This window comes from Phascolarctos cinereus, unplaced genomic scaffold (assembly GCF_003287225.1).
Source record: "Phascolarctos cinereus isolate Bilbo 61053 unplaced genomic scaffold, phaCin_HiC Scaffold_3;HRSCAF=262, whole genome shotgun sequence".
Lineage (NCBI taxonomy): Eukaryota > Metazoa > Chordata > Mammalia > Diprotodontia > Phascolarctidae > Phascolarctos > Phascolarctos cinereus.
In genome coordinates this window covers 128,195,235-128,339,413 of record NW_027555736.1, presented here as the reverse complement: position 1 = coordinate 128,339,413, position 144,179 = coordinate 128,195,235, and the positions used below count along the sequence as shown (strand labels likewise).

The 144,179-nt window shown below is 35.8% G+C and overlaps 1 long non-coding RNA gene across 1 annotated transcript; it reads right to left on the bottom strand.

Annotated features, from left to right (window-relative positions):
- Positions 1–44,152: 44,152 nt before the first annotated feature.
- On the bottom strand, positions 44,153–119,145 carry LOC110192808 (uncharacterized). Its single transcript, XR_013485309.1, has 5 exons — positions 118,848–119,145; positions 52,530–53,036; positions 50,615–50,700; positions 45,711–45,821; positions 44,153–44,424 (listed from the first exon to the last, which is right to left on the bottom strand). It is a non-coding gene; the product is annotated as an uncharacterized LOC110192808 (long non-coding RNA).
- Positions 119,146–144,179: the final 25,034 nt, after the last annotated feature.

Sequence of the window (144,179 nt, the reverse complement as noted above, 5' to 3'; positions counted from 1 at the left end):
AAAAATAGAATTTAATTACCTCTGATTTTTTTATATAAAAATCACAAAAACATTATTCTCACTCAGATGTAGAATTAATTTAACTAATTCATACTGTCCTAACCCTAGCCCACCCACCTCCTACCCGCTGCAGAATATGATCTGTGCTACTGTAGCTGAAGTAAATACCAAATAAATTGTGGCCCTTTGGGGGAGTCACTTCATTTTTCTTCCATACATATGGAATAAATTACTGCTGTTTGTAATCCAATCACTTGAAAACTTAGCAAAACAGTTGCTATGTCAGAAGGACAACAACTATATATTTTCTAATCCTATTTTTTTTTGAGAGAGGTGGATGGCGAGAGTGGCACCATTACAATTTTGTTCTTTAGTACATGTGAAATTTAGCATGGCACAGTGAACTGAGGACCTTTGAATTAGGAAAACTTGGTTTTAAGTCTTGCTTCTGACACATATTAACTATGTGACCATGGTTACCTCACAATTTTGTAATGTCTTAGGGAACTCTTTAATATTTTCAGTTAGATATGAGCTATTCAATTATATGCAGTTTCTTCAAGGGGCATTTCTATAAGGGAAGTGCTCTATACCCAGGAAATCACAGGTCTGTAGTTTTTATTTTTGGTAAAATACAGATTGGGGCAGGGTGTCATATGGTAGAAAGAGTACTGCCTCTGGATTCAAAGGTCCTGGGTTCAAATACATCCTCTGTCATTTACTACCAATGTGATCTTGGGCAGATCACTTATGCACTCCAGACCTCAGTTTCTACATCTGTAAAATGAGAGAGTTCTATTAGAAATAACAATTTCACTGTCTGTACAATGGGGATGAATGAATAAAAATCATTCATTGAGTATTTTCTATATGTTAATTCCTGGGCACATAAACAAAAAGAGTAAAATAATCCCTGCCTTTAAGAGTTTGTGTTCTCATGGTGGAGAAAAAGACATATGGAGGAATGAAGGCCTGGAAAAGGATTTAGGGCCTGGGAAGTCACACTGATGATACGATCTCTCTAGGCAATGGCCTGGAGTTAGTTATTGTTAGTGTGGACTTGATTATAGTTCTCAGAACAAGAGGTGGAAAGAGGGAAGAGGAGGCTAAGCATAAGGCAGCAGAGCCAAAATGGCTAGGTGAAGAGGAGATGTCATGTTCCCAGTGAGGCCCAACTCCTCCCAGGTATAGCCTCTGGTGCTCTGGTTTGGGGAGTGAGATGGCATCCATCTCCTGCTTTCCTCTATCTACCTTATAGGGGTATAAGATAAGCCTCTATCATTTAATAACAATGTGCTTTTTCTACAGGTGGTTAAAAAATGTCTTTGACATGTTTTGGTAGATATACAAATCTTCTTGGAAAGCTTCCAATATATACGTAAGCCTCCTGATAACCTCCTGGTCAGCCAAATTTTCTCAAATGAATAGGTGATTTAATTGATTCATTTGGCTTCTTTTTAACTTAATGTATAATGAAATCATAAAGCTATTATGTAACTGATTTTTTTACTTTTTATGTGCCATTTCCATTTCTAACCAACATGGCCATCTGATCAAGATTTTGATCTCATAACTAATCATTAGAAGCACCATTGAGTCAAGCATGTAAGTTAGCCTGTTGATGTATTGATCTTCATCTCAGCTACATGAACAGCCCAGCATCTTTTCATGAGATTGCGTTCAGTCATTTGCAATCATGTCCAACTCTTCCTGACTCCATTTGGGGTTTTCTTGGCAAAGATACAGGAATGGTTTGCCATTTCTTACTCTAGCTCGTTGTGTAGATGAGGAAACAGGCAAATAGGGGTAAGTGACTTGTTGAGAGTCACATAGCTAGTGAGTGTCCGGGGCAAGACTTGAACACCAGAAAAGTCTTTCTGACTTCAGGTCCAGCATTCTATCCACTGTGTCATCTCGCTGCCCTATCATGAGATTAACTGTCTCCAATACATATGCCCTCCTGGACTAACTTATATGGAACTCTTTGTTTAACACCTGACTAAGCAGAGTCTGTACCTCTTGCTGGATAACGAACTAGTAAGCTTTTGCTCTTTGCTTTTCATTAAAGACCACATAGTACCAAGTGCTATGTCTAGAAGTTGTGAGGAGGCTTATTGAGTCTTAGCACAAGAGAAAACTTAGTACCTAGAGCTATTTGACAGGGAAACATACTGGGATAAGATGTAGTGAAGACTAGCTGCTCACCTGTTGGGCATAATGTTCAGGTATAGGTTGGACTAGACAGCTCTGATGTCCTTTCCAATTCTGAGATTCTATGATTTTGTAATGTTATAATACGCTGATCAAAAATGGCTGTTATGGAGGAGGAGCAGAGCCAAGATGGTGGAGTGAAAGCAGTGACTTGCTTAAGCTCTCCTCCAAACCCCTCCAAATACTCATAAAAAATGACTCTAAACAAATTCTGAAGCAGCAGAACCCCACAAAAAGACAGAGTGAAACAAATTTCCAGCCCAAGACAACCTGGATGATCTATTAGAAAGGTGTATTGTGCTGGGCTAGAAGCACAGCGCAGCGTGGGCATGCAGGCCACAGGAAACCTGGAGCAGGCCTCAGAGGACTGAATCGCAGGCAGCTGTGGAGGTTTCCAGACTCCTCAATCCACGAATGCCAAAGACAACTTAGAAGGTCAGTGGGAAAAGTCTGTTTCTGTCGGTGCTGAGAAAGGGAGGCGGGGTTTCAGCTCCATTCCCCAAGAGCGTGGCCCTGGGCGGGGTAGGGGGGGGGGAGAGAAGGGGGCAGCTTCTTCCCGAGCTTCCAGCCCACAGACTAAGGGGAAATACAGTGGCTGATCAGAGAGGGATTGCAGGGATCTCTTTGCCAGTGCTGAGGCAGGAATCTCTTGCTTTGCCCATGTTTGGATCTGGGCCACAGTTCTGGGCTGCAGGGTTGGGGTGAGTAGGAGTGCTGACTTGGTGGAGCTTGTAGTGGCTGTGAAGAGAAACCCCTTCTCACAGTTACAGGATAGAAAGGAGTACTTGTAGTCACAGGCCAGGAAAGGAGTAAACACCTCTCCCCTTATCATGCCACCTTGGAAGAACTGAAAACTTACAGGTCCCTACAAGTATCTCTGAAAATAGCTGTACAAACCCCTGAAGCTTGGGACAGTACATTCTCCACATTTGAAGCACACTTTGGTGAAAAAGGTGATCAAAATATACAACCAGAAGAAGACAACAAAGTCAAAGCTCCTACATCCAAAGTCTCCAAGAAAAATATGAATCAGTCCCAGGCCTTGGAAGGGCTCAAAAGGGATTTTGAGAAGCAAGTAACAGAAGTAAAGGGAAAACTGGGAAGATGAAATGAGAGTGATGTAAGACAATCATGAAAAACAAGTCAACAGCTTGCTAAAGGAGACCCCAAAAAATACTGAAGAAAATAACACCTTAAAAAATAGCCTAACCCAAATGGCAAAAGAGGTCCAAAAAGCCAATGAGGAGAAGAATGTTCTAAAAAAAAAATTGGCCAAATGGAAAAGGAAGTCCAAATGATTACTGAAGAAAATACTTCCTTAAAAATTAGAATAGAGCAATTGGAAGATAGTGACTTTATGAGAAATCAAGACACTGTGAAACAAATCCAAAAGGATGAAAAGTTAGAAAACAATGTGAAATATCTCATTGGAAAAACAACTGAGCTGGAAAATAGAACCAGGAGAGAGAATTTAAAAATTATTGGACTATCTGAAAGCCATGATTAAAAAAAGAGCCTAGACATCACCTTTCAAGAAATTATCAAGAAAAACTGCCCTCATATAGTAGAACCAGAAGGCAAAATAGAAATTGAAAGAATTCACAGATCTCTTCCTGAAAGAGATCCCCAAGGAAAATTCCTAGGAATATTATAGCCAAATTCCAGAGTTCCCAGGTCAAGGAGAAAATATTACAAGCTGCCAGAAGGAAAAAATTCAGGTACTGTGGAAACACAATCAGGATAACACAAGATTTAGCAGCTTCTACATTAAAGGACTGCAGGGCATGGAATATAATATTCTGGAGGGCAAAGGAGACAGGATTACAACCAAGAATCACCTACCCAGCAAAACTGAGTATAATCATTCAGGGGAAAAAACGGCTATTCAGTGAAATAGAGGACTTTCAAGCATTCCTGATGAAAAGACCAGAGCTGAATAGAAAATTTGACTTTCAAATACAGGACTTAAGTGGAACATGAAGAGGTAAACAGGAAAGAGAAATCATAAGAGTCTTATTAAGATTGAACTGTTTACATTCCTGCATGGAAAGATGATGTTTATAACTCATGAGACCTTTGTCAGTATTAGGGTAGTTGGAGGAAAAAAAATTATATGTATGTATATGTAGATAGATAGAGGGCACAGTATGAGCTGAAGATTAAGGGGTCATATCTGGAGAATAAAATTAAGGGATGAGAGAGGATTATACTCAGAGAAGAAGAAAGGGAGAGGTAGAATGGGGTAAATTATCTCACAAAAAAAACAAAAGAAAAGTCTCTTACAGTGGAGGGAGAAACGGGGAAGGTGAGAGGGAATGAGTGAATCTTATTCTCATAGGATTTGGCTTAAGGAGGAAATAACATACACATTCAATTGGGTATGGAAATCTGTCTTACCCTACAGGAAAATAAGGGGAGAAGGGGACAAGAGAGCAGGGGGATGATAGAGAGGAGAGCAGATTGGGAAAGGGTAATCAGAAGTAAATACTTCTGAGGAGGGACAGGGTCAAAAGAAGAATAGAATAAATGGGAGGGCAGGATAGGATTAAGGGAAATAGAGTTAGTTTTTCACAACATGTCTACTATGGACGTGATTTGCATAACTGCACATGTACAACCTATATTGAGTTGCTTGCCTTTTCAATGAGGGTGGGTGGGGAGGGAGGAAGAGAGAAAATTTGAAACCTAAAGTTTTAAAAACATGTTTAAAAAAAGTTTTCTCATGCTACTGGGAAATAAGAAATGCAGGAAATGGGGTACTGAAGTCTATCCTGCCCTACAGGAAAATAGAAGGGGAAGGGAATAAGAGAAGGTAAGAGAGATAGAAGAGAGGAGAGACTAGGGGAAGGGATATTCAGAATGCACGCCATCTTGGGGTAGGGGTAGGGAGGAGATGGGGTGAAAATTTGGAACTCAAAAACTTGTGGAAGTGAATGTTGAAAACTAAAAATAAATAAATTTATATTAAAAAAAAGAAATTTTATAAAAATGACTATTAGGGGTTAGGGGCAGCTAATAGAGCTCCAGCCTTTGAATCAGGAGGACCTGAGCTCAAGTCCGGCCTCAGACACTTCATGCTAGCTAGCTGCGTGGCCCTGGGCGAGTAACTGAACCCCAATTGCCTCACCAAAAAGCAAAAAATGTGGCTACGTTAAATGCCTAAGATAGTAATGATAATGGTACACGGAAAATAACATGAATTTTATGCCAGTTTTATAATACCATAGGAAGAACTTGGGGACATGTCTTAGGTGATAGTAAGTAAAACCAAAAGCATTTACTAAGCACCTGGTAGGTTGATAGCACTCTGCTAAGCATTAGGGATCCAAAAAAAGGCAAAAACTGTCCCTGCTCTCAAGAAGCTCATACTCTAAAGGAGAAGATAGCATGTAAAAAGCTGTATACAAAGAAGATATGTAAACTTAGGCAGCCAGATGGAACAATGAATAGGATGCTGGACCAGGAGTCAGGAAGATCTGAGTTCAAATCCAGCCTGAGATGATTACTAGCTGTGTGACTCTGGGCAAATCACCTAAACTCTGCCTTCCTCAGTTTCTTCACCTGACAATAGGGATAATACCTACCTTAAAGAGTTGCTGTGAGTATAAAATAAAATGGTACTTGTAAAGCACTTTGCAAACTTTGAAGTGCAATATAGAAAGTTAGTTATTATTATTGTTTCCCAACCCCTCTTAATCCCAGTGCCTCCCCTCTATTGATTTTAATTAATTTCTCTACCTTATATATAGCTTGCTTTGCATATATTTGTTTGCATGTTGTGTCCTTCGTTAGATTGTAAGCTTCTCGATGGCAGGGATTGTCTTTTTGCCTCTTTTTGTCTCCCCATCACTTAGTTCAGTGTCTGTCACATAGTAGGTGCTTAATAAATGTTGATTGATATAAGATAAATTATCCAACAGGCTTGGCTCATCAGATAATGAAGGTTTCACTTGGTCATTTTGAAGTGGCCATCCCTTTCAGTGCTTAGCTATCATATGACTAGAAGTATCCTGGGAGTATATCTTCTCCTAAATGCGAAATCACCATGTCCCTCTTGTCCCTAGAAGTTTCCAGGGGAACTTCACTTCCTCACTTCCTGGGCTGGCCCCTATAGACAAATTTAACTGTTACAATTACATGGGAACTGATTCATGCCCTTAAAATCTAACCCCCTACTTAATCTTATTCGTCTAGTAGAAAGAAGAAAGAGGCCAAAAGGACTTTAAATCAGGGTACAAGAGGAGATGGTAACAGTATTTTTGAAGATCTAAGAAAGAGTAGGAGCCAAGATGACAGTGTAGAGGAAGCATTCCATCCCAACTCTCCCAACATTCCCCTCTAAACAACTTTAACATGATACATCAAATCAAATTCTGGAAATCTTCAACTGTTTAATTTGAAAGAAGCTATAGAAAGCCACTGAAAGGAATTTTCAGTCTGTTAAAGATAGCTCAAATTCCAGTCACAATGAGGACAGAATTGAGAGTTAATAGTGTTAAATACAAATTGTATTTGGAAAATGTTGTGCACAAATCCTGTGAAAAGATTTCTAACATCTTTTCTTTGCTATTAATTTTAATCTTCCTTGTATTAGTCACTTGCCCCAAATTTCCAAGCCTTTTGTCTGTCCTTTGCCATGATGTTATCAGCTATCCGGGAATACTAGCCATGAAAATTGTTATGTTAAGCATATTTCCACAGGAACTTATTGCTTTAATAAGTAAGGAAAATGCTTGGAAGAAAAAGAATTGTCATTCAAGATTCATTAGGAACAAAACAACAAGTGACTCTCCACAGAATTCAAACTTCCTTTGCCATGGAATACTCACTGTACCCTGAGGTATCTATGAAATAGGAGAGAAAAGACAAAGAGCACCACTAATCAAAATAAAGTAAATATTATCCTTTTAAAGTTAAGAACTGTTGTAAGGTAATAGAGATCCCAAACTAGTTTTTCTACTGTCAAAATGTAATAGCAGCTCCAAATTATTAAAAATGAAAATTCTCTTCAGTCAGTCAGTGATCTTGTAGTCTACCCTTTGCATAGATCTGATCCTTGTGTTCTATAAATTGCTCACAAACATCATAGACATCGATAGAGACTAGATCTGTGATTTCATTGGTATGAGTAATCCCTAGATGAAGAAACTCATTCCACTAAAACAGGTTGGCACCTTCTGGGAGCAGTGTCACATAGCTAGCTTGTGCCAGACGTCAGGGTTGAATCCGTCTTCTAGGTCCACTGAAAATCACTTTCAGCGGCGTTCTATGGCTTCACTCAAATTAAACAGTTGAAGATCTCCAGAATTTGATTTGATGTGTTATCTTAAAGTTGTTTAGAGGAGAATGTTGGGAGAGTTGGGATGGAATGCTTCCTCTATGCTGGCATCTTGGCTCCCACTCTCTTTCTTAGACCTTCAAAAATCCTTCTAGGCCAGCTTTTTGTCCACTGACTACAAAACATTCTCATTGCTAATATATAAAAATGTGCTTATATTAAAGAACTATTCGCATGCAATTGAAACCTGCTACTCCTGTAACCTTTGACCTATCTCTATCACTGGTTCAAAGTTAACTTTATTCTTTTGTGAGTTTAAAAACAAATCTACTTTTTCACTTATTTACTTGATAATTTGTTTATCTATGTTAGAGTTGAAATGGAGCTCAGAAATTCTCTATTTGAACCCATATTCACAATGAATTCCTACTATTAAATACCCGCCAAATCATCCAGCTTCTTCCTGAAGAATTCCTATGAGCAAGAACCCACCATCTCCCAAGGCATTCCATTATCATAAGTACCTCTGTGTGGTCTTTGTATACTTTTTTGAATGAGATTCTACTCAAAGTTTGAACGTGTAGTCCTAATCCAATGGGACTTCCCAATAATACTGGTGGGTAAAATTTGAGAAATGAGGGAGGAAACCTTTTAGGCCTGCCTAGTTGTGATTCTTAAACAATCCAGAAAATCATTAACCTCTCATAGAAAGAGTGTAGGAGTAAGTCAGCAGCCACATGCAAAATAGCATATTGTGAATGAATCAGAGTGAATTTCCTGGACTAAACAAAATCCTTTTTTTTCTTCCCCTTCAGGGAGGATCTGAATGACTGAGAGCAGTTGCCTTTAAACAAGACCATATTGGTTTTTAAAGCTGGTAGAAGTGACTGAAGAGCAGGTTTTCCACAGAGAAACTGTGCCATGAAGTTGACAAATAAGTGTAGGGAGTTCTTTCTGACTGGGTCTTAAAGGCCAGGAGAGAGGTAACTTTGATGAGTGTGGGAATAGTAAGAAAAGCGTAGCATCTTTCCCATTTCTGCTATTATATAAATGTTTTATATATATATATATATATATATATATATATATATATATATATTTAGGTTACCTCCCTCCTCAACTACCCCCCAAGCAGTTCATAGACAATAAAACATCAGGAATCCCTGAAGAGTGGTAAAATGCTGACATGATTTAAGAAGGAAGACTCTGATAAGAAGATAAAAATCTAATAAACAGAGTCTAGAGAACCTTGGTGAGTCTCAGCTGCTTGCCAGGGTAAGCAAAACCCCTCCCAAGGAAAACAAAAGGAGCCTTAATCACAAGGACATTCTACTCACAAACCATCTGAAGGAGAAAGTTAAGGCCATGACCTTTGCAGGCTGAAGTTATGAGCATACTGACAAGAAAATATTTGACTTGGTTCAAGAAGCAAAATCAGTCATTGGATTTTTTAATATCTTTTCCCCCTCAATAAACAGTAAAATAATGTAGTACTTTGTTTATACGTGAGAATGTGTATCTATGGTAAACATCTCTCACATTGTAATGTCTGTTTAATTCAGTCTTGATTTCGCCTTTTACTTTAATCCCTGTAAAAACTGGCTTTGTAAGACTTTTGCCCGAGTACCTATTTTTTTCAACTATGTTACTCAATGAAAGGCATCTAAGAGCTGAGGAGTGGAAAAAAAAAATACAGAAGGGCCCCTTCCACCCCCTCCCTTCAAAATGAGCTCCTCCCTATACCAGTGAGTTCATGGCCTCCTAATCCCAATTTACAAATGGATTGTGTTCCAAAGTGCATTTGTGAGTTTTTTGCTTGGAACTAGGAATATTTAGAACCCAATGCTATAAAGGATGAAAGGGAGCACGGTATAAATGATGAAGAGGAGCTGTTTTCAAATCCTGCCTCTGACTTGTACTAGTTGTATGATTATGGGTAAGTAACATAATCTCTTGGTGTTTAAGGCAACTCTCAAAAACTATAAAGTATAGTGAAATTGCAGATCTACATCTGTGAGTGAGGTTTCCACACTGAGAGTTCTCCACACAAATGATGTCACAGGACCATAAAAAAAATACACACATACACATATATACATACACAGGTGTGTATGTGTGCGTGTGTGTGTGTGTGTGTGTGTGTGTGTGTATTTATTGCTATGGCACTCTCTTCTAGAGCCTATATTTCTCCCCCTCAGATACCTAGAGTACTCTTAGAAGTTAACAGATATCTTTTGTTTACTACTATTGGCTCAAGTCTCCACCAACCATGTTGATTAGCACACCAGTTCCATGTTATCACTTAATATCATGTAGCTTTTATGAAGGTATATTCTTGGGCTCTAACCTATGTCAATCTTTTCTCAGTTCTTTCATAGCATTAATCCCACCAAGTTCATCTATGAAGACAGCACTGCTGCTAGATGGGTCCTTGTTTCATCTACTACTAAGCTGGGTTCTGAAGATCACTGCTAAGCTGCACTGCTTGGTTTTGACTTCTCTTGGTTTCCCCTCAGTGCTCTGAACTGTTGTTCAGTCAGGTCTGACTCTCTGTGTGATCCCATTTGGGGTCTTCTTGACAAAAATACTGGGTTGGTTTGCCATTTCATTCTCTAGCTTTAGCTTTACAGAAACTCAGACAAACGGGTTGAGGGACTTGGCCAGGGTAACGCAGCTAGTAAGTGTTTGAGGCTGGATTTAAACTCAGGGAGATGATTCATCCTGACTCCAGGCCCAGTGCTCTATGCGCTTTGCCAGCTAGCTACCCTGGTACTTATGCCTCATCAGTCCCCTCAGTTGCCTCTGTCCTTCTGGTTGGAGTAACTTCTTTCTCCTCCCCACCTTTTCAGTTTCATATGCTATGTTATCTTTGCACATTAACTTGTGAGCTAACTAAAGGCAGGAACTGCTTTCTTTTGTTTATTTGTTTCCTCAGCACTTATCACAGTATGTGGCATATAGTAGATGCTTAATAAATGTTTGTTGTATTATAAGTATCTATTATGTGCCAGGCCCCTTGCTTGGCACTTTACAAAAATTATGTAATTTGATCCTCACAATAACCCTATGAGGCAGGTGCTTTTATGACCCCCATTTTGCAGTTGAGGAAACTGAGGCAGAGAGGTTAAATGACTTTCTTACAGTCATATAGCTAGTAAGTGTGAGATTGGATTTGAATTCAGGTCACCCTGTTACTTGTTGCCCCTTTGAACATCAATACCGTACTGGCTGCAAACCTAGAATCTGGTACGCTAGGATGTCAGGAGACCTCTGTTCCTTAATGTTTGAGGGGCAGCAATTCTGCACTGGCTGCAAATCCAAACTCTGGAATTTCAAAGTGATGGGGTACATGCTCTGGACTTTCAAACAAGGCTGTGGGCTCTGCTCCCTTCACTGGTCACTATGAGAAAACTCTAAGCTCTCTCAGAGGCACTGAGGCAGAGAGGTTGATGAAGCCGACAGGCCTTTTGAAATGCTCTTGGGACCAAAGAAGAGCCTCATCTTTAACACATGGCCAGCCAAATGGAAACAGTTACAGAATGCTCCTGCATGGTCCACAGTCTCTCCAAGGCATGATCTCCTGGAAGCAGCCTCCCAGCATCTCCACGTGGAGATTTGTATCAGCCAAGCAAGCTGATGGGGAATAGTTATGTACCTGAACCCACCTGCCCACTGATCTGCCTGTCTTTCAGTCTGTCTCTACACACACATACACATATATACATGTATGAGTATGTATACACATATATGTGTATTCAAATATATGTGTGCATATCTATGTATGTATATATTGACATATTTAAATGTATACAGGTGTAACTATGTAAAAGGATTATATATCTAAAAAATCTAACTATATCTATCTATAGATATATAGATAGAGATATGTGTATAAATATGTATGGGTATATATATACACACACAAGCATAAATGTACAAATAGACATCTGTATATATTTAGATATACATATACTATAATCGAATATATATGTAAACATATGCATTCTACATATATACCTGTATCCACACATATATACATATGCATGCATAAATATATGTATATATATATGTATATATGTATTGTGTATATGCATACATGCATACACACATTCATATATATATATATATATTTCATCTTTTATAAGGAAAGATACATTTAACTCCAGGAGTTTGGGAAGAGACTGGTGGAGATTTTGAGGATTTTGCATGCACATTTTCCTAGACTTTAGGAACTGATGGGCTAGATTTTTTTTGTTGGTGTTTTTTTTAAATTAAAATTTCATTTAAAAACTTAAAACATTTATTTTCCTTGACATGTGAGAGAGTTTTCCTTCTTATGGATCCAAATCAGAATTATTTTAAAATCATAAAAGGAAAGAAAATGGGCCTATTTCTTTCTTCCTGAGGTAACTGGGACAGAGTTGGAAAAGAGAATGAAGCAAAGAATAGATTTTTAAAAGATGTATTGTAACAAGTGTAAGGTCTAGAGTCAGAGATCCTGGGTTTTAATCCTGATTCTGCTACTTTTTGCTTGTGTGGCTTTGGATAAGTGACATCTTCTCTCAGTAAAGCACAAAGGTTGGAGCAGAAGGTCTCTAAGGTCCCTTCCAGCTCCAAATCTGATCTGATAATCACTTGATTAGACTGTTCAACTTGGAATTAACTGAGCTGTAATTAGTGAAAGACAAAATAACCAAAAGAAATGGGGAAATACAGTGCATGCCTTCCTCTGAAGAAGAATGTAGTCTTAACTATATATTTGTACATATGCACACATGTATATGTGTATACATACACATATATATTTGGGTAATAAACATACATACTCACATGTGTGTATGTGTATATCTACATAGTTGTATGCATTTCTTCTGAAGTGAAACAAATTTGTCATTGGTGCTAATCTAGACATTGTAGGTCCCAATGATATTTACAGAGATTTACGTAATGCAAAAAGGAATTTGATAAGTGCACAGGAGAGATTTAAATGAAATAGTAATGTACATTTCTACCTGAAGCAACCAGGGAAGTCTTCGTATAAATATGGCAACTGATTAATTAAGAGTTGGTTGTGTTTCAACGTGTGGAGTTAAAGAAGAGTCGTGTTCCTAGCCCAGAAAACAGCATGAAAAAAGGAAGTGGGGAGTGAAAAATGGTAAATATTTCAGCTTGGCAAGAAGAGTATATTAATTAGAATAGTGAGATGAAAGCATGCAAAAGCAGACTAATGAAAAATGGTATAGGACCTTGAATCCAGGATAAATAATCTGACATTTACTTGATAGGCAATAGAGAGTCATCAAAGGGTTTTGAGTAGTAAGTTATATCAGATTTTTCTGTGTAAAAGTTAAATCTGACTTTGATAAAAAGGAAATATTAGAGATAGAGTTTGAGGATCTGGCAGGGGGGATAGGGGGTGCAATTAGGAACATATTGAAATATTCCTAAAGAGGGAGAATAAAGTCTAAAAAGAGTGTGGAGGCTCTGAAAATAGCAAAGAGGGTATAGACCTCAGAGATAATTAGGAGGTAGAATAGTTAAGACTTGGCAACCGATTGGACACAAGGATCAGAAAGAGTAAAGTTTCAAACGCCAAGAATTGGATTCGTTAGGACATGGGCTTGAAAGATCTTACAGATTGAGTCCAACATCCTACCCTCTGTTACCCCAGTTTCACAGGTGAAGAAGATTAGTCTCAAAAGGGTAAAATGACTTTCCAAGGTCATGCTGTACATAATAGAGAAAAGATTTTAGGGTTAGTTGCTTGATAACAAAACCATTATTCTTTTCATTATGAGGATACTGCCTTTTATGTTGTCACCTATTTTAAATTGAAATGTAGATTTGATAGTTAACTAGTCAATTTGATCAAATTTCAAAAATATAATTCTGCTTTGGAGTTTAAGTTCAGTACACTGGATGTCTCTCCATCAAATTAATCAAAAGAGTGATCAGTTGCTAATATGGACACAAATTCTATTTGAGTTTGATGTTAGTTTATATTTTTCTTCAATTAATTTAAAAAATATTTAGATGATTGAACTTTGACCAACTTTTGTATAGCTACCTTTATCCCTTTGAAATAATTAATACAAATTAGTATTAAAAACCCACAAAATTTGACATGGTGTTTTTCTGTTATTTATCCTTGGATAAGAAGCATGGAATCAGGAGAGTATATAGGAACTAATCCATTCCTTAACACTTTCAGTTCTTCTGAGAATTGGCAAGACTGAAACTGGATGGTCAAAGAGATTTCCATTTAACTTTTGGAAAGCCAAAGATATCCATTTAATATTTTCCTATGAGCATCATTCAATATCCCCTGCCTCTATACCCGATTCCATTGCTCTGCCTCTACACCCAATAAAACTTCAGAATTTTAAAATTCATCCAAGATAAGTTAGCAGACTCCCTGAGCAAAAAATCTCCTGGTACCTTACTGGACCTGAGTGTAATATGAAATTGGTGTGGATGCTTTCATATTGCTAATGGTGTTTGGGGGAGGATGTCAGGAGGACATCTGAATTGAATGAGCATGCATAAGCAGGATCTGGCTTCATTTCACAGCTATATTAATACCACTTAGAAATCTGAACTGCTATGAACTGAACTTGCCCCTACAATAACCTGCCTTGTTGTTATGGCACTTAGTGACATTTTCTGCTGTGTTGTATAATGACTTAAGGGCTATAATGGGTTCCATGCTGTTAAATGTCATCAAATATCATGAATCATAAACAATTCCATCATTTCCACCTGAGATTAGGAATACTTATGAAGTTTAATCTCAGTTTGAGTTTTCCAGCCCTTTAAATGAAGACCTTTTAATTTTTTTCCTCTCTCTAGTGTCCAAGAAACTCCCAACTTTCTTAATTACTGTATGTAAACTGGATAGGTATGGATATGGATAGAAGGAGATTGATAAGCCAGTGGCAATTCATGCAAAACTCAAAGGACAAACTGTGCATAGTAGGAATAGCCAGGTGGGCAGATGGAAGCATAACTCTACCATTTATGCAAGGTGACTGCCAAAAGCAAGATATATATCATGTTTTCATTTTCCAAATGTAATGTAGATTTTCCAAACTTTATACAAAAAAAGTTTATGGATTAATAAAACTGAAGATCAAGAAAAATTAAAAATTAAAAGGAAGAACAAAACATGGAACATTTCAAATTGCTTTTAATGGGATAAAGGAAATAAATACACACACACACACATATAATAGTATTAAAAATCAGCATAGTGAAACACATGTAATGGAACATGTGATTGTGTTTATCTATTGGATTCCATTATTACTTTCAGAATTTTGAAATATAAAACCATATAACAATAACTTACCATTGATTTTTTCTTATTTAAATTTATTTTTTTTCAATTAATTATTTATCCTCTTACATCCCCCAACATTTAAAAAATGTTTTAAATATGTGTCATCAAACAAAATAAATCCTTACATTGGTCATATCCAAAAATGTACATTATTCTGCATAGAGGTTATCACTTCTTTGGCAGGAGCCCTGTCATCATTGGTCATCTGGAATCTGAGCAGGTTATTGCATTGATCAGAGTTCTTAAGTCTTTCAAAGTCATTTTTCTTGACAATGCTAATATAATTTTAAATAATGATAAAATAACTAGTACTTATAAAGCACTTTAATGTTTGTAAAGTGCTTTACATATATTATCTCATTTAATTATCACATCAACCCAAGATATAGGTGCTAGTATTATCCCCATTTCACAGATGGCAAAACTGAGGCTGACAGAGATTAAAAGTTTTGCCCATGGTGACATATCTAGTAAATGTTTAAAGCAGTATTTGAACTCAGGTCTTTCTGACTCAAAGCCAGAAATGTCTACAATGCAAATTTACAGGTAAATTTGGTCTTGTGGCCTAAAATGGTAAGTCAGAATGGATGGAAAACAAGAAAAATCAAAATATTATGATTCACTTGTAAAGGTAAATTCTACTGGTCAAAAATGAATCGAATTGTAAAGGGAGTCATCATTGAACTGGTCAATCAATTTCTCCACCCCAGTCAAAGTAAATTATAAGATCCTGAGCCTTGATACATTAGCTAGGGATAAACATGTCTCAGTCAATCAATGACTTTAGGCTTCATGTGAAAAGTTTTTGATTATTCAAGATGTCTTTGAAGGTCATTGGATGAAATGAAATTTCAGATAAGAAGATCGTTCGAGAGAATGGCCATACCTCATGAATCTTCCATAAAATAGCAGATCAGTTCAGAAACAAGGTGAATAAAACATCCATCAACTTATTGGTGGGACCCATTCTAGATAAGCCCCTAGGAAAGGATAACTTTGGCAGAAGAAAACAAGCAAGTTTGGGTTTTCTCCCCATAGTTCTTGGCCAAAGGAGTATGTTTTTGACCTTCAAAAGTTCTAGAGGATGCAGGACTTCCTAGCTTCCAATCAGCTCAGCATACCTGGAGAAGGAGCTGACAGAAGTATCTTTGGATAGTTGCAGTTTTAAGGCTCTATAAAGAACCCAGCAGGAAAGCTACCGAAAGGCAGCTTTCCTCGTAGTAGGGGAGGGTGATATTTCGACAACTCCAGGAAAAGGACTTCCAGGAGCCATGAATTACCCCTTTTTCATACGTCCTTGGGCACACCTTGCCCTGGTCTCTGCATGTATTGCTTAAAAGTATATTACAAATTTTTAGGCATGTATTTTGTACCTAATGTACAACTATGCCATTGTAGCAAAATACCCCTCTCTTAAATTCAAATGAGTCTGGCTGACTGATGAATAATCAATGATAATCATGGCAGAACGCATAGCAATGAGAGCATTTAAACTTAGAAAGACACTTCCCATAACCCTTTCAGATCTATTCCAAGAGCCCATATGGGATGTATTACCACTCTCTTGAGACCAAATTCATCAGTTCATGTGAAAGTCAGAATAAGGATCCACATAGTCTATATGTGCTACATAAGTAATCATTATATTGAATTTTTGTACATCATGATATAGGTAAAATTCAATTATGATAATTTTTACCTTTTCACTAGCAAAATAGATATTTTGCCAGTGTTTGTATGATGTCAATAAACTTCTTGAAAACATTAAAAGCTCAAATAAATAATTTTTAGCCTTCATTTCTTTTTGTACATAACACAACATAGATAGTTTCATTGGTACATAACCATACTGACCAAAGCCAGGGATAACTAGGAAAACAAAGAGTTATTCACTCATCCACTAAACTAATAGCAATTTATTGAGACTGTTCTTGATTCTATTCCTTTCTGTTTTGATTGTGTAGACCTAACCTGAGGAGATTGTTAGAAGATATATTGGAAGACTACAGATTTGTTTCTGGTCGGAGCTTAGCCAAATGCAGATGCTACAAGTCCTAGAGAGGTTAGTCTGGAATGAAATCAGTTTGTACTTTTTCACTCACACCAAGAAAATGTAATTAAGTCACAAAAAGGCCTTTTTGATAAACTATCATTTTTGCCTTGTTGTGAGCAATTCATTCCCAGTCCTAAAGTCACATTATATAAATCTGCAAGGATGGTTATAACAACAATAGTAACAAAAATAGGGAAATTGAGTTTATATCACAATGTCCACTACAAGGGTATATCTCTCATTCCTTGGGATATGAACCATTTGAATTTAACAGGGAATGGAAAGAGAGAGGGAATGGGGAGGGGGTGGGAAGATAGAAGGGAGGGGGATGATGGTAGGCCTCTGTGTCATGACTAATTTTCCCCGGAAGCAGGACTGGGAAACTTTCTCACTGCTGCTCAAATGATCTATGATATGCACTATGAGGAAAAAAGACTCTGAAATGTCATGGTTCTTGCTCCAGTGGAAGCTGAATTGACCTCCCCCCTTTGGTCTCAGACTCCTTATTTCTTTTCCTTGCCACATCCTAATGAGACATAAACCTTCCCTAACTGCACCCTTATCTCAAGACCTGAAGTATTTCTGCTCCAGGAACTTCAATGAACCAGAGCTTCAGAGGACACACATTAAATTGTTACTTGCTACAATTTCCCCCCCCCAAAAAACTTCAAAATCTTAATACCTGCTGGTATGAGTTAAGTAAAAAATCCCAACCCTCTCCATTCTTCCCTAAAGGATTCAATGTGCTGATTTGCAGAAGGATGAAGACACATAGAGTTTTATTGTAACTAATCATAAACATGAATCTCATGTCAGAAAAAGTTAGCAGCCGACAATACTCTTTTTTTGTATGAAGAGGGAAAAAATATAATTTCAGAATAAATGTAGAAGCATTACATGAGAAGATGCTTCTATTTGTATGAATATGCAGTTTGCTCATAGTGCATACCATGAAGTCAAAGGCATTTAGTTGAATTCCCATTTTCCTCATGTTTCCTTTTAAATTAAGACCTTAAAGAAAAACAATTTACATTTATGTGCTCTTCTCCTACCAAGTTGCACACTTTGAATTTTATAAACCAATTCATTCCTTGCTTTCTTCTCCCCATCCCCCATTCCCTGAAATTTGTATTAGGAGCCAAGGAAGAAGTCAGAGCCAGTTATTGTACACAAATCATCTCCTGGCTGAAGTTTTTGGTGGCAGCCAAGAGAGGAGAAGGAAAAAAAATTAGAAAAATTTCAATTTCAGGACCATTATTATTTTCATTAATCATAAGAGGCGCTGTCACCCCTGTCCTTATTCTTTAGAGGGAGATCTATTATACGGTCCATTTAGTCCAAGCCATATTACCTCATATGTTTTCCTGGCTGACCAAATAAGACTTAAGAGATAAAACAATTTACTGTTCATTATGATCCGTGTCACTGGAATCAATCTATTAACCTACATTAACTGGATATGTGACGATATCTCACATACACGCTTCTCTGGTTTAAAGGAAAGGAAAAGAGAATGGGGAGGAGGGAAGAGAGAGTGAAAGGAAAAGGGAGAGGGAAGGAAATCAAGGCCCATAAAGTGCAGCAGACGTATAATTTGCCAAGCGAATACAACTTCATTTTCCAGTGCCCACTGCAGCGCCCTCCACATCTTCACGCAGCCCCTGACCTGTGAAGAATTCTAACAAATTGGCTTCTATTGTGGAGCCAAAAGGTGCCATCAATGAAGGGACGGTTCGCTGGTCCTAAAGTATGATGGGAAATCACAGGCTGGAATAAAGAGCTTCAGTTTTATGAAGTTAACCCATTAAGGTGAAAACCAAGCAGGAAGCTACAGCTAGGGGAGTGCCCTTTGGAGATCTCCGTCAGGAGGAGAGAATTTATTCAGCTCCCTTGACCAAACACAAGAAAGCAACTCTCAACAAGCCAGGTAAAGTAATAATAATAATGGTGGTGGTAGTAGTAGGAGTAGTAGTAGGTAGTAGTAGTAGTAGTAGTAGTAGTAGTAGTAGTAGTAGTAGTAGTAGTATAGTAGTAGTAGTAGTAGTAGTAGTAGTAGTAGTAGTAGTAGTAGTAGTAGTAGTGGTAGTAGTAGCAGTAACAGTTGTGGTAGTAGTAGTAGTAATAGTAGTAGTAGTAGTAGTAGTGGTGGTGGTGGTGGTGGTGGTAGTAGAAGACATAGTTAATAATAATGATAGTTGCTTCCCTTTCTTTTTTCTGAGCAACGAAAGTTCTCCTGCTATGTCACAGGACAGCTTCTCTCTTTTCCTGTCTCTTTCTCGATGCTTGATGGAAAGCGAGTATCTTAAGGAAGAAAAGTGGATCTGTAGGTGGTCTTCTTGATGTACTCCGGCACAGAAAAAATAGTTTTTGAGTAGATGGTAGAGGAGTTAAGATGGTATGTCACCCATATGTAGCTCAGTCATCTCATTTATCCTGCTTTCAGAATGGCTTGTTAAGAGCTCATCTTGGCATTGGCTTGGTTTTTTTTTTAATTCCCTCTGAGACTGTGTGGCTCAGTGGGCAGCTGGTGACAAGCACAGCCTGCTTGGTGCCCACAGTCAGAGCCCTCAGTAGGCTGTGCATTAATCCAAATCTTCCAAACTGCCAAGCAGTTGAGCATTGTTAACTCGCAGTCAGAGCAGGTTGCACCCAATATGGGAAAACCACCACCTGTTTCCATTCTGGTGAGGAAAAACAAAAACTTCAGACTACATTTATTCCCATTTCATGGGCTATTTGGTCCACTAATTACCCCTAGGAATCTGAGCTCAGTCCTGGGGAAGGAAAAAAATAAAACACAATGAAACAGCTCTTTACCTACTGCTTGATTCCTATCCAGTACAGTTAACACACAAACACCAGAAACTTTTAGCTCAATTGTCCCATTGCTGCCAGAGGGAGTGGGGTTGAGTTCCTGGCAGTCATGTGTATGTGGGTGTCTGGTAATCTGTCTGCAGCTTCATTTAGTGAACAGGAAACTCAAGCTAATGAGAGTAATCATGATGGTATATCATCCTTGACCAGGGACAGGGTCAGCATCTCCCATGGCCTTTTCAAACATTTCTCAGGGATGGTGGTGGTGGTAGTCAGAGGCATAGCTCTTGTTCCACTTTGAATTTGAGCAATATCCCACTTCCTCCTGGTGCTAATGAGGTGTCTCTGATCACCCAAGGAAGGCAAAACAGTTCATTCTTTGTAACTTGCCCCAGTTTCTTTTTTGTGAACCACAGTCAACCTTCACTGTGGTACATCCTCCTAGAGTTGGGAATTTACTCCCCTTCTCTTTATTCCAGGAATCCCAAAGATCTACCAGCATCAAATTGTAATGATTTAAGCAATGTTATTTACATCTAAACAAACAAAATGTTTTCTCCATTTTAAATCTATCATATTTATTTTAAACCCATATTAAAATCTAAACTGAAAAACAAAGATTCCTCATTTATAGTCTATCCTGTCATTCCCCAATGTCTCCCATGGGAAGAGAGGGCTCTAAGCAGGTGTATGGTATACTGATCCATTGATTCAGTGAAGCTGATTCTAGTTCCCCCAAAATGATCTCCAGCTGTGTTTTCTCTCAGGGTCTGGTTTCCTCATAGACCCTGGTTTCCTTTCCTCCATTGGCTACTACTCTGTCTCCCTCATTAAGATATGCTACATTCCCAGCACATTTTAAAAGGGCAGACCCATATTACCCTCAAAGATAGTGTACTATGGGAAAATAAGGGGGCATTATTCCTTTAGGAAAAGTACTTCCAGACCTAAATTAAAAATAATAACCAAAACAATTGGTATGGACTAAAACACGGAAAAGTAGATCAATAGGAAGGACTACACAATAAATAAATTTAAGTAGATAAATTACCTGGGTAACAAATCCTTATTTGACAAGAAGCAATTAGGCAGAAATTAGGTTTGGACCAACATCTTATACCAGATTCCATGATAAGTTCAGAATGTGATTTGAAGGCTAAAAATTGCACTTAAAAAACAGTAATTAACTGAATCAGGTAACTTTCAGAGATATATCTAGGGGAGAGTTTTTCAGCAAATAAGGGGTATAAATGACTATTAAAAATTAAAGAAATCATTTATATTTCAGTAAATTGAAAATCTTTGAATGAATAAAGTCAAAGCTATCAGTTGGGGTGGGGGGAACAATTTTTACATCAAACATCTCTGATAAGGGTTTGATGTCCAAGATATACTCAGAAATATATGAGACCAATAGCCATTCTCAGTGAACAAGTTATAAAGGATGTGAACAGATGGATCTTCAAAAAAGAATGTGAAATTATTAAGAACTCTATTGAATATTTCTCTAAACCATGAAAAATAAAAGAATTTTATGTGAAAACTTTGAAGTTTCCTCTCACTCCAGTGTTACCCCAAAATTGGCAAATATGAAATTGGCAAAGATGACAAAATATGGGAATAGTTAATGTTGAGGGAGGGTGTTGTAGAAAGACAGACATATTAGTGCACTATTGGTAGAGCTATGAATTGATCCAGCCATTCTGCAAGGCAATTTCTTATTATGCTATGAAAGTGACTAAAATATCTAAATCCCTTCCCCAGAAATGTCATAGCTAAGAGGTTAGAGTTAGAACAAAGGAATTTATATACACCTAAATATTTAGAGCAGCATTTTTAGTTTCAAAAAAAACTAAACTAAACTAAAAATAGATACTTGTTGATTGAGTAACAAATGAATATAATGGAATGTTATGGTGCCACAGGAAATTATGAACATAAGGAATGCAGAGAAGCATGGGAAGATGTATAAATAAGCAGAGCCAGGAACATAGTATACACAATGACTGTAACAATAATAAAAATGAAACTAAATGCTATATAAATACCTAAATCTGATCCCAAAGAAGATATGAGACAATGTATCTTCCTTTCTTCTTTCTATCAATGAGAAAATATGTGTGTTAAACCATAGATATACTTTCAGATTGTAATATTTAGTTGATGTGTTTAGTTTTGGTACACTATTCCCCTCCGCTTTTTATTCTTTGTTATAAAGGATGACTCTGAGAAGAGGAGGAGAAAGGTATATTTGGGAAAGAAGTTGTTTTTAAAACCCATATGTACATAAATAAATTAGTTATGTAAAAAGAGAGAGATAGAAATGAAAAGGCAGAGAGGAGAGAGAGAGAGCGAGAGAGAGAGAGAGAGAGAGAGCACACAATATCATATTCAATTTGGGGGACTATATTTTAGGAATGACATTAATGACCTAGAGGATATGTAGAAGAAGGTGACTAGGGTACTGATGGGATTCAAAACATAAGAAAAGAATCAGTTGAGGGAATTGGGGGTGTTTAACCTGGAGAAAACAGACAACAGGAATGTAATAGCTATCTTCAATATCTTGAAAGGCTGTGAGGTGGAAATAGGAGTAGATTTGTTCTCCTTTGCCTTATAGGTAGAAACTAAGAAAATTGGGCAAACTCTGTGGAGAGAAATATTTTTGTTGAAATTAAAAGAAGGGGAAATATCTTCTTAACAACATATCTGAAAATGGAATGGGCTGCTTTGGGATTCATTGTTAGCTATTCCTACTAAAATATGAGTTGGAGCAGATAACGTGCTCTAATTATTAGATTCTATGTGGTGCCATTGTGTTGCTCCAGTGTCCATCATCAGCTAGTGCTTCACTAATGATTTTATGCAGTTCTCTCTCTATTGTTGTTTGTTAGTCTAACATTCATGTAGCAAGCTTATCCTATCATAGGGCTTCAAAATTCTCTCTTGTTTCTATGACTCTATGTGTTGACAAATACATGTCTCTCCAACCATTATGGTCACTAATGGCTTTGTGCATATATGTATATACATATATACACACACACACACACATATACACATATATATACACACACATATATATGCACACACATATATGTACATGCATATATGCGTATCTACACATATATGTATATTAATGTATGTATATGTATATATATACATGTGTATATATGTATATATATTTATATAGCAGTGTCATTAGTGACTCCATTATATATGCAGGATGCCCTACACACCAATTAAATAAAGTAGATTTGGGTCAAGATACTGGAAGAGATTCATAGCCATATAATATCATTAATAAAGTAATGGTATTTTAAATCATGGGGTTTTGTGTTAGAGACCATTCATTGGAATCTTTGTTTGGTTTTCCAAATGACACTCCAGCTACTCTCTGGATTATTTCTACTACTTATTTACTCCTGGGTTCAAATATATAGCACCTGTTCAAGATACAGGTACTGATGTTTGTCTGGTTTTTTTTTTGTTTTTGTTTTTGGCTAGGCAATGGGGTTAAGTGACTTGCCCAGGGTCACACAGCTAGTAAGTGTTATGTGTCTGAGGCCAGATTTGAACTCAGGTCCTCCTGAATCCAGGGCCGGTGCTCTATCCACTGCACCACCTAGCTGCCCCCAAGATACAGGTACTGATGAACTAAGTCAATTAGCTACTTACCAATTTAATTAAATGCTATAATATAAGTAGCATGCATTTTTTTGTTTTTTTTTTTTCTTTGTGGACGAGTAGGCCAATATAATTTTAAAAATATTTTTCTAATTGCATGTAAAAACAATTTTAACATTCATTTAAAAAAATATTGAGTTTAAAATTTTCTCCCTCCCTGCCACCCTTCCCCCCTCTTTGAAGAAGAAAGCAATTTTATGTAGATTGTGCATGTGCAGTTATGCAAAACATAGTTCCACATTAGTTATGTTGTGAAAGAAAACACAGCCAAAAATATTTCAAGAAAAATAAAGTGAAAAAAGTATGCTTCAATCTGCATTCAGACCCATTAGTTCTTTCTCTGAAGGTATATGACATTTTTCATCGTGACTCCTTCAGAATTATCTTAGACCATTATATTGCTGAGAACGGTCAAGTCATTTACAATTGACCATTGTACAATATTGCTATTAGTGGGTACGCTGTTCTCTGGGTTATGCTCACTTCACTTTGCATCAGTTAATGTAAGTCTTTCAAGGTTTTTCTAAAAAGCTTCCTGCTCATCATTTCTTATAGCATAATAGAGTTCCATTACAATTATATACCACAACTTCTTCAGCCATTCCCTAATTGATGGATATCCCCTCAATTTCCAATTCTTTGCTACCACTAAAAGGGCACTATAAATATTTTTGTATATATAGGTTCTCTGCCTTTTAAAAAAATCTCTTTGGGACACAAACTCAGTAGTGGTATTGCTGAGGCACAAGGTATGTATAGCTTTATAACCCTTTGGTCATAGTTCCAAATTTCTCTATAGAATAGTTAGAACAATTAACAACTCCACAAACAGTGCATTGTTGAAATTAAAAGAGGGGGGAAATGTCTTCTTAACAATATATCTGAAAGTAGAATGTTCCATTTTTCCCACTTTTTGTTTAACATTTATTGTTTTCTTCTTCTGTCATGTTAGCCAATCTGAAAGGGATAAGATGGTACCTCAGAGTTATTTTAACTTTCATTTCTCTAAGCAATAGTGATTTAGAACATTTTCCCCATATGACTGTAGATAGCTTTGATTTCTCCATCTAAAAACTGCCCATGGACTTCCGCTTCTGGGAGCCAAGATGGCAGAGTAAAAAGGTAGTCACTCTCACCCTCCCCTATCAACCTCTGAAAACCCAGAAAATATCACCCAGAAAAAAAAAAACCTGGAACAGCTGTACTAGAAGAAAGACGGGGAACAGCAGTGCAGCAGTTCAGCAAGTGGGTCTCCTAGTACCTCAGCAAAAATAAGGGAAGCAGAACTACAAAGGGCCCCAGGTGAATAAGCACCCTGCAGCATTCATCTGAAAGGAGCTGAAGAAAGCAACCTAGAGTCTTCCTAAAGTCCCAGCCTTGCTGATTTCAACCCAACACCAGGTAAGCTGTTAGAACCCTACAACCTCCAACTGTCAACCAGGAAGAGATCCTGAAGCCCAGGTGGTAGAGCAGGCAAACACCAACACCTGGACTTCCCATTGCCTCAGTGAGGGTGGGGAAACCTGTGGAAACCAGCTCAGAAAACCATCAGGTGTCTCGGCACTCTACTGAAAGGAATCTCCCAGTGTATTAGCAGAAATGAGGGAGGTAGCATTGCAAGGGGCCCCAGGAAGATAGACGCCCTGCAGCACTCATCTAAAAGGAACTGAAGAAAGCTAAAGGAAAGGAAAAGCAGGCAACCTAGAATTGCCTGAAAGTTCCAGCCTTGCTGATTCCAGCCCAACACGAGGTGAGCTGCCAAAACCCTACAGCCTCCAATTGCCAACATAAGAGGCCCCAGCACACAAAGCCAGTGACCAAGACCTAGGCTCCCAACACAAGAAGCTTTGGGTCAGTGCCCTCTGTTCCCAAGCAGGAGAGCTCAATCTCTTTAAAGGACAGGGAATAAAGAAACCGTGAGTAAAAAGAAATGTACCATAGATTCATATTATGAGAAAAGTGAAGATCAAGACAGAAATTTTGAAGAGGACAACATTGTCAACAAACCCATATCTGCAACATCAAAAGGGAATATGAACTTGTCTGAAGCCAAAAAAAACCTTCTTAAAAGAGCTCAGGAAGGATTTTTAAAGTCTAATGAGAGAGGTAGAAGAGTCCTTAAAAAATACAATTGGACAATTGGAAAAAAGTACACTGAAGAAAACAAGTCTCTAAAAAACACAATTGGCAAACTGGAAAAAAAGTACACTGAAGAAAACAAATCCCTTAAAAATACAATTGGCCAGTTGGAGAAGGAAGTACAAAAACTAACAGAAGAAAACAATCTGTTCAAAACTAGAATTGGACAAATGGAAACTACTGACTCTATGAGAGAGCAAGAATCAGTCAAACAAAAACAAAAAAATGAAAAAAATAGATGAAAACTTAAAATACCTCATCAGTAAAACAACCGACCTGGAAAGACAATTTAAAAATCATTGGACTGCTTGAAAATCATGATGAAAAAAAAGAGCCTGGACAGTATCTTTCAGGAAATCATAAAGGAAAACTTCCTGGAAGTCTGAGAACCAGAAGGTAAAATAACCATAGAAAGAATACACCACTCACCACCTGAAAGAGATCCCAAATTGACAACCCCACGGAATATAGTAGCAAAATTCCAAAATTACCAGATGAAAGAGGAGGTGCTGCAAGCAGCCAGAAAGAAACAACTTAAATATCATGGAATCACAGTCAGGATTACACAGGACCTTGCAGCTTCTACATTAAAAGACCACAGGGCGTGGAATATGATATTCCATAAGGCAAAGGAGCTTGGATTACAGCCAAGGATCAACTACCCTGCAAAAATGAGCATTATTTTTCAAGGGGGAAGATGGATATTCAATGGAATAGGGGACTTCCAAACCTTCCTGATAAAAAGGCCAGAGCTCAACAAAAAATTTGATCTTCAAGTACAAGATTCAAGAAAGACATAAAAAGGTAAATGGGACAGAAAGATACAAAATGTTGTTAATAAGGGCAGACACCATGTTAAAGAATATTCATAAAGGGGGTGGATATTAGTTGACTTTGATGTAATGATAAAAAAAAATCTAATCAAGTGGGTTAAATGGATCCAAATAAGTGGATTAGTCTGATCTTAGAAAATGTACTGAGAAAGGAGGAGGCAGACAAGGGTAAATTACATTACAGGACAAGACAAAAAGTCCTATTACAGCTGAGGGAAATAAGGGATGGGGGTGAGCATTGTTTGAACCTTACTTTCATCAGATTTGGCTCAAGAAGGGAATAACATAGTCAGTTGGGTTTAGAAATCTAACTGGCCCTATGGGCAGTGGGAAGAAAGAAGGGAAAGAAAAGGGAGAGGGGATAGAAGGGAGGGAAGAAGGAGTAAGGGCAAAGGGGAAGAAAAGGAAAAGGGATAATAGAAGGGAGGAGAGACTTAAGGAGGTGGTGGTCAAACACAAAACACTAGTGAAGAGGGAAAAGGAGAAAGGAGAAAGAAAAGCATAAAAGGGGAAAAAGGGTGGAGAAAAAGACAGAGAGTAATCATAACTGTGAATGTGAATTTTTTTTCTCTTCTGTTGAGTTTTGTTTCCTTTTTTTGATGGTTCCTCCTATTGGTTTTAATTTTTACTTACAACTTCACTAATGTGAAAATATGTTTAATAGGAATGTAAATGTATAGCCTATATCAGATTGTGCACCGTCTTGGGGAGGTTGGTGGGGAGGATGGGGGAGAAAAATTTTAAACTCAAAAGCATATGGAAGTGATTGTTGATAAATCAAAAGAAATTAATAAAAAGATTAAAAAGAAAAAATAAAAATAAAAACTGGTTGTTCTGATGTTTTGATCATTTATCAATTGGGGAATAACTTACATTCTTAAAAATTTATCTCATTTCTCCATATATTTTAGAAAAGAGATCTTTAGTAGAGAAACATGCTGTAAAAATATTTCACAGTTATGAGTACTCTGTGTTTCCCCCTTCCTATTTTTTTCTTGTTTATCCTTCTCTCTCTCCTTCCACTTTTTCCCTCCTCAGAAATGTTTTGTTTCTGACCATCATCTTCCCCAATCTGCCTTCCTTTTATTGACCCCCCCCTTTCTGTTATTTTTCCTGCTGCTACTTCCTTATAGGAAGACAAATTTCTATACTCAAATGAGTGTGTGTTTTTCCCTCTTTGAGTTAATTCTAATGAAAATAAGGTTCATGCATTGGCCCTCCCCTCCCCCATCTTCCCCTCCAGTATATAAGCTCTTTCACAACTCTTTTGTTCAAGAAACTTTATCCTATTCTACCTCTTCCTTCCCCCTTCTCCCAATGTATCTTTATTTCACACTCCTTGATTTTTTTGAAATCTCATCTTACCATAGTCAACCCACACTTGTGCCCTATGTCTATATATTCCTTCTAATTGCTGTAATAATTAGAAAGTTTTTAGGAGTTATTTTATCTTCCCATGTAGAAATGTAAACAATTTAGTGTTATTGAATCCCTTATGATTTCTCTTTCCTGTTTACCTTTTTATATTTCTAAAGTCTTATATTTGAAAGTCAGTTTTTCTATTCAGCTCTGGTCTTTTCATCAGGAACGCTTGGAAGTCTTCTATTTCATTAAATATTCATTTTCCCCTGAAGGATCAAACTCAGCTTTGCTGGGTAGGTGATTTTTGGGTGAAATCTTATTTTTTTTCCTCTGTAATATTATATTCTAAGCTCCTAAGTGTTTTCATGTAGAAGCTGCTAAATCTTGGGTTAGCCTGACTTGTTCGATGATATTTGGATTTTTTTTTTTGATATTTTCTCCTTTACCTAGGAGCTCTGGAATTTGACCATATTATTCTTGAAAATTTTTCATTTTGGGATCTCTTTCAGGAGACAATCAGTGGATTCTTTCAATTTCTATTTTACCCTATAGTTCTAGGATATCAGGTCAGTTTTCTTTCAAAATTTCTTGAAATGTGTTAGCTACATTTTTTTTATCATGGTTTTCATGTAATATAATAATTCTTAAATTATTTTTCTTTAATCTATTTCCCAGGTCAATTCTTTTTCCAATAAAATGTTTCAAATTTTCTTCTATTTTTTAATTCTTTTGATTTTATTTCATTGTTTCTTGAAATCTCTAGGAGTTATTAACTTCCATTTGACCAATTCCTAATTTTTAAGGAATTATTTTCCTCATTGACCTTTTGTACTTCCTTTTCCATTTGGGCAATTACTTTTTAAGGAATTCCTTTCTTCAGTGAATTTTTTTTTTTTGGCTAGGCAATGGGGTTAAATGACTTGCCCAGGGTAACACAGCTCATAAGTGTTATGTGTCTGAGGCTGGATTTGAATTCAGGTCCTCCTGATCCCAGGGCCAGTGCTCTACCCTCTGTACCACTGAGCTGCCTCCTCTTCAGTGAATTTTTGTATGTCCTTTTCTATTTGTCCAATTATGCTTCTTAAGGAGTTATTTTCAGTGTGTTTTTATGCTTCTTTTACCATTTGGCCTATTCAGTTTTGTAAGGTGTTATTTTCTTCAGTATTTTTTGTTGTTCCTCCTTTACCAAAGTGTTGACTCCTTTCTCATAACTTGCATCATTTTCATTTTCCCCCAATTTTTCCTGTACCTCTCTTATTTGCTTTTTAAAATCCTTTTTGAGCTCTTCCAGAAATTATTAGGGAGTGGGGGGAGACTGAGACCAATTCACCTTTTTTCTTTAAGTCTTTGCTTGTACCTGTTTTGACTTTGTTATATTCTTCTGAGTTTGTTTTTTGACCTTCCTTGTCACTAAAATATCTTTCTACGATCAGGTCCTTTGTTGTTGTTGTTGTTGTTTGCTCATTTTTCTAGCTTATTTCTTGACTTTTAACTTTATGTTAATGTTAGGCTGTACTCCTAGGGTACAGGAATCCACTGTCCTAAGCTTCAGGTTTTTCATGTTGCTGTTTTCAGAACCAGTTCTGGGAGTCTGTAAGTTATCAGTTATTGCATGGTGGCATGATCTAAGGTGATGTGTGGCCTATGATCTTGTCTGTGAGCAACCACAAGCACTCTTTTCTACCCTGGAATTATGATCAGGGTCTGTATTCCTGCTAGTGCTCCTCCTTGATCTGGGACTGTCACCCAAATTGCATATGGACAATGCAGTAGAGCCCTGCACCAGTGCCAGCAAAGGGTCCCAAGTAATTGTTTTCTGCCTAGCTTTCTGGCTCCCTTGCCATCTGTGGGCAGAGAACTCTGCAAGCTGCTGCTGCTAATTCAGTCCCATGAAGGCCTCCTGCGGACTTGCTGGGGCATTGCCTGAACTGAACTCTGCTCCATGCTCACCCCAGTGAGACAGACCTTTTCTGTTCACCTTCTAATTTGTCTTAGCCTGGAAAATTGATTCACCCCATCCTTTTGCTGGTTTTGCTGCGCCAGAATTTGTTTTGAGGCATTATTTTAAAGTTGTTTGCAGGGGAATTTGGGCAAGCTCAGGCAAGTCTTTGACTTTACTCTTCCTTTTGACTCCTCTGAGGCCAATATATTGAGTGATTATAGATCTCATCAAGGACATCTTATGGTGTTTGGGGGAGTTGTTGCATAAGCACCAATGCTCATTGGATCATTGAAAAAAACTTCCAGTGAAGCCATAAGGCTACCAATTATGGCCCCCAAAATGTCCAAACGATCAAAATTTCAAGTGACAAAATTTCAGGGCAACAGAGAACCAGATGGAAGATATAAGTAGCCTGTAACATATTTCCAATAATATCTTGCACTATTCATGTAGTAGAAATGAGGGATAAGAGATAGACAACCTGTTGCTACATTGATAAACTTAAGGAAGTTATGAAGTACCTGGAGTGTCTCTTTGGAAGGTCTATAGCAATTGGATTAGAAAGTATGGATAATAGACAATTTTCAAGAGAATACCCATATAAAATCACTCATATGTGATTTCAGGTAATGAAATCAGGAAATAGTGGTTCTTGTCAATCCCTGATTTTTTTTTTCAAAGTTACAAGTTCAACTAAGAAGTGCTTCTTGTCATTTCTTAACAAAATCATGTGAGCTTTTCATTAGGGATGCATAAGTTGTGAAAGGGTAGCAAAAGCAATAGCTAATACATAAGAGAATACCAATACTTACCTTGCCATGTGAGGAAGGATTGGTGAACAATATGAATTATTTAAAAGTTATTTTTAGTTCTCCTTGCCTTCTCTTTCCCTCCCTTATTGTGACCTTTTACCTTTTACTCTTGATCCCACTTTCCAACTGACACCCCCCCAGGTGCAGTATATTCGTGGACTACTGCCCAACATGCTATGAAAACCCATAGAGAAAGTTCCTGAAAAAACTATTCAGTAATTTGAAAATGTTTGAATAAGGCTTAAAGTGTTATCCCTCTGATTAGGAAATGGAAAGAGTACCAGTCATGTAGCATATTTGCTTTCCAACATGGACAACATTTTGAGTTAAAGGAATGACAATGTATTGGCCCTCTACAATATCCTCCCCTTCCTCCCCCAATTAGGCTGTCCTATTGCTATCTCTTGAAGAGAGGAGAAAATATATGTCAAGACAAGACTAACAATATTCAAAAAAAATTAAAAATTAATAATCATTAGTAACCTGCTTAGAAGGAACTTAGCAGTAACTAAATAATGAATGATTAATGAAGGCCTACTAAAGGTCTTAGGATCAATCAACCAACAAGCATTTGTTAAACACTTCCTACAGCCAGGCACTGTGCTAAGCATTGTATGCAAAGAAAAGCAAAGACCATCTGTGGCCTCAGGGAGGTTTTGTCCCAGTGAGGAGATAACTCATAAATGGGTTGGTACATACAAAATATATTCAGGGTAGATACAAAGTTAAATAAAATAAACAAAAAAATGTCAAGCCTTGCATCATTTTTCCACACTATAACTACCTATTCTTATTTCTTGACACTCCCCAATGGATACTTTCAACTGTGATTATGCAATGGAAAGAGTACCAGTCATGTAGTCACATTACTACAGATCCAATCTCAGCCTTAAAATTTGTTAGTAGTGTTTCTATAGGTGACCTACTTAATCAGTCTCAGCCTTGATTTTCTCATGATCAATCAATCAAAAAGCATCTTAAAGTGCTTCCAATATGGGAGGCAACGTGCTCACAATGTAATCAACTAGGATAGAAAGAAAGGCAAAAATAGTCCCTGCTATCTCAGAGCTCACATTCTACTAGGAAAGACTCCATGTAAATAAATAGGTCCATTCAAGTTACATACAGAGTAATTAGAGCTAGGGAACTAGGAAAGGCCTCCTACAGAAGATCAATTTGAGCTGATTGTTTAGGAGAGTCAAAGGAGACAGCCTTTGGGAAGGAGAGCCTTCCAGGTATGGAGTGACCTATGTAGAAGCACACAGACAGGAGATGGCATGTCATGTTCAAGCAGCAGCAGTTAGGCCATTATAGCTGTCTTATGCCTTTCTTCATAGAAATATAATGAATTTAGCGCTGAGTGGTTTTTTGTTTTTGTTTGTTTTGATTTATTTCTTTAGTTTTTTATTTTGCTTTGTCTTTGTAAACTTAGCTCGTGATAGAGGAGGAAACTAAAGTGTTTATGGGACTTGAGTGAATTGCCTAACATCACATAGCTAGTAAATGCCTGAAACAAGATTTGAACCCAGGTTTTTCCAATTTAGCAATTTTTTTTCAAAAGAATAATGGACTTTTAATCAGAAGTCTTGGTTTCTTATCCATATGCTACTATAAACTGGCTTTAAAATTATTGAACTGAACTAGATGCTCCCTCAGATTCCTTACAGTTCTAAAATTCTCTGATTCTTAGAGAATTGTGGCCTTGGGTAAACCACTAAGCTTCTCAGCCTTAAATTTCTCATGTGTAAAAAGAATGGGAAGGGAATAAACATTTTTTATAGACCCTACTATGTGCCATGTACTGTGTTTACTACTTGACAAATATTATCTCATTTGATCCTCTCAACAAGTAGTTGAGTGTCTAAGGTCCTTTCAAACTCCAAAATACTAAAATAATAACACCTGAATGATACAGAAAATGAAAAAAAAATACAGCATATTGTCAAGAGTTTGTTTGGTATTTACAACATGGTGATTCAGGTAAAAGTGGAATCTATCCACTACCTTTTTCACTCAGTTAAGTTTATTTATCTTTCTTTTCAAATAGTGAGTTTTAGAGGAAAGAAGTACACTGACACTAGAGAGAATATGTGGAAAGGTGATGGGTGAAATAATGAAGAATACTATAATATAAAGGGACATAAATAAAAAAAGGGAATTGAAAATTGGGGGAAAGCCCATCTAAAGCTCTGAGGATTTTGATCCTAAATTCTAATCCTTCCAATGAGGGGATTCCTTCCCGGAACCCAGCTGGCTACTTCTCCCCCTCAAGGGTCTATGGGTACTACTGAGGGGAAATAGTATGACTTCTAATGTCATACTCAGCCCCCTGCTATTTTTTCCCCTTTCTCTCCAAGATTATCAGTTGAACACAATTTGGCCAGCCAATTGTAAATAGTTTTTGATAATAATTTTTGGTTAAAAAAATAACACCTCCCCCACCCCAAGTCTTCCACACACTCTCTCACAACTACATATAAAACTACATACAAAAATTCCAAGCAAATTAGGTTCAAGCTTAGAGAACACTGGTGACATCCTGGATGTTAGAAGTCTTCATCTCCCATTCATGGAGTGACTCAAGAAGTTCCTCTTAGTATGGGGTAGTCTCTTTGCTGAACTCCTTGTAGAACCTTGAGTCTAGTATTTTCTAGTTCTTTGATGATGTAGACATCACTAGCACCTGATCCAAGACACTTTAGGACACTTGTGTGAAGTCCAACATCCTCCAGACTCTGAAGCTGGAATATTCTGGTCTGGTCATAGGGAGACAGTCATGTGCTAGAAAGCTACAATTTCTTTCATCATTTACTTGATAATTTAGAAATTATCCCAGGGTATGACCAAGTTTCTTAAACAAATTGGAAAAGACTTCTTATGTGGCATCATTTCACTTCATTCAATGGCTTTCAAAGACTTTTCATAGATAATGTAAAGTCCTTTGATTGGTTGATTGATTGAGATGTGTTCTTACCTAGGTAAGGTATTATACTAAAACAAAGCAGTAAAATAAGTTACCTTATTCTTATGCAAATAAAAGAAAGTACATAGGGAGAAAAATAAGATGAGAGCCTTCTTCTTGTTGCTGTCTTTTAATTTATTAATATGTTTTATTTTTATATCATCCTAATTTCACCCTCTACTATCCAGCAAGTCATCCTTTATAACAAAGAATGAAAAAGAAAAAAAAGTAGTTCAGAAAAACTAACCAAGATATCCACCAAGTGTGGAAGTATATACATTTTTATATGGTCACATTTGCGAAGAAGGGAGAGAGGTGCATTTTCTTATCTCTTTTTGGCATCATACCTAGTCATTCTATACACTCAGCTTTAAATGACTGAATGAATAAATGAATAAGCGTTTAGTAAGTGGTTACTACATGCAAAACACTTGACATCCAAAAGGAAACATAAGGCAGCCCTTTCTCTTATGGGAAAGGGAGACAATATATATATTGCAGGACATTACAGATATGTGAGAATCAATGGCTCAGTGTGATAGTTTTTTATGGTGCAATGGAAGGTAAATGGCAATACATCATATGTAGTTTCATTTCTGTTAATAAAATCATATCTATTTCTAGTGTTAAGCCATTGATGATGTCAAGGATTTGGATAGTGAGAACTTTCTTTTCTGGGTCTTCAATATCTGTGGCTACCAAGAGGTGTCAGTTGCAGACACAGTTGCAAAGTTATGTCTCTATAAAGCTTGTTATTCAGAATGATGACCACACAGATGAATTGAAAGAAGGGCCAAAGTTTTATGTGTGTAGTGGGGTAGCTAGTATTCCTGGGGCTCATGAACTTAGCATCTCAGTCAGTGGCAGTTAGTTGGCAATAGGTATTGATATTGGCAGGAATGGCTAGACACCTAGACAGGAGTTGCTGCTTGCTCTTATGGGTATATTTTTCTGCGTTAGTTCATGTCTTACTGTGCTCCTCTGGATTCTTATTCTTCCTTTCTCCTGGCATAGTAATATTCCATTGCATTCATGTGCCACAATTTTATACAGTCCTCAATTTGTTTCCAATTCTTTGCTATCAGAAGAAATATTAATATGAGTATTTTGGCATGTAGAAAACCTTTCCATTTTTGACTTTCTTGAGATGTACATCTTAAGGTGGGAACTCTCAGTCAAAGGATACATATGTTTTAGTTATTTTCTTGGTATTGTTCCAAATTGCTTTCCAGAATGGTCAGATTGATTCACAGCTCCACTAATAGTATATTAGAAGGTTTCTTTTTTTCACAGCCTCTTCAGTATTATCTCTATCTTTTCTCGTATTTGTCAATTTATCATGTGAGGTGAAACTTTATAAATACTTTAATTTGTTTTTATTATTAGTGATTCTGAGGATTCGTTCTTATGAAGAAAGTCCCATTTCTAACCATACTTTCTAGTTATTAAAATTATTTTAAGAATTATTTTTAAAATACCGACCAGTATATCACTTTTAAATAAAAAATTCAAATTAGTTATTAAACTACATGTAGACTTGCCTTTCTGACATTTGCTTTCAAGATTTTTGTTCATATATATTTGCATAGATATTGATATTATGCCTAAGTACTATTTAGCTCAATTCAGTTCAGTTCAAAAGGATCATTAAACAAGGCATATACATTATCTTGTGCTATGTAATGGAGATAAAATATTTAAAAAAAACCGGTCCCTATATTCAAGGGCCTTATAATGTAGCATAAGCATGTATCTATCAATTAGCCCAACTGGCACATTCAATGATGACAATAATGACAATGATGATGACAATGATAATGATGATAATAATGAGAGCTCTCCTAAAAGCCTACCATGTCATCTATATCCTGAGGATATAGGGAGGACAACAGTAAAGTAGGAGAATTCTAGCCAAGGTGATGTACAGCAGGCATTTTGTGCCCTGAGATCACTACAATATCAGTGAAGGCCTGGTAGGAACTATGAAACAATAGTCATTTTGGCTCTGGTGATATTACTGAGTCTGTTCTTCCCCATCCTATTAGTATGATAAAACTATTCCTATGAATCTAAGAAATAAATGGGGCAGGATGGGTCTGCAGGCTGGTATAGTTGTGTTGATTAGGTTAGCATGGAGGATAAAATATTGAGTGGTGCTCCTTTGTGTTGTGGTACAACAAGAAGGCAAGACACATCAGGAAAAAAATAGCAATTCCCCACCTGCAAGCACACTTCTGCACAGATGACACTGAATAGTAAATTGGGCAAATCATGAGTGTATATGAAATGGACTGAAAACATGAATACTTTAATTATGTGTCAGTCTTGTATTATAGAAAAATTGGAAATATATGTCACCAGTTATTGAGAAGGCTTCGTATTGCCTTTTGTCAACAATTCCCTCAATTCCAAATTAGACACCAACATGTTGCTAACCAGTAAAAGGCATTGATAAAATATAACTCCATATCTAAACCTATATTAGGCTAAATAAGAAATGAAATAAAAATATTAGAAATCTTAAACTACTACTAAACTACAGCAAAAAGTTAAAGATGTTGAAGCTCATTTAAAAGCTTCAATGAAAACTTGAGAAATTTCTATTAATGAAATGGGTGACAAAAAAGGAACAATTGTATTTCAAATAATTTTATAAAGGAGACAGGCATACTTAGACTGGAATTCCAAAAGTCCTCATTGAGTTTGGCATCATAAATCCAACTAGCAAACTGATTACACACAAAAAAGAATGATTTAAAATGGCTGTTATCTACTATAGCAATCATGAATGAACACATTTCCCCACAGTATTTGAAAGAATAAGAATAATTCGGCATCTGCTAGAAATAGCATATTTTTAGTGTTATCATTGTCTGAAACATATATAAGAGGAAAAACTGAATCAATCAAGAAATACGCTTACAAACAAGTGTTAAACACCATCATGGTAGAAGTGATTTGACAATAGTTATTGAAGCACAGAAAGGCTGTAGAATATTAATGAGCATGTAGGTGGAAACTGATAGTGATATTATCCAATTGAAGGCAACAAAAAAGAAACTCGTGAGAAAGAATCTGGAAAGCAATAATATCCTAAAGCCTATCAATCAACAATTGCAGGGGAGAGTGAAAGGTTAAGGTGGGACACGGATAAAGCAGCACAAAGAACAAATAAAATAATTACACACAAATCAAAAACTTTACTGCAGAAGCTTGAGAAATAAGGAATTCAGAAGAGAGTGATAACCTCCAAAACATATGGTTACAAGAAGTTCAACATATAGAAAAAAATGTAAGACAGATTAAACAAACAGAATGCACCACAATAATTAATATGATGAATGACAGAAGTTGCATGAAAGAAAATTGCTAAAATTTAGTTTCTCTGCCAGATTGGAAAGCAACATGGATAAGTGTTATCTCTAATTATTTATTCTTCTGGTTTGAATCTATGAAATGACTAAACTGCAACACTAGAATAAAAAATGCTCTGCGAGTGAAGTCATATGAATTCAGCCAATGATAGATTGACAAGCTCTAAAGAAATGGCTGAGTTGTAGAATTCTTTGTGGGAATGAAAAGTATTATGGTGGTAATCCAGAACCAGGTCATTGCCACCAAGAATTACAGAAGACTTACCTTAAGGACCTCAAATTTAGTGATCAGTGTAGATTATTCAAGGAAAACATAGAAAGTGAGTAACACATCATTAAAGACCATAATAATCTAGCACATAACAAATATCTAGCAAGATATGACTAGATGGATGGAATTATTCTTTTCTTTTTTTAAGGTGAGGCAATTGGGGTTAAGTAACTTGCTCAGAATCACACAACTAGTAAATGTTACATGTCTGAGGCCAGATTTGAACTCAAGTCCTCGTGACTCTAGAGCCAGTGCTCTATCCACTGTGCAACCTAGCAGCCCCCTGGATGGAATTATTCTCAAGAAATTTTCTCTCAAGAATGAATTATCAAGACAATCACAGAATGAGACAGGAAGACAGGAAGTGTTGGGAAGGCCAAACTACTGCCCCCACCTCATCAATTTTTACTTCTCAGATGCTAGTTGAATTAGCACAAGATCCTGAACATGTGAGGATTGGCTTACTGCTGGACTGTACCAACAGAAAGATCTAAATGTTTGACCACTGATTAACTTGCCTATGTACTACTGGGAGGTTCCAATGTATCCAATAACTGGTTTAGTCAGTTTCATTTAGGCAAGGAATACAAAGTTCTTTGAATCATGATCAGTTCTTCTCCTCATCCAGGATGTAAGGTTAACAAATTTTCATAATCATAATGCCTTTGTGATCAATGCTATCAAAGGGGTAGAGTGGTTGCAGTCTGGATCATCTATTGATTTACTGTCCCTAAGTCCCCCTTTTATGTGATCTCTGTGAATCTGCCTAGCAACAACAAAGAGCTATGAGAGTCGAGACATAGAGCTCTGTGCCTTCACCAGGATATGCATCTCATTATACATCTGCACCATCACTCATGCTTGCTTATAAGACAAAATAGCTGGGGAACTGTAGGCTTTCATGTCTATGAGTAATAAACTGCCTGACTTGTGATCCTTTGAATACTTTTGTTCCTTCTCTGTATCTCACTCATAATCTCACAATTGTTGCTGCATCCATGGTCTCTTCATATATCGCAAGAGCTCTGGGAACAAGTGTCCCTAGATCGCTTATTTTATGGACCAACTACAAGGCCAATATAGAAGGAAGCAAGCTTTAGAAGGCTGTCTGTAGAAGGGGTTTGTTATCCCTGACAGTGCAGGTCATTTCTGGTCAATTGCCACTCAAAGGCAGGTAACTCCATAACTTTGGATATGCAACAGCACCCAGACTACTGTCACTGCTTTCAGGCTGACCCAACATCTAGAATTCCAGGATGCAACCCTTATAGAGATGTGACCCTGTAACTTCCATTGAATGTGCTACAGACTTCACCTTTTGGGGAGCCACCAAAGACTCAGGGGGAAAAAAAGCTCTTACCACTAATGTACTTGATACTGTCAAATGATTCAACTTCAGAAATTAATGAAAATGACATTAAAGAAGATGCATTAGGAAGATTATTTTTGCTGCATTCTTAAGGATGGGTTTTAAAGGGGATAGATTGGAGATAGGGTTTTGGTTAGATTGCCATTACAAGAGGTTAGCCAATAGACAAACAGCTTCCGAAATGGATTGGTAGCATGATCAAGAAGTGGGTGGGCAACAGTGTAAGATCAAGGGTGATGAGAACTAATGAAAAAGGCCATGAGATTTGAGAGTTATACTTTTGTTGACCTTAAAGAGATAGCTTCAACAGGATGGTAGGGACAGAAGCCATATTGCAGGGAGTTGAATATGGTGAATGATGAGGCAATTGAGGCAATAAATGTAGATCACTCTTTCTAGCAGTGAAGGGAAGACATTGGAAATATCCCAGAGGAAGATAAACAAGGATAAACAGGATCTGCTTGTATTTTACAAGTTTTTCTTTTAGATTTAGAGATGTAGGAAGCCATGAATGGTCACTTATACCTCACTGCACTTTCAGCACAAAGTATACGAGCCTTGTAGCAGAGGTCTTTCACTAAGACTGACTGCGTGTCTGAGTAGTGAGATGTACTGGCAACAGAGGTGGGCAATACATAGAGAATATCTACAATGTTTATACAGTACTTAAAGGCTGCTATAAAAATTGATTGTTTATATTCATTGCTGGGTAAGCATGAATGAAAGTTTTCCATGAAAACTATTCGCAAACCTAGAGAGTTCCTCTGAGTTCTGTAAGCAGCATTAACTGCCTTCTTGCATTGGACATTTTTTTCTTTTTTTTTAGGGCAATTGGGATTAAGTGACTTGCCCAGGGTCACACAGCTAGTAACTGTCAAGTGTTTGGTCTGAGGCCAGATTTGAACTCAGGTCCTCCTGATTTCAAGGCTGGTGCTCTATCCACTGCGCCATCTAGCTGCCACTGGACATTTTTTTCTAATACAGGTCTAAACTCAAGTTTCTATGTTTTGCATTTATTTCCCAAAATGTGAAAAGGAAGGGTGAAGTACTCATCTTTGGATGAATAGATATTTTTAAAAGCATTACCCATGCCCTAGACTTCCCAGAGCTTTGGGTCCAATGTGAGGTTGGGGCTAAGGGTAAGGAGTATATTAAAGAGGGAGTAATTTTCTTTCTTTGGTTCACTTTCCCCATCTAGACATGCTCTAAATAATGTCCTTATATATTCATCATATAGCTATTGTTTAGAGTTCTCAAAATTCAGGTAACAAGGATTTCCAACACACACACACACACACACACACACACACACACACGAAATTAGGTATGTAAACAAAGACATCTTAAACTCAATATGTCCAAAATAGAACTCATTACTTTTTCTCCTAAACCCTGCCCCACTTCTACTTACCTTTTTGACTGTAGAGAGCAACATCGTTTTCTCAGTCCCTCTGACTTGCTATCTAGAGTCATTCTGAATTCCTTACTTGCTATCTCTCATGCCCCATATCCAATCTATTGCCGAAGCCATCCAATTTCACCTTTGCAGCATCTTTTGTATGCATCCCCTTCTCTGACATTGCAAGCCATTGACCATGGTGCAAGCCCTTATTACCTTATGTTTGGATTATTGCAGTAGTCTGCTGGTGAATCAGCCTGCCTCAAGTCTCTCCCCACTCCAATACATCCTCTATTCAGCCACTAAAGTGATTTTCCTAAAACTCTAAAACTCAGATCTGATCATGTCACCTGTGCAATAAACTCCAGTGGTTTCATATTTCCTCCAGGAGCAAATATAAAATGCTCTATTTGGCATTCAAAGCCGCTCACAATGTAGCCCCCTCTTACCTTTCCAGTCTTCTTACACATTATTCCCTAAATATGTACTTTTGATCCAGTGACAATGGCCTCCTGGCTGTTCCATGAACAAGACATACCATCTCTCACCTCCCAGCTTTTTCTCTGGCAGTCCCACACAGCTGGAATGTTCTCCCTCTTCTACTCCAACTACTACCCTCCTTGCCTTCATTTAAGTACCAACTAAAATCTCACCTTCTACAGGAAACCTTCCCCAAACCCTCTTCATTCTGGTGCTTTCCATCTGTTAAATATTTCCTATTTACTCTGTATATAGCTTGCTTTGTGTATACTTGTTTACATGTTGACTCCCTCATTCAATTGTAAGCTCCTTGAGGGCGTGGAATGGTCTTTTGCCTCTTTTTTGTATCCTCAGTGCTTAACACTGTGCCTGGCACATAGTAGGTCCTTAAAAAATGTTTACTGGTGGATAGATTAATGTATAAGGTGCAAGGGCCAATTCATGATTCCCCAATAGCTAGTTCTTTTCCTCCCAAACAACTTTGTGTTTAACTGCTTTGTATTGATTTGTATTATTTCACTTTATGTTTATGCTGTATATACTTATATATGTATGTACTTATGAGCAGAGATTGTTTTATTCTTTGTATTGGTATTCCCAGAGCACAGAATAGTGTCTGGCATATAACAGGCACTTAATAAATTTAAGTTGCATTTTGGGGACATGACCAATACTGAAATTTATTTTTGATTGACATACATATTTGTGATAGAAGTTTTATTTTTTTTCTTTTTCTCTTGCCTCAGTGGGGAAAGGGAGAGAAAAATGAAAGCTTTATAATAAAAAATGTTAGTTGTTTAATTAATATGTTGATTGATAGGAATGCTCCCCACAAGTATGTTGACATGCCTGTTCTGTGCTCTGTTCTCAACTATGTATTAAACAAACTTCCTTTTATCTCTCAGGAAATCCAGATGAAGACTTATAAGAACCCCTATCATATACAAAAACATAGAAAAAACTGAAATTACTGATTAGCTCACTCTGAAGGGGAACTAAATTAGGGGTTGCTATTAGGGCAAGATTTTGACATTTGAATGAGTTCCACTTTTCCACAAAACTGTTATAATGATACTCTCACGGTTTTGGCCTTGACAATATAATGAAAATGACAATACTTCATATATTAATAAACATATCCAGTGCCACATCAGTAAAACTACCAAAGCATCACCTTATACTGCTAGAAAAAAATAAAAATTAATCTGGGGGAACAATAGGTAAAAAATTTCAAGTGAAATACTGGGAAAAAGTGAGAAGAAAGGGGGTCTAGAAGTACTAGGTCTCAAGCTATACTGTAAAGTAGTAATCATCAAAATAATTTGGCATTGTATAGTAAATAACAAAGTTGATCAGTGGAAGAGACAAAGTATCCAATATACAGATGTAAAGAAATATAGTAGCATAGTTTTTAATAAACTCCTTAATTCTAACAATTGGAGTAAAGACTCACTATTCAATAAAAACTGCTGTGAAGTTTAGAAAGCAATATGATTGATTAATTTTGTAAAATTTTCTAGCCCTCTAAGGTAAGTAAAAACTTTTAGAGCATATATTTATATAACCAAATTGTTTTTTTATTTTATTTTTATTAATAAGGTTTATTATGTTTATAATTTTCCTAATACGGAATCAGCACTACATTCCTGGTATAAGTCGACTAGATCATTGTATATTATCTTTTTGATATGTTGTTGTTTTCCCTGTGACAACATTTTATTTTAAAATGATGAGAAATATGTATATTTTTTCTGTTCCCTTTCATTAATCACCAAGTAGTTATAACATTTAAGTTGTCTAAAGTTCTATGCAGGCCCGTATCTTTTTGTTTGTTTGTTTGTTTGTTTTGTCTTAGAGTGAACTTGATACACCGAGTTTCTAATACTTATGCTTTTTAGTATTTTGCTCCTTGCAAATTGATTAATTTTCTCTTTAAATATATAGATGCCCCTCATTCCTCTTCCTGATCCCACATTTTTCTGTTGAGTGTAATGTATTTTACACCAAGTTGTGTGCTAATGTGTGTGTGTTCAACCTTCCTTTGTATGTTTCAGATAAAAGTGACTTCCCCACCCTTTTCTCTAGGTTTATAAAATCTTTTCCTGAACACTAATTACGTGACAAAGTAAGTTCAATTCATTTTCTCTCCATTTCTTCCATGGTATGTTCCTTTTCTTCCTTTTGTTTTTCTTCTCTTAAGCTCATGAAACTGTATTAAAACCATTCCAGATCCTGTTTTATTAACTACCTCTATGACCCTTAAAGACATTACCATTTTGAGGTGACACATCATGAAGATGACCATTACTCTTCAAATTGTTGAAATGTATCTACCTTTTTGTGTTTTTTTTTCTAGAGACCTCACTTGGCTTATCAAAGTTTCTACTTGATTTTTTCTTTCCATAAAGAATTCTTACAACTTCTCTATTTCATCAGTGGTCCATTTTTTTCACCTATCGGACTAGATTCAATTTTGCCAGGTAGGTTATTTTGATTGTGAGCCTACACATCTTTATATTTTGGAATATCATATTTCAAGCTCTCTTCTTTATAATTGTAGCTGGCAAGTTTTATGTATCTACCTATATCTCCTAAGGATTTGAATTATTTTTTCTGGTTGTTTGTAGTACTTTTTTCTTTGATCTAGAAGCTCTGAATTTTAGTTAATATGGGCCTCAGAATTTTTACTTTGGGATTTCATTGAATAAATGACTGTTGGCTTATTTATATTTTTTACTTTGCCTTCTGCTTCTAATTGACATAAACACATTTCTTTCACAATTTGACCGTAGCTAAGCTTTTTAAAATCATGGTTTTCAGGTAGTCCAATGATTCCCAAGTTATCTTTTCTTAACTGATTTTCCTATTCAATTGTTTTTGATAGAATTTTCTTTTTTTCACTCTTTTGGTTTCCTTGTAGTCTCACAGAATCATTACTTTCTATGTGGTATGTTCTAATTTTTAGTGTCTGTCACTTCAATAATGTTGTATATTTCTTATATTAAACTGCTAATTCCTCTTTCTTCTAGAGTTCTGATTTCATACATACCATAATTCTGATATCATTTAAACTCCCATTATTTCTTCTATGAATTATAGTAGTCCTCAGGGTTATCCTATGTTTTTGTTTGAACCCTTCTTTGTAGATCTTGTGAAATTATTCTTTTTAGGATTTCTGTCTTGGGTGGCCTTAGATCTAAAGTATTTCTCTAACATCAGTTTCTTTTGTTTACTCATTTATCTGTCCTCACTTCCTGAATTGGGACTTTGTGTCAGTGCCAGGCTTTGTGAACTTTTAAATTAAGAAAAGCTGGGCCCTTACTTGGCCTACATCTGTATAATCTGTGGTCCTGTCACTCTTTCCCTTGAGTACTGAGCACTGTGTTTTTTTCCCCAAAGATCTCAGGGTAGTTCAGGCCATTGAGTTGCAGACTTTCAGAAACTTACGGCATGACCAATTTTAGAGTTTATTCTGATTTAGGATATGGTTTTATCATTGCTCTCCTGGTCAGAATTTGGAAAGCTCTTTATCTCAGTCTGGGGTCACAGCAACACAACTACAGAATCTAAATAACCCTAATTTGTGAGTAGTTGGTGTTCTGGAATGGGATATATAGCTGCAGACTTCATGTTTTGCTAACTTATCTTGGTCTACATACTAGGATGCTTCCATAGACAGGCCTCCCAGGACAAGCATTTATTGTTTGACCCTTTCCCTTATGACTGAGGTACATGACTGCAATTATTGACCCTGGTTCATCTGTTGTTTGAAATAATGCTTCCACATACTACAATCTTAATTATTTATTATTATCATTATTATTATTTTCAATTTGAACCCTCTCCCTTATATCTGGGTACAAAGCTCTGATCTCCAGGGATCTCCGGCTCATTGTTGTAAAGAGGCTTCAAAGTACTGAATTCCTAAGGCTGGTCTTTTTTTGGCAGGATCCATTCCATAAGGGCCCACGATCTTCTGGCCTTCACTTTATATAGATATGAGTTAGAAAATGTGTATCTTTAGATTGCCTAATCATTATTGCAGCTATTCTTCCTGGGGAAGTTGTTCTTCTGCCACTCTTTCCACCATTTTGAATTTCTGTCCAGGAAAATCATACAATCACCAGAACAATGTGTATGTAAGGAACATTAATAACAGAAAAAAAAACATAATAATTTACAATTATAACGTCCAAGCATGACACCAAGAAAAGACAGAGATTTAAATGGAGCACTATAGGTGTGGAACATTGTATATACTATATATACTATCTGACTAGATTGGTTGGGAATAGTTTTTATGAACTTCTGTGTTTTTTTTTCTTTTTTTCCTTTTATTCTTTTTTATAAGACAGGTAAGGGAATGAAATTTCTTTAGAAATGAAGATAATGTAAAAATGAAAAATATCAATACAAATTTTAATTATTTTTTCTTTTAGTAAAAATTGCTGTATAGTTGATTTTATGTAAGCCCTTTTTATGTATTGATATACTGATTCCCCGTTTCTCCATTTCTAAAATGATAGTTATTGTTCTCTTCTCATATTTCCTGATTTTTATTGGTGATATATAGAAAGCCTAATAATGTTATTGTATTTTATATACACTATGTTTCTGAACATTTCTGTTATTTTGCTTAATATCTTTGTTGATATTTTCAGTTTTCTAAATACACAATCATATTTTAATGCAAAAATGATTTTTACCAATGTTTTATTTGTTCTTTATTTTTAATTTTAAAAATTATTAATATTTTATTTTTCTTATCTTATGGATATAGCCATAATGCCTGGGATTATGCCAGGCAGCATGTCTAATAGAAAATATTTTGGATTTGGAATAAAGAGAGACTCAAGGTTCAGTTCTGCCTTTGATGCTGACTAGCTGTATGCACATTGGCAAATTGCTTAAATTCTCTAGTTCTCATTTTCTTTCTCTGAAGATAGAAATGCCTGTAGTACTTCAAAAGCTTGTATGGTGATGAAATTATATGATATATAGAAAACATTTTTCAAACTTCAAAGTGGCATAAAATTTCCATTGTTATTATTTCAAATCATGAAAACAGGGACACACTAAATTCCTACTCTAAATGGGAAGAGTTATAAGATTTCTCCATTATATAAAATATTAGCTCTTGGTTTCAAATATGTCTTCCATCATATTAAGGAAAATATTTCTATTTATATATACATATATATTTTAAAAATACAAAAATGTTTTATTTATTTTAAAAGTTCTTTCTAGTCATATAATCATAGATCCTCATTATTTTTACTATTAACATGTTTTATTTTGCAAATTGCTTCTATTAACCATACTAGCATTAATAAATACCTCTTCATCATAATAAATAATTTTTGTTATAATTCTGTATTCACTTACTTGTGTTTTATATATTTTCTTTCATGGATATTTCCCCAAAGATATTGTTCAATAGTTCTTTCTCTTCTTTTCCTTCTCTGGTTTGGATTCAGAAACACATTTTTTTCCCTCCTAAAAAAAAACTGATAGAGTGTTGTATGTATTTTTTTTTAAATTATCAACAGCTTTGAATATTATAGGATCACAGATTTAGATTTAGACCTATAGGAGATCTTACAGGTGATGTTCTTCATTTTTTTTAAATTTTACTATTGAGAAAACTGAGGCCCAGAGAAGTTATTTGCTCAGTGCCATGTAGATACCAAATGGCAAAGTTAGAATTCAAACCCAAATCTATTCATTCTGAATCCAGAATTATTTATTTTAAAAATGTCTTTTGATTCACTCATGAATACATTATTCAGGGTTATATATATATATATATATATATATATATATATATATATATATATATATATATATATTTAAATATATATATAAAAATGTGGAAGATCATTAGTGGACAGCTCAATTTATCTTTTTTTATATTGCTTTATTGAAATCATCCATTTCACTTTTTTCTTTTTTTTTTATCATTCCTTTTGTTTTATATGGCAGTGTTCTTCAAGGTGGGGACGACTTTCTGACTCCAAGTTGAACATAACCTGACCCCATAGGATGTGTAATCAACCAATCAGTGAAATGGAAAAGGAATGACATTCCAACCTCCCAGTAAAATGGGATTATTGCCAGTACAACCAATCCCAACTCTCTCTTCACACATTATAGCTCAATATTCTCCTTTCTGTCTCCGCCTACTCTTTGACTCCCTCCTAGTATCCATCTCTCAGGGAAGTTATAACCCTAACCCAGACACTCACAGCCTCTTTATAGGTTTGTGACATTTAAAAAGGTTTGAGAGACATAGTTTCTGCATAACTCAATCATTTTATTAATAAGGCCAGAAAGTTATTAATCAAAGGATGGTCTTTTGGCCATCTCTCTTAGACCAAAGACCTTAATAGCAGTGAGGTCACAGTTTATATGCCCTCTGAAGAAGTGTTCCCAAGGGATACCTACTCAATTCTGATTGGTTAGTCAAATGGGAGGTGGGCTATCTTGGAGTATGTGACTTAGGTCATTCAAATTTTGGTGAAAGAGACACCAATTTCCATATTACCTGTCTTAATGATAGAGAAAATCAACATTTTTCCAGGACCTGTCTGAGCAAGTATAATGAGCAAGAATGTACCTATTAGCCTGCACTTAGAATTTGTTTTACTGTCTGATTAGATCTTTTTTTTAAATAATTTATTTAGATTTATCAACAATCACTTCCATATGCTCTGATTAGATCTTGGCTTAGTTAAATCTTTAAGAGATTTCCCATACTAGTTGGTTTCTGAATTAGGAAGTAGAAAAGTGGGAAAACCTTGGTCTCAATACAATAATTAATTATTGAATATAAGAGAAATATTAATTTTTCACAAGGTAAAAAAATCCCTCTTTTTGTCCCTCAGATCACCTTGTGACTATAGTAGATGCCACAGAATGAGCAGGTTATGCAATCTGGGACAAAGACCAGTGAATGGTGCCTCCACTTTTGTTGTTGATGTAGTTGTCTTGCCTCTTCATGTTCCACTTGAGTCTTGTATTTGAAACTCAAATTTTCTATTCAGCTCTGGTCTTTTCATCAGGAATGCTTGTAAGTCCTCCATTTCACTGAATGACCATTTTTCCCCTGAAGGATTATACTCAGTTTTGCTGGGTAGGTGATTCTTGGTTGTAATACTGTCTCCTTTGCCCTCCAGAATATTATATTCCATGCCCTCCAGTCCCTTAATGTAGAAGCTGCTAAATTTTGTGTTATCCTGATTGTGTTTCTACCATACTAGAATTGTTTCTTTCTGGCTGCTTGCAATATTTTCTCCCTGACCTGGGAACTCTGGAATTTGGCTAAAATATTCCTAGGAGTTTTCCTTTGGGGATCTCTTTCAGGGGGAGATTGGTGGATTCTTTCAATTTCTATTTTGCCCTCTGGTTCTAAAATATCAGGGCAGTTTTCCTTGAAAATTTCTTGAAAGATGATGTCTAGGCTCTTTTTTTGATCATGGCTTTCAGATAGTCCAATAATTTTTAAATTCTCTCTCCTGGATCTGTTTTCCAGGTCAGTTGTTTTTCCAATGAGATATTTCACATTGTTTTCTAATTTTTCATTCATTTGGATTTGTTCTACTGTGTCTCGATATCTCATAAAGTCACTATCTTCCAATTGCTCTATTCTAATTTTTAAGGAATTATTTTCTTCAGTAATCTTTTGGACTTCCTTTTCCATTTGGCCAATTTTTCTTTTTAGGGCATTTTCCTCCTCATTGGCTTTTTGGACCTCTTTTGCCATTTGGGTTAGGCTATTCTTTAAGGTGTTATTTTCTTCAGTATTTTTTTGAGTCTCCTTTAGCAAGCTGTTGACTTGTTTTTCATGATTGTCTTGCATCACTATCATTTCTCTTCCCTGTTTTTCCTCTACTTCTGTTACTTGCTTCTCAAAATCCCTTTTGAGCTCTTCCAAGGCCTGGAATGGATTCATATTTTTCTTGGAGGCTTTAGATGTGGGAGCTTTGACTTTGTTGTCTTTTTTCTGGTTGTATGTTTTGATCTTCTTTGTCACCAAAGTAAGATAATACAGTCTGACTCTTTTTGCGAGGTTTGCTTATGATCCTAGCCAACTACTTGAGTTTTAAACACTTAGTTAAGGTAAGAGTCTGCTTCCAATGTAGAGAATGTACTGTCCCAAGCTTTGGGGGTTCGTATAGCTGTTTTCAGAGATACTTCTAGGGACCTGTAAATTTTCAGTTCTTCCAAGGTGGTATGATAAGGTTCAAGGTGTTTACTGTTTTCCTGGCCTGTGCTCTGCTCTTTGAGTGACCAGCCACAAGCAGTCTTTTCTCTCTTGGAACTGTGAGGAGGGTTTCCTCTCCACTGCCACTATAAGCTCCACCATGCCAGTGCTCCTCCTCACCCCAGGACCACCACCCAGAACTGTGACCCAGATCCAAGCGTGGGCAAAGCAAGAGATTCCTGACTCAACACCCAGCAAAGAGATCCCTGAAGTCCCCCTCTGATCAACCACTTGATTCCCTCTCAGTCTGTGGGCTGGAAACTCAAGATACAGCCACCACCCCAGTGTGCTCTGGAACTGGCTCTGACCTAACTCCTCTCTCCACACAAAAACAGACTTTTCCCACTGACCTTCTAAATTGTCTTCGGCATTCCTGGATTGAGGAGTCTGGAAACCACCACAGCAGCCTGTGATTCATTCCTCTGAGGCCTGTTCCAGCTTCGGTGGGGCCTGCACGCCCATGCCGAGCTGCGCTCTTCTACCAGACTGACGTAATATGTCTTTCCAATCGACCATCCAGGCTGTCTTGGGCTGGAAATTTGTTTTGCTCTGTCTTTTTGTGTGTTCTGCTGCTTTAGAATTTGTTTATAGCCATTTTTAGGGGTATTTGGAGGAGTTTGGGGGACAGCTCAAGCAAGTTACTGCTTTCACTCTGCATCTTGGCTCCGCCCCCCATTTCGCTTTTGTCAATTCAATATGATCAGAGATCTATGAACTGAAAGGAACTAAAGAAATTATCTAATCAAATTCCATTTAAAAAAAAATACATATGAGAAAATCGAAGCCAGAAAAGGCTAAGTCTCTTGTCTAAGATCACACAGATAGTAAGTTACAGAATTGAAATTTAAATCCAAAGCGAATGACTCCAAATCTAGCACTCTTTCCATAATAATACATTTATTTTATATTCTTACATTCACTTTTTCTTTTACATTATGTTTTGCTGACATATAATAACTTAATAGTATAATTTTATAATAATTTAGTAATAGGGGAGTGCATTTTGTCTGGATCTATGATTACACCAACGAAAATAGCTTTCAATGACAAAATACTTCATATAAGGGCAGACCTGCTTCTTTTCTACAGTTTCTGTTTTTAGAGAAAAACGCACAGCACTTACAAATTAAATGATTTATCCTAGATCATAAAACCAGTACAAATCAGAACTTAAAAACATGTCTTCCTGAAACCAAGATCAGATCTGTATGCTTTGTAAGATTCTACCTTTCAGTGATATAATATAGTCCAATAAGTATTTTTTAAACATTTCTCCACTATTTGTGGTGATTTTACTCTTGTTTTACATATGAGCAATTTGGTTCTCTCTCTTTTCTGAAGTTAATTTTGCTAATGTTTTATAAACACATTGATCTTTTAAAAATTGGTTTTCATTTTATTTACTAATTTTTTTACTTTAATTCTGTTGATTTCTCCTTTGAACTTACTGATCTCATCTTTTGTTCTTTGGTTATTGTTTTCTTGATGATTTTCTAGTTTTTCACCACATACAGCTCATTCATCTTCTCTATTTCACTATTATTAATATAAGCATTCAAGGAAATATATTTCCTTGAAATACATCTTCTTTGGAAGGTCATAGCAAAATTTGTACTTTCCCCAGTCACCAATGGAGTAAAGCAGGGCTGTGTACTTGCTCCCATGCTTTTTAGAATGATGTTTTCAATATTGTTTATGGATGCCTTCAACAGAGATGAAAATGGCATCAAGGTCAGCTATAACACTAATGGCAAATTATTTAACTTGAAAAGGCTACAAGACTAAAATGGAAAGAGAGTTGGTGTATGACTTTTTGTTCATATTTGTTTGTGAACTCAGTGCAGCCTCTGAGGCTGAGATGCAACAGAGTATCAATCACTTCTCTGCCACTTGTGCTAATTTTGGCTTGTCATTTAACACCAAGAAAACATAGGTTCTCCATCAGCCAGCACCACACTTTTCATATGTGGAGCCATCAGTTACAGCAAATGGAGAGATTTTGAATGTTGTGGACCAGTTCACTTACCTTGGTAGTATATTTTCCAGGGATATACACATAGATGATAAGGCTGATGCCCACATTGTCAAAGGTAGCTCAGTGTTTGGGAGACTCTGAAGGAAAGTGTGGGAGAAAAGAGGTATTAGGCTGCTTACCAGACTGAAGGTTTACAGAGCTGTTGTGCTGACTTCATTGCTGTATGCTTGTGAAACCTGGACAGTCTACTAGCATCATGCCAGGAAACTGAATCACTTCCATTTGAATTGTCTTAGAAAGATTCTGAAGATCACCTGGCCAGACAAAATACTAGATTACATGAGCTAAACTGTCAACCATTCAAACTCTGCTGCAGAGAATGCAACTCCAATGGGCTGACCACTTTGTTCTAATGCCAAATATATGTTTGCCTGAAAGATTGTTTTGTAGAGAACTCACATATAAGTCTCTCCAAAAAATTTTGGAATTGATTGTAAGACATGGGAGACACTGGCACAGGACCACTCAGTGTGGTATTCCTGCATCAAAGAAGTCACTGTGCACTACGAGCAAAGCAGAATTGCAGTAGTTCAAAAGAAACAAGAGATGCACAAATGTAGAGACATCTCCACTCCAAATGTTCATACAGACTATTGGTGCCTGACCTGTGGTAGAGCCTTCTGAGCTCCTATTAGTCTGATCAGCTATAGTCAGACATATTGTACATTGACCGTGACATAGTGATGTCATTTTGGTCCTCTTTGAACACAAAAGACAACAACCATTGCTAATATAATCATTCAAGGAAATACATTGCCTCTAAGATTCAGTTTACATGCATACCATAAATTTTGAAATGTTGCCTTGTTATTGCCATTATCATTAATATAACTTCTTATTGTTTCTATAATGTGGGCTTTGACCCACTCATTCTTAAGTGAATCATTTTTTAGTCTCCACTTAGGTCTGCATCTTTTTATTCTATTTCCTTTATTGAGTCCATTCAAATTGCATTATGGTCTATAAAAGTAGAGTTAAAGATTTGCTTTTCTGAATATAACGTCTTTGGGACCTAGAATGTAATTGATTTTTGTAAAGGTCTTTTACACATTTGAATAAAAAAAACAATTGTCTAATAAAATCATTTGATCTTTTCCATATATGTGTCATATAATTTTCCAGCATTTTGTTCAATTCTACAACATCTTATTTTATTGCCTTTGGATTTAACATATTCTAAAAGTATAGTGTTGAACGGTTCCACCTTTACTATTTTTCTTTCTAGATCCTTTTATAATCTTGATAGTAGTTTTGTGATCAGTTAAGATTTCTCTGTAGAAGTTAGTTGCTTTGCTGTTAAGGTATACTCATAGTTAGTTGAAGGGGAGGAGTTTTCCCCTCACACCCCTGGCCAATTGATTTTATTATAGAAGGTAAGGGGCAGAAGACAGAGGTAATAAGATGTTAATATTTTAAATGAAGTGCAAAGACGTGTCTTTGCCCTCTTATTCCTTTAGGAAGTTTCCCTGATGGAACTGGAAAATTGCCAGTGGCTGGTTTAACTTTGGCCACAAACCTGGTTGTTTTTAAAAGCTAAGCTTGGCAGTCTTGTACATAGTCAGCAGAATTGAAGAAGGAAAATGCTTCCTGGAATGTGACCCTTGTGCCAGCAGGACATTTTTGTGTCCCCTTCCGGATAGCATCAATATAGCTTTAAGAAGGGGGAGAGAGAGAGAGAGAGAGAGAGAGAGAGAGAGAGAGAGAGAGACAGAGAGAGACAGAGAGAGACAGAGAGAGAGACACACACACACACACAGACAGATACACAGACACACAGACATGGAGGAGAGAGAGAGAGAGAGAGAGAGAGAGAGAGAGAGAGAGAGAGAGAGAGAGAGAGAGAGAGAGAGAACACTGAACACATGATGTTCAGAATGAGGAAGATGATATTCTCTTATATTCTTACCCAATGAGACAACTTCATGAATATTGTGTTCAGTGCTATGTACTCCATTTTAGGAAAGATATTACTAATCTGGAGTGCATTCAGAAGGAAGGGTACCAGAAGGATGAAGAACCTTAAATTTGTGCCACATAAGGATTAGTTGAATAAACTGGGGATGTTTATTTTGGGAAAGAGAAGACTTAGAAGAGTCATTATAGCTGTCTTCAACTATCTGAAGACAGCTCCATAGAAGATGGATTAGATTAATTTCTCTTGGACCCAGAAGTCAGAATTAGAAGCAATGCAGGAAGACACTTTTCAGTGGTAAAGACTTCTAAAAATTAGAGCTCTCCAGAAAAGAAATAGGCAGCCTCAGGATGTTTCCCTTCAACCAAGGTCTTCTAGTTAAAGCTGGTTGATTGCTTTTTGGAAATGTTGGAGAATAAGTTCTCAATCAGGTATGGACTGGTCTAGATGCACTTTGAGTTTCCTTCCATATTTGAGATTCTGTGACCTCTGGATGTGGACCTACAAAAGACAAAAAAGAACACTTTTTAATGTTAAAATGTTTGAATACTAACCTTGTGTTTGGTAGCTTTAGATGGTTTATTTAGCTTGGCGCTTCTCTCCAGGTAAAGAGGATGATGGATTGGGTGCAAAGCTTCCAATATCACAACACTACCAAATTAGTGCTCATGCCCTATAAAAGTGTCTGCTATTGTTTCTATCCAAAGGAGAAGCTGGATACACCTCTAGCCTAAAAAACACCTTCCCTGTAGCTAAATGTAAGACTCCAGGGTCCAGGACTGTTAAATTGTCCAATGTTAAGTTACTTTAAATTAAAAATGAAAATCAAATGGTGATATGATACTATTAGATAATCGCCAAAAGGCAATGTAGTACTTGTAATGTCAAATAAAGAGAACATTTAATGTTTCTTTCCTTCATTGCAGGTCAAAGGTGAGATAAAATTGAGGCTTATGAGTTAAGCAGGTAAAAGGAACACAAAAGGTTTTTTTTAATGTATCTGCTTTACAATGCACAGAAAATCTCAGAAACAAAGAAAATATGCAGAAAATCTTCTCAATCAGCACTTAGATGTTTCTGTGGGGGTAGGTGCTGAGTGGGGGAATAACACTTTGAGTTAAAATAATGGCAAGGTTATTCCTCTGCCAAGCAGCATTTCCTCTACAAAGTACTCACTGGTGCCAAAATCATCATATAATTAAATAGACAGTAAATGTTTGTTTCTATGAAATTGTAGATCATTACCAAGGATGGAAGTATATTTAACAATAAAAATTGGCTAATATCCCATGAGGCTTTTCCTGGAGATGTGAAAGGTTTAGGGGGAAAGGGTGGAGGTAGCAAGAGAGACAAAGATAGGGAAAAAGGAGGGAAGGAAGGGCAGAAAGCAGTATGTTTAGGAATTTCACTTTTTGTGAATTTTACATGGGCAAGAAAATAGACTTGATTGCTGATATACTCATATAAAGCAATTCTCAACAGTGCCTCTGAGAAAAAGAAATCAGTTATTCTGAAAGTGTTTGCTTACAGTCTCCATTTTCAATCTCACTATGACTGTATGATGACTTAATTGTCAGACAGTCTAGAATTTAAGTGTAGTTGATATGAACAGGACCTGAAAGACATGAAAGAAAAGGGTATTTTTTCGTATAGACTGTGCCTAGATAATTCTGCAACCTTGTGTTCTGCTGAATTTAAAATTTCAGATGGAAACATTTTTCTCTTGTCTCAAGTAAAATTGACTTCATTTGTTCATAGTCAGGGACCCCCAAGGGCTCTGTCCTAGAACAAAATGAATTATTATACTTTATTTTTCATAGTACCTTTTCTCCAAAAGTTCAAGATGTTTTTTAGAACCAATCTCATAAATCTTTGAAATACCCCTGAGTGATAGAAAACAATATCATTGCCCCCATTTTACAGATGAAGAAACTGAAAAAGAATAAGAGGGAAGTGATATTTTTTTTCTGTTCTGGGAAATCAGTTCTGGAGTTAGAGTGAGATTCCATTAACCCTAGATCGGTCTTCTGCCTAACCAGTTCATGTTTCATACATATCAGTGTTCAAATATGCCAATTACAAATTACCACAGTTGTAAGGTACTTATTTTCACAGCTGCCAGTCTATCTGCCCACCTGTTTTTGTATTTTATACAGCATGCTAACCTCAACCAAATTAACTAAACATTTGCCAAAGTACTTGGATTTTTTTTAAAAAATGAAAGTACATATTCAAAGCATCTGTGCATATGTGTATATGAACAAAATGGATAGGATATATGTTTATATGGGTATATATATATATATATACATATATATATATGTATATATACACACACATATATGCCTACTTATATGCATACATATATGCAAATATACCCAGTATATGTGTTTAATCAATCAATGAGCATTTATTAAGCTCTTCCTATATCATAGGTACTATGCTAAGCATGCAGAATACAAAGACAAAAATGAAACAATCCCAGCCTCCAAGGAACTTATATTCTAATGGAAGAAAAGTGTACACATATGCACATATGTGTATACATATACATATAGGTCTGTGCATAAACATGTATGTATTATCTGTATAATTATATAGGTTTTTAAGGGAATATACTGAGAGGGAGAGGAATCAGGGAAGGCTTCATGTAGAAGGTGGCACCTGAGCTGAGTTTTCAAAGAAAAGAGAGAGTCCAAGTAGTATGGAGGTGAGGAGGGATATCTTCTAGAAACAGAGACAACCAGCACAACGACACAGGCAGGAGAGAGCATAGTGAGTACATATCAGATATACAGTACATCTAGAGAGCAGAATGGATGCAGGAGAGTGCTTGTACAAAGACTAATAAGAAGGGTCCATATCATAAGGAGCTTCAAATGCCAAAGAGAGGAATTTATATTTGATCCTAGAGATAATGGGGCCTTTAGAGTTTCTTGAGAAAGCTAGGTAGTATAGTCAGATCTCTGCTTTAGGAAAATCACTTTGGTTGCTACTTAGAGGATGGATTAAAATATGTAGTGTTTTAAGATAGGCATAAAATAGAGCACTAGTCCAGGCAAGGCTGTGTATGCGGAGAGAAGGAGGTGTAGGCAAGATGTAATGAAGATAAATTGAGATTTGGTCACTGATTTAATATGTAGGGTAGGTGAGAGAAAATGCAAAGGATGACACTGAGGTTGTATATGAATGAATACATTAATGAATGAATGAATGTTTATTGTGTACAAAGCACTATGCTAAGCACTAAGCATATAAATAGAAAAGCAAAACAGTTCCTGTTCTCATGAAGATCATATTATAATGGAGGAAAGTACATCTGTAGAAAATTTCAGATCTAAGTCAGTGGAAAGGTACCATGGTACTTAAGGTCAGAGGCTTCAGTAAGGTCAAGAGGAAGGAGGTTTAAGTTTACTAAATTTGGTAATTAAGAAATTATTGCTATCATTTGAAAAAAATTCAAAATGTGTGTTTGTGTAACATTATTGTTGTATAGCGATTTTCTATTTAGGAAATCCTCTCTACTAATGCAAATCAGCTAGGCTTCTTCAGTTTCCATGCCCTAGAGAAATACCTGGGGCACTCAGGGATTAGGCAGTTTACTCAGTGTCACACACCCAGTATTGTCAAAGGTTGGACTTGAATTCAAGTCATTCTTATTGTGCAACATGTAGCACTGCGTATATGTATATATGGATATAAACCTGAATATCCACACATATATCTATTATCTATCTATTCTTCAAGCATGTATATATATATATATATATATACAAACACGTGTGCATATATAATCTATCTATCTATCTACCTATCTGGGAGGGCGGCATGTTGACATAAACACAGATTAGCAAAACTGCAGATACACACACACACTATACATGTATATATATATATATATATATATATATATATATATATATATATATATATATACATATATATACATATATATACACTTATACACACACACATTTTATATATATATATATTCATATAAATACAAATATATGGAATAGAAAAGAATAGAAAATTGTAATGAAGTGATTACTACATGTTAGTTGGGTTAGAAAACTGAGAGTCCCTGCTCTCAAGAAACTCACTTTCTAACTGGGAGAGGGCTCATATTCATGTTCAGTTCATGGCCCATGGAAAAACAAGGGACTACTTAGGTTCTTATAAGAAAGGTATCTGGGCAGATGGCAAAGCCCTGAGGACCTTCAAAAATGGAAGGACAGATGTTTTCCAGCCAAGATGATAGTGAATCCAAAGGTTAAAACAGAAGGACTCTTGCATATCTGAAATAAAAATAAGGCCAAGGGGTCAAAGGGTAAAAGAAGAGAGTGTAAAACTTGGCTTGAATCTTAACTAATAAATAAATAAATAAACAGACAAACAAACACATACTTACATATATGCATACATACATAAATACTAAGATCTTGGCAACTGATCTTATTACTCCCTGGCAAATAGGAGAAGAAATGGAAGCAGTGTCAGATTTTACATTCTTGGGTTCAAAAATCACTGCAGATGGCAACTGCAGCCATGAAATTAAAAGACGCTTGTTCCTTGGAAGGAAAGCTATGGCAAATCTGAATAGCATACTAAAAAGCAGAGAGATTGCCTTGCTGAAAAAAGGTGGAGAGAGCTATGATTTTTCCAGTAGCAATATATGGCTGTGAGAGTTGGATTATAAGGAAAGGTGAGCACTGAAGAATTGATCCTTTCAAATTGTGGTGCTGGAGAAGACTTTTGAGAGTCCCTTGGGCAGCAGAGATCAAATCAGTCAATACTTAAAGAAACTAATTCAGATTATTCACTGGAAGGTCAAATCCTGAAGCTGAAACTTAAATACTTTGGCCACATGACAAGAAGAGAGTACTTATTGTAAAAGACGCTAATTTGGGGAAAGATTGAGGGCAAAAGAAAAAAGGGGATGACAGGATGTGATGGATAGATGGTATCATGGAAACAACGAACATGAATTTGGACAAACTTTGAGAAATAGTAGAGGACATAAGGGCCTGATGTGCTGTGGTCCATGAGGTGATGAAGAGTTGGACATGGCTAACAACATCAGCAGCAGAAAAAACAACAATAACCAGCTGATAGGGGACATGCTGCATATCTTGGGAAGCAGCAGTGAGACAATGGGGATTGGATTGGGAACAAGAAAGATCTTTAGCTTGCCTCTGTGGCAATATGTGGTGCCCTTTGGGCTTTGGGCTACCACATAGATGTAAATTGTACATATGTATATATGTATATGTATATGCATATACATACACACACATACACATATATATGTGTGTGTGTTTATATATGTATACACACACACAAACATATATATATATATATATATATATCTGGATTGATACCTAGTTTTGGTGCATCAATGACTAGTTTCTTGAAGGACATGTTGGTGAAATAAGAATCTTGGTAATTCCTACCATCCTTATTAGAATTCAGGTACAGGCCTTTCCTATATGTCTTTTGTCCCAGGAACAGACTAGTTAAGTTTGGACAGCTAAGTCTTCACCAGACTAATCACTAGGTGATACATATTTTAGCCATAGCATCTCTTAAGGATCTTCTTACTCTTCTAAGTCACAAGGTACTGACAGGCTATATTGGGGAAGGAGATGTCTGCATTGTTGAAATCACAGCATAGAATGACACTCAACTATTTTCTGTAGTCCTGTTTTCACAACCTTGTAATATTTTCTTTTATATTTGTATTTTTATGTGTATGCAAATTTTTTTAAATCTAAGTAGTTGGCTAAGATTCTAGTTAATTTCAATAGCACTCATTATTGTTAACATCAGCAACACAAGGCATGCTGACTAACACCAACTATCATTCCTCTTTGATCTATGTCTTCCACATGGTATTTGTTTAATGTTATAAGCAGCCATCAGAATTATCTATCTGATGATTAGATTCAATGTACAACACGCATGATAAATACTCACAAAACTGGTTATCTTTTTGAAATACACAGTTGCTATCTACTGAAGGTCTACTCTGACTCTTAATTCTGGCTTGGAGGTGATCCTAACCTAGATTCTTGAATAGTGACAAAACAGCATAAACATAGGAAAACAAATAATAACATGATGGGAAAAGATGTAAATATACACTCAATGATGAAATATCTGTCATTTCAACATCTGATTAGGTAAGATCAGAAGGTCTGATCACAAGAACATTTTCTAGTCTCTAGATAATAAATTTCCAGTCAGAGCAACTCATTAAAGAGTTGCTGCTATGGTACTGATGGTTTATTTAATCCATATCAGTAGAAATACTATGCAGATAAAATCATGGATTTGGTGGTGGTGTTAGTAGTGGTGGTGGTGGTGGTGGTGGTAATGTTGGTGGCTAACACTAAGTATCATTCTCTTTGGGTTATGTCTTCCACCCAGTGTGGTGGTAGCAAAAGAAAAGAGAGAAAGTAGAGGAATAAGAGAAGGAAGAGGAGGAAAAGAAATATGTTTCTATGAACTTCAAAGTTCATAAGCCACTTTTATTATTATTTCATCTCCACAACAACCCTTTAAGCACCTAAAAGGTGCTTTAATTATCTCATTTTACAGATAAAGAAATGGAGGTTCAGAGAAGTGAAGTGATTGTTCAGGTTAATACAGCTAGTAAGTTTTTAAGATAGGTTTTGAACCTAGATCTTTCTGTCTACAAGTATAGTCCTCTGCATTACATTATGCCAACCTACATGTTATGTCTCATAGTACATAAGAGCCAGTGCGATTTTGAAGAAATGGATTCACAAAAGTTGTGAAATTCCTTTAAATATGACTTTCTGATCTCTAGGAAAATGCTTGCTGGAATCTGTTGGCACCAGGCCTAGAAGTTGATCTGTAATATGCTCGGGTCTTTTATTTTATCATGATATAATATTCTGCCTATTTTGGTATATCTTGATTGGCCTTGACAGCTTTTGTTGTTCAGTCATTTTCAGCCATGTCACATGATGTGTAACTCCATTCAGGTTTTCTTGGCAAAGATACTGGAGGGCTTTGCCATTTCCTTCTCCAACTCATTTTACAGATGAAGAAACTGAGACAGACAGTGTTATGTGACTTGCCTAGGGTCACACAGCTAGTAAGTATCTGAGGCTGGATTTGAACTCATGAAGATGAGCCTTCCTGACTCCAGTCCTAGCACTCTACCCATTGGACATGTATCACAGGCACTTAACTTTGAGACCATTCTTCTCAACTGTAACTTTTCTCACAAATTCCTAGTACCCACATGTAAGTTGTGTGCTGATATCACCACCATTACCAAAATATACTTATTAGTGTCATCAGCAAGACGAGACATATGGACTAATATTTGGCACTATTCCTCATTTATATGTCTTGCAATCAGTGTTTATGTAATGCTATACAACCTTAGCTATCAGAGCTATCTTTCTAATGATTAGACTCAATTCATAGTATGCATGGGAAACACTAACATAATTGTTAACTATGAAATCCAGGCAATCGTGAAAGTCATAATGAGCCTACAGGTCCAGAACCTCCAAGCATTTTAAGAAAGTCCACCTCTTTCCTCTTCTGATTACCTTTGCTTTAAGTTTCTATTGGAATTTCAGCTTGTTGAGGAATACTTGAGGCATATAACTTGTGCTTTCTTAACCCAGTGAAATGGAAGCATCTGAAAGAAAAAGAGGAATTGGGAAATGCCAATATAAAATCACAGTTTTAAAACTGGAAAGGCAATTAAAAGTCATATAATCAATTCCTTCAGTTTTTAGATAAGGAAACCGAAGCCAAGAGAGGTGAAATTATTTTGATCTTCACAATAACCCTATCAGTTGTTTCGAGGATGAAATGAATTAACATATGGAACATGCTTTGCAAACTTTATAGCACTATATAAATGCTAACTATTATTAGCTATAATTATTTAGTAGGGATACTATATAATTTTCAGATCCTTCCATCACACTTATTTCTTTTTGTCTTTTCCTCCTCTTCTTTGGCAAATTTGGCCAAGGTGGTAACACCAGGCACTTAGTGTTAACTGTTCTTTTCATCTTAAAATGAAGTCTATTTGGGAGAGAATATATAGCCAAATTTCATAGACTCTCAAAATTGAAAGAGACTTCAGAGGTCATCTATTTCAAATTCCCAATCAATGAATGAGTTTATTTTTTTCTACAATATCGCAATTATAGTGGGTCATCTAGACTCTACCACAATACTTTGAGGTCTGGGGAACTTAGTATGTGTTGCACCTCCCATTTAATTGATGGACAGAGAAAATTATTGGAAAGTTTCACTTTGCTCTAATACTCAAATGTTCTGATAGATTTGTGATTTCCCTGATGTGGGTAGTCATTCTAATGATGCTGATCATACCCTGACCATGCTTGCTAAACTTGTGAGGTCTGTATCCTTTCCTAATATTTTCTAATAAGCATAGGGAAACTTATCTTTTAATTTTTCAATTTCCACACTTAGCTGTTTCCTATGAAATGTATGAAAATGTTTACTTTGATAAGACAACCTTTCTTGTATCTGAAGGCATATATCATAGTTCTCATAATTCTTCTCTTCTCCAAATCTACTTCAATTATTCTTCATCCACCCCAGCCTTGGAATCCATCATGTAGGACAAAGGATTGTGGTAACATTTTTATTCAATACATTAGGGGATAAAAGATGCTGGGCAGCATTCTTAAATCAATATGGAGATAATTTAATGACTTTGACACAGACCACATTCCTAAAGGAGGTCAGAGAAGAATACAGTGGTCATTGGGAAAGGAGGTCTAAAGTGTCTCTAGTTATCCCACATGAAAGTAACATTACCAATGGGGGTTGGGGGCCAGAGAATAGCTCAGGGATGAAAGGACATGGGGTAACTGAGACTGAATTTAAACAACTCCAGAGAATAAAACGATTCTTTAAAAAAAAAAGATAATTATGTCTTACAACAATTACCCTGGCTATGAAGCAAAATTAGCATAGTCCTTTCTAATTTAAATGTGTTGAAAGTGGCTGAGCATGACAGCAGAAAATTACAAGGTTTACGACACGGGCTTTGGTTAAAGTGATGGCAATCGGATTATTGTGGCTTTTTGTCTGTTGATAGTAATGATTACAAAGTTACCTATAAATATTAACTGTTTAATGCTAGGGGGGATTTTGCTTTGCTGGCAACTGTGAAACCATTGACTGAAATAGAATCAGCAAGAGGTGTCTGAGACACATTTTAATTTTAGTTTGTGTGTTTTATTCTTGATTTCCTCCCAGCACCCACTGAATGCTCTCATCTTCTCCTGGGTACAGGGCAGAATGAGTCAGCCATTACAAAGCTACCGTAGCTACCCTCATGCACCCTTTTGTTAGAGAATAGAAGAGTATTATGAGTTGGTTGAAGAAACCCAGATTCCTAGGTGAATGTCTAGCTCAACAGTAGGTCATTTTCATTTTATGTGAATACTTTGGGAAAAGTGTTGTATAAAAAAAACATGCACTCTGGTCACCCAGAATACACAGTATTCAGTACAGCTTTCACTTCCTTGTATCTATGAAAATGTATGCTGGCCATTTACTTAGAACTCCTCTTTCGAGTCATTCAATTTACTGATAGAAGATGTGGTCTGGTGAATATTTTGAATATTAAAAACAACTTTTTATCCAAGAATTACAAGGGATTTTATAAGCTTTTAATTGCTACATTTTGCCCTAACCCCTAGAGGTGGAAATGTCCATTTTCTGGGTGGGTAAGCTGAGGCATCATCAATAAATAATTTTCTTGAAGTTAAACAACAGTTGAAGAATTGGTGGATTTTGTTCTTAGTTGTATCAACTATAAACACTTATCCACCAAAATATCCTTAATTTGATAAAAATTAAATAATCTGCTCACTAATCCATCAACCACTTAGAGTCTTTATATTGGTACTTAAATGAAATTGACATGATCTCTATTAATAGCTCAGGAAAATAGACTATCATCTGACACCATATGTTTATGCAAATTTGGTTTAAAATATATGTTGGAGACCAAAATAACAGACTAGTTGTGTATGTAGTCCCTTGTGTATGTGTCATGTTGCATGTGTATTTGTTGCAGGTGGGGCAGGGGGAAGGAGGGGCAAAACATGAAGGACAAAGCAGGGTGGAGAGGTCTGATTTTGTAACCCATTTCTTAATGCCAAGAATCATAACACGTGTTCCTGGGACAGTTCTGAGGAAACTCATTTTGTGTGAATTTATGAATCACAGTATAATATGAATTCAACCCTCTGTGATTTATATTTGAAGAAAAAGGTCACTTACTGAAATACTTTCATTTATTTAATTAAATCTGAGCTAAATTAGTATAAATTCTATTAAACAACTTTACATCTTGGGAGGTTTTAAAAACAAAACTGGGCTCAACTTTCTTCCTTCAGAGTCCTATTTGCTTAACCTCGTAGAATCTTTACATTTCTGTCTATTTCCTATGTAAATAAGCATTCTGTGTATGTGTGTGTGTGTGTGTGTTTGTATGTGTTGTGGGTACACATATGAGCTGTGTGAAAGACTGGATGTTGTCCTAAAAAACTCTAGAGTCAATATATACTTGAAATGAATAAATTTATTTTGTTCATATTGACTCCAAATGTTCCTCTCATGTGATTCTTCAAAATATGTGTAAAAGTGAAAGTTTATACTAATGCATAAATAAAAACTGTTAAGTATTTTTCATCATTAGATATTATCATAGTCAAATTCTGAAGGAAACAAACTTAATTACTTTAATACTTCAGTATCTGTGAGTACCTTCCCTTCCACTCTTCAGATTGCAACCCATTTAGTAAATGGTCTTCTAGAATTATTGTGGCCAAAAATTCTGAACTCTGTGAATAATATGGTATGAACTTCTCTAAATGTAAACTGGCCCTTGGATATATATATATATATATATATTATATATATATATATATATATATGTATATATATATATGTATATATATATATATATATAGTCACCATTGGGTCTATATTGGAAGACATTTAAATCCAATAAAGCTTGTCAGAGCTGGCAATTGAGAACCTAGGGGGTCACTTTCACTTCCATAATGTTTTGAAGAATCAGAATAAGAATTTAATGGAGAAAGCAATACCAATTGAAATATGACTAAACCAAAAGATATATTCTCTGGATTGTATTTGAATTGCACTGTTTTAAAGGGTTGGGGAAGGAGTTTGTGGGAGAGGTATTGTGAAGCATTTTTACTTTCCTGCATAAAAGGGATGGGATTAGAGTTGGTAACGGGTGTATTCAAAAAAAAAGTAAAGCATGAGGTTTAAGAGATATGACGTATAAGAAATATGAACTAGCTGTATCTCTCAAAATGTAATTTTGGACAAATGTTCTTTGAGAAAACCTTTATTTAGAATATAATTTTTTTCAGAGTAAAGATTGTTGCTTTTTTCAAAAATATTCAAATACTACTAAAAGAAATATCTTGAGGACAAATCATCTTCTTAACTTTCTTCATTAATTCAACAAGTATTTCTTGAGAGTTTACCACTTACAAGACACTTTGGTGGAAACAAAGAAGACTATTAAATAATCAGTCAGCAAGCAGTTATTATATAATCAATCAGTCAACAAGTATTTATTAAGGACCTACTATGTGTCAGACATTTTGCTAGGTGCTAGGCATAAAAATTCAAAGAATGAAGCAAAGCCTACTCTCAGGGATCTTAAATTTTATCTGAGAAAACATATATATTTGTGTATACATGTCCATGAGTAAATAAAGAATAAATGTACAGTGAAAATACACAAAGTACAGGGTAGTTAAATACAAAGTAGCTATGGAGTGAGGCTATTGAGCTTCAACTTGAAAAAAGAGTGAGATTCTATGAGGCAGAGATAAGGTGGGAATCCCAGGCACACAGGATGACCATATATTGGTGGTAATAAAGTATCAGGTATGAAGAACAGTTTAGCTGGATCACAGAGGAAAATAAGTTAGGAGGTTATATACAATGAAGCTAGAAAAATAGCATGGGACAAGTTCTGAGTAAGAAACAATTCATGTTTCTCCGAGTTTATATCTATTAGGGAGATAAAGACATATATGTAATTCACTAATTGAGAGACAGCAAAGCATAGAGGATATATTCCTGGACTGGAAGTCAAGAAGCCTTTAGTTCAAATCCTCTCTCTGAAACTTACCAATGGTACCATCAGACAATAATTTATTATCTCAGAGTCTCAGACACTCTTTAAGACTATCTAGTAATAAGGATTAAAAATATGCATGAGTAGATAGAAAGATTATGTTAATAGATCCTTGATATACTGACTTATTAAGGTATAACCAATTAAAATACAAGGCAAAATATAAAAGTGTAAGAAGATATATGCAAAATACTGTGTAAATTTATAATGGTCATTTTTTATGTGGTCTAGTCATTAGGTTAAAAATTAGGTTTAGGAGTAACATAGTCCAGAAAATTCAAGAAAACATAACATTTACAAAAATAGCTCTCCTCGATATAGATATAACTATTGATATAGATAATGCTATAATCTGCATTCTATTCAGCTCTGTATTACTGAGTTCGACGTGGGGTATAATGGATGATAAGTATATCTTACTTGGCTCAAGTTCTCATCCCTGAAAAGAGTGGGAACATCTAAACACAAATTTGATTTCTAAAGTCAACTTAGGTCTAGAAATTCAGATACTATAAATGAAATAAAAAAGCATTAGGTCAAGACAGAGTTATCTAATAAATAACAGGAAAAATTCAGTGACTAGAAGGATCCTCTACTCCTAAACCCAAAGGAAAATAAACATTGTTGGGACTGATTCCCTGGTTTGAGTAAATGATATGGCAAAGTGCCATCTATGAAGCTCATCTTAAGCATGAGGAAGAAGATTCTCTCCTGCAAAATTTAAATATCCAATTATAGCTTTTTGTTGCTTGCTATCATCACAGAAGGAAGAGCATAATTTACTTTTTTACCAGCTTGCCTCAACTGGTTCCAGGCTGTTGGCAAACAAGGTATGCCATTACTACCCCTATTCATGGGCAAGGTACTACCACTGTTGCTTCTTCATTGCAGCTCCCTTATTTCTTCAACCCAGCTGTCTCTGTCACCTTCCCGACATAACCACCCCCCATTCTCTCAATCCACCAGATTTCAGATTTGAATCTGCAATTGCACAGCTCTGTAGGCACATCATCTTATTGAAAGTGGAGCCCTAGAATATTCTATCAATGAATTTGAGCATCATGGTAAATGAAGTCCTGGGTCCTTCTTCTCTTTAGCGTATGGTATTTTGTAATATACAAAGTAAGCCTTTTTAGTTCAACAACTCTATGACTAAAATAGCAAAACACATTATGTACAGTTTACAGAAGAAGAAATAGGTTTAGAAAGTTGAAGTGATTTGCAAAACCCATGATGTCTATCTCTAAATCAGTGTTCAATTCACTTCACCACATCACCTCCTTATGAGTAGGACTTTTAAAACCTTTAATCAAAGGAGATTTTACATATATTTTGTGTATATGCATAATATACATAGAGAGAAATAATCATACATATATACATATATATATATATATAGACAGAGAGAGAGAGAGAAAGAGAGAGAGAGAGAGAGAGAGAGAGAGAGAGAGAGAGAGAGAGAGAGAGAGAGAGAGAGATTATGCTTTTTAAATCTATTTTAATCTGATTTTGCTTGCATTCCACAAAAGCAGTCTCAATATATTTGGGAAAGTACATGTCCATTCATCTGAAAACATGTAAATAAATAATTACCCCAAACAATTGGATGTCTGAAAATTATTAATGAAATCATAAATGGCTGATTAAAATTTGACACTAATGGTCTGCCTCCATGTGCAAAATAAACACATGAGTTGCATTAACTATCCAGATAGTTCAGACCCCAAACATTTGTCTGAGATATTTGATAATGAAGGTAAAAGGGCTTTGTCTTTCATTTGAATTATCTGCATAATTGCATCAATTTTCCCATTCCTCTTTTGTAAAAGTGTGAGGAATTAAGTAGTAATATTAAGAGCTAATTACTACATGTATTAAATACATGTAGTATTTTAAAAATAAAACCCTTTCCATATATTCTATGGAATGAGTGATTTTTGAAAATTCATGTGAGTCAGTCTCTAGGTCTTGACCTGGGCTTGAGCATCGACTGGAAAGCTCACTTAGAAGTGAGAAGATAAAGCATGTGCACCAGCCAGAATGTCACATTTGTGGAGGTAAATACTTCTTTTGATTTTGGTGAGTTGGAAACATTTAGGTAAGTAATAAGCTTTTCAGGTTCACAAAAGGGTTTCTTTTTTGGCTTAATTATCTGGAATCACATTGCCAAAAAATCCCCAAGACAATTATTCAAGCTCTACTTTCCCCAATATACTGTTGTATCTCAGTGAAATCTAAGATGATTTGAGTTTATGGAAAGACTATCTGGAGACTTCCAAGAGCAGAAAATATTTTAGGTTCCTCTTTAAGAGTTATTAAAATCTGCATGGCTCTTATTCAAACTCATTCGTACCTTCTTCAGAATATATGATTAATATGTACTAAATATAAAGACAGGCAAAACATTTTGGGAATGCATTAATCATTGCCCTAGAGCAGGGATGGGGAACCTGTGGCCTTAAGGCCACATGTGGCCCTCTAGGTCCTCAAGCGCAACCCTTTGACCGAATCCAATCTTCACAGAACAAATCCCCTTAATAAAAGGATTTGTTCTGTAAAACTTGGACTCAGTCAAAAGGCTGCCATATTTGGCCTCAAGGCCACAGGTTTCCCACTCCTGCCCTGGGGAGTGGCAGTACTTCCTGAACTACTCAGGCCTAACCATACATTGAAGTATAGCATTTGTTTTAAATGATTATTTCCTAAAAAATCATAGAGAAATTGCCCCCAGAAGTCTCTTGATCAGTTGCCATTTCTTGTCTTGCCTTTAACACCATCTGTGACTCCATGCAAATATAGACAGGTAATTGTAAGCTAGTAAAGAAAAAAAAAGCACTTCCTACCAAATAACATAAGTTTAAATGGTTAGATATGTATAGAACTAGCATGGCTGAAGACACGCTTTAAAAGATTTTTTAAAAAACTTGAAAATGGTAAACTTCACGTTTCATAATTTGACCTTTGTTTTGGACTCTTTCAAAGATGAGTTTTCAATAGCTCAAAATTTTGGCCATAACTACATTTTAAGATACAAATTAAGAATGCTGCTGCAAATGATATTAAAGGAGATCTCCCTCTAGTGTGCACACATTAGTGTAATTATGGAGTTCACATCACGACTTTCCCCACCACAGTTTTGATGTATCATGGATTGGCAGAAGAAATTAAATGGGAATTTGGGGGGAGTTTTGTGGAAGCTGCAGGTCGCATGTGAAGGGCAGCAGACAAAACAGAAAAAGTTCAGTTAACTCAGAAATGCATTATGTGAGTGTGTATATGTATATATATATATATATATATATATATATATATGTGTGTGCGTGTGTGTGTGTGATATATATGTGTGTGTGTATGTAATATATATATATATACACATTATAATTTGAACATATTTTATATTTTAATACCACAATAATTCAGACTTCTTCTCTGGTATGAAGGACTTGTGAAAAAAATTATGGGGATTTTACCGATATGGGCAGGGGGACACTGCAACCCTAACCTCTGCCCCCCACCTTTTCTACTCCCCCTCAGTATGGTACTTGGCTTTGAACAATGTCTCTCAGATATTCTTAGGTATACACAGCATACCATCTCCCCATCCCTTCCCCCTTCAGACTGACACCAGGTACAAAGATGGTCTAGTGAGTATGCGGTAGAACTATCTCAGAAATTGCCAACCTACAAAACAAACAAAAGTTAAGGCCAATTCTCTCTCTACCAAGTCCAATCCCTTACCCCATTCCAGAGTAAAATCCTTTTTCCCACTGTCTAGTTTCTTCTCTCACAATTTCAAACCACACATTATACATGATAAGCTTAGACAAAAATTGCAGCTAATGGCCATGTAATGTATTAGTTGCATCAAGTCATAAGGGGCTTTAGACACACAATTAAAGAAGGGAAAGAGGCTTGCAGCCAGAGTTACCTCTGTGGTTTGGGAAAGCAGGAGACAGAAAGGAGACTGATAGGACTGATAGGACCTGTTATGACAACAATGGCAACAATGGCAACAACAGCGGCAAGTAGCATTTATATAGGCCTTTAATTGACTCTTCTTTCTGGTTCACACACTCTTCTGTTTCCATCGTTCTCTTACCTCTTTACTTCCTGAGGTGGTGGCCCCCAAAACCTGGTGGAGAGACCTCCCTTCAAGGACGCTGGCATTTTAAACAAACTTCACTTTCCTAAAATAATACCAAGACTCCTCAGAAAGTCTGTTAAGAATGTAACCCCAGGGCAGCTAGGTGGCGCAGTGGATAGAGCACCAGCCCTGGATTCAGGAGGACCTGAGTTCAAATCCAGCCTCAGACACATAACACATACTAGCTTTGTGACCCTGGGCAAGTCACTTAATCCCATTGCCTAATGCAAAAAAAAAAAAGAATGTAACCCCAAGGACTCTATCCTTTAGAAAGTCCTCCAAATTCTCTATGATCCCATTAATTAGTATCTAGAAAACTCTAAGTGACCCTGAGTCTGAACCCAAGGTTCCACTTGCAGTTACAATATGTGTGTGTGTGTGTGTGTGTGTGTGTGTGTGTACATTTATATATTCACTCGAACACATTAATAAATGTATCTAGGTGCAAAGCACTATACCATGTGCATATATGCAATGTGCATGTGTTTATATACAAACATATCAGAATGTACACAATGCATATATGAGCAAGGCAATCAATCAACAAGCATTTATTAAGTGCTAGAGAGAGACACAAAGCCCCTGCCCTCGAGTAGCTTAAATTTTAATGGGGGGAGATAATATATAGGTCCACATGTACATTTACAAATATATGTGTGTGTATGTATACACCTCCACACGCACAAATTCTAGAATGTCAAAATTCATGTACAAAAAAATTATGAAATCACTGTTCATTATCTGAGTTCACACTTCTTTTACCATCAGGTTTTATATACATATACATATACATATACATATACATATACATATACACATGTATATAAGTTGCTTTGGAAATAAGTGTGTGTATACACACACACACACACACACACACAAATGGCATTTTTTTTAAAGCACTGGAGAGCTGGTTTTCTCCCTGCTTCCTTTTTATGAAGAAAATGATGGGAAACATAAACTGCAGCCCTTAAAGAACTGAATGTATGAAATGAAACAAATAGGCTTTAAAAATTCGCAAAATAGGGGGAAGAAAGCCATAACTTAGCAGGAGGGCTGCAAGTAAAATATGCACTGTGTACATGCACACAATATATCTTCAGCAGTTAAAAAAAGATAAAAGAGGTCTTGAAAGTGAATGAAGTTGACTCTCAAAAAGTGGGTTTTAGATGTTGAATATTTAATTCACTGATAAAAGAGACCTGATTTCCTGCACACGGCTGCCATAAATAAAAAAAAGCACATCTTAAAAGAGAAGCAATGAGCAGAAACTGACCTTTCTGTGAGCAAGCAGATGAGAGAAGGTATTTGGCTAATCCCAGCTGTCTCTGATTGGCCAGACAGAACCGTGTTGAAAATGTCTCCATCTGGGCTAATCTGCTCTCAGTTGGATGAGCCGAGGCCTTCAGAGTTAACCTGACATTTAACAATAATTACCCTTTCGAATGACCCTGGCCCAATCTTCTGCTCCCTTAGAAATCTCTTTTTTTGTATGTGCTCTCAAACCCCTTGACTTTTGTGTTAGAGATAGGAGAAAAAAGATGATACGATAATCATATATGTGTATACTCGTAGATGTGGGAGTATGTGTATAATAGATATGTGAACACATATGTAATATCTGTGAAATATTATATATAAATGCAATAGGATTCAGTGGATGTTTTACTGATGTGTACTACACAATTTATCAATCTCCCATGTTACTGGAAAAACAAAGAGAAAGGATATAGTCAATTAACAGGTGGCAGAATTTGTTTACTAGTTCTGATATGAATGTCAAAGTCCCAATGTGGTCTTGCTCAGGCACTTGTATGTCTCTTATCAGAGGCAAGAAGAAATGGTGCATGAAAAGAGTTTCAGATAGAAAAACAGAGTTCAGGGGTCAAAAAGGCTAACTGTAGATGAAATGTGGCCATTTCTTTTTACCTGAGGCTGGCTTCATCTTTTTCTTAGAAAGGTCATTGTGATAAAAAACAAAAACACATCTTGGAGAGAAAACCTATTCTGAGGTTTTATTTAGTCTTTTAAAAAGCCTTTCCCATTTTTCCAAAATAGCTTCTATCCAGGGCCATAGACAGCAGACATAATGACCTCTGTACTAATATGGTACTTATTATTGAACTTCTCAAAGTGAGAAAGTTTGGATTACATAAAATGCTTATAATAGTATTGTACACATTACTCCAGCTAGGTAGATTGTCAAATTTCATAAACCTACCCTCCTTCCAAATTCCCTTGTATTTATTATTTTCACTCTAACTTGAAAAATCAAGAGACTAGCCTCTCTTGAAGTATTTATCTGTCTCTTCTGTAACCAATACGCATAATAGCTGATATAAAAAAATGAATCCATATTTTAATTCCCTGTGATTCCAGACAACTTGAGATAGATCAACCATGTGAATTCAATGAACAGTTTAACGCATCTGTTTACTATGTGCATGACACTAGGTGAGACATTGGGGAAAACAAGGTTAAGAATGAAATAGTCTCTGCCCTGAAGGAGTTTATGTTCTTCTGTATGTATTCTGCTACATGCATATGAACATACATTCATTTGATTGGAATGTGCAAAAAATAGGCTATATAGAAACCACCCTGAGGATATGTAGCAAAACCCCCATTGATGGTGTGATATTTTAAGCTATGATTGACTACTGATATTGTATTGGAGGAGGATGACATTGTTCACTAACATGGTATTCCACTTAATTCAATAGACATGTGTTAATTCTCTATCATGTACCAGCCACTGTACTTAGTGCTGGGACCATGTGTACCTAGAAAATGAAAAAATCCTATGAATTTTAAGAACTTACATTCTGTTGGAATAGGAAAGGAGAGGGTGATTGAAAATGTGAACAAATAATGTAAATAATTGTAAATATAATGGAAGAAGATTGGGCTAGAAAATAGGGCCCTTTGTGTGTGCTCAGTCTGCTCTGTCTAGTACCAAACCACGTGGATGCTTGGTGAGAATGCTTCTAGACATGTATATTGGAGGTCTCTGCCTTCCATTTCAAAGAACCGCAAGGCAGTCTGTGACTATTTTCAATCTGCTTATTGTGTGATGATGAAAATCCTTTAAATTGTATGCAGAGCTGGAACTGAATGTATATACAAAAGACTCCAAGAGAGAAACTAGTCTTTCCTTCCTCCTGTCATAAGGTTCAAAGATGATTCGCTGACCTTTGGTGGTACCCTTCCACAAATATGCAGGCCTGTGAGCACACAGCATCTCAGTTACTTGGTCAGTCTGCAGTATGCTGCCAGTCTATACCTGGCAGGTTGCTTCTCAGAAGTGGTTCAACCACTGGACTTCTAGTGACTCTTTTAACTTTAAAAAAAATATTTTATTTTTAATTTATGAAATAAAATATTTCCATAATATAGTAGAATAAAATAAAAGAACATTGCACATGAAACTGCAAACCTATTATATACAATTTGCTATTCCTTTTAAATATATAATAATCATGTAACTTTCTTTTTTTTGTATACAGTAACCACAATAGTATTTTAAGAACAACTCTGAGCAACTAAGTCATTTTGACTATTATAAATACCAAAATTAACTACAAAGTACCTGTGAAGGAAGACACTTTCTGCATCCACAGAAAGAACTGATGAATTGAATGATGTATGGAATGATTTTACATGTGTGAGTGTGTATATATATGTATACATAATATATTTACATATTTTTGTCTAATGGTAGCCATCTCTAGGACAGGGTGGGGGAATGGGGGGAAGAAAAAAAAGGATAAAAAGATAGTACCTACTTGAGGAACTGGTCTCCTATTGCCTAGTTTTCCATTAGCCAAAGTAATATAATGAATGAGAAAGCCTAGTAATTGGAAGAGTTAAGGAAAGCTTCATGGAAGAGGTGGCACAAGAGCTTATCCCTAACAGAGGAAAAGGATTATAAAAGTCAGGGATGAGAAGAGCACATGTGGGGGGCATGGTGACTATTAAGTTCAAGACCAGAGAGTTAAGTGTTGTGGCTAGGGCTTAATCCTAGGTGTAGTGGATGACCCAAACAACTATTGATCAGGAGATTGGGTCACAAGGGCTAGAGTTCCAGGGATGAGAGGATTAAGGATTCTAGTTTAGAAAGCAAAGAAGCAGGTAATGAGAAGGCTGGAGAGTAAAGCTTAGCATATCTAGATTCTAGTCCCAGACAGCCACCTCCAACAGTAGAGTCCCTCAACAGGAGTTCTAGGGGATGAAAGAGTTAAAATCCTCCAGGGTAAGTTTCTGAACTTTCTGGTTTCTATATGTTAGTTTGTTTTGTTTTTAAACTCCTCTCTTCCTGGTCTATTAGTATATTGGTATAAAGATGTGAATGTATCTTATATAAATATAAGATCTATATTTATATCTATTTATATATAAATATGCATATGTAGTTATATATAAATATGCAGATGTATATAAATACATATACAATGTGCACACATGGATTAAAATGCATTGTAGGCAGCTTTATTATAGGTAGATATATATGTAAATATATATACATATATATACTATATATATATATATATTTAATGGAAAAAAACACTAGCTTAATTATAACTGATAATATGAAAATTTATATCTGAAAACTTAGAGCAAAACAGCAAAAGAGAAGACCAACAAACTAAACATTCAATTTAAAAGAGTAGGAAACTAGCAATTCTAAAATAAATATGAAAGAAAAAATTTTAAAAATTAGAGAAATAGAGAAACAAAAATAAAGTGACACTAAGAACTTATTTTCCTAAAGCACAAGTTTGATTGTATTACTTTCCCCATGTACTGAATGAACTCTGATGTCTCCCTATTACCTCCAGAATCAAATATAAAATCCTCTATTGGGCTTTTAAAGCCTTTATGGCCTTGCCATTTCCTACCTCTTGCACTTAACTTCCCCATGGTCCAAATACATTGGCCTTCTCACTGTTTTCCAAAACAATAGTTCACCTCCCAGCTGTATGGATTTTCTTTTTATTTATTTTTCTCATGTAAAAACAATTTTTAATATTCATTTTTTAAAAATTTCGAGTTCCTGATTCTCTCCTTTCTTCCCCTCTCCTTCAGAAGACAAGCAATTTAATATAGATTATACATGTGTAGTTGTGCAAAACATATTTCCATACTAACCGTGTTACAAAGGAAAAAACAAACAAAAAAAAACCCTGAGAAAAATAAAGTTAAAAAATTATATTTCAATCTGCTTTGAGACTCCATCAGTTTTTTTTCTCTGAAGATGGATGACGTTTTTCACAGTAAGTCCTTCAGAATCATCTTGGATCATTGTGTTGCTAAAAACAGCTGAGTCATTGATAGTTAATCATCACACAACATTATGTACTCTACACAATGTTCTCCTGGTCTCCATGACTTTTCGCTGGCTCTCCTCCATGCTTGCAATGTTTTCCCTCCTCACCTCTGCCTTCTACATTCCCTGACTTTCTTCAAGACTCAGCTCAAATCCTAGCCTCATCAAGAGGTTTTTCTTGTTCCTCCCAATCCAAACCTGAATGCTTCTCTCTGAGTCTGTCGTCTAATTACACTGTATTTTTTGTACTTATATATTTTTTGCATGTTCTCTTTTTCATTAGATTGTGGTATCCTTTAGAAAGGAGCTTTACTTATTCATTTCTTTGTATCACCCATGCTTGGCATAGTGACTGGCACATAATTCAAAACTGAGTTTTTATTTCTATGTGCACTGGGAAATTGCAGATGTTTTACATTTTTCTTTCTTAATCTGTCTCTTGCATTTACTATCCTTCTCCCCAAATGAGTAATTACAAAAGAAAAAGCTTGAGTTTCCAATACAAAATGCAGTCTTGCAAAATAAATTCTTACATTGACAATGTTTGAAAATATAAGTCTCTGCTGCATTTTAAGCTAATCACTTCTCTGACCAGAGGTGAATGTCTTGTGCCGCCTTGTAGTCCTTCAGACTCATGATTTATTATTCTGTTAATCATACTTCTGAAGTCTTTCAAAGTTGTTTTACCTCTATTGTTGTTTTCATTGTATAAATTGTTCTTTCAATTCTGTTTACTAGGCAGTAATTCATAGAGTTTCTTCTGAAACTGTGCATTTTGTCATATCTAATGGCACAATGTTATTCCATTGCATTCATATATCACAGCTTATTCAGCCATTCCCCAATAGGAGGCCACCCCCTTAGTGTCTGCATTATTGGCTACCAAGAAATGAGTGGCTATAAAAAGTTTTGTACATATGGGTTATTTTGCTCTTTAAAAAGAAATCTTTGAGATAAGGCCCAGTAGTGACAAAGCTAGGTCAAAAGGTATGCACAATTAACTAACATTTGGGGCATAATTTCAAAGTCCTTTCCAAAATGGCTCAACTAATTCAATCTCCACTAATAGTACCCTAGTGAATCTGTTTTCCCACAGCCCCTCCGACATCTGCCACTTTCCTCTTAGTCAGTCTGATGGGCATGAGATGCTTTAATTTTCATTTCTCTAGTTATTAGTGATTTTAAACATTTTTAAATGGTTGTTGACAGCTTGGATTTCTTCCTTTGAACACTGTTGGTTCATATTTTTTGACCACTTATCTGTTGAGGATGGCTCACACATTTAAATTTGGATTAGTTCCTTATATCTCTCATACATGAAACCTTTACCTGAAAATATTTTTCCTGTTAATTATTTTACTTCTAATTTTAGCTACATTAGATTTGTCTGTGTAAAAAAAATTACAATCAAAATTGTTTATTCTATCCTTATGCCTGGAATGCTCTCTCTCTTTATCTCTGCTTCCTGACTTCCTTGGCTTCCTTTATGTCTCAACTAATTTCCCTTCTTTACCTGTCTCTTTTAATTCTAGTGCCTTCTCTGTTAATTATTTCCTATTTAACCTCTATATAGTTTTTAAATATTAATTTTCTTGTTGTCTTCCCCATTAGATTGTGATTTCCTTGAAGGTGGAAGATGCCTTTTGTCTTTCTTTTGGACCCCAACACTTATCATAGTGCCTAGCATACAATAGACACTTAACTGTTTATTGACTGATGGACTAATTATCTTATGTGAGCTTTTATATTACTTTTTTTAGACATAAATTCTTCCTTTATCCATAATCTGAAAGGCATTTTTTCTTTGTTCCTCAATTTTTTTATGATGTAACTTCCTTTTTTCATCTAAGCCATGTATTTATTTGGAGCTTATCTTTGTATATGGTGTGTAGTATTAATTCAAACCTAATGTCTAGTCTTCTCAAGAGTTTTTGTCAAATATTAAGTCCTCCTAATAATTGAAGTCTTTGAGTTTATCAAGCACTAGTTACTGTATGTACTTGCCTCTCTATGTTATACATCTAATCTCTTCTGCTGAGCAACCTCTCTTTTTTTTTTAAGCAATACCAGATTATTTTAATGATTACTGTTTTATATTACAATTTTAGATCTGGTACTAAGAGCCCCTTTCTTCCTACATTTTATTTCTCCATATGAATTTTGCTATTATTTTTCTAAGTCCATAATAAATTCCTTTGGTAGTTTTATTGGTACAGCACTGAATAACTAAAATATTTTATGTAGCTTTGTCATTTTTATATCAAACCTCCAATATGCAATTAATCTTTTCAATTTATTTTTGTTTTTGTCAAAGAGGTTGTTTAGACTTGGGATTGGGGTAAATTGAAGCAATTGTAATAGAAAGATAAAAGGCATCAATAAAATTCATTTTTTCTAAATTAAAAAAAAACATTTACTTAGCATATATTGTATGCAAGGCACTTATCTAAACTATGAATATCACTTTGGAGGCAGTATAATGCCTTCCACACAGTAATCAGTCAACAAGCTTTTATTAAGAACTTAACATTTGGCTTCTAGGTCATGTAAGCAGTAAGATGGTAGACAAGACATTTTCTCTGATACCCATTATCTCTCAAACTGTACCAAAACAGAAATCATATGCCAAAGATAAGGCAACTTCAACTGTTTTCATTGTATAGAACACCAAGAATCCAAAACAAGGTTTAAAAATCCCAGCAACTGATGCTCACTGACTCTAAGCTCACTCAGCACCCATCCCCCACCTCTAGTGCTAATGATTGCAAGGCCACATTAGACCCAAGGATATGACACAGGTTTACCTCAAAACCCACCCCTTGATCCTGATCTCCTCTCCTTTCCAATGCTGTAGACACCCCAGCTCCAGGCTGTGGAAATTTTCTCAGGCCTCAACAAACAACTGGTTTGGTCATAGCCCTTCAGGAGCAAAAGCCTGCAGGGGGCTGCAACCTGGAAGGAACAATACTGCAAAACTCTGAGCTGTTGGTAGCTATGAAGTTCCAATGACAGGGAAAATGTGTTCTGAATCGCAAGTGCCAGTAGGCTCTGAACTGCTGGTGTTAGACCAAAAAAAACCAAAACTGACAGAGGAAATGAGACAGGACACTACATATGTGGAGGGTTGTGTAGTACTCTACCAACCCTGAGGAAAGAGCAAAGCATCCAAGTGGGACCAGTTCTTACCACTTGGGGCAGAGACCTAGGATGGAGAACTGGGAATCACTAAGTGTTAGAGGAAGCTGAAATGCTTTGAGATCCAGCCCCCAAAGAAACCATAATCAGAGGTGATGGAGTCAGGGAGTCATAAGTGGATAATAAAGAAAATAGGGTGGAGGGGATGAAAGTACCAGAATTCTAAGAAAAGAAAGATTCCAGGAAAAAGAAATTTCAAGAACCTTGAACATAAATAGATAAAAGAGGAAAAACAATAACAACAGAAGGAAAAATGACCTCTAGATCTAGCAAACAAATTCAGGCATTTATGAAAAAAATTGGAAAACAAAACTGAAATCTCTACTGACAAGCTTCACCAAAGAAATAAAAGGGAGAACAACAAATTGGAAATGCAAATTCACAGAAGACAACTAGAAAAAGAAGAGCAAAAAATAATGTTAAAAGAAAATATGCTCACTAAGCAAACAAAACACAGATTTCAAAGACAGGAAGGGTAGAGAAAACCTAAGAATCATTGATCTTCCAGAAGAACATGATGGCACAAAATAAAACAAAACCTTAACATTGTAATGAAGAAAATAATAGCAGAGAACTGCAAAGAACTTTTTTAACATAGAAAATGAAATATCAATTGAAATAATTAACAGATCTCCTCCAGGGGGAAAAAAAACACCTCAAGATTGCAAACTCAGACACACAATGGTTAAATTTAACATTTCATTTCAGAACAACTTCTTCAAGCCATCTGGTGAAAGACTTTCAAATACAAAGGAAAAGACAGTTGAATAATGCAAGACTATTCTGTATATACTAGAAAAAGGAGGAGTGAATGGAATAATGTGTTCCAAAGAACACTTAAACTCAGGATGAAGCTCAGGCTGACCTATCCTGCAAATCTGAATAAAGACAGACATTCAATAAAAAAGAAGTTTGAAATACTTAAAAAAAACAGAAATGAAGATGTTATTTGCATCTCAAATACGTCAAATCATAGAAATGCAAGAGGAACAAAAAAAATGCAGATAGCAACAGCAAAACTGAAAGATCAGTAAGAGATTTCTTTCTCAATGGACACCAAAAGACAGGAGTGAGGATGGAATTTGCAAGAATCATTAATGAAGAGGTCATCGTAGACAGAATCTGGCAACGTCTTATCTACAAGTGAATGCTGCTTTTGTGGGACTACATTCTAATGTGGGAAGGTACATGAAAAGGGAGAAATGAAGTAGGGAGGCAGAGATGAATGAGTGATGCATGGGGACTAAAATGAAGGAATGAGGGGGAAGTGATCTTGGTCATCTTAGAAAGAGAAGCACCTAAGGGAATTGAGGAGGAGGAGGGAGGAAATATCAAAAAGGTAAGAGGAAGAAAGAGGCCTTATTATAGAGGTGGGAGGAAGTTCCATTGATGAATGCTTCTATTGGTGAAGGGAGGTGAGGACTTTATACTTAATGAAGCCTACAGATTTTGTGCCTGAAAAGTCTGCTTGTCATGGGTTAGGGGGTGGGGGGTAGAAGGGAGTTGGAATTGTAGGAAGCAAATGGCACCTGGAGGAGTAGAAAAGCATTCTCCAGGGAGAATATTTCCAAGCAAATGTAGGGTGCAGAGGGGAAGGTCAACAAGAGAGGGTATAGATCAGTGGAGGGTGGGGAAGCATTTACAGTGTAGCAGTGTCCTCTCTGACACCTCTAATAATTGACATTGTTCTGAGAGTGAGGCACAATAGAAAAAGGGAATCCATGTAGGTAAGTCCTTAGATTGGAAAAGAAAACAAAGCCTGACAACCTGTTACTTACAAGCAGCATATTTTAAAAACAAAAACATAAACAAAAAACAATAAAACTAAGGAGATGTGGAAAAGCATCAAGTGAATAAAAAAAAGCAGGACTTTCCATAATGCTATCAAGTAAAGTAAAAACATGGATTTAAAACATGAAAAGAGGGTAAAAACAAGAACACCATATTATACTGAAAGGAACCATAGACAAAAAAAGTAATACCAGTAATAAACTTAAATGCTCCAAATGCCTTAGCATCCAAATTCAAAAAGGAAACATTATCTGAGCTTCAAGAAGACATAGACAGTAACACAAGAGTGATAGGAGACTTTACCATCTCTGTCAATTTTGGGTAAGTCTAACAGAAAGAAAAAAAAATACAGAACTGAATTTCTGGAGAAACTGGAATTAAAGGACTTATGGCATCTTCTAAATAGGACAGCAAAAGAATATACATATTTATCTGTGCCATATGGAACTTTTACAAAAATTGACCATGTTTTAGGGCACATAGATATTGTAAGCCAAGTGTAAAAAGGCAGAAATAGTCAATACATCCTTCATAGACCATAATGCAATAAGAATAAAGATTGGTTTGGGGACCTTAAATGAAAGATACAGACACAAATAAAGACTTAACAATGAATTGTTAATGACTAGGCTAAAGAACAAATCATGGAAACAATTAATAACTATGTAAAATAAAATTATAATAATGAACAACATGCCAAATTTCTGGGATGCCACTAAATCAGTTTTTGGGGGAAGAGCTTATTATGCTCTAGACATTGAGAATAAAAAAAGATAAAAATTAAATAAGTTCTTGTCCTTAAGGAACTCACATTTTATTTGTTGAGAAATTACCTATCAAACTTTTTTTTTCTCATTTGTAAAATTAGGAAGACTAGGTGACCTCTGAGGTCCCTTCTACCTCTAACTCTATGATCCTATGAGTATTCAGTACTAATTAGGAAGATTTTTAAAAACTCTTCATTTTAATTATCAAGAGCTTGTTATAAAATGCAATGATTTTAGCTATTCTGCAATTCCAGGTTTACCTTCATATACACGGTCATACTTCAATTTTTTTTGGGGGGGGGATCAATGTGTATAATGTGTCCACAGATACATAGTGTAGCATTGTAGTTCTTCTATAATTTGGTGGGTAGTCTTATAGAGTTGTTGTATCAAGTAATTTTGGCAATGGCTTCTTTGATTTAGCTAAGTTGATACAGTCCATATTCTGATTCCCTCTGACTGTTACCACCACTCTCATCATTATGTGTTTACTTTATGTATAAGTATATATTTACACATTTTCTTTCCTGATAGAATTTAAGCTCCTTCAGTGCAGAGACTGTATCTTCAGTACCTAGAATAGTACCTAGCATGTAGAACAGTAAGTGATTACTAAATGCTTGTTTGATTAACTGGCACATTATTTTTTCCTTACTTGGTAGAATCTGCCAAACATTTTTCTACTGGTATTCTCTTTGAGAATCCAGGGTCACTGTTATATGGCAATGAAGTATAAGTATAGCTCTTTAGTGGAAGACTATACATAGTGTTATGTACTAATCCAATAACTCTCATTATGATGTGGACCTTCAAATGATGATGCTGTTGTTGATGATGATGATGAATATGAATGAAGCCCTTTAAGGTCTGCAAAGTGTGTTATCATGTAGGTTAAGTATCTTGACCAAGCTCACACAGCTAGCAAGTATCTAAGGCAGGATTCAAACTCAGGTCTTCCTGACTTCACATCTAATACTCTATGCACAGTATCACATAGCTGCTAAATCACATATCCATCCCACACCTGAACAGAGTCTCTTCCATCACATATATGACACTACTTGACAGGTAAGTCATGCAAACTCTGATGATGATGAATTCCCTATCATCCAAAGAAGTCTATTCTAAAAGTAAGGTGGGGCCAGATAGCTAAGAGCCTTAAAAAGAAAGGGGTTGAAGGCCTGGAAATCAAGATTAAGGTGATGATGATGATGATGATAACATTCAATAACAGTGAGGGGATGGAAGATAAAACAATTGTGACCCAAGAGAGGAAGTTTTCATTTTGAGATCTTAAAGGTAAAGCAACTCAGAGTATTAATATAGTCAAACTTGTGGCTATATTGTTAGATGGCCAAAGTAGAATAGAAGTAGTCTTTGGAACTAAGAAAGTTAAGAGATTTTGAAAGTCAGCTACTGATAATAATGATCACCAATTGGATGTTATGATGGATACTAGAGTCAACTTCACATACAAAAAAAAAATCAACTTGATGATTGTACTACTTTGGAGAAAGCAAAATTGTTTTATGTTTCAAACCAAGAATTAGGAAAGGCTTATTTAAGAATAATAAAATAAATATTCCCACTTCCATCACCTATAGTATAGCATATGGCGACTCCCCAGTTTCCTTAACCATTGACTCACACAGCCTAAGCACAATCCTAAATGATTAGCATGAGGTACTAATTCCTCTTTTTAACTTTTCATCTCCTCAAAAATATTCAAGAGAAAACCTCTAAATTTACATAGGGCTTATGTCTAGATTTCTCCAAATGTGAGTTATAAGGACCCATATTCTCATGTAAGCATCTACTATACACTGAGGCTATTGGGTATGAGCCAGCCATTATTTGGTCCACCACAGAAAAATGCACAAGATGCTAAGGACACACAGGATCCCGTAAATAAATACATAAAGATAAGGCATCTAAATACCCTGTTTTGGACTCTCTGTGGGTGAGTCTAAAGTATCTAAGGACATTTTGGGGCACTGCTGAACAAATATACTCCATTCATTACATACATGCACCATCTGAACAACTAATTCACAGTAGCAAAATTGGCAAAGTCCAGTTCTTTTGTCCCACCATGATGTGATTTTTGTCTTTCAGTTACAAGATTTTGATCCTTTTTTGAGTTTCTACCTTCTCTGAGAAGCATGCTATTTGAGGAAATCTCCCCACTCTCTAGGAAGCTGGTGACTCAATACTTAAATTCTACAACTCTTGAACTTGTGATTGTTCATGAGGTAACATGAATCAAAATTAGAGATTTCCAGAAAAAGCTTCCTTCTTTGTTAAAAGGCTAGATTTTAGGGCTATGCTACCTACAAAATTAAAAAGACTGCTTTCTCTAAATGGGATGCTGGTGCTCGGGAATATTGAACTATTTCTTGGGCCATAAGCTAGTGTGTGTCTACCACTTCAATATCCTTCTGATTTGTCACTATTATTATTCCTATATATGAGAAAGGGGAAAAAATCTCTTCTTCATTTCCTTGGTATACTTGGATGAAAGCATAGGAGAAAATTGAAAGAATGAGTCCTAGACAGTGAAAAAGTAAAAAAGCCCTTCAGCCACTAGCTTTTCTATACCATGGAGTAGGCATCCTAAATCAGGTCCTATGAGTCTCATTTATTTGGAACAAACCATTCAGGAGGCTTTTAGGTATTTTTTCAACCAAGTTTTAAAGCTAAAGGTTAATATTTATAGGAGGTGCCCTTCTGATAGTGTTTAACACCCTATAATCTCATCAAGTTTACTGGGGGAAATCACTGGATGTCTTCCCTGATCAACACCCTTTACACGTTCTTTGAAACTGGGATACATCTTCTTTCACAGGATGTATCGGTCTCATCCCTATTGGAGAACTGAGCTGAATGATGGACTCTTTGTCACAATGGCTAAGATCTTCGTGGAATGTTAAACTGAGTAATGTGCAGAAGTATAATGTTTAAAGCAAAGGAGATAACAGTACCACTGCACTCTTATCTGGTCACATTGCCTCAAATAGTTCATTCATTTCTAAGTGCTGCATCTGTTGAAGGACATTGAGAAACTGGAGTATGTGAAGCAACTGGACACTGTATTATTAAGGAAAAAAAAAACAGCTAGACCACTGCAATATGCATTTATCTGATTTCATTGTCTTCAATCCAAGTTCCCACTCATACTATGTATAACAATATATGACGTTGTTATTTATTTATATTTATATATTTATAAATTTTACATAAATATTTGTTATATTTAACCAAATATTTTTCTAAGAATTTATTTCATTTCATTTGTCCTCAAGATATGTGTATCAAGGTATATGTCAAGCCTTGTCATGAATATCTGATTTGTCACTGTCACTGCTCCTATGGAATAGGGAAGTAAGAAATATTTCTCTTAATAGAAGGCATAAGAGAAAATGAAAATAGGGAGCCCTAGGCATTGATTGAACATAATAGTATGCCTGCATTAACTTTTATAGTAGATTGGGATTCATGGCTGTCCACAGTATGATTACCACATACTATTCCAATCTTTCCTCCCACTATTCTCCTCCATAGTATTTCAGTATGCTAATTATCCCTCCAAAGTATATTTTACTGCCTCAATGCTTTTCCTTACATTATCTTCCCTAATTAGAATTCCTGATCCCTTTTTAAAATTCACTAATTCAAATCCTATCAATATGTTAAAATCCAGGTCAGTCACATGACTTTCATAAGGCTTTCCCTGAACACATTAGACAGAAGTAATTGTTGTTGTTGTTGTTGTTGTTGTTACCAATATCCTTTAAACTAAGCTTGTGGTATTCTGTTTTTCCTTATACATCACAATGATGGGTATAGAGTGATCATTGGAATCAAGAGTAGAGTTTTTCACCACTGGTGTTCTCTGTGTAATTAGCACACTCAGAGAATAGTAGGAAAAATAACTTTACCTAATTTAGCCTCATAATAGTAATTCTGATACATTCATTGGCATATATTGACCTTAGACAAGTCATTTTACTCTCTGAAATTCTTTTTTGTCTTATAATAGAGATAATAATATGTTGATCACTCATCTCATAGAGTAGTTGTACTGACCCAATGGAATACTTCGAATTACTCTCTCAGTGTAATTGGTCTATTAGTTGAATTCACGTCATTAAATCCAAAGAGATTTTTGAAATTCCATTCTAAGTATGCTCATCTCTTTTTAAGTCATTGGCGATATTGGCATGATTTTGGTTTCTATTTCATTATTAGGTAGTACTTCTGAACTTTATGTTAAGAAAATATTTTTAACATCTTAAAATTTTTTAGCATCTATTTCATGATTTAAGTAACTTCAATTTTATCTCTTACTTCATCAAACTAGGGCTTACAAAAAGAAGCAATTTCTTCCAATGGCCTTGTATTTATATGCAATATATTGCTAGGTAACCTGGACTTTAGAACATCATTGGCAAATAGCAAAATGAAGTTCTTATATATAATTGGGAAGATCTATTTTTCAATTTTGCTATTATGTAGTACTAAAAGCATTTATATCATCAATCCATTTCATGTGCACTAGTGGCTTGGTGGCCAGCCCTATCTGTCCTTTAGCATTTCTAGTGGGTGAGATATTGATATTTCTGACTTGCTTTGATGTATCAGTCAATGAAAAAGCAATTTATCAGGTGCCTACATTTTTCTAGGCACTGGATATATAAAGATAAAAAAAATAAAATAATCCCTACTCCTAAGGATATTACATTCTACCTGGGGAGACAACGTTTACATATATAAGAATTTGAATAATAACACAAAATCAGTACACTATAGTTTGTGAAGTAGAAGACAAGGAGTTTAGGGTATCAGGAGAAGAAACATCAATACAGGTGACAGCTAAGCTGCATCTTTAGAGGAAAAGAGGAATTCTGTGTATCCAGCTCTCTTGTGTTAGTAGAAGGAGTGTCACTCACTGTACTCCATGTAGAACTAATCATTACAATGGTTCCAGGTAGATCCAGCTTGCAATCCTATAAAGACCCATTTATTTCTCAGAATCATGGGAACATTTAAGTTATTCTGGCTAAGATGCTAACCTATTCATATTAGATCTCAGTTGCCCAGATTTTCAGTTTCTGCCAGGACTTCCCAGATACTTTAGTGGTCTCAGAACCTCAGTCCCACTGATCATCATCCTTGCTGGCATTCTCTAACTTTGCATAAACCCTTCCCAACTTATCCCTCTCCAATGGACATGTCTGATGCATTGGGCTTTCAGGGGGACTATTATTGTTGTTATTTTAGCATATCACTGCTATATTTAATGCACATTGTCCATTGATATACCATTAGTGTGAATTTTTCATCACAGAATGTTATAGAGCCTTCATTCACCATGTTTTGGGCTGCCACAGCAAACATAAAAGACAATAAGCCCTTCCTTGTGAAGAATTTTTAACCACTATTCTTATAGAAAACCATGTGCATTAGTGGCTCATCTCTACCATTGTGCTATTTTCTCTGTAGCATAATAAAAGTAGTTAATTAGATCACACTTGAATGCTATCAGTAAACTGCAGAAGTGAAAATGGTCTCTTTTTTAGCTATGAAGCAGGGCAAAACTACCTTTTTAAAATCTGTTGTACAGAATATGTAATTACACAGAAGGCAACTTACCTGTACATATACTTTTTCTTGACCTATCCCCCCTTCTTTTTTCAGCCATCTAGACCTTGTCCTCACTGTAATGTCATAATCAGCAAGCTGAAAGCAAGGTGGCTGATAATTGTTCTTTATGTTGCTCTTTGTTTAGTATCTGATTCAATACATCTGTGTGGACACCATTTCATCACCTTCTTAGTAACTGAGGTGAAAAAAATCAATGGCAATCAGATTACATTGTTAACAGAAAGGCTAAAGGGCCAGTGTGTTAAGTTCACAGTGCATCACCTTTCATTTAAAACATTTCAGTTTTTTTAATTATTTATCTTTATTATTATTTATAGCATCAAGCCCACAGGGTTTTCTAACACAAAGTGTGGAATAGCATTTATCTTCTGCAAAGTAGTATAGCTATAGCAGTTTCAAGGCTGAGGACAGTTAGACCAGACAAAATGGAGGACTATGGAAAGCCCAATGCCACTGTCTTTCATGAAATGATTTTCTTTTTCTGGTTCCCTGAACTTTATGATCTAAGTTATTACATGAGATCTCATCTATTATTATCCTTCTTATTTATTGTTTGTAATTATTAGTATCACTATGATTATCATCAACAGGAGTGCACCCTACACTTTATAAAAGCTGTAATATGCCAAAGAATAAAATCCCTCACCAAGGGAACATCCAGTTGAAAGGCACAAATTGATAGAGTGCAGTCCCAAACAATAAATAAAGACGGATGTAAGGTAGTCATAGACAGAGTGGTAGGTGATTATTGGGAGAGGAAATGCTTTGAAGAACAGGTGGGTATTGAGGAACAATTTGAAAGCTAAGAGGGATATGGTGTTAATTCAGACTTGTTATTGTTGGAGCTTAATGGCATTTGAAAACATTTAATAGAAACCCAGGATAACACTGAGCCCTAAATTCTAAATAAAATCAAAGAAGTTAAAGCTGTATAGTTGATTGGATGGCAGCTAAAGTTTTCATTCACTTTTTTAAAATGACCATATTTTAAAGGTATGGCTATTGCTTGTGGTGGATAACAATTGGCTAGATGTCAGGGCAGCTCTGGTCGTTTGAAGGTTTGGTGGCTACAGGGTGTACTCAAAACTAATTCACCCTAATCCTCAGCTGCCTCTGGGCTTAACTGATCTCCCTTAGGAACACAGATTCTGTCTGCAGTTTAGGAGAAAAGGCACTACCATATGCAGTTTGCCAAAGAGAATGGGAGAGAGGAATTAAGTACTAGACTGTCCCTGAAATCTGTATGGGTCACTTGACTATTCTTAGACAACATTCTGGCAGTCATATTCCCAAATGATTAGAAATCTCATAGGCCCACTATGGACTCCCCAACCCCAAAGGAGCCAGAGAATCCTTAGATCTCTCCCTTGCTCATGCATACACCTTCCCTCTGGGATTATCTCCAATTTAGAATGTATATATATTGTTTGTAATATTGTTTGAATGTTCTCTCCCTAACTAGATTGTTAGCTCCTTGAGAGCCAGGATTGTTTTATTCATTCACTTGTTCTTTCATCGTTCATTTATTTATTTACTTTATTTATCCATCTATTCATTCATTCAATTATCTATCAATTTATTCATTCATTCATTTATTTTTTTTTCTGCATACATAGTGCTTGTCAAAGTGCTTGGAATATAGTTGATATTTAATAAATGCTTATTGACCTGACTTCCACCCAATATATACCAAAATTGGCCATTCGATCCCCGAAGACCCTCACAATACAGGGGAGAAGGAGAAGGCCATAGGCTGTAGATGACATAAATTGCCATTTACAGCAAACTATTGGGAGGCTCAAAGTTTGGCTGTTTTATTGCTTCAAAGACCATATTGAAATAGGCCTATTAGATGCTCCTTCAGAGGGATGTATTGGTACTTTTTGGTGTTCCTCTCACTTATGTTTTACCCTTTCCTTTATTGTCAGTGGAACATAAATTCAAGTCTGGATTCAATTAATTGGAGAAAGAATTCCATTGGTCTGAGACAGGCTCTAGTTGTTGTATTTAAGGCTATTGCTGCCTAGTTCTCAATGTTTATATTTTTAAAATGCTTTTTACCCTAAGAATTATACATTAAAAGCAATATTCACTAGGAATCTCATCATATGTAGAGTAAACTCTCCCTTATTTGCCATGGTTTTAGATGTCTTTTTTCCCCACATTTTGGCAACAATCTCCCTCTATATGATAGACAAGCTTCACGGAAGGAAATGATATATAGTTCCACCTTATTTGATCAGAACCAAGGTCTCTATCTGACCTTTGGATATAGTTCAAAATCCAACAGTACTTTGTTGACTATTAGATTGGTCTGTAGCTCAAGGTCATTGTGGTTACCAGTCTCCTTCCTCCCCCCTCCCCCTAGAAGTATGTTGATTTTCTTGTTCTTTGAGTATTTGTGCATGATTTTCACAGATTTGTTACAATATTCTATTCAGTAATTATCTCTGAATGAAAGAATAGCTCCCAGCTTTCTGCGCTTTGTGAAAAATCTTTGTACAGATTCTCTGATTTCTTGTTCATTCTCCTTTCTCCTGATTAGCTCATCCACAGAAGTATGCTTACTCTGCAGAGAAATTCTTAATCTGTGTCACACCTTCTTGATTGACCATTAGCTATAACAAAGCTTAACTCTAGCTTCTGCTGAACCCAGAACCCTGCTATGCAAATAGTAGTTTACAGCTGAATATTGTACTGCCCCTTCTTGTTGGGAATTGCAAAGCTATTTTCCAAAACATGGTCAATAGGTTGACAACTGGCCATATCACTATTAAATGGTCTTGGTAGTTAACCTAATTGGTTTTCCAAATCAAGATTGGCGTATTCATCATACTGACTCAGGCAGGGATTGTTTTGATATTGAACTCCTTGTGCTTCTTGGAATTTTTTCTCGAGTTTATTAAATGATGTGAAGAAATTATAACCACTCTGCCATGAAAGTCTCTAGGTACTTATTCCTGCCTTTGTTTCTGTAACAGTGCTTTCCCTTTGTTCTTTTAATAATCGTGCCTGCTTCTTCAGAGTCTCCTTTGTGGCATCTTCATCCTTTTTCTGCCCACAGAGTGTATGGTTCTCCCCAAGGCTCTGTTTTGAGTCATCTTCTATCTATAATCTCTCTCTCTTCATAATTCATCAGCTCCCTTTGGTTCAAATCTCATTTCTCTGCAGATCACTCCCAAATACATATATACCTCTAATTTGAAATTAGTCCCACAATTCCAGCTGCTTTTTCACTCTTTAGTGCTCTTTCACCCAATATTAATCTCTTAATCTCTCTCTCTCTCTCTCTCTCTCTCTCTCTCTCTCTCTCTCTCGCTAATGAACTCTGAATTCATGTCAGTCTTGTTTCCAACTTTGCATTCAACTGAAACTACTCCTAAAATTATCATTGATCTTTTAATTGACAAATAGAATGGCTTCTTTTCTCAATCCTCATCATTCTTGACCTATCTGCAGGCTTTATCACTGTCAGTCACTTTCTCCTCCTGGATACTCACATTGTCTTGGTTTTTATGACACTGTCCTCTCTTAGTTCTCCTAAATGTCTGATTACTCCTCAGCATACTTACTTACCATAGTGTTACCTAAGGCTTCTTCCTGGGCCCTCTTTTCTTTTTCTTCTAGTCTACATTATCTCACTTGATCTCTTAAGTTTTGTAGTTCCAATGATCATTTATATGCAGATAATTAAATGATCTATGTATTCAGTCCTAACCTTTCTCCTAAATTCTGGTATAGCATCACCAACAAACTTTCAAAGATCTCAAACTGGATGTTCATTAGGCATCTCTAATTCAACAAATCCAAAACAGAACTCATTATTTTTTCCCATAAACTTTCCTTCTCCTCAATTTCTCTATTGCTGTCAAGGGCACTGACATTCTTATATTCACCCAAACTTGTAACCACTGTATTATCAATTCTTCACTCACTTTCAATCTACATATCCACTGTGATCAAATCTTACTTTTAGTTTTGCATTACATATTTCACCTCCCATACACATACTTGCATAGTTCCTCATCACCTCTCCCATGGACTATTTCAATAGTTCTTGTAATTGGGCTCTTTACCTTAAGTCTTTCCATATTTTTTTTCACATAACTATCAAATTTTCCCAAAGGTTTGCCTATGTCACTATGGCTCCCTATTACCTCCAGGTAAACTCCGGATGTTCTCAGTTAACCTCTAGGCTTAACTATAAAGTACTCTGTTAAGCATTTAAAGTCTTTCATGATTTTCATATACTTTACTACATTTCACATACTTTAAGATTTAGCTACAAGGATGGAGCCAAGACGGCAGAGAAAAGACAGCAACTCTCCTGAGCTCTCCCCAAAACTCTTCTGTACACCTTTAAATAATGCCACAGAACAATTCATAGACAGCAGAAACCACAAACAAATAGGGTGAAATAATTTTCCAGCCAAAGACAACTTAGAAGGTTGGCAAGAAAAGTCTGGGTGAGAGTGTTGCACAGTCCAGTGCAGGCCATGCCAGCACAGATCCAGCCCCAGCAAACCAGGAGCAGGCCTTGGGAGCCACTTAATCAGTAGCGATAGCAGCTGCTTCTGGAGCTTTCAGCCCACAGATGGTAAGGGGGTCAAAGAACTAGTCAGAAGGAAATTACAAGAGTCTCTTTGTTAGCACTTAGGCAAGACTCTCTTGCTTTGTCCATACTCATATGCAGTCCTAGGTGGCAGTTTCAGGGTGAGGAGGAGCACTACCATAGCAGAACTTGTGGCCTCAGTGGAGCAGAGATACTTGTCACAGTGCCATGGCAGAAAATAGTGCTTGTAGTTGGTCATAGACCAGAGAATATGTCAGGAAAGTAGTAAACACACCTCTTCTTAGATCATGTCACCTTGGAAGAACTGAAAACTGACAGGTCCATAGAATTATCTATGAAGACAGCTGCACAAAGCCCTTGAAGCTTGGGATAGTGTACCCTTCACCCTGGAAAGAGAGTTCTATTTTAACAAATAATTAAAAGTCAGCTAATGGTCTGGAAAAATGAACAGAGAACAGAAAAAATTCTGACCAAAGGAAGTTACTATGGTGACAAGGAAAATCAAAAAACACACTCAGAAGAAGACAACAAAGCCAAAGCTCCCACATCCAAAACCTCCAAGAAAAATATGAATTGGTCTCAGGCCAAGGAAGAGCTCAAAAAGGATTTTGAAAACCAAGGAAGAGATTTGGAAGAAAAATTGGGAAGAGAAATGAGAGTAATGCAAAAAAATAATAAAAAACAAATCAAAAGCTTAGCAAAAGAGACACCAAAAACACTGAAGAAAATAACATCTTAAAAAACAGACTAGTTCAAGTGGTAAAGGAGGTCCAACAAGCCAATGAGGAAAAGAATGCCTTGAAAAGCAGAATTTACCAAACAGAAAAAAGAGGCATAAAAATTCACTGAAGAAAAAAAAAACTTCCTAAAAAGTAGATTTGGCAAAATGGAAAAAGAATTATAAAAGCTTGCTGAAGAAATTAATTAATTAAAAATTAGAATTGAGTGAATGGAAGCTAACGCCTTTATGAGAAATCAAAAAACAATAATACAAAACCAAAAGAATGAAAAAATAGAAGAAAATGTGAGCTATGTCATTGGAAAAAGAACTGCCCTGGAAAATAGACCCATGAGAGATAATTTAAAAATTATTGGACTACCTGAAAACCATGATCACAAAAAAAAAGCTTAGACGTCATCTTTCCAAGAAATTAGCAAGGAAAACTGCACTGATATTCTAGAACAAGAGAGTAAAACAGAAATTAAAAGAATCCACTGGCAATATTATACTCAAATTCCAGAGCTCCCAGGTCAAGGAAAAAATATTGGAAGCAGCCAGAAAAAAAAAAGCAATTCAAATATCATGGAGCCACAGTCAGGCTAACACATTAACAGCTTCTACATTAAAGGATCAGAGGGCTTGGAATATGATATTTCAGAGGACAAAAGAGCTAGGATTATAATAAAATATTATCTACCCAGCAAAATTGAATATAATGCTTCAGGGGAAAACATAGACATTCAATGAAATAGATGACTTTCAAGCATTATTGATGAAAAGACCAAAGCCCAGTAGAATGTTTGACTTTCAAATACGAGACTCAAGAGAGGCATAAAAAGGTAAAGAGGAAAAGGAAATCATAAGAGACTTAAAAAAGTTAAACTGTTCACATTCTTATATGGGAGGATGATGCTTGTAACTTGTAAGAACTTTCTCATTGTTAGGGCAGTCAGAAGGAGTATATATAAACAGAGGGCACACATGTGAGTTGAATGTGAAGAGATGATATATAAAAAAAATAAAATTAAGGAGTGTGAGAGAGGAATGTACCAGGAGAAAGGGAAAGGGAAAGGTAGAATATGGTAAATTATATGGAGAACAGAAGAATCAATGACCAAACAGGAGATAGAGAACATAACAAAATGCGAAGTGGATAATTTTGATTACATTAAATTGAAAAGGTTTTTTTTTTGCACAAAAAAGCCAATGCAACTAAGATTAGGAGGGAAGTAAAACTGGGAAAGAATTTTTACAACCAGTGTGTCTGATAAGGACCTAATTTCCAAAATATATAGTGAATTAAGTCAAATTGATAAGAATACAAGTCATTCCCCAATTGATAAATGGTCAAAGGATATGAACAGGTTGTTCTCAGATGAAGAAATTAAAGCCATCTATAGTCATATAAAACTCCTCTAAATCACTATTGATTAGAGAAATGCAAATCAAAACAACTCTGAGGTACCACATCACACCTATCAGATTGGCCTACGTGACAAAACAGGAAAATTATAATTATTGGAGAAGATGTAGGAAAATTGGAACTCTAATGCATTGTTGGTTGAGTTGTAAAATGATACAACCATTTTGGAGAGCAATTTGGAACTATGTCCAAAGGGCTATAGAAATGTGTGTACCCTTTGACCCAGCAATAGCACTTCTAGGGCTGTATCCCAAAGACATCTTACAAATAGGAAAAGGACCCATGTGTGCAAAAATATTTATAGCCTCTCTTTTTGTGGTGGCAAAGAATTGGAACTTGAGGGAATGCCCATCAATTGTGGAATGGGTGAACAAGTTGTGGTATATAAATGTAATGGAATACTATTGTGCTATAAGAAATGATGAGCAGGCAGATTTCAGAAAAACCTGGAAAGACTTGCATGGACTGATGCTGAATGAAGTGAGCAGAACCAGGAGAACATTGTACACAGTAACAGCCATGTTGTGTGATGACTAACTTTGATAGGCTTAGCTCTTCTCAGCAATGCAAGGATTTAAGACATCTTCAAAGGTCTCATGATGGAAAATGCTATTCACATCCAAAGAAAGAACTATGGAGTCTGAATACAGATTGAAGCATACTATTTGCTCTTTTTTATCCCTTCTTTTTTATTTAGTTTCCTCTTTCTGGTGGTTGCTCCTATTGGTTCTAATACTTCCTTACAACATAACTAATGTGAAAATATGTTTAATAGGAATGTATATGTATAGCCTATATCAGATTGTGCACCATCTTGGGGGGAGAGGGAAGGGGGAGAAAAATTTAAAATTCAAAAGCTTATGGAAGTTGATAATTAACATACAGTTTTGAAGTACTACCTCATAGTTATTAGATAGGACAGAAAAGGAAAATGACAAATGTTGGAGAGGATGTGGGGAAAATGAGATATTGATGCACTTTTGGTAGAGTTGTGAATTGATTCAACCATTCTGTAGAGTAATTTGGAACTATGTCCAAAGGGCTATAAAACTATGCAAACACTTGGAACTGGCAATAGCATTACTAGGTCTGTATCCCAAAAGAAATTTTAAAAAATACAAAAAGGAAAAAGACATACATATACAAAAATATTTATAGCAGCTCTTTTCTGGTAGCTAGGAACTGGAAACTGAGGGAATGCCCATCAGTTGGGGAATGGCTGAACAAATTATGGTTTGTAATTATGATGGAATACCATTGTGTTATAAGAAATGATGAGCAGGATGCTCTCAGAAAAACCTGGAAAGGATTTCATGAGCTGATTCAAAGTGACATGTACTGTGTACAAAGTAGCAGCAATATTGTAAGATGATCAGCTGTGAATGACTGAGCTATTCTCAGCAATACAATGATCCAAGACAACTCTGAAGTACTTATAATGAAAAATGCTGTCCATCCCCAGAGAAAGAACTTATGATGTCTGAATACAGATTGAAGCATGCTATTTTTACTTTATTTTTCTTGAAGTTTTTTTTTGGGGGGAGGGGACTATGTTTTCTTTCACAACACGACTAGTACAGAAACATTTTGCATGAGTACATTTTTGAATATTTAATTGTTTGCCTTCTCAATGAGGTGGTGTGAAGAGGGAGGAAGGGAGAAAATTAGGAATTCAAAGTTTTAAAAATGAATGTTAGAAATTGCTTTTACATGTAACTGGGGAAAATAAAATACTAATATTTTTAAAATAAAATAAAAAATAAATCCACTCACCACACTCCTCCCAATTCTGTGCATTTATGCTGGCTGTCTCATATGCTTGTAATGTTCTTCTTCCTTCGTTACTTCCAACTCTTAACTTCCTTGACTTCTTCCAAGAGTTAGGTCAAACCACTCCCTCTGCAAGAGGGCTTTCACATTACCCTCTCCTCTATCACAATTCCAACACTCTGAGATTACCATTGATTCATACTGTATATATCTTGTATCTACAAAATTATTTACATGTTGTCTCCCCTCTCCCCCATTAGGTGGTGAGCTTCCTGAGGGTAAAGACCACGTTTATTTCCCTTTCTTTGTATTGCCATTGCTTAGCATAGTGCCTGGAGCATACAGTGAGCATTTAATAATCGCTTGTTGATTTGACATATTGCACCCCCCTCACCCGCTCCAGAGGAATGTGCATGGATTGCCCTTACACACAGTCCTCAAGGAGGAGGGACTAATGTGTTACTGTTGGGTTACTGTTTCCCTAATATCTAGCTTAGTGCGTGGCACATACTACTCGGTGCTTGATCAGCATCTACTGATTTGAATTGTGGTCTGCCATTGACTATACCAAATCAGGATTCCTCTAATAAGGGGAGTCTCAAGTTATGGTAAGGTCATACATCTGGGATTCAAAACCAAGTCCTCTAACTGAGCCCAACACACTTTTCAATACAACAATATTCAGTCCTCTCTTTTTATAGATCAATAAATCAATATGGGAGATATTATTGGAAAAGTATGTTGAATCTTACAGTGGCAGTCTTTGAATTCCAGAATCGAAAGTTTAAATTTTATCCTGTGGCCAGTAGGGAATTGCTGAAGATATCTGGGCAGGGGATTAATATGATGAAAATGACGTTTGAGGAATAATAATTTGACAGATCAATCAGGAATCTCTTTTAACAGGACAAGTAAGGATGTAAAAACAATGGTAGGTGGTAACAGTGGGAATCAAAAAACTTTTTTTTTAAACATCATACTGGATTTCTTCAGATTCAGTAAAGTACCTTTAAGTATGAGTATGTGTACAGAACATGTGTAATGAGTTGATTAAAATAGATTCAACATATCAAACAATGGCTTCATGTTCCTTTCTTCCTTCTGTAGCATTTATTATGATAGAAACAATTCAGGATGAGTTAGAATCATCCTGTTTTGGTGAAATGGGCTGTGATTCTACTAGTTACATACGGCAGCTTACAAAACCAATTTACTCTTCTCATACTAAAGGACCCTCAACACTTGATACCTTCTTTCAAATAATCCAATGTGTGTCTAGGTGGATACTTTGTATATTCACCCAGCAAAAATTTAATTCATCAAATCTCAGAGGAAAAGCAAGAAGCAGAAGAAAGAAAGCAAGTGATTGATTAAATTCAACAGGGTCTTCATTTTTCATTCCTTGAAAATGTTGTTCAAGTATCTTTTAGCTCTAACTGAATTCCAGGTCGAATCACATGTAACTATTAGAGACCTCTTCACCACAAAATCCCACGGCTAGAGTCATTTCAATTAATTAAGTGTTGCAGAGGTTAGTAACGATTTTAGGCAGCAGAATGAAATTACTTCATGAAGTGGCAAATTCCTTGTGTGTTTTCTCCTCCTTCATCTGGATTATGGCAGACAGAAATTGAATTTTGTCAATGGATTAAAAGGATCCTTATTCCTAATGGCTTCAAACATAAATGCAATGACTTGTGCTAAAAAAAAAAAGAAGAAAGAAAAAGAAAGGATAATCACACTGCAGCCAAAGTAATTCATTCCCAGTTAAGCAGTGGAGAGGTCCCTGTAAGTTTAAGAAATGTGGCAAGTTCAAAAAGCTACATCATTACACATTTTTATATCCTTCAACTCTGTAAAAAAAATTCTGGAGAAAATTTATGTTCTACCCTCTAGATTTAGTACCTCAATTGAAAAAGAGTTATGCCACAGTTATTTTATGCTCTGCCCAGTATTGGACAAAAGGAGTATGAGAAATGGCCCTTGACCTCAAAGAACTTATAATCTTGTTTGAGAAGCAAGACTTATACATATGAAGCAATTAAAGACCAATTTAGAATATATTAAAATGCTAAGTTGTATGTTAGAGGGAAAATTGCAAATGCAATAAAGAACTCAATATACTGCTTTATACTTTGTACATTTTATTGAATGAATTAATGCATCAAGAGAAAGGGAAACTCACATGGATGAGAATGGTCAGGGAGGTTTTTATGGAGGTAACATCTGGTAGGATCTTGAGGGATAGGTAAGAAAAAAGCATATAGAGAAATAGGTGGTAAACACAAGGTAGGAAATCAAAAATACAAAAAGTATGGATGGGAATAGAGATGGGACCCATGATTTCTTTGGTAAAGGGAACTGCTAGATGAGAAAACTCCTGTCAGTGGAGGTACAGGTGGCCACCTCCTCTGCAATTTATAATCTTAGAGAGTTATCTAGAGTACTGAGAGATTAAGAAGTTTGCCCAGAATAACAGCAAGGATGTGTCAAAGGCAGGACTCAAGCCTGAGTCTTCTTGATTTGGAGGCTGGTTCTCAATCCACTTTGCCTTATGGCCTCACATGCTAAAAGGCATGAGAAAAGTTAAATAAAAGAGGCTGGTTCCTTAGATTCTAATTTGCTGCTAAGTAGAAAAGTTCTGAATAATCAAATAGTGGTGGTTGACAGATCACTAAAAGTAGGAGTTAGGAGATATGAGTTCTAGATCCAGTTCCACTACTAATTCATTCTGTGACCATAGACCAGGGGTGGGGAGCCTACAGCCTCAAGGCCCCATGTGACCTTCTAGGTCCTTGGGTGCAGCCTTTTGACTGAGTCCGGGTTTTACAGAACAAATCCTTTTATTAAGGGGATTTATAGTATGAAGTTTGGATTCAGTCAAGAGGCTACCTAGAGGGCCACGTCAGGCTGCAGGTTTCCCACCCCTGCCATAGACAAATCACCTGTTTAGACCTCAGAGTCCTCATCTGTAAAATGAAGGTGTTGGGTTGAAAGATGTCTAGGGACCTTTCCACTGGGAATAATCCATGGTCTTATTATTTTTTAATCCTTTGCTTCAAAGCACTCAATTTTAAAAGGATTTGAAATAAAATTAATACAAATTAGTTATAAAGAAAGAGTACATCTGTAATTCTGATGCTGTATTCTTATCTTACCTGACCTGGAGTAGATACCTTAATCTGAATCCTAATAATTCTTCAAAGTAAGCTCCTTTTCCCTCATAAAAACTTCTCTGACCACTCCTTATATGAATTCTTTTAGTACTTTTTAGCTATACCACTAATATAACATAGGTACATATGTTGACTTGTTAGTTACCTTTTCATACAAACATTCCTTCTCTTTAATTCTAAGTTTCTTTAAGTCTTTCATAGCATCTAGCATAATATTTTGCACAAATGGATGATAACAATGATAATAATGACAACAATAATAGCTCACAATTATATAGAGCTTTAAGGTTTTCAAAATGTTTCATATATTATATCATTTATATTTGTTGATTTATATTATTGATCAATTAAGTTGATCCAAAATGTGTATATATGTATGGGAAAAGAAGTAGGAGAAATAGGACATAACAATTCTGCTTTGTTATAAGAAACATCTACCAGGCTAGTCTCCTGGTAATTTAGATCCAATATGGGTATAGATGGAGATATTTCTAGGTTATTCAGAAGTTAACCAAAGACTTTCTTAGCCATAACATAGAAAGCATAATCAATACATATCTAGTATTTAGCCCAGGTAGACATGGCTCTCTTCTCCATATGGAAGGGGGTGATGACTCATGTGGCCTTGGTGAATCTGCCAACTCTGAAGAACCTGAATCCATGTGGGCAAATCATTTTTACACCCTTAGGTAACTAGGAAGGTGAGGCAATGACAGAACTTTTGTTATCTAAGTCAATCAAATCTCAAGTATAATTTTAATACTTCTGTAGCCCATGTAAACATTTCATGTTCTAACTCCCCCTCTGTCGATGAGTTGGATCCCCAGAACTTGACTATACCTTCTTCCCAGGATTCTAAAGGTAAACCTGAAAGGTGACAGATGATTCTCTAATGCCATCAGCTCAAGACACCATTGGTGTGGTTCTTCAAGATTATCATTTGAGAATCAACTTAGCTAGCAATAAGTAGTTTCTAGAAAGGGATGTTTAATGAGCCAGCACAGTAAGAACATTTGGTACAATGACCCCTCCCCCAACAAACACATATACATTCCCACCAAGGTCTATGACACACTCTTCCTCAAGTACATGTAGATTGATTGGGATTTGCTCTCACCTTGTTAGGGTATCAAATCTAAAATGGTATGGAATGGTTTCAACTTCACTATTACACTTTCTACAGAGAAACTATCCTAAGCTATGTGAAAGGAAACTTGAGGAAAGCTAGTTCAGTTCTCATGGCAGGGGACTTAGGAAGATGGTTTTGTTCTTATTATACATGTTCAGGAGTAAGCTCACTTAGATTGGATTGCCAAAATGATAAAATAAGCATTTAACTAATTAAGTTAGTTTGATAAATTCAGATGAGTAAAAGGGAATTAAATATGTGAAAATAATGAAATAATAACATAAATGGATAGCAGTTAATTGATACAGGGTGGGAGATGAAGGAAAAGAAGACTGAATTTCATTTAGAACCCACAGTGGAGTTAGTGAAGGGATTTAAAAAGAAGAGGGATATGGGGGCAATGGATGTAGAATATTGCATGTACTCTCAGAAATGGTCAATTAGAGTTCCAATTTTCCTACATATTCTCCAATAATTATAATTTTCCTGTTTTGTCATGTAGGCCAATCTGATAGGTGTGATGTGGTACCTCAGAGTTGTTTTGATTTGTAAAACTACTTTTTATCAGTGTTATAAGGGAAGGTTTGTAGCAGATGGGAAGGGAAGGCTACGTTTATTTTGGATATGAGTGTTAATCAAAGACAAAGCATCAATAAAAATAAACACAGGGGCAGCTAGGTGGCGCAGTGGTTAGAGCACCAGCCCTGGATTCAGGAGGACCTGAGTTCAAATCTGGCCTCATACACATAACACTTACTAGCTGTGTGACCCTGGGCAAGTCACTTAACCCCATTGCCTAGCCAAAAAAATAAATAAATAAAAATAAAAATAAATACAATAAAAAAAAATGGCAAGAGTGGGAAAGGAAAGAAATAATAACATGTACATCACAAATAAACAGGTTGTCCCAAAAGTCTCAATGCAGTTTTAAAGACTTATGGATTTGAAGCAGTATTGACATTTTTGGGACCCCCCCCCATAAAGAATATATTCAAACTAAATCCAAGGTAATTTGGGTGGGCAAAGCATTTAGAATATGGGGATATCAGGAAAGGTTTTGTGTAGAAGATGGTGATTGAGCTCAGTCTTGAAAGAAAACTGAATTTGAAGAGGGAGACGTGAGGGGGAATGAATTCTGGGCATAAACAACAGCCAGTGCAAAGGAATGAAGACATAAGATAGTGTTAACTGTGCAAATAACAGCAAGAAAGCCAATTTGAGTGTAGCAAGTGGGAAGGACAGAGGATATTTTGGGAGCAAATTGTAAAGGCCTTCCAGCAAAGGGGAATTTATATTTGATCCTAGGACAGTGAGAGGGTCTAACCTGCATTTTAGGGAAATCATTTTGGTAACTGTGTTGAACATGGATTGAAGTGGAGAGAAATCTGAGGCAGGAAGATCATGCAGGAAGCAATTACAATAGTCCAGGTAAGTATAATGGGGGTCCAATGAAACAATGTATATAAAAGCTATTGAAAAATCCACCATACACTATGTATAATAATCAGCTATTATTATTTCTGAGTATCTCAGCTATCCTATGACCCACTAGGTATCCTTGTAGTAGGATGTCAGCCCTAGCCTCCTGTAGAATCCTGTGAGCTCTAGGTGTGTTGTGGGAGTGAGATAAGAATTATGGTCCAAGTGATTCTAATATAATCAGATGCATCTATTCATGATGACAAACACCCTGTTCCCATTTACTCTTTCATTCTTTCATCCCTCTCCCTCTCCCTCCCTCCCTCTCTCTCCCTCCCTTTCTCTCTCTCTCTCTCTCTCTCTCTCTCTCTCTCTCTCTCTCTCTCTCTCTCTCTCTCTCTCTCTCTCTCTCTCTCTCTCCCCTTCCCCTCCCTTCCTCTCCTTCTCTCTCCCACTCCCTCTCTCTCTCTCTCTCTCTCTCTCTCTCTCTCTCTCTCTCTCTCTCTCTCTCTCTCTCTCTCTCTCTCCCCTTCCCTCCCTCCCTCTCCTTCTCTCTCCCACTCCCTCTCCCTCTCCAGGGAAGGAGAATATCTCATTTAAAATAATTCATTCTTCTCAATTATTTAGCCCTCACACAGCCTACTACAATGTACCAAGGTCTTCATTTTACAGGCACAAGAAAACCTGGGGTAGACTTGCCCAAGGTTACAGAAAAAGTCATTGCCAGAGTTGCTTCCCTTTTATTGAATCTTTCTAGAACATAATCATAAAAGACTAGAGGTGGGAGAGGACCTTCCTGCTCTCCTACGCCCAAGGCCTTGTTATTCTCCTAAGAACATTAACATTAGGTCCATATTTCTTCTTTAACCCTGGGCCCAGACTTAAACATGGCTACATAGGATCATAACATGAATTTCTTGAAAGTTCACAATGTCCTCAGCATATGATACAGCAATTCTGTGGGGACATTTTAGTTCATTTCGTGGCACTTCTGCTGCTTTAACAAGCCATCCAATAGCCCTGAACTACTCAGCAGCTGATTTCCAGGAACAAAACACTTTGTAGATCTATTAGGAAGCCATCGGGTCAATGCCTAATGCTTCACGGAGCTTGGAATTCTGGTCTGGCTGTTTCCAGCTTTGGCTTAAATGTTAGGAGCAAAATGGAAGGTTTGGGACATTTGAGGAGTTAGGGTGGGAACTGAAGCAGGAGAAGAGAAAGAGTTGTATAATTTCATAATGGGTAAATATTCTATCCCTATTCAATACACAATATTCCCTCAGTCTTTTATTACCAGACTAGTTCCTTAGGTTAGGGAAACAGGTCTGTAAGAGTTACCTGATCTCATTTTTTTTTCATTTAAGGCAATGATAGCATTAAAATTACAAACTACACCCCCCCAAAAAAAAAAACCCAAGAACTCCTTCAACTTGTAGAACAGAGTGAATTCTTTCACTAATTTAACAGTTCAACACTAAAGGAAAAGAAGTTTAAGAGCAAAAGGATAAGCTAATTATGGTTAATTGTGTCAGCCTGGGGTATCTGATTAGTATAATTAATCTATCCCAGTGGGAATTGATGCTTCTGGCTATGCCAGGTGAGATGTAATGAGTAAAAAAAGACCATCTGGGAGTTCAAGGGGTCTTTTTGTATGGCTAAAGAAGGTTTTTTTTTTTTTCCAGGCAAGTTGTGAGAGGCTTAGAAAAGCAAAAACAGAGGATTCCAATTATATATATATATATATATTTGGTTATGTTTTGTGATGGGGTATTATTTACAGAATCACTTCATGTGAGTTATTTAAGAAGTTGACATTTTCCCCGATTTGATCAAAAAGTTAATCATTCAGCGTGATAATAAAACATTAGAGGTGGAAATCAGAGCTTGCAATAGGAAGGCTAATCCTCTTTTCTTTAATTCTCCTTAATAACTAGATACATAGATGGGGCATCATGGTAAAGTGGATCATAGGATCTGTTAGAACCAACCCCATCCTTTTGCAGGTGAGGAAACTGAAGTTCAGAGAGCTTAAATGGCTTGTCCAATGTCACATTGACAAGTGACAAAGGAAAGATTTGAACCCAGTCCTAGAAATACAAGTATTGGGCTTGGAATCAGGAAAACCTAGGTTCAAATCTATCTGGATATTCACTAACTATGAGACCCCATGCAAATCGTTTAATCTTTATGTACCTTAAAAAAACTTCCTATGACTTCTATATGAGATGGTGGGAGGATTTTGCATACCACGAGATGTCTATGCTAAAAATCACAAATATTCATGTATGGATTAGTCATCCATGAGTTTATGTAAATCACTTTTGAATTCTTTTATATTTTCCTACAAGACATTCCTTTATAACAATGTATTCCATATATTTACAAATTTGTTTTAAGTACTTCTCTCTCTCTCTCTCTCTCTCTCTCTCTTCTCTCTCTCTCTCTCTCTCTCTCTTTAAGTGCTAAAGCTACCTTTTAGGCTTCAGGAAATATCTCTCAGTTAGTCATTCTGATATTTGGTGAATAAGTCTGTTTTGACAAGTACATATTGATTTGTTCATTAAATAACAAAAAAAACCTTCATAATTTTACAGTCCCAAGGTCTCACTATTACTTGTTAGTTAAAAGATATCTAAATCTGTGGACTTTTCTCTAGAAATCTATTGTATCCTTGAGGTCAAATTATGACCTTTATCTCTTCTCATATCCTTATCAACACTAAACTTTTATATAGCCAGTACTTGACATGTGACCTTTAGAAGAGACATTAGCACCATTGTTTTGTCTTACCCTGTGACTTGATAAAATCATAAAACTCCAATTTTATATACAAAATAAGTAAGAATGAACAGAAAATCTATAGCTGAAAAATCTTTTTGGATAAATTTACTCAACTGATTAAGACATTGTTTTTGGTACCACGTAAGGCTGTCCTCCCCAAGTTGTCTTTTCCAGCTATCCTTTTCTATTATTTACATTTTATGACTTTTTAAAAGTTCAACAATACTAGAGATATAGAGAGAAAAGTCTCTATAATAGAATTTGATGAGGTACCTAACAGGAAAACACCTCCCACTGTGTATTATGAATGAGGAGCCCAGATAAATGCAGTAACATCGAGTTTAATTGGAAGATTTAGTCAGGCAGGCAAGAAAATCCCTTAACCATAAATAGCGACATGTGGGCTAGTATTCTAGCCACTAGTAATTGCTTAATGGTACAGAGAATCCCAGTGAAAAGCCCATGAGATATTCTTGCTATTAGTGTAAACTCAATTCAAAGCCTTAGTTTTCTTGCTTGGGTATTACGTGCACTTAGGAGATTAGATTAATAATAGCCCAACCTGATTTTGTTGTGGCAAGCACAATCTTAACTTTTCATGGCTTTAACCATATTATTTCAGTAAGGCCCACCTCTTAATTGGACCTCACTATTACTATCTAAGTAGGATGAATAAATCCAGAATCTCATAACAAAAGACATCTAAGAAGCCACCACCTCTTACCACTTCCCAGTCTTGTCAACGGTCCTGCCATCCTCTTTGCCCTCAGGCTTAAGACTTTGCCTTCCTCTTCACCACCCACATTCAGTCCATTTCTAGCTCTTCCCATTCTTCCTCTGCAATATGTTTTATACCTATATCTTAGTATCTATTCCTGCTATGCCTGTTAGCTAGCTGGCTAGCTATATGGAAGATAGATAGATGACAGATCAATAGAGCAATAGATGTAATGTTGCATAAAGAAGCTAGTATAACAGCAGCATGGTTAAGATGGTACTGCATTTGGAGTCAGAGGACTTTCATCCAAATTTTGGCTCTTTTCTTAGTACCTTTTATGACCTGGAACAAGTCAGTTCATCTCTATAGTCTTCAGTGTCATCATTTTGAAAATTAGGGAGTTGACTAAATAACTTCTAGGATCCTTTCCAGGTCTATACCTATGATCCTAATTGTACTGCTTTGCTTACATGGGTGTAGTGACACCCAGCTCCCCATATTGTACTAAAACTCCTCCCCATTAGGGCTTGGTGTCACCTCACATTCAACATAACCCAAACTCCTCTCATTATATTTTTTCCTGAACGATTTCATACTAATCTTATCTGTGGTACCATAATTCTCTCTGTCAGTTTCAAGAATATTTGAATTACTATACAGATTTATACATTATCTAGTCAACAAACATTTAATATTTTTTTTATTTATGGGCCAGGTACTGTGCTAAGGATTGGGAATACAAAAAGAAGCAGAAAGATACTCCTTGTCCTCAAGAAACTTACATTCTATTGAGGAAAGATAGCACATGTAAGGAATCTGAAAAGGGATAGGGGGCAAAAGAATCTGGCACAGAGGCATGGTAGTGGAAGTCCATAGAGGAGCCTGGAGAGGACTAAAACATGACTGGCTGGTCTGGGCATGGCCCATAAATGGAGGTTTAAGGAACCATCCAAACAGAAATAGAAGCCATAAGGGCAGGGCCAGTGTAAATTCCAGGGGTGGGGTGGAATAAGGCTTCATGATATTGAAATGGGATATGTGGTGGGGGAGGGGAAGAGAGAGAGAGAGAGAGAGAGAGAGAGAGAGAGAGAGAGAGAGAGAGAGAGAGAGAGAGAGAGAGAGAGAGAGAGAGAGAGAATATTAATGCTTTGGGTTAGAGTCAAGATGGGCTTCTTCATTGAAAAGGGTGAGACTTCAGCTGGACCTTGAAGTATGGTAGGATCTACCAGAGTTAGAAATGAGAAAGGAATATATTCTGGGCAAGGAGAATAAGAACATTTTGTTCATGTTGCATTTAGTTACTCTTAGTTGATCATATTGACAATAGTAAAAGAAACATGACAGATACTCATTGAGAGGATTAATAATTAAGGATAGGGCCAGATTATGGAGGGTCTTGAAAGCAAAAATAAGTTTGCATTTGATTAATGCCTCTGAGCAGGTGACATGATTTATCTAGATATATCATTTACCCATTTAAAGAGAGATAGATATAGATAGTTCTCTCTATAGGGTATACATACAGTTATAGTATATGTATGTGGGTGTATATATATCTATATCTACATCATATATATACATATATACCCAAACACATACACGAATATAGGATTTCTATATACACACACCCACATATATGTGTGTGTGTGTGTATATCTATATATGTATATGGGGGTATATGTGTATGTGTGTGTGTGTGTGTGTATGTGTGTGTGTGTGTGTATGTGTGTGTGTGTGTGTGTGTGTGTGATTGTCATTTTGACTCTTGGACATCCCATAGTACTTAGATATGAGGCAACCTATGTTGAGGAAGCATGTCATAGTGATAGAACAAGTGCCTCCCTGAGAGATCCCTCCCTAGATAGGCTATATCTATATCTATATCTACACATATGCAATATGACATATATACACATATATATGCTAACCTTTATATACACACACGCATATATCAAAGGTCAGGAAGAAGTGTTTTCAAAGCATGGAGAAAGGAAGGCAGTGACGTGGAGGGAGGAGATAAGAGTGCTGTGTATTTCTGAGGAACAGCACAAAGGCCGGATGGTTTGTACTTCACTTTGTACGAAGTGAAGTAATGTGCAATAAAGCTGGAAATTTAGGCTGGAGCCAGGTTATGAGGGGCTTTAAATGGCAAACAGAGGATCTTTTATTTGATTTTAGAAGTAATAGGGAGTAGCTGGACTGTATTGAATTGGGGAGTGACATGGTCAGATTTTAGCTTTAGGAAAATTACTTGGGCAGCTGTGTGAAGGATGGATTAGAATGTGGAGAGACTTAGGGCAGGTAAACAAGTTAGGAACCTATTGCAATAGGCCAGGTGAAAAGTGATAAGCGCTGAACTAAGATGACAGCTGTGTGAGTGGAGAAATGGGATGGATGTGAGATGTTTAGATGGAAAAATGGCAAGGTCTTGTACCTGAGTGGATGTGTGGCATGAGCAACAGTGAAAGATGGAGGATCACACTGAGTTTAAAAACCAGGGTGTCAGGAAGCTTGGTGATGTAGAAGTATGAAAACAATTAATATAAGGTATACACAAAATAATTTCAAGATGAAAAAGTGTGAATAACTCAGGGCAGTCAGGAAAGGCCTTGCATAAAACGTAATGTCTAAATTGTGCTTTGATCAAAGTTATAGATTCTAAGACATGGAGGTGAGGAGTGAGTGCATTCCAGAGACAGAGATTGATATTTGCATAGGTCCTGCGACAGGAAACGGAATGTCATGTATTGGGAACAGCTAGCAGACCAGTTTGACTAGAATAGAAATTGCATAAATTGGGCTAATGTGAAATAAGCCTAAAAATATGGTTGAGAGTTAGATTGAGGAAGGATTTAAATACTGTGCCAAGGGGTTTGTATTTTATCCTAGAGGCAATGGAGAGCCAGTGAAGATTTTTGAGGGGCATAGGTGAGAGGAAAATGTGGTTATGTATAGATATACTACTCAGAATTGTCAAGTCTGCAGCTATGTGGAGAACTGATGGAGAGAATGAATAGAGGGAACAGGTAGACTGGGTGTGGGAAACCTGTGGCCTCAAGGCCACATGCAGCCCTCTGGGTCCTCAAGTGCAGCCCTTTGACTGAATCCAAACTTCACAGCATAAATCCCCTTAATAAAAAAATTTCTTCTATAAAACTTGAACTCAGTCAAAAGGCCACATCCAAGGACCTTGAAGGCCACCCGTGGCCTCAAGACTGCAGGTTCCCCACCACTGTGTATACTCTTTGGAAAGTAATTGTAATAGCCTAGTAATGAAGTGATAAGGACTGAACTAGGGTGAGGGTAGAGGAAGTATGAATAGAACAAAGGAAAGGGCTTGAGACATATTGTAGAGATAGAATAACTGCCTTGCCCACCAAGTAGGCCACATAATGGATAAAGTGCTGGACTTGTAGTCAGGAAGACTAGAATTCAAATCCTGCCTCAGACACTTATTAGCTGTGTGATCTTGGGAAAATTAATTAACTTCTCTCAGCCTCAGTTTCATGAGTTGTAAAATGAAAATAATAGTATCTACTTCATATATTGATTTTGATGATATTGAAATCAAAACATAATATATGTAAAGTGCTTTTCATACTTTAAGCTATTATTTTTGTTGTCAATTGATTATATAGGAGAATGAGGGAGAAGGAAGAATTAAGGATGAATCTAAGATTACAAATCTGGATGACTAGACAGATAATGATACCTCAAGCCCTACAGAAATAGGGCAGTTTGGAGGAAGGAGGAATGGATTTAAAGGGAAAGGTAAGACATTTTATTTTAGACTTCCTGGTTTTGAGGTGCTTTGGGACATCTGGATGGAGGTATCTAGCAGGCAACTGGAGATTGAGAAAAATTAGAGTTAAATATACAGTTATCTGCTTAGATGACAAGCTCATATTATGAGTTGGGTAAGGAAAAAGAGAAACAAACCAAAAACTATAGGATAAGGTGGACCACAGAAACCACAAGAGAGGTTTTAATTCAGTGTTATTGGAGTTTACAAGTGAGAAAGTACTTTCTATTCGGAGGTTCTTGAAAGGCTTTAAGGAGACTATTGTATTTGAGATGGGATCTAAGTACGGTAGAATTTCAATAAACAGAGAGGAGGACATTGAAAGCAGAGAAAACAGAATGACAAATAGCACAAAGAAAGGAGAATACAGTGAGTTTTTGTTTTCAAAGAAAGGGAAAATCAAATAACCTGGATGCAACATAGGGTACCCAGCATGTTGGGGTAGGAGAACGGACTTTGTAGTAAGAGGACCTAAGTTCAAATCCTAGCTCTCCCACTTTCTGTGTAACCTCTGGGAAAATCACTTACCCTTGCTGGACATCAGTTTCCTATGGACTTGACATCAAACAGACTTGGGTCTGGGGTGACAAGGGAGAGGAAAGTTAAAGATATTTCTGAAATTTTTAGCTTGGGAGTTTAGACACTTGCCTCCCAGAATTGTTGTGAAGATCAAATGAGATAATATCTGTAAAGCCCTTAGCACAGTGTCTGGCCCATAGTAGGCAATTAATGGCTGTTTCCTTCCTATTAAGTAAAACAGGTATTAATAATAGAACCTACTCCACAGGGTGGTTGCAAGGATTAGCTGAGATAATCTATGCAAAGTGGTTGGCAAACCTAAAGGCACTACATAAATGCTAGATGGTAGTGTATAACATGCTTTGCAAACCTTAACATGTAACCTAAGTCTGTGATTATTCCAGATATGAGGGACTATTTGTGCATAGGCAGAGGGGTGGGGTGGGAATTGGAATGTAATGCAAGGGGAACAGCTGAAGACCTATTTGACTAGAATGAAAAGTTCTAAGGAGGTGATTAATAAGGTATAAGAGTAAAAAGGTAGGTGGGAGCCCAACTGTAGAGGGCCTTAAATAGAAAGCTGAGGATTTTGTATTTTATACTAAGGACAATAGGAAAGTACTTACGATTTCTGAGTGAGTTTGTGAGTACATGAGGGGAAATGGCATAGTGAGATGTGTGTTTAAAGAATATCAGTTTGGGATCTATGTAAAAAATGGGTGAGACAGTGGAGAAACAGGAAGCAGAGAGACAATTAAAAAGGCTAGTGCAATAGTCCAGGTGTGAGGTAATGAATGAGAGCTTGAATTGGGGTAAAGGTGATATGAGTGGAGAAGATGGACTGATATGAGAGGTGCTATTGTTACAGATTTGAAAAGATTTGGAAAGTAGTTGGATGTGGAGAGAGGATGTTAGGGAAAAGTTAAAAATAACTCCAAAATAGCAAACATGGGTGATAACAAGGATGATAGCATCCCCTTGCAGCGATATGGATAGGGATAAGGAAATGTGGAAGAGGGATGAGATTGAAGAGAAACCTAATGAGCTTACATTAGGATATGAGTTTGAGAAGCCTATGGGCGTTTATGTGGAGACATCAAGCTGACTTAATGTAGAACTGGAGTTTAGAAGGAAGATTAGGGTTGAGGATACAAATTTGAGAGTCATTTGCAAATTCAATGGGAAAATTAAAAACCAGTTGGCAATGATAAGATTATCAAAGGAGAAATTATAGAGTAAGAAGCCTAGAGAAGAGGTTAGGGGATTCCTATACTGCATGGGCAAGAATAAGGGTAGGATGATAGAGCAATAGAGACTGGAAAGGAAAGGTTGGAGAACACAGAACAATTTCCCAGAATTCAAGAGAGGAGAATGTGTTCAGGAGAAGGGAATGGATGACTGTCAAAAGCTACAGAGATGTCAAGTAGAATGAGGACTGAGGAAAGGCCATTGAATTTAGTAGTCAAGAGATGTTTGGTAACCTTGGAGAGAATGAATGCAGAAAAACAGAGGGGTCCAAAGCCCATAAACAACCCATTTTAGGAGTCTGGCTGTGTGAGAGAGAAAAGAGCTATAGGATAGTAGGTGAAAGAATATCAAGCTTAGGAGAAGAGCTTTTTGTTTGTTTGTTTTTAAGGATGGAGGATAACTGGGAATGTTTGTGAGTGTTGAGGAAGGAGCCAGTGGATATGGAGAGATCAAAGAGGAAAGAAAGAGAAAGAATGAGAGGGAAAGCTGGTAGAAGAGACTGGTGAGGATGAGATTAGGAGCACAAGTAGAGAAGTTAACATTGGCAAAAGAAAGGCCCAGTGTATTCATCAGATAATACAGGAAAGTAAGAGAGAGTAGAGAATGAATAATAGGAGTTCTGCAGTGGGGAAGAAGAGTGAGCTTACGAAAGAAGGCCTTTACTGTCTTAACAAAGTGGGAGGTGAGTGAATCAGAAGAGAACCAGGTAATTGGGAAAATGTTTGTAGCAAGTATTTCTGTTAGTCTGCTATGCAATATTATGCTATGCATTTCTGTTAGTCTGCATAATATAAGGGGGAACTGATATGATTCAAATAAATAAACATAAGATATGTTCCCTAATAAACAAATGGTAAAAGGATATGAATAGGCAGTTTTCAAAAGAAGAAATATAAATTATTAAGGGCAATATTAAAGAATGTCCTAAATTACTGATAAGAGAAATATAAATTAAAATAACTCTGAGATTTCTCCTCACACTCATCAGATTGGCAAAGATGACTAAACACAGAAAGAACAAAGATGGTAGAAGCTCTAAGGGGATAGGCACATGAATGGAGAAACTGCATATTGTTTCAACAATTCTGAAAAATAATTTTAAACTAAATCTAAATCATCAATAATTATATGCATGTGCATATGTACATATATAATTATTTATATCACTGTGTGTATATATATAATTATTTACATCACTATATATGTGTGTGTAATATGCTTATACACTGATACAATATATGTATGCATATATACATATAAAATACATACACACAGCATGCATATGCATATATACATGTACATATGTATGCATGGAGAAATATGCATATATATATGCATAAATACATATACACACATACACACATCATATATATGTGTATGTGTGTATATATATATATATACACACACACACACAAACACACATATATTTATATACATACACATACACACACACAGTTGGAGCAAACAACTGGTACCAAAGTTGGTGCTAACATACTGGGGGAATGGTTGAACAATTGTAATATATGAATATTATAGAACATTATTTCACCATAAGAAAAGACAAAATATGGACAATGCAGAGAAATCAGGGAAGATTTAATAAACTGATGCAGAATGAAATAAGTAGAGTTAGGGGGGAAAACTCATATAGTTACTTCAAAAATAATAATAACCAGCATTTAAAGAACTTTAAGATTTGCAAAGCACTTAACAAATATTATCTCCATTGATCTTCTCAACAACCCTGGGAGGTAGGTGCTATAATTATCCCCATTTTATTGATGAGGAAACAGGCTAATAGAAGTTGTTAACTTGCCCAAGGAGTCATACCTAGTAAGTATCTAAGGTCAGATTAGAACCCAGGTCTAACTGACTAGAGGTCCTTTAGTCAATCCACTACACCTTCTGGCAGCATCTACTGTAAAAGAAAAGAACTTTGAAAGACTTCAGAAGTCTGACCATTGGAGTGATCAATCATGACTTCAGAAAACTAAAACTGAAACATGCCTCCTGCCTCTTGGCAGAGAAGTGGTAGACTAGAGGTGAAGGATGAGACATATATTTTCAGATATGTGTTGTTTTGTTTTGCTTAATTATGTTTTTTTAAATGCATTCCTTGGGTGTGTGTGGGGCAGGGGGCAAGGATCAGTTAGCTCTATAAGAAGTAACAGAGCTCGAAAAAAAAAATATAAAAGGAAGAAAAAGAAAAAAGAAAATCAAGTCAATAAAAAAAATACAAAGAAGAAAACAAAAATTTAAAAGGGGACATGAATAAACTGGGGGGGGGAGGAATTTACAGCCTTGTCAAGTTTAACATATACTAAAATACTTTCACATTCAGTGGTTTTTTTTCTTTATTTTGGAATGTTTATGTGTGTTACATTCTGTTGAGTCCCTAATAAACAAGAAAAATGCATGATTTTTAAGAGCGAAATAGAAGGGAATGTCCTCCATTAAGAAGGATTGGGGTAAAGTAGTAAGCTTGTTGACTAGATAGAGGAAAAGTGGAGAAGAGGAAGGGAGAAATAAGACATGATCCACATCTAGGAAGACTGGAGAATCTTATTAAAAAACAACAACAGCAACATGAGGTTAGTATACAATTCAGACACTGGTTTCCCTAAACCACCCATGAAGAGTTGCTTTATAGTCACAGCTCATTCTTCAGTCATTCCATGGATCTCTATTATCTAGTGTATTCTGTAACCTATTCATGCCTTTCCATCCTATGGGATTCTTGTTTAGGTCTTTCCATCAATCATCCACGGAGTATATAACCTAAATGCTGGAGGTCTTTCCCTGGGTCTTTTAATATTTTGTTCAATAAAGCAGCTATCTATCTTTTATCCCTTGATCTCACTACATTACTACTCTGCCTTTTCCCTTCATGCTTGTCCTTTCATATACTCCATCCCCCTCCATAGCCAAAAAAGAAAAGAAACCAAAAAAATATACCTCCCAACTATGTGGTGAGGGACCTCTCTAATATGAAAACACCAGCAAAAACAAAAACAACAATAATAATAACAAAACAACAACAAAAACAGCTAGCATTCAAATAGCTCTTTAAGGTTTGAAAATAAAATGATAATTATCTCTTTGTCCTCGCAATAACTCAGACGTAGGGTTCTATTATTGTCTCCATTTTGCTAATGGGGAGACTGAGATAGATAGAGGCTAAGTAACTGGTCCAGGGTCACACAGCTAAGTGATTGAAGTAGGATTTGAACTCAGGGCTTCCTGACTCTAGGCCCACCTCTCTACCCACTGGGACAGCTAGCTGCCTAACAAAGCTCAGTGAGTTTTTGAATCATTTTCGGCTGTGCTACAAACTGTTTCAGCTTGGTAGGAGCTGCAAAAGATACCAAAAAAATTATCTCCATGCTTTTGTGAAGCATGGTTGTAGGATGTGGGTATGTGTACACTCACATAGCAAGTACTAAATATGTTATTGTGCAATCATTAGCGAAATGCCCTCTCAATTATGCCACTTCTTCCCTCCAAACCCTACTAAAAATTATTTTGAATGATTTCTTTGACTAACCACACTCCTTTACTTGTTCCATATGCATCAGATTTTCCTCAGCACTTAAGCATTATAGTTCCATTTAGTTCTATTAGTGAATACTCATTTACATGTTTTGTTATTTTTATGGTCATATATACTTTTTCATGCCTGTTTATTCTTTCTCCCATTAGATTATAAGTTACTTGTAAGCACAGACTCTTTTAAAAATAAGTTTAATTGATGCTTTTTGTTTTTTCATTAACAGGGATTTCTGGAAATATCTGCTCTCAAAATTGAACTCTCCCTCATAAAAGAGAAGAAAAAAAAACCAGTTAAGCAAAAACCCCCAACAGAGTGTCTATGCCTGACAATGTATAGAACTATCTTGAGCAGCATCTCTTGTGTATCCATAATATATGTAATGAAGTGCTCATCTGAAAGTGAATTCTCAACAAGCCATATATATGTTACTATTTGAAATGAACTTTTGAACAGTTTTGTCTCAATTTTTGAGGATTTGTAGTTTGCATATTCTTTAACAAAAAAATTCTATTATTAATCTTGAATTTTAAGATGAATATTTGCTGTTATAAAAAGAATCAAGAGTAATGAATTTGGAGTGAGAAGACTTGGGTGCCAAGCTTAGCTCTTTTCTTTACTCTCTGTGTGACTTTACTCAAGCTTACATTTTCTTTGGGCCTTATGTGTGAAATTAAATGTTTGTAGTAGTAGATAATCTAAGGTCCTTCCCTGCTCTAAATCCAATGATTTCTGAGATTTTTGATTATCCAAACTTTGGAGTGATTAGAATGGAGAGCATCAGTGAAATCTACCAGAAATCCCTAATAGCTTCAAGTTCCTCCCCCACGAAAATTTTGATCAGACTTATTGAAAAGTAGAAAAATCAATAACTTTGAATTTTAGCAACTTTTATTGCTTCTTTTTATTGCTCTTTGTTGGAATGTTCATGAGGAATGAATTACGGGGAGGGCAAAAGATAAAAAAAAAAAGGACCTGGAAAAAAAGAGTAGGAAGGAAAGAAGTCAACTGTGTGCTACGGAACAAACTCGAGTGTGCGCTCTCTCTCTCTCTCTCTCTCTCTCTCTCTCTCTCTCTCTCTCTCTCTCTCTCTCTGTGTATGTGTGTGTGTGTGTGTGTGTGTGTGTGGCTCTCTGTCTCTCTGTCTCTGTCTCTGTCTGTCTCTCCCTCTCTCTCTTTCTCTCTCCCTCCCTCTCTCATTCTTTCTCCCTCTCTCTCTCTCTGTCTGTCTGTTTCCAGCTGAGTGGTGCAGTGAATAAGCACTGAGCCTCAAGTCAGGGAGTCCTAAATTCAAATCTAGCCTCAGATGCTAGTTGTGTGACCCTGGACAAGTCATTTAACCTCTGATTCAGTTTTCTCAACCATAAAATGGGGTTAATAATACCTCCTACCTTACAGGGTTGTTCTGAGGATCAAATAAGATAATGTTTGTAAAGCATTTAGCACAGTTTCTGGCATATAGTATGTGTCTACTATATGTCAGGAACTGTACAAAGTGCTTATATTATATTGTATTGTATATAACATATATTTAAATGCTTATTCAACCCCCTTATTGTAAAAGAAAAAAGTAAAATAGTTCAAGATTTTTTTTCCTTTGACATGAGACAGTAACATTTTTGTTAGTTGGGCATGATGATGCAGACTTGCAATCCTTGCTACCTGGCTACCTACATTGAATTCAGGAATTCTGAGCTGCAATAGGACTCATGCTAATCAGGTATTCTGCACTAAGTTCAGCACCAATGTAGTGAGCTGCCAAGGAAGGATTGAGAAGTATGTGTGTGTGGAATGGGGAGACCAGGCTGCCTGAGGAGATATAAACTAACAGAGGTCAGATACAAAATAGATCAAAATTTCTGTAGTGATGAGTATGATCATTTTTTTGGAGGGGAGAGATTATATTAACAAATAATACCTTTCCAAAAGCTTTTAAAATCACTAATTGCTGAAGGAAAGTAACTGAAATAAAAGCATGACTGAGGAATAGTCCTGGAAAATGTTCTAATAATGGGATTAAAAGCAGAAATTTGAAAGGAAAATATTTGTTCTCCTTAACTATCCAAGTAGCAGAATTTTTTTCCTAATTTTTCTTTACAAGAGGAGCACATCCTCAAGAAAGAGGCAGTGGGAAGATTGCTAAATTTGGAGTCAGAGGACCTGAGTTCAAATGTTGTTGTTTTTATTCAGTAATTTTTCAATCACGTCTGACTCTTTGTAACCCCATTTGGGATTTTCTTGGTGAAAATACCAGAGTGGTTTGTCATTTCCTTCTCCAGCCTATTTTATGGATGAGGAAACTGAGGCAAACAGGGTCACATAGGTAACAAGTGTCTGAGGCCAGATTTGAACACAGGAAGATGAGTCTTCTTGACTTCAGGCCCAGCACTGCATCTATTGTGCCACCTGAAATCCTGACTCTGAACCTTATTACCTGGGTGACTGAGGACACTACATTTAACATTATTGTGCCTTAGCTCTGTGTGTGTGTGTGTGTGTGTGTGTGTGTGTGTGTGTGTATGTTTCATTGCTAAAATGAGGGGATTGAACTGACTTCTAAGGTCCCATTTATAGTAAAAAATATGACCTTATGACTAGATGATTTCTCAGATCCCTTCTACCTCTAAATTTATGTTATTTTCGTGTTCTAAGGCAACATGTCTAGAGTTTGTGACCTGTATTTCCAAATGAAAGCTTTGGAATCCCAAGGGCAGCATTGGAATTTAAAACTTGTTGAATGGAATTTAAGAAGTCATGCTATCAAAACAAACAAATGAAAAAAAAAACTTTGATAATTTAAATAACAAGGCCAATGTCTAATTTTACAGGAGTTTTGAATCACTGTCCCATTCAGGAAATATCAATGTGCTTGATATGTGCTAATCATGATATATTTTCTGCGTAGATTAAAAGAATGATGTATTTTTTAAATGTCCTGCCTCCATCTGAATGTTGAATTTGTAAATTATGAGTACTTCATTATCTCTAGCTTGATTGAAGAGATCAGAGCATCAGACATCTTGGCTCATTGTCAGAAATTATACTTTTCTTAACAGAATAGACGAGTTATGACTGAAGAAAGACCTAACTTTAACTAGAACTTTCATCCAAACAGACCAACTTCCATTGCCATGTTCAGGTGCATTTTTTTTTTTGCATAAATTGTCTTTTCTGACCTGTAAGACTCTCCAAGTAACTAGAATGCTTAGAAATATTCTTTAAAAAGGTTTTTCCTCAGCATTATCAGCAGCTACTACAGAACTGAAAGCTTAACTCAAACTTTAGAAAAGTTTATGGCCAAGTTCTTTGGGCTCTCAGTCCATTGAACTCAAAGACAGAGCAAAAACACTGTCTCAGTCCTTTCCTGTCACTTTAAAAAAGACTTTCCAAGCCACCAAGGGTTAATTTCAAGCACACCTCACCACTAGGCCTGGCTCTTATTTATCTTCAATGAGCCCAACATGGTTATAACCAGAGCAATATTGAGCAGGATGTGATATTTCTGCTGTCAAAAACCCTGAAGTTTTTTTTTCCCTTTTTTTAACCTCTCCATTTAAGATCCCAAACTACTGCAATGGGCCTGTGGGTGTTTCAGAAGCTACCATATCAGGCAATGTACTATCACCGAATGTCATATTAGAGCTATACTGCCAATCGCATCCAATAAGTAATCTGGCATGAAGAAAAGTTAACTGAATTAGTGGCCAATTGGGACACTTTGTGACCTACTCTTTAGGAACCAAGTCCTCTGAACTTTTCCATTATCTTTCGCCTTCATACTTTAATAGGGACCAAATCTCCATTAACAACTGAACGGCAACAATAAGTGCCATCAGGAAAAGGAAATTCAATTTTAGTGGGGGATGACAGCCTTACCTTTTCGCGCTTAATTGGCCGTATTGTCTCCAAAAGTTAATTGGTTACTTAGTCCAGGTAGTTAGTAAAATGTTTAGCTGCGTCAAAAAGCTCAGGCTCCCACTGTTAATGGGGCATGAAATGGAATGTTTGATACTGCAAATAAAATCAGTGATATTCAAGGATGTTATGGTAGGTAATGCGTTGAAACTGCCATTTAATGGGTCCTGGAAGATTAGGGTAGTGTCAGCCGGAACCGCCCGGTCTCTTTTCTGACATTGTTAGTTGCCTCTTCATTTACTTAACGGCTGTCTGCACTGATTACATAGGCATAAAACTCCCTACAAAAAAACAACAGAGACACGCTCTATTAGCAGTCCAATTAGAACTATTTGCATATTACAGTTCATTTCTGCTTAAGTGAATCCCTAATACAACTTTAGGAAAAAAAATTCTATTGTGTCATTTGAAAGAAAGAGAAAAGAAGAGCCTAAAAGGTGATCTCTTTTCCTCTCGTTCCTTTGCTCTGTCTTTTTTCCCTCTCCCTATTCTTTTCTCTCCCTTTTTCCTTAATTTTTCCCCATCCTATGGGATAGAAATCTATGTAACTATTCAATGGAGTTGAAATAAAAAAAGTTTGAGATTGAGGAAATACTTTCAGTGTTTTAACAGATGATGACTAATTCCATCAAAACCCCAAACATCATCATAATCTCCTCTGTGTTGGTTTGATAAAAGCTTATAATTTTGAAATTAATATTTCATTTTTAAAGTACTTTGGATCATCTCCTGCCTGGTATTTTCTCACAATGCAAATAACATGTGTAACAATGGACTTGTGAAGAAGACACTTTATGTTGCCTAATTTATCTAAAGTACTTGCAAATAGAAACAATGCAATTCTCTGCCTATGGTCCCCTAAAGGTTATAATGACATCAAAAATAGGATTTGTGCAGCATACATTGCAAAGAGTAACATGGAAATCAAAGATCTGATTTAAACAAAACAAAATTTAAACCAATTCATTGTCAAGTAGTATACAATAGTAATTATTGGGTCATCATAAAGTAAAAAGATTTGGCAAAGCTTAGAAGAGCATTTCTGCTTTTTTCTAAATATTTTCTAATAAAATGTCATGGTATTTTAAAAAGACTTTTGTGGAAAAGTATGAATATTTTATATTTCATTATCTTTATTTGTTCTTAATTTTTTGGTTAAAATCCTCTAATTTTGTAGGATAGGTCACTATTTTTCTATTACCAAACAATATGAGCAGAGAGCAATTTGCTTTCTTAATGTAATGCTTTAAGAATTTGTGGGTTATTTTAAGATACCCAGTTAAAATGAATGCACCCAGAAGTTCTCAAGAAACTCACTACATCCTATCTTCTTAGGTAAAAATGGCTAATCCCTGAGATTTGTAGTATTCTCACTATGTGTGAGAATCTGTGGCAGAGTTAATTGGCTGAAGATAGTGTTCACTGAAAGGGGAAATGGGGAAATGGGACATGTTGATCAAGAGGGAGGGAATGAAAAGGATGGTAGAATTAGAATCAGTACAGGACACCAGGGTATCAGGAGAGTTTGAATGCTTTATACTTACAGGCAGTCTACAAGCTAAAAAAGTATAAACATGAAGTCATAAAATTTCAATTCACAGTATAGGAGTATCTATTAAACCTTCTTGTCCTAGTGCTAATTTTTTCGACTTCTAATTTAAAGATTTTATTTTAAAGCAGTCAATAAATTGTTTACAAAGCAAAATACAGCTGCAGCAATAATCAACAGAAATCATGTTTCTGTCTGCCATTTAGTCTACAAAGAGATGACTAGACATTAGTTTCTTGGAACACTCCTGGATTAACCATGTTTTGAGGCCATTGAGTTGCAGGAACCCTAAAAATGCACGCCCCCCCCCCACACAGATACACACGTGCGTGTGCATGCACTTTTCATCCTCTAATTAAACACCACTGGAAGCTTTTGAATCTAGGAGCTGTTGAAGTATATGTTGTTTTGGTAATTATTATTTGTGAAACTGTAACTCACCTGGCTGACATATCTGCTTTAAACAAAATCCTGTTTTCCCCCTTAGATCAATGTTACTGAATTTCCTAAAGTCTATATCCTCTTTGAAACACCAGGCCTAAGAACCAATGAAAATCCTTCAATCTGCCTACTGATTGGTCCTCTCACCTCAAACAGTCCCCAAGATGACATGTTTGGCTGGAAGAAACAGAGGCATTTGATTGGTGCCTGGATTAGAGGTACCTAGATGAGCCCAGGGGAGATCTTTGATGTTCAAATGCTAATGTAAATACCGACAGAGTTATTTCCAAAGCTCATGCAGTTCAATTCCTTTTTTACATGCAGACCTAATTTCACAGGTCAGCCAACCCACCTCCACTATTATCTGGATTTACCGATTAATAGAGGATTTTAGTAGTTGGCTGTGACAAATAGAGGAAGAGGGATGGGGATTAAAAGGGGGGAAGAAAAACTGTGCTAAAAATATGAGCAGCCTCCTACCTGGTATTCTTTCATTTCTTTTCTTCTTCTATTTATTTTTATTTAATTTCACCATTTGAACAATTAAAATAAAAGAAAGACTAGGAAAGCAAACAAACAAAAAGCAAACCAGCCAGCCCTCCATGTGGAAGGCAATATTCTCTATCTGTCATTTTCCATTCTTTTCACCACATGAGAGGAGACACAGTGTGAAATGTGTGGTGCTGGCTGCAATAGGTATTGTTTTTATGCCCTGTTGGGTCCTTTGTATCTTTCCTCCTGCTTTTATCTCACACTCATTAACACAGCCACTAGATGAGCTCTGTCAGAAGCAGCACTCTGACACTCCAAGCCTATTGCTTCATCGCAGTAGCACTGCCAGTGGTGGTTACAAAGCCAAGGATGGGGAGGGAAACAGCATCAAGACACGCACTTTTGCCCCTGAAAGCAGTCTTTGCACCCTGCCAGGAAAACGGCTCTCTGGAAAAGCACTGCCTGCTAGTAAAATGGACTAAATCAGTAAACAGTGATTAAGGCTCTGGCACCACTTTCTGTTGTCACCAACTCCGATGTGATGCTTTCCTTACCTCCAAAAATAAATAAATATACGGGTTGTTTTAAAAATTAAATACAGTCCAACGTCAGACACTCGATGGGGTGGGGAATGAAAGCCTATTCATTGAAGGTGAGCTGTATTCCTTGACTGAACGCTAAAAATGAAATCTTAAAAATATCCCTTCCCCCCCCCATTTTGGGATGTGCAGTGAGAATTGCCTTTCTGAATAAAACATCAAGCAAAGGATGTAAGGAATAGTCTATTCTCTGCTGCTTCCTCCTTTTATTTGTCTGATTCCCAAATATGCATAACAAAACACAAATCAAAGCTATGTGGAGAAGAAATCACAGGTAGCATAACAAGTCTGAATGTGTGTTGTTTGATAGAAACATGTCACTTCACGAAATCGGTTGTTTTAGTCAAAAGAACAAAGCATATGTTTAAACAAAAATTATTACTATTCTCCCTTCTTTTAAAAGATATTGCTTTAATGCTACTGAAATCAGAATATGATTAAAACAAAATTTGCTTTTTTACCATTTAAAATATTTGTTTGTAGATGACAAAAGACCCAGAAAGTCCACTTGTATTTTGGAATGCAGAGTTACAATTAGAAATGACTTTGAGAAGTCAAAGAATTGTTCAGAAAAAAAAAAAAAACAACACAACACAATAATAATTAGAATGAGCTCTATAAGTACCAGGGCACACTTTTGGTTAAAAAATAAATTCTGCAAGTATATAATGTAGGATTAATAATGGATTGAACACATATCTGAATAGGTTCTTGAGTTAGAATTCCCTGGCTAATCTTCATATTACCCAGTGCCTTTTCACTAAAATAAAAATTTAACCAAAACATTACTTTTTCTTTCATTTTAATAAGCACTATTGAATTTCAGTATTCTTATCATTTCATGTATTCCTAAATTCAGTATTGATTATTCAGGAGGCAGGGTGGATGACTATATCACATTTCTCTTTTGCTCTTCTTTCTTTCTCATCTCCTTCATTTTCTCTCTATTTTGTTTCCTCTCCTTAGGTAGACTAAAGAGAATAGTGCAATGTGATATACATTGGATTAGGAGCTAAAAGCACAGGGTTCCACTGAGTGCTCTGTCATTCATTCAAAGACTCTTTGGGTGACCTTGGGTAAGTCATTTAATTTTTCTAGGTCTCACTTTCCTCATCAGTAAAATGGAGTCAAACTAGAACTGTAAGAACATTTTTCAGCTACATAACTTTGTAAATACCAGTAACATTTGAAAATAGCCATAGTATGGACTTTGTATATGCTTATATTTTTAAAGTCCAAGTATATCAAAATGAGACAGAGATAACTGAATTCATGCATCCAAATGAGTATTATTTCTTTGAAAATAGTCAGTTTGGGAGGTCATACATATTTCTATGGAACAGCCAATGTGGCAGCAAACACTTTTGAAATGCCTCCTTTTAGCCTTTAAAACCAGGCTATGAAGCACACAAGAAAATTAGTCTTATGGATATTTATAAACACCTCTCTATATTTAATATGTCATTGAAATATATCAGTGCAAACCCAGTGACATATTTGGCATGAAACTAAGAGTTCTACAAATCTAAGCTGGGAGATCTCAGGCACTGTAGGACTTATTGAGCTACGGAAAAATTTTTTAAAAAGAAGCTTTGAGAATAGATCCTAGCAATAGATTGTACATCTGTTCTCTAGGGATCAGCCTAGTAGGTAATGTAATTTTCATCCATCACAACATAAAATGTAGAATGTGGAATACTAAGAATCTCTCCAGACTCAAAGTGAGAGGACGTATTTTAAGTATCAAGTACCTGTTACCTATATGACCCTGTCTGTGTCACTTAACTTTTATGAACTTTTATTATCAAATCAGGGCAAAGAAGGACATAGGAATAGAAGACTTCTAAAATCCATTCCAGTTCTAAATCTATGATCCTAAGAATTATAGTGTGTGTAAGGAAGAGACTTCATACTGATGAAATTTCAATTTTTCCAAGTATGTATATGTATTATATAAAGTTTTTCTAATATTATAATTGTTACATGCAAATAGTTTTTTTCTTTCTAAAATAAATTTTATTAACATCATTGGCTTTTACATTACATAAATTTCTTCTAGTATTTCTCCCTTTCCCCAGAGAGTAATCCCATATTGCAAATAATATTTTTAAATAAAAAGAAAAAGAAAACGCAAAGAGGGAAAAATCAGCAAATTAGATTATTTCATCAGAAAATACACAAACATATGTTATAGTGTATGCCAGTATATGTCAGTATATTGATCAAGGAAAATCCAGCAATTTCTGTTATTTCAATTTTCAATGCCACCCAAACCTCCTTCTATTAAGTGAGATGAGACTACCTATAGGCAGAAGAATTGTCTACCTCTTCAACATAAATTGAGGGATACTGAAAGGTCCATCTGTTTCTAAATATCTCCCCCAGTGGCCATGGCATAATTTTAAAATTCCCATCCTTTATTTCCATGACTATCAAACTTCCTAAAAACTTGCAAAAAATTCAATTATGCCTCAAAATTGAGACAATAAGTTAACTCATCATAACATTGGTAGAGAGGAAGATGATTACAGAATGAAACACTGGGAAGATACCTTTTGATGGAGATGGGAATGGCGTGAAATATGGAGCAATATTTAGCATGGAATCTTCATCCTACATCATGCATAGTGGTTGAAATCTTATGATAGCAGGAGCTAGAATAAAGACATTTGTTGATTAGGAGTATGGAAAATGGAAGGGGCCCTAGAAGAACAGATAGGAGGTCATTCATGATAAATTTGGTACATTTGCCAATATTAACTAAGACTGGCCCCACCCTTTATTACCAGCTTGTCTTTGTGAGTGGGCTTCTATGCATAGCCAACCTCGGATCTTTAATAGAGCAAACAAATTTAATTACAACTTAGCACTGGATGATAAGAGTTCCAATAAGAAAAGGTACCAAGAAAGTATTTATCTTTATCTCACTCTGTTTATAACAAAATATAATTCTTGCAGAATAGAATTGGTCAGGACAACAATCAGATAGGTTCTGTTGGTGATGCTGTTGAGCCTAATCAGAGCATCACTGCAGAAATAGAAATTTCCACAAGAGATAACTCTCAGAATGAAAATGCAAATAACATATGTATGTATATTCAGACATGCATTTACATGCATTCACATACTATCATCATTGATGAACTAGCCTCATAACCTTTTCAGTAAGAGAAATAATTGGCAGTTTTCACAAACGATAAATTGATCCTATTACTCAGCATAGAAAATTCTACCTGTTTCAAAAGAGATGCTTATTAAAGAGGTCAGCTGCTTTTTTTTTTAATCAGTGTCATGCATATGCAAGTAAGTAGGGCTATTATATGCCATCTATGAGAATGGAGGGGTAAAGCCACACACACAAGCATTCACATGGGCAGCCAGGTCTCCAAAGCGCCTGTTCACCAATTACAGTAATGCTGATGACATATCTAGTTTAATGCACACGGCATTAAAATAGTCCCCCCTTTTCTAGGAAAATCTAATTACACCAAACCCAAGTACTCAATCAAACCTGTTATTCTGTGGCTAAACAGCCTGGTGTTAATGCAATTTGAGGAGATCTAGGCCGTGACTGAAAACGTCATGTATTAACAATATCTAATGGGAGCTCCCGTAGGTAAATGAATATGCTAACAAGCAAGATCACTGCTAAATCTAATATCTTTAAGCTGTTTAATTCCAAACAGTCCCTTAATAAATCAATTGACCGGGAGAGCTGATGCCCCTATCAATTATTCAAGAGGGCAAATAAATATTTCAGATGATTTGATAGGAAGGCTAGTGCTGGTCTTATAGAAAGCTTTGCATTTCATTAGCTTCTTGCTAAAAGTTTTATAATGAGCAGAACACAGGTGGTATCCCCACTGCAGAAATGGGATTGGGAGAAAGAAGAGATCGAAGAATTTGTCTTCCTTCTTCCCCATATTATCCATAAACTATTTCATAATGGGAGAAATGGGGTCAAGTATCCAAAAGAATTATCCTTCTCTGAAAGCCAAAAGGAAATTAAAATGATCAGAAGTACCTCATAATTACAATAATTTTATGTTGATTGGTAATGTAATTATTAGTTACTAATAACAAGAATGTAATTTTAATTTATTCAGTTCCTCATCCAAATTACAGTTCACCAAATATTTATTATTAATCCCATTTTCCAGAAGAAGAAATAGTGAATATGGATATTTACAAGAAGGTAAATAAGGTATATTTACCTTAAATTAGTCATTTTTTTTCTTACTCAGAAACCATTATTTATACTGATAGGATTCATTCTTTCTTAGTAGGAAATCTACATGATGATTAATCTGCACTCACGCTTTGTGGATTCTCAGAAGTTAAAAAGAATAATGTCACTATCCACTGCTGGACCCTAAAAACATTCAGATTCCAGGCAGAATTCTCCATTATGTTTTTATTTTTTTAATGATGAAGCTAGAAAAGACAAAGACATGAAAAATAAGGAAATTGAATTACCCATCTGGAAACTATGGGAATAAGAATGTCCACTCAATTGCATCTTACTTTGTGAATAGCATGTAATTAATTTACAGGACCTCAGGAGGGAAAAAAAAAAGAATGCTGTTGATTACTGAAATAACTTCTCAGGCTCTGATCTATACTGAGTATCAGAAGATCAAAGACTTAGACCTTGGAGGGACCTTAAAGATAATCAAATCCGATGTCTTGCAGATGTGTAAAATGAGGTACAGAAAGTTGAAGTGATTGGCCAATGGTCAAATAGCTATTATACATCCAAGGCAGGATTTGAACTCAAGTTGTTTTGACTCCTAGTCAAGTACTCTTTATTATGTGCTAAAGCAGAATGTTTATGCTTCTCATTCGAAGATATAGTAATAATGAGACCATAAGTTTAACAAATTTTGAGATTATGAACTGTGAAACTGAAGCTTTATGCCATTTATTAACAGCATTTTCCAGATCACAAATGAAGGATCCCTGTTAAATTATTGTTAGCAGTATTGCTCTAAGAAATACTGTAAGAGCAAAAGATTTAGATTATCTGAAAAATAAAAGTTAATTGTCAGAAGGTTTGAATATAAAAGCATTTGATCACTTTTTTCTTCCTAAATAGCAAGATCCATATAAAAATCACTGAATGAAGATTTTCTATGCAGCAGTTTTACTCCACAAAACACTCAATGAGCTATGAAAGAGACATCTCAACGGCACAAAATCATAATTTAAATGTTAGGTTTGCTTCATTTTCAGCTTCATGAATCAATAGAGTAGATCCTTTATATGATACTGTAAGTAAAATCTGGTCATGTTTAAAATCTGAATCTGGAATTTTCACTCATCAAAAATGAAGCACTTCATGTGTGACCTTTTCAGGGAGATATTTGAGCATGTGCATACTGAGAGAATTGCACAAGTTCTGAGAAAAATCTGAGTGAATATGATGGACCTAGTAGGGAGATGAATTACTTATTTTTTTTAAGTTACTGATATTTTATATCATATTAATTTTTGAACATATGTCTCTCTCTCCCTTACCTAGTAAGCTAATTCTTGTGACAAAGATTTTAGAAAAAAAGAATATAAAAATTCATCAAAACCATTGAACAAATCAAGTAGGTCTAATAGTATGTGTGATATTCTTCACCTATAATCCCCACCTCTGCAGTAAAGGAAGCAAAGTGAATTTTATCAGCTTTTATCTGGGGCCAATGTTGGTCACTATAATAAACCAGTGGTCTATTTAATTTTTAATCATATCTTCCATTTATATCTTTGAGGTCATTAAGTATATTGTTTTCCTGGCCTACCTTATTTCATTGCATAATTTCATAAAACTCTTCCCATGGTTCTCTGAATTCTTCATATTTGTTATAGTATTTTGATACAGCAAAGTTCTGCTACATGCATTTGCCATAATTCGTTCTCTCCCTATTCCCCACTCCCTATCGCCAGTCAATGTGCACCTACTTTATTTCCAGTTACTTGCTGCCAAAAAAAAAAAAAACTTCTCTGAATACGTTCATCTTACTTTCTGGGCTCAGAAATGGGATCTTCTGGGTCAGAGGTTGTCGATATTTTAGTCTTTTACTAAATTTCCAGAACGTTTTTTTAAATTTGGTTTAACTAATGTGTAGTGCCACGAAAGTATATTGTTGTGCCTATTTACTTTAAAAAATGAATCAAAAAGCAGGGTGAGAATGATATAAAAATAATTCAAGCTTCATTAAGTTTCCCAAATCATGAAGGCCATCATGTCTCCTTTTTTGTTTTTCTTCTTTTTTGTTGTTTTTTTTTAATTCTTAACTTGCTTCAAAATTTAGCTTGAAGTCTTTAATGTGGGAGTTAGGGACTTTATTTATCTTTCATAATATCTTGTCTTCACCCATGTGCTTAACTTCTGATAAAGATAGTACAAAGTATATATATATATATATATATATATATATATATATAATGTGTGTGTGTGTATGTATGTTTGTGTATATGTATATGTATATGTATATGTATATGTATATGTATATGTATATGTATATGTATATGTATATGTATATGTATATAGATATACATACATCCAAAGAAGTGAATAGTGTTGCAACTTCATTCTTAACCCTGCCCCAGACATCAGCATTTAAATTGTTACATCTGTTATTGGTCACAGATATAAAATAATGCAGACATATAATTTGCTAAGACAAACTATTTCCCAAGTGCCAGTGTCACTCCAAATTCAGGTTCATGTCCAAACATAGGTGCCACTGATCCTTCTCACCACCATTGTGCCTATATTGATTAGATGAAAATGAACAATTTCCATTGAAAACTCTTTTCTAAAAGAGCCAGACCAAACTTCATATTTACTAAAGTTTAATACAGTGACCTCATTTTTCCATATTAATAGTTTACAAACATTTTAGAGACTTGAATATTTTAGATATATTGTCTTTATTTGTGTCATTTTGTTTCATGATATTATGACCTCTTGCAGTAGGTATAGCCTTCTAAGGAAACGTTTGTAACACATTCTACTTAAAGGGTTTCATTAAGAAAATTTGCTTGTTTCTATCTGAGATAATCCATTCATTTTTTATGGGATCTCAGCCAAGACTCTAAGTTTATGTATGCATAAATACACTAGCTATATAGAATATATCAATATAGAATGTCTAGATATGTTTGTGCATGTATATGTGTGTATGTGTGTGTCTAGACACACACAACACACACGAGCATATATAATACATGTAGATATAATTTATTATGTAATAGACATACATACAAATATAAAATATGCATGTTATGTGTATGCATGAATGTGTAGATATAGATATGTATTGATATGAACTGGGAAGATCTACGTTCAAGTACTCCTACCTCTGACACACAGGATGTGTGACTCCAAGCCACACACATTAATAAAACATACATTATACATTATATATGTGCGTACATGCATATATATATATATATATATATATATATATATATACACAACACACATATACACATACACATTGTATTTATATATATATGTACATATATACACATACACATATGCATGTGCACAAATGTACACACATACCCATGTACATGCATGCATGCATACATACACACTTATATATGTACATGTATACACACACACACACACACACACACACACACACATATGCCCCAGGCTCACACAACCAGTTTGTGCCAGAAGCAGAACTTGAACCTAAGTCTTGCTGACTCTAACTCCAATTTTCTACTATACCATGTTTCCACATATACTTGTGGGCTTTTAAAAAAAAATTAAATATTTACCTTGGTTTCTGATGTGTGGTATATGTGTGTGTACATATACACATACATATATAAATAGACATTCTGCAGCATGCCAAAGGAAGTTTTTTATGTATATATGTGTATTTCAAATACGAGTCCATATACTACTTCTTTAAGAAACCTGAAGTTAATTGACTAAAACAGAAATCTTTCTTATTCTTAGTTTTTCTTTCTCCTGCCTTAAATTATCTTACACTTATTTGCTTATCTATTTCTAAGTTGTAATCACCAGGAGCATGTAAGCTTCTTGAAGTCATGGATTATTCTTCACTTTTTTATCTTTATATATCCCCAGCATTTAACAGAGTATTTTGAAAATAATGGGCATTTAATAAATGCTTCTTGAACTGAATTATATAGTTTTGCCATGATTATCTACTCACTAGATTATAGAAGACACTGTTTGCGTTGATAATTGTTCATATTTACATATGTTTGACTATACACACACACATTCATATGTGTATATAAAAAGTATTACTTGGGATATATATACATATATATTATACGTGTGTGTGTGTGTGTGTGTGTGTGCACACGCGCGAGTGTCTAAATAGACTCAGTCAAGCCAGGAGCATCCTTTCCTTTCCATATGATGTTTAGAGACTTATCCAACAACAATTACCTCACTGTATTACGCTTTAGTAAATGTGATCTGATCTAGTTCTTTGTAGAAAGGGGTTTCCAACTAAAACAGCTCATTATCAGCTAATCAACAGAGGCACAATGGTGGTAAGCATCTATATTTGGTCACATACCTGAATTTAGATTGACATTTGAGCTTGGGAGGCTTGCTTGTTCAGTTAGTTAAGACCTTTCATGAAAACATGACGTGTTTATCATATCACCTCTGATTAAATCCCAAAATATTTTATGTGAAATAAGTAAGAGCCACCGTATCAGCTTGCAGGGGTAGTTTTGGAATAAATCAGACTAATAACTACTAATCTTCACAGAAAAGCATAAAAATAACGTGGTCAGACCTGTGTTTTCAAAACATTGATTTTAAACTTTGTGGATGACAGATTGGAAATGCAATAGGCTGGGTGGAGGGATAGTCCTTAAATACTACTGAACTAGTAGAGAGGGGAAAGGGTGAGGACTGGAATGAGGGTAGATGCTGTGAGAGCTGAAAGGGGCAGATAGGAGAAGCTTGAGGAGGTTGAATCAACAAGACAAGCAACTAGTTGGATTCATTACTCTTCCAGTCAATAAATTCCAATGGCTCCCTTTCACCTTTAGGATCAAATATAAAATACTCTGTTTGGCATTGACAGTGCTTTGTAACCTAGCCCCCTTCTACCTTTGCAATCTTCTTACACCTTACTCCTTAATCCAGTGACACTGGCCTCCTAGCTGTTCCATGAGCCAGATACTCAATTTCTTGATTCTGGGCATTTTTCTGTAATTGTTCCCCATGTTCTCCCTCTTCCACTCTGACAACTAATTTCCCTGGCTTCCCTTTAGTTCTAACTAAAATCCCATTTTCTACAGGAAGCCTTCCCTAACCCCTCTTAATTCCAGTGCTTTTCCTCTTTTAATTATTTCCTGTTTAACCTGTATGTAGTTTACTTTGTATGTAAATTATTTGCATGATGTCTCTCCCATTAAATTGTAAGGTCCTCAAGGCCAGGGACCATTTTTTGCCTCTTTTTGTATCCCTAGAACTTAGCACAGTGTCTGGCACATAGTAGGTGCTTAATCAATATTTATTGATTGACTGATAGACTGGGGAAGAGGAGAGTGAGAGTGAAGTCATGAGTGAATCCTATATTGCAAAAGTAGGTAAATAGGAGAATTGTGATGACATTGGCTAAAATAGGAAAGTGAGAAGGGAAGAGCACAGAGGAGAGAAGTCAATGCACTTATGGAGCTCATTAACATCATTACTTCTATTGGTAACATACAAGTAGATCTAAACAGTTTAAATAAATGTATGACTATAACTTATTTATGTGGTTCTTATGTCTCTGTTTCTGGGCTTCATGCTTCTGTCTCTTCATTCTCTCTCAAATCTGCCCCTATTCTCACTAATATCACCCTACTTCATCTCCTAATTGCCACAATATTAGATGACATTCATAATCTCCCAGTCTTCTTGCTTCTTCACTTGTCTATTTCCAATCCATCCTGTACCCAGCTGTCAAATTAATCTTCCTAAGGCAAAGACCCAATCATGTCATGCTCCCGAATACAAATCATCCATTGTTCCTCTTCCCTATTAAATTAAGATCAAATTTCTCAATCTGGTATTCAAAACTCTCCTCAACCTATTTTTCTAAGCCATGTCTCTGGTTACCTGATTGCACTTAGGCTCCAACCACTATTCTCTGGGCATGTAGCAAACGTTCCCACCTCTGTTTTTGCTCAGGTTGCTCAGAAAGCCTACAGTAGAATTTCTTTACATTTGCTTCTAGACATTCCCTCCATTATCAAGGTGCTATTTCAAATGTCACATACTTGATGAAGTTCTCCATGATCAGTGATTACTGTAATCATAGCTAAGCAAATACTTTATCAACTATTTATTCCTTAGGACAACAAGCTCTTAATTAAAATAAAAGCAATATTTAATAATGTATAATTGATAATTAATGACAAAGTGATACATTCTGAAGGAAGATTTAAATATCTTTAAATCTAAATAAAGAGCTATCAAAGCATTATCGTCCCTTATAAATTCCAAGTGCTGTTAACCAGTTTTTAATCTATCATGTTTTTTTCTGTTTTTAAAATTTAGGTGTCAAAACCTTTTTTTAAAGCCCTTTGTTGCTTCACAATGGTGATTTATCATCGAAGATTTTTACATATTGATAGAGAAAGGAGGATTTATCCCAAGTAAGCACTTCACAGAGTGCTACCTCTGCCTAATTTCCCAGGGTTTTTATTTTCCCTCTTGTGAAATGGGACTGAATTTTCTCTTCACTATGTTCCTTGCCTCCTCTCATTCTCTCACTTTCTCTGTCCCAGAGAGCATGGAGTTCCAGTCAGACAAAAACAAAGTCCTCATCTCCCATGTCGCAGTGCTGCACATAGATATGGGGCTACGTAACCTAAGAATGGTTTCTTTATAATCAGGACAAAGTTCCCCAGGTGACTTGATCAATTTGCTCTAACTCCTTTCTCCCTCCTGACATTTGAAGCTCCAGTTGTTAAAGTTACTTTGCATCAAATTACTCACAATTAAACATTAACTTCATTACCAGACTCTCAGCTTCCCAGAATTACAGAATCACAGAATTTGAAAGGACCTCAGAGGATATCTAGTCTAATCCATACCCCAATCTACTCTTCAAAACTGCAATTCAATTAGATCCAACAAACATTTGTTAAATTATGTGCAAGGCATTGTTGTAGATGCCAAGATACAAATATAAAAATGAAGCGCTCTTTACCTGCAAGGCACTTACATTCTGCTGGAAGCTACAACATACAGGCAAGTAAGTGTACTGAGGGACTGCCACAATCACAGCATGTCTCTAATGCTACTCCTCATGTGGAGGATCTGGGAACCCTGCTTCTGGAAAAGCTGTGATGCTGTATTATGGAAGCATCTTATGAAGATTGTGGAGCATACATAGACATTTTGTAATTGGTTTTAATTTGCTAACTATGTAGTGAATGGCAGCATCAAGATTACCTGCAATGCCAAGACATGGGTGGCCTGGAAAGGGCACTAGCCAAACAGAGTCTGAACCATTCTCCTCATTTCTCTCTCTGAGTTGGATCTCTTCTCTTGATTTTTATTTCTTTGCTGACATCCTCCAGTAAGAAACATTGATGTAAGGAAATAGTCCTTGGGCCACTGTCTTCTGAGGCTAATGTGCATCCCCATGAAAATGCAAATTGGTTCTTTGCCTCACAGTTTTTTCTTTCATTTTAAGTGAAGGAGGTTAATCTGGAGGCTCCAACTTCATGTGTTTGAAAGGTCAGGAGAGCAAGCTTCCAGGAATCCAGGAGTCCAGGAATCTGAAAATCCAGGAGTTGGAGTCTGTGCTGACTTTTCTAATCAGGTCTTTAATGATGCTTTGAGGAACAAAGACATTAAGGACTTTAGAGGACTCATCAGATAGTGATGACATTTAGACAGGAACTTGGTAGGACCGAGGCTATGTAGAATCCACATTGAGTGAATTCACTATCCCCAGAGACCAAGGGTATATAAAGGAAAATGTGGCCCTAAGATGCTGGGGAAAATTTTTATTCTTTTTTATTGCTGTATCTTTGATATAAATATCCCTTTGTGAAGGTTAATTAATTTTAAATTATTAAATGATCCATAGTACTGACAGCTAATAGTAAAGGGAATATAATCAGTGGAGGCTTATCCAGCTAGCAAAAGAGACACTTCCAATCTCTTGGGATATTCCTAGAACCTTGAGTGGGAGAGTGATACTAGAGCATATTGACTACATATGTACATATAAAGTTGTCATTGACACTTTTTTAAAAGCACTTCAGTTAAAGGGGAATCCATTAACTCTGAAGGTACCCAATTTCACTTTTGGATTTAGGAAGGTATTCATGATGATGCAACCATTATGGCTCTTGGTGACTACTTTCTTTTCTATATGTTCACTAATATTCTCTTTAATAAGATTCTGATCTGATTTTGTTAATGTGGGCATTACTTCCAATAGTGAATAATTAAATCCATCCATGCCTCTACATCTTGAGCAACTCATTGATGTCTTGGTATAAATCCTCCACAGGGAACTTTCCAACATCAGGAGGAGTATCTTCTGGATTTCATGGCATTGAATTTGTACCAATACAGCACATATACTATCTGTTGGCTATCCTTCACCTTTGCCATATGACTGACTAATCGACTGTTTTGGATATACATCTCTCTGATAATATTTTTATAACTGATCATAATAATTCTTCATTTGTAGTGTAATACAATTTACTTATGTCTACCATTGACAAATAATGATATTCATTGACCTTTGTATGACCTTCAAAATTAATTATCTTCAGAGAAGATAATGTTCTATGGTTCATAAACATATGGAATCACTGAAAAAAATGGATAGTAAAATCATGGCCTTTATTTCAAGGAGGTGCTTGGGATGTTTTTAAGTACTGAACAAATTTCAAAATGCAATCCAACCCTCTCTGTTTTTTTTTTTTCCAATTCTGAGTTCAGTTCATTGTATATTTGCTATATTCTTCCATAATATACATATTTATCTTGTGTACCTCTTGTCTATGTCGTCCTATAAATCTGCTACAGGCCGTCCAATCAATTTTCTAGAGGTTTTCTTCTAGTGCTCTTAGAATTATATAGGTATAAATGATGCCTAAGGCTGTTCATCAATTATGTGTCATTCTTGCTTCATGGTCTATCTTACTCTTTATACAGTTATACACCTGTTTGATGAATGAATGAAGTATTTATTAAAAGCTTACTGTGTTAAATCATCAGTATTTCTATATATTGCAAATGAAGTCCAGCAAGGAGAGATAGAAAGAGAAATTCTATTTAAAATAATTGTGGACAATATAAAATAGTTGAGAATCTACCTGCCAAGACAAATCCAGAAACTATATGAACACAATTACAAAGCACTTTTCACATAAATTCAGATCTAAACTATTGGAGAAATGATAATTGTTTATGGATAGGCTGAGCCAGTATAATAAAAATGACAATTCTACCTATGTTAATTTACATATTCAGTGCCATACCAATCAAACTACCAAGATTATTGTATAGAGCTAGAAAAATAATAATAAAATTAATCTGGAAGAACAAAAGGTCAAGAATATCAGGGGAATAAATGAAAAATATATGAAGAAAGTTAGTGTAGCAGTACCAGATTGTAAACTGTATTACAACGAGTTAATTATCAAAACAATCTGTTACTGTCTAAGAAATACACTGCTAGATTAGGAATAGATTACTTACAAAATACACAGTAGTAAATGACTGTGGTAATCTTGTGTTTGACAAAGCCAAAGATCCAAGATTTGGGGAGAGGAAATCATTATTTGACAAAAATTACTGGGAAAGCTGGAAAGCAGTTTGACAGAAACTAGACATAGTCCAACATCTTACACTGTATACCAAGATGAGGGCAAAATGGGCACATGATTTAGACATAAAGGGGGATATCATAAGCAAATCAGAGGAGCATGGAATATTTTACCTGTTAGGTTTATGATAAAGGAGGAATTTATATCCAAAAAAGAGATAAAAGAACATTATGGGATACAAAATGGATAGTTCTGATTATATGAAATTAAAACAGTTTTACAGAAACAAAACAAGTGCAGGCAAGATTAGAAGAAAAGCAGAAAATTGGGGGAAATTTTACAGCAAATTTCTCTGAAAAAGACTTCATTTCCCAAATATATAAAGAACTTAGTCAAATTTATAAGAACATGAGTCATTACCCAGTTGACAAATGGTCAAAGGATATGAACAAACAATTTTCAGAAAAAGACATCAAAGCTATCTATAAGCATAAGAAAAAAAATACTCTAAGTCACTATTGATTGGGGAAATGCAAATTAAAACAACTCTGAGGTACCACTTCACACCTATCACATTGGCTAATAAAACAAAAATGGAAAATGACAAATTTGGAGGAGATGTGGGAAAACTAGGACACTAATGCACTATTGGTGGAGTTGTAAACTGATCCAACCATTCTAGAGAGCAATTTGGAACTGTGCCCAAAGGACTATAAAACTATGCATACCATTTGACCCAGAAATGTCACTACTAGGCCTCTACCCCAAAGAGATCAAAGAAAAAGGAAAAAGTCCTATATGCACAAAAATATTTACAGCCAATCGAGGGGATGTCCATCAACTGAATTGGGAAATGATTGAACAAGCTGTGATATATGATTGTGATGGAATACTATTGTGCTGTAAGAAATGATGAGCAAGATGCTTTCAGAAAAACCTGTGAAGATGTATATGAACTGATGCAAAGTGAAATGAGCAGAATCAGGAGAATATTATACACAGTAATAGCAATATTTTATGATGATAACTGTGAATGACTTAGCTATTCTCATCAATATGATGATCCGAGGCTATTTCAAAGGATTTATAATGAAAAATGGTATTCACCTTTCAAGAAAGAACTTATAAAGTGGGAATGAGGATTGAAGCATATTTTTTTAACTTTGTTCTTTTTTTGTCTATATTTTCTCTTGCAATATGTCTAATATTCAAATGTTTTGTATGACTGTGCATGTATAATCTATATGAAATTGCTTGCCTTCTCAAGGAGGGTGGAGAGGAGAAAATTTGGAGCTCAAAATTTTAAACAGTGAATTTTAAATATTTCTGTTTGCATGTAATTGAGAAAAAAATTAATATCAAAAAGAGCTTACTATTTGCAAAGCACTATGCTAAGTGCTACAGATACAAATAGAAAAATAAAACAATTCCTGCTTTCTAGGAACCCACATTCGATTGGGGGGCACAACACATGTGGAAGCTTTCATCTGCAAGTCAGATAGAAAAGTCTCATCGTTCTTTGGGTGCGGCATCAAAGCAAATGGCAATGATTTTTCCTTAATTCCATTTCCATTGATAAAATCATATTATGTTCTAATGTTGAACAATTTGATAGTACTAAACACTTTAGTAACAAGAACTTTCTTTACTCAGTCTTCAATAAATGTGGCTGCAGTGCACGCAGGAGTAATTATTGGACTACATCTCCACAAGGGTTGCTTCTGCTGGGATGAGCAATGAGCTGGAAGCATTGACATTCCAAAAGCCCTTTTGTTTGAAATTCTGGGATGTTTCCATCAGGATCTTAGGGAAGATGGTGGTTAAGATAGTGATGGTGACCAGACATACCCAAGGCATACAGCCTCCTGTTTCCTTTCCTCCAAGGTCCTTGTTGCTTTAGCTAGTCTGGCTTGCTATACCTGTAGGCAGGAGTTAGTTGTAAGTTAGTGGGAATGATTGGTCCTTCTCTACAGTTTTCTTCCCAGATGATGGCTGTGAGGGCAAGGCTATAAGCAAAACCCACTGGTCTGGGGCAGTGCTTCTGATAAAGTATGATATCTTTAACATTTCTTCTGGTGCACAATTTATTCACAGGCTTCATTCTATGTATACTGACAATGAGTCACTCCATTGACCTTCTGGTGACTTATAATTTTAATTCTTCAGTGGTATCTGATCACCAGAAGAATATTTATAGGTTCTAGAATTTTGCAAGGAATCAAGGTCAAGCTCATTGACTTATAGCCAGCATATTCTACTTTTTTCTTACTTTTGGAAACAGATAAGCATTTGTTTTCCTCTACTTCTGTGGCACATCTAATATTCACAGTCTTTCAAAGATCACAGGAGCTTACTTACATACACATTCTTTCCATAAAATGAAATTCAGCTTGTTTGAATCCAATAACTTGAATTCATCCAGGGCATACTGGTACTCTTAATATTACCTTGCTTATCTTGGGTTTTAACTATATTTAAGCCATTTTGTTCCGTCTTTTTCAATCCAAATGCTCTTCTTGTTGGCAGAGGAAATAGGAGTAACATAAAAATTTAGTAATTCAGCTTTTTTCTCTTGGAGTAACCACCATCCTATCCAACCTGAGTGGTGGTGGTATAAACCTTTCCATCCTCCCACAGATATTACATATAGGGAGCTTGGGTCATTTGATTTTGATTCATTTTGATCTAAGGGAAACCCTATGTCCACTATACTATGCTGCCTCTCTAACATTTATCTAGTGACTTCCCCCCTCTCATGATCTTGATAATTGTATCCTTTGCCTAGAGGTAATGAAGGCCATGGCTGGATTTGACTGATGAGCCAAAGGTTCCTCCATTTCCCTTTCATGAACTCTTGTTTTTGGTAACCACCTTAATGATTTAAGATTAATGGGATATGGTCAATGGTTAACGGGATAGCTGCAACTTTGTTTTACTCTAAAACGCTCTTTGGTGCCAGTGTCTGCAACAGAATTCTGAACTGAAGCTACTATTATCTAACTATTGCCATTTTTTTCTTTTGAACTCTATAAAGAAATGAAATCTACATGCTAACATCTTCGGGATTAAAATCTCTTTGTGCTTCCATTTACTAATTTCTAACTTGAACTCCTTAGCATAACTTAAGAGGCAACTCAGTAAGAACTGTGGTATAGAGGACTAGGGTCAGGACAACCAGGGTTCAAGTCCTGCCTCTTATTCCTACTAGCTGTGTGACTATGTACATGTAACTTAATTTCTTTATGCCCTGGGAAACTCTCTAAGATATAATGTTGTAGATCTTGCATAGTTTTTATATGGAGAATTTCTAATACTACACAATCACAAATTCAGTCTACCCTCTCTCCCAATTCATCATCCCTCCTCACCCCACCATGGTATTACTCACCTAGGACAATAAACACTGCTCTATTTTTATAGGGCCTAAACTATATTACTACATTTAATTAAATTAACATACTCCAAGGAAAGTATATGATTTCTATACCATTTTTAAAAGGGATCTATATGTATATATATATATATATATGCATATGTACATATATGTGTATGTGTGTCTATATACATACACATGTAATCATACTTTATCATGCAGTTGAATATTTTGGTAAAAGAAAAATATTTGTTTTTTTTTATTCAACAAAAATACTTTTATTCAAATGATGGATGGAATTTTATGCATAGTGAAAATATTCCATTAACTAGTCCCATATACCTGAATATTATTAAATGGCAGTCCTTAAACTTAACACAGTAGTATCTCACTTAGGCAGAATTATTTAAGCATTTTCCACATAAATATATCTTAGTTTATTCCCCTAAGCCAAAACTTGTTTGTTTTAACTATTTTTGGTTGAAATCATTCTATTATGAATATTACATGGAGAATACTAAAAAGGATTTAACCTTTTTACAATTACTTATGAACATCCATTAATGTAGTATGCTATAATTCACAATCCAGTTGGGTATCTCCTTTCTGTTTTTCTGCCTCCTTTATCACCGTCAAGCTGTTAACTGTCACTTCATACTGCTGTCATCATGCTTGCTAAACAAATCCTGTAAATACTACCACCTGCAGCTGACAATTCTATATTCCTAAAACAAAATGTGACTATGTTACTCCCCTGTTCAAAAACTTCAATGACCTCAATGGTAGAATATGTTGAAATGTATTCACTCCTTACCTCCTGCCTCACAGCATTCCTTGGTTCTTTTAGGATTGAAATTAATCGCCATGCTTAGCACAGAGCCTGGCACATAGTAGGCATTTAATGAATGCTCATGGACTGAATAAACTTCTGCGTGAAGCTCTTACAGATGTCTCCCACCCAGCTGCTAGCTCCCTCTCTCTTAAAACCATCCTATGTTTATTTTGTTTATATTCTTTCTATATATGTAAATGTATAAATAGGTAGATAAAGTATCCATATATTATTTATATACAATAGATATTCAAATGAAATGGGATGCTCTTAGATAATTTAATCCTTACCAAAAGGAGGTTTACTTAGCTATGAAGGAAGATATGCAACATCAGATCTGGAAATTAAGAGGTTATTAGTAATTGTGAAGGTTGGGAATGTTTTTCTGTTTTATCTTTGTATCTCTAATATCATCTAATAACTTGTATGTAATAGGTAGTTAATAAATACTTGATTTATCTGGTTAGCTCTGTCCAAAACCACACAGTCCTTACAGCATTTGGCCACTCTGAATTGATCTACACTCTAAATCGAGCCATTCTCCTGGGTTGTGGTTGCATCTGTGGCTTCATTTCCCAGAATCAGATCAAGACTGAGACCCAAGGGTGCAGTAAAATGGAAGCACATGCCTTCTCGTATCCTTTTGGGTTAGTGAGTGTTCTTTTCATGGTTTCTATATTATTAATATAACCTGTAGTTAGGATGTAGGTTAGTGTGATTATATTTCTGTTACTCAAGATCTAGAAGTAAGTTACACAATTAATATGCCTGGATTTGAGAAAGGCATTAGACAAAAAATGTCTCTTGATATCTTCACAGAAAACATGGAATGATGAGGTCTGGAATCATTCTTTCATTCATTCATCCATCCACTTATTCATTAAAATATTTTGGCAGAATTTTCCAGTTGGGCAGCTAAATAGTTTAGTGGCTAGAGTGCTTGGCACGGAGTCAGAAAGACCTGAATTCAAATCTGGCCTCAGATACTTACTAAATGTGTGACCCTGAGCAAGTCACTTAACATCTGTTTGCCTAGGTTTCTCCAAATGCAAAATGAAGATAATAATAGCACCAACTCCACAGGATTGTTGCTCTCTCAAATGAGATATGTGTAAAGTGTCTGGCATATAGTAGGTACTTATTAAGTATTTTTTTCCTTCTGGAAAGGGCCTTTGGAATCATCTGTTCCACACTGTAAACCCTGCCTCCTACTACTATCTGCCAACCTACCCTCTAACATGCATGACAAATGACATTTCAGATTTTGCTTTAACATCTCAGTTAAAGGGGTATACACTACTACCTGAAGCAGTTGATTTCACTTTTGGATGGCTTTAATTATTAGAAACACTTTCTATTAAAACTCCAATATTGTATTCAGACATAATACTTTATAATCATGCTTTACCTATCATGTACTTGTTATGTTTATTTTTTAAACTCATATCATGTTTTACATTTTAAAACTTTATATTACATTTTAATTATGTGAAATTATATAATATAATGTATTATGTATTATATAATAATAAAAACTGGCTAAATTTATTTTTCTTTGCTTTTTAAAAATTAAATTAATTTAAATTACCAAAATTGTTAGTTTCTTTCCTTATCTCCTTCTACCCATTAAGAAACAAAATAAAACCTATGTACTAAATAAGCATTGACAAGTAATCCAAATTCATATGTTGATCATGTGCACCCAGAATCTATCACATCTTTGGAATTATGGTTAATCATGGGACAGATCAGAGCTCTTAAGTCTTTCAGAGTTGTCTGTCTTTCCCAAGTTGTTATTGTATAAATTGTTCTGGTTCTGCTTATTTCACTCTGTATCAATTTATACAAGTCTTCCTTTTCTCTGATACCAGCACAATAGTATCCCATTATATTTATATGGCATAACTGGTTCAACTATTAATTAATGTATCCCCTCAGTATTAAGTTCTTTGTTATATCCCAAAAGAACTGCTATAAATATTTTGTATTTATGGGTCCTTTTGTTCTTTCTTTGATCGCTTTGGGATATAGGCCTCATAGCAGTATTACTACATCAATGGATATGTACAGTTTAGTAACTCTGGGGGCATAGTTACAAATTATGTTCAAGAAAAGCTGTACTAATTCATAGCTCCACCAAAACTATATTAATGTTTCAGTTTTTCCACAGCCACTCTGACATTTGCATTTTATTTTTAGTTAATAGGTTGAAAAACTTATAATAGATTCAGCTCAATATTATAGACTATTAAGTTTTTCTTATTCTTCATGTTCTAATCCAGTGTTTCAGCAATCTTGACTAGACTGGTGTCATTATCAGATTTCAATAAAATTATCATTTATGCTTTTATCCAAGTCATTGTTTTTTTAATGTTAACTGAACAGGAACAAATATAGATTCTTGGAGTACTCCAAATGGAGTTCTCATTTAGGTTGAATTTAAATGAACTGCAACAACAACAATAATAATACATAGCATTTATATAGTTCATTAAAGTTTGCAAATTTCTTTACATGTGTTAATTCTTTTGTCCATTTTATCTTCACAGCAACTCTGGGAGGTAGGTATTATTATCCTCATTTTACAGATGATGAAATTGAGGAAGACAGCAGTTAAGTGACTTGTTCAGAGTCACATAGCTATTAAGTTCCTAAGGCTGAATTGGAAGTCAGATCTTGTAACAAGAATATTATGAGAAACTTTATTAAATGCTTTTATAAGATCTAGATAAACTATATCTATAGCATTTCTCTGATCTATCATTTTAGTAACTGGGTCAAAAACGGAAAATGGATTATTTTTGGCATGACATTTTTCTTAATGAAATCACACAAGCTCTTTGTGATTTCTTCATTTTTTTTGGAAATATTAGATTTCCACCAAGTATTCTTTAATAATGTGTTCCTGAATTTTGTTAATAATTAAAGTCAACTTATTGGTCTATTGTTTGTATTTTCCATTATCTAATGATTTTTGAAAATTGGGATATCTGGCCTACTCCCATATTCTTTGGAATCATTTCTATTCTTCATGATCATTGAAGAATCACTGAAATTGTTTTAGCTATGACATTTGCCAGTTTTCTTTGTATGCTTGCTTGTAGTTTACCTGAGTTTGTTGAAATGAAATAATCAAGGGGAGCTAGACATTGTGTCATTATTTATCTAAGGCATCAACTCTCTTAACTAGATTTATTCTATTCTTTTGAGCTCCAAAATAATTTTCTTTGGCAGAAAAAGCCCACAAGTAAAATAAGAAATAAGCATCTCTAACTTTATTCCATCATCATGGAGTATCATCCTATCTATCCATAGGAGAATCCTATCCGTTTTTTGATCCTTCTCTTTCCCTAATACTCTTTTTTCCCCTTAGGCAATGAGGTTAAGTGACTTGCCCAGGACCACACAGCTAGTAAGTGACAAATGTCTAAGGCTGTATTTGAACTCAGGTCCTCTTGACTCCAGAGTTGGTGCTATATCCACTGTGCCATCTAGCTGTCTCTACCTAATAGTGCTTTTAAAAAATCCTTTTTGTTTATCTTTAAAACTTTCCTCATTAGCCTTAGCTTGTTTTGAACCTGAAGTTTTCTGAAATTATTCTTACAGGTTCATGTGATATACATGTGTATCCATCTTTTCTAACCTGCCTTTGTGTATCTCTTCTATCATTTCATGATATTTAAATTGGTTTGTGACTTCCTTTTGCATTCATATCGGTGTCTTTGGACAAGCTTCTTTTGCAATATCTCATAAAGATTTTCTCTTTGTCTCTTCAGAATTACTTCCTTTCTTTCCAAGGCTGATTTACCTGAAAATTTTATTCCATAGTATCTTACCTATCTTTCCTCTGAACCCTTTGAAATCTCCTCTGCCAAAAGTCCAGAGTATAAATTACACTATTCTTTGCTATCCTATATTTTTTCTTCATCAATTCAATGACAAGGTGGGGTTACCTCCCCTCACCATGCCTCCCACTCAAACTTCCCAACTTCTTCCTTGTTGGTGAGAATCTGATATATAATAGAAGTTCCCTTTTTTGATTCCTCAGCCTTTTGAAGAGTGAAATTATCCTTAAAGTAAGTAAAAATATTATTTATGGTTAGGACAGAGAGTAACAATTCTATATGTTAGATAATCACAATCTCCTTTTACTAATGTAGTACTACTTCCTTTTAGCTCAGCTTCCCAACCTCCAGTCACATTAACTGTCTTAATCACCAAAGGGAGATGACTGCTTTTCCTCTCAGGGTTCTGGAGGTAAGCCTAGAGGAGTTGAGACCATTTTGTAAAACTATTGCTCATATTCCTTAACAGTGTGTTCTCCCTTGATGATAAATTAACCAGCCAAAGTTCATTTGCTTTCAGAAATTAGAACCTGAAAGAGTAGAAAGACTTGGTACAAAACATCCTCCTCCCACCCCAAATGAAGGGCGTACTCTCTGCAGTGTCTAAGAAAGAAAGAGTTCAGGCTTAGAGAAGTCATATGACCAAAGGGACATACATAGTTCCTGGTGGGTTGAATGGAATTTGTTTTCTCCTTTCATTGATTCTTTTTCAAGTTCTCAAATGTATAGCTTTTTATGGGTTTCCAAGGGTCAGTGCCTTGCTAGCATCCATAATTGTATTTATTTCTGCCCTGAAGAGGTCATGTTTCCTGAAGCTATTTTTCCTTGATGTATCTAGTTTGACCTCAATCAACAGTTAGTCCTGGGATATTACCAGATCCATTGGGAAGCCTAAATATTCTGACTTTTCTCGGTTCACAAAATCATTCTGTGATCAAATTGGGTGGTGGTAGGGAAAACAGACACTTACCTTTTGGTTATACCATTGGGAAGCCTAAATCTTCTGACTTTTCTTGGTTCATAAAATCATTCTGTGATCAAATTGGGTGGTGGTTGGGAAGAGAGACAATTACCTTTTGGTTATAGGCTCAAGGCTTTGGCTCCTCAAAGCCTATCTGAACTTAACTCCTAGTTGATAGAATCCCTTCTCTAACATACATAGGACCAGTTTCATGTGCAGTATCTTCTGATTTCATCCAATGGCTAAATGCAGTCCACCCCTCCCAAAAGGATTAAGTGTTTATTCACACATAATTTATACTTTTGTTTGATTTATTCAGTCAAGATAAAGTTCATATTTTTGATTGATTGATTGTATAACTCAATCAAAGATGGGAGATTTCATCTGATAAAGGTATCAGTGGGAAAACCATCCTGTTATGTTAATAGGGGTTTATATTACTCTAAGATGTCAAGCTTCCATGACAGGTGTGTGGTTTGTTTTCTGACCTACTCATCTATTTCTTCTTTCTGCCAGCATATTATTAAGTAATACTGTACTGAGCACTTATTTTGTTCAGAAGTACAAAATCCAGATAAGACATGCTCCTTGTCCTTGTAATGATTATAGTCTAGGAAAGGCAAGGGTACAAATACAGATAACTATTAATATACAACATTGCATAATAAGTTCATCAGAATTACACTTCAAAATGGTACATTGCATTAAGAGAGAGAGATCATTACTGACTATGGAGATCAGAGAAGGCTTCATGGAAAAAAAGGTACTATTTTACTTGAAACAGAGAGAGACAAAGTAGAGAAAGTAAACTATAGCCCAATATCCTTAATAAACATTGACAAAAATGTAAATAAATATTAGTAAATAGGTACAAAATATACACAATGATCAGACTGCAATTATACCAGGAATATAGAATTGCTTAAACATAAGGAAGATTAGAAATATCTTAATAATATAAATAATAAAAACTACACAATTATATCAAAAGAAGACAGAAAAGGCTTTTTTTAAACAAAATTTAGTAATATTAAGGACATTAGAAAGCATAGTATTTTTCATCATTTTCATCAATTTTATTATATTTTTATTTATTTTATTTACTATTTCCCAATTACATGTACAAAACAATCATACATTTTAAAAAATGAGTTTCAAATTCTTTTCCTCCCTTACAACCTACCTCCTCCTTGAGAAGGCAAGCAAATTCATGTGAATTATACATGTGAAATCATGCAAAATATATTTCCATATTAGCCATGTGGTAAAAGAAAACACAGACCAAAAACAAAAAACGAAAAAATAAAGAAGGTTAAAAAAAAGTATGTCTCAATCTTCATTCAGAGTTCATCAAATCTCTCCCTGGAGGTCTATAGCATTTTTCATCATGGGTCCTCTAGAATTGTCTTGGATCATTGTCTTGATTGGAGTAACTAAGTCTTTCATAGTTGATCATCATTACAATATTGCTGCTGCTGCATACAATGTTCTCCTGGTTTCCATTCATTTCACATTGCATGAGTTCATAAAATCTTCCTAGGTTTTTTCTGAAACCATCCTGTTCATAATTTCTTAGAGCACAATAGCATTTTATCATAATCAGATACCACAACTTATTCAGCCATTCCACAGTTGAGGAGCATCCCCTCAATTTCCAATTCTTTGTCACCACAAAAAGAGTTACTGTAAATATTGTACAAATAGATTCTTTTTACTTTTCTTTAATGTCTTGGATATAAAGAGGCAATAGTGTTATGTAGCTGAGTCAAAGAGTACTCACAGTTTCATAGGTCTTTGTGCATAGTTCCAAATTATTCTCCAGAATGTTTGGATCAGTTCACAACTCCACCAATGGTGCATTAGTGTCCTAATTCTTCCACATTCCTCTAGAATTTCCTTTTCTGTCATGTTCTGATAGGTACGAG